At 45.5% G+C, this 144,179-nt stretch overlaps 1 protein-coding gene across 1 annotated transcript; it reads right to left on the bottom strand.

Moving 5' to 3' along the window:
* Positions 1-30,621: 30,621 nt before the first annotated feature.
* On the bottom strand, positions 30,622-32,284 carry LOC123130728 (probable inactive leucine-rich repeat receptor kinase XIAO). The gene has a single exon (XM_044550546.1). It carries the CDS (start codon positions 32,029-32,031, stop codon positions 30,739-30,741), a length of 1,293 nt encoding a protein of 430 aa, XP_044406481.1. The 5' UTR covers positions 32,032-32,284; the 3' UTR covers positions 30,622-30,738.
* Positions 32,285-144,179: the final 111,895 nt, after the last annotated feature.

The raw sequence follows: 144,179 nt of genomic DNA, 5'->3' as shown, positions 1-144,179 counted from the left end.
TCTCGGAGGCATCTGAGGGTTTAGAAAAGATGAGATTTAAGAATAGAGAAGGGGGTCTAGAGAGAAAACACTACCCATATGCACATGAGGCAAAATCAAACAATTCACTTCATTCAATCAAACAAGGGCATACAATCGATCTAACTATCGCAAAAGTGCTCGGACTACTATATTTACATGGTGGACTACTACTACTGTTGGGATGGTCTACTAGAAATATTCTTCGGTTGCAGAATCCATGATATCTGCTCCTGCTTCATCAACATAGTCATCATCGCTATCATCTGGATCCGAGTCGGTGTCGTCGATGATGATGTAGTCTTCCGGGCGAATCTCCTTGGGTTCTTCGTCTTCTTCTACTGGTGTAGGGCCTCCCATAAATATTCCGATCTTCTTGATCAGATCGTCATTCTTCTCCACTAATACTTCGATTTCCTCTTCATAATCTTCACGTGTAGCCTTGAGTTCTTCCTCCAGTTCCTTGATTCTTGTCCTCGCCTTCTTCAGATCTATCATGTCGGCGCACATCTGGTTCTCCTGACGTCGAATGTGCTGGTTTAACTCCTGGATAAAAGCTGCAATTGATCTATCCTTCCTGGTGCTGATCATCTCCTAGTGCTCATCTCGGTGCCCACAAATCTGGTAGACACTATCCTTGAGATCATTGCGGTAAACTTCTCCAATGTGTCCCATGGCGATGTGAGCTGCCATGCTCTTTCCTAGACTCCAGGTTGGTGCATCAAAGGAAAACTCTATGGGCTCAGTGAATGGCATGAACGTCCTTCCTGGAACTTGAACTTGAATCATCCAGCGGTCCTCTTCAGGTAAAGTGGTGTTGTAGGTTCCGGTGAAGCTTGGTACTCCTATGTTCAGATATCTAGTGACTTCCTTCAAGTGACATCCAAAGGGTGTATCTTCATCCGGTTGCGTGAACTTGTTCCTTGCATCGGCCATCCTAAAAGAGTAGAAAAGATGAGGAGTCAGAATGAGAAGAGTGAGTAGTGATCTAGGGCTTTAGCTTAGTGGTCATCTCCTACAGTCAACTTGGCTCTTATACCATCTTGTAGCGACCAGACCTCAAACGGTTCAATCTCTATGCTCCGGTGTTATCCCTGGATCAGTAATGCTGACACCACACAGTACTTGAAGGATTTATAACAGAGTAGCAATCACACACTTATTACATCGAGTGTCTCAAAAGAGAACTTATTACAATAAATATGGCTTAAGGCCATCTAATAACGATAACAGCGGAAGGCTTGGAAGATAAGTGAGCCCATCAACTCCAACGGCATCACTAAGTATAGAACCACGACCTAAAGGCACCTTACTCGTCGTCTGAAAAGTCTGCAACATGAACGTTGCAGCCCGAAACAGGTCAGCACATGGAATATGCTGGCAATGTAACACATAGAGAGCAATGAAAGAATAAGGCTATACTACATGCATATTTGGCTGGTGGAAAGCTCTATGGTTATAGTTTTGCATAAAGCCAATTTTTCCCTACTGCAAAGGCATACATTTTATTTAACTATCATGGTGGTTGTTAAACATTGAGAGTGTAGACACCCTCTCAATCCCAATTAGACATCATCAATAAAACCCAACAAAATGAATTAAAGTAACATGATGAGATTCACATGATAATCCAAGTACTAGATACTCAAGAGGTCCATAACCGGGGACACGGCTAACCATGATTAGTTTATACACTCTACAGAGGTTTGCGCACTTTTCCCCACAAGACTCGATCTCCTCCGTTTGGATTCTCGCACTACATGGTGTTTGAGAAACGGATGACTGAGACATTGCCTTTCAGAAGCGCTAGCACCTTACGATCGGGTAGACCGTTACACCTACTTTCCCCTACATCTGCTAGTCTACCACTATAAGAGTTCACACAACTTAGTCAACTATGCTAGAGCCCATAGTAGCTTATGGCTGCACACGGAAGTTTCTAGCATGAATAATCTCATGATCCCTTTGAGCCTGGGTGGCGGTCCAAAAGAAAAACAGGCAATCGCTGGAATACCCAGGTGTCTCAATCCACCCAGATGTGTATTTAAGTTGCCACCTTAGATAAACCATTAATTTAACAAACTCACATCTGTCATGGATACATTCACCCAATCCACGTCTACTAACATAGCCTGGCATAATAAGCAAACGTAGAAGTAACTCCCAAAGGTTTGATAATAATAGGTAATAGGTACTACCTCATCTACTTCCCAAACCCACAATTTAATTAGATCCTAATCATGGAATGTGTGAGGGTTGATCTAATGCAATAAAAACTAGGTAATAGGAAGTATGATCGAAGTGTTACTTGCCTTGCTGATGATCCGCAAAACCTAGCGATTTGAAGTAGCAAGCGGCGCACTCCGGGTACTCTATTGCAAACAAACGAGCATACAATAAGTACTCAACTAATGCACAGGTAAAACTCAAATAAGAGATCTAACCAGAAAGTTCAACTTAAGAACTCCGGTTGGCAAAAAGAATCAAATCGAACGAAGCAACGAAAGACAAACGGCAAAAGAAACAAGCTTCATTTACTAATCTGGATCTATGTCAAATTTTACAGAGGCAAAAATTGGTTTGAGTTGGTTAAATGGAAAGAGGGTTTCGAGACGAAACTCCAGGCGCTTGAATCGCCCGATTCCGATAAACGAGCGAAAAGTTATACTAGAACGAAAATCGGATCAGAAATCGCGATCAGAAAAATCACGGATAAATCCGAGAAAAAGAAAAAACGACAAACAGATTAACGAACGAATGTTCGTTATCTGGATCTAAACGATGAACGCGTTCGTTAAAACGAACGAATGAGCGAACGCTCGCTAATTAACCTAAACCAAAAAAATCGATCTATCTAAAAAACGGATCTAAAAAAACCGAATGAAAACCGGCGAAAACCAACGGTTTTCTAAAAAACCGACGGCGGCGAGATCGACCTCGTCGGCGGCGGCGGAGCTCCGGCGACGGCGGGCGGCGGCGGCTGGGGCGGCGGGCGGCTTGGGGCTAGGGTTTGGGGCGGCGACGGCTTTGGGTTGGTCGGGCCCCGGGGTCGCGCTATATAAAGGCCCCGGCCAGGGAGTCCTGGCCGAAACCGGCCCGTAGTCGGCTCGCTCCTTTTTTTAAAATTATTACGCGCAGAAAAACAAACAAAAGGAATACTAAACGGTCTCCAAAAATCCTGAAATAAATTTTCCCGGGCTTCTAAAATCAAGCCGCACATGATGAACATTTATTTGGGGCCTAAATGCAATTTTGAAAAACATGCATTTTTCCTAAATTCAAATAAAATAGCAAATGAAACCGAAATAAAATATTATTTGATTTTATTATTAAATCCTCAATATTTCTTTATTTTGGGAAAGTCATTTTATTCCCTCTCTCATATTTTGATAATAGAAATAATTGAAGATAAAAATAAATAAAATCAAATGATCCTATTTTCAAAATTTGAGAAAACTCAAATATGAAAATAACAAAATCCCCAACTCTCTCCGAGGGTCCTTGAGTTGCGTAGAATTTCTAGGATCAACGCAAAATGCAAATAAATATGATATGCAATGATGATATATTGTATAACATTCCAAATTGAAAATTTGGGATGTTACATCTTCTATGATTTGAGGCATTACTTTTGGGATGACCCACATCTTTATAAAGAAGGAGTAGATGGTGTTATTAGACGTTGTGTACCTGAGTATGAACAGGAACAGATCATACGCAAGTGTCACTCTGAAGCTTATGGAGGACACCATGCTGGAGATAGAACTGCACATAAGGTATTGCAATCTGGTTTTTATTGGCCTACTCTCTTCAAGGATGCCCGTAAGTTTGTCGTATCTTGTGATGAATGTCAAAGAATTGGTAATATTAGTAGACGTCAAGAAATGCCTATGAACTATTCACTCGTTATTGAACCATTTGATGTTTGGGGCTTTGACTATATGGGACCTTTTCCTGCCTCTAATGGTTATACACATATTTTAGTTGCCGTTGATTACGTTACTAAGTGGGTAGAAGCTATTCCAACTAGTAGTGCTGATCATAACACTTCTATTAAAATGCTTAAAGAAGTTATTTTTCCAAGGTTTGGAGTCCCTAGATATTTAATAACTGATGGTGGTTCACATTTTATTCATGGTGCTTTCCGTAAAATGCTTGCTAAATATGATGTTAATCATAGAATTGCATCTCCTTATCACCCACAGTCTAGTGGTCAAGTAGAATAGAGCAATAGAGAGCTCAAATTAATTTTGCAAAAGACTATTAATAGATCTAGAAAGAATTGGTCCAGGAAACTTGAAGATGCATTATGGGCCTATAAAACTGCATATAAAAATCCTATGGGTATGTCTCCGTATAAAATGGTTTATGGAAAAGCATGTCACTTACCTCTCGAACTAGAACACAAGGCATATTGGGCTATTAAAGAGCTCAATTATGATTTTAAACTTGCCGGTGAGAAGAGGTTATTTGATATTAGCTCACTCGATGAATGGAGAACCCAAGCCTACGAAACTGCCAAGTTGTTTAAAGAAAAGTTAAAAGATGGCATGATAAAAGGATACAAAAGCGTGAGTTCAATGTAGGTGATTATGTATTGCTATACAACTCTCATTTAAGATTTTTTGCAGGAAAACTTCTCTCTAAATGGGAAGGTCCTTACGTTATCGAGGAGGTCTATTGTTCTGGTGCCATAAAAATCAACAACTTCGAAGGCACAAATCCGAAGGTGGTGAACGGTCAAAGAATCAAACATTATATCTCAGGTAATCCCATAAATGTTGAAACCAATGTTATTGAAACCGTAACCCCGGAGGAATACATAAGGGACACTTTCCGAAACGTTTCAGACTCTGAAAAGGAATAGGTATGTGGTACGGTAAGTAAACCGACTCCAAAACAGTTTTTAAGGCACTATTTCTCCGTTTTGGAATATTTAGAAAAATAGAAAAATAAGAAGCAGTCTGGGAAGGACACGAGGCCTCCACGAGGGTGGAGGGCGCGCCCTACCCTGCTGGGCGCCCCCTACCTCGTGGGCACCTCCTGTGCTCTCCGGACTCCGTTTTCGTACGCGATACGTATTTTGGTCGGTAAAAATTCATTATGTAATCTCCCGGGGGTTTTGACTCCCGTATCACGTAATTATCCTATGTTTGTGTTTCGAGTTGTTGCTGCTGCAGATTAGAGCAAGATGTCTTCGCAAGAGTCAGTCGGGGAGAGTCGGGTGTCTCATCCGGCACCAAGATCAATGACAAACAACAATGTTGACCTCTTTGGGCCAGCAACAGAGGAAGAGATGGAGGCTGATTTGAAGAAGATAGATGCCATGGAAGAGGATCAAGAAGTCACTTCCCGCTTCCGAGCTGGATTCACAATGGGAGAACTGCAGAGCTCGGCTATTCCAAACTCGGTTATCCCTTCCAATGTTAGATTTCTTTCTTATGAGAATATGAAAAAGAGTGTCACTGGTTCTCCCGCAGCTATGCAGCACCCTTGGGTGCAGGGAGCTTTGGCTGTTACAGGAAAACTCCAAAAGGAAATAATGGACCTCAAGCAGCAAGTCAATAAGCTCGAGGAGGAGAATCATATCCTGAGGGGCATCATCGCCAAGAATATCACATCACCATCCCCGAAAAGGGAGACATAATCACATGGGTATGGGCACTCCCCTTGGCAACTGCCAAGCTTGGGGGAGTGCCCCGGTATCGTATCACCATCACTTTTATCTTTACCGTTTTTTTAGTTCGATACTTTTGGTAATATCTTGATCTAGTAGAATAAAAGCTTTTAGTATGATCTAGTTGTGAGTTTTGCTTTATGATCCTTCTATATAATCGAGTTCGTGAGCTATATATAATAAAGATTAGTGTTGAGTGAAGGGCTTGATTATTTTGCCATGATCCTAAGTGAATAAAAGAAAAGAGAAATAAATAAAAAAGGAAACAAAGAGATCATATGGATCTTATGGAGAGTAATAAGCTCACATAGAAAAAGTATGATGAATAAAAGTTGTTGAGAGTTGACAAACATAGTTTTGGTCATCGTTGCAATTAATAGGAAGTAATAAAGAAAGAGAGGTCTTCACATATAAATATACTATCTTGGACATCTTTTATGATTGTGAAGCACTCATTGAAATATGACATGCTAAAGAGTTGACGTTGGGCAAGGAATACAACATAATGGGTTATGTTTTCTTATATCTGAGATAAATTATATTCTCATGGATCATCCAACATGGTTGAGCTTGCCTTTCCCCCTCATGCTAGCCAAATTCATCGCACCCAGTAGAGATACTACTTGTGCTTCCAAATACCCTTAAACCAGTTTTGCCATGAGAGTCAACCATACCTACCTATGGATTGAGTAAGATCCTCCAAGTAAGTTGTCATTGGTGCAAGCAATAAAAATTGCTCTCTAAATATGTATGACTTATTAGTGTGGGAGAAAATAAGCTTTATACGATCGTGTGATATGGAAGAAATAAAAGCGACAGACTGCATAATAAAGGTCCATATCACAAGTGGCAATATAAAGTGACGGTCTTTCGCATTAAGATTTTGTGCATCCAACCATAAAAGTGCATGACAACCTCTGCTTCCCTCTGCGAAGGGCCTATCTTTTACTTTTATCTCCTACCTTGCATAAGAGTCATGGTGATCTTCACCCTTCCTTTTTACATTTTATCCTTCGGCAAGCACATTATGTTGGAAAGATCCTGGTATATATGGCTAATTGGATGTGAGTTTTCATGAACTATTATTGTTGACATTACCCTTGAGGTAAAACGTTGGGAGGCAAAACTATAAGCCCCTATCTTTCTCTGTGTCCGATTAAAACTCCATACCCATAAGTATTGCGTGAGTGTCAGCAATTGTGAAAGACTATATGATAGTTGAGTATGTGGACTTGCTGAAAAGCTTTTATATATTGACTCTTTCCTATGTTATGATAAATTGCAATTGCTCCAATGACTGAGATTATAGTTTGTTAGTTTTCAATTAAGTTTACGATTCATACTTGAAATTGTGATCGAATGAATTATTACTCTAGCATAAGAAATCATATGACAAGAATTATATAAGTTGTTGTTCTAAGAATGATCATGATGCCCTCATGTCCGTATTTTACTTTTATCGACACCTCAATCTCTAAACATGTGGACATATTTTTCGATTTCGGCTTTCGCTTGAGGACAAGCGAGGTCTAAGCTTGGGGGAGTTAATACGTCCATTTTGGATCATGCTTTTATATCGATATTTATTGCATTATGGGCTGTTATTACACATTATGTCACAATACGTATACCTATTCTCTCTTATTTTACAAGGTTTACATAAAGAGGGACGATGCCGGCAGCTGGGATTCTGGGCTGGAAAAGGAGCAAATATTAGAGATCTATTCTGCACAGCTCCAAAAGTCCTGAAACTTCACGGAAGACGTTTTCAGAATATATAAAAAATACTGAGCGCAAGAAGTTCACCAGGGGGGCCACACCTTGCCCACGAGGGTGGGGGGCGCGCCCTACCCCCCTGGGCGCGCCCCCCTACCTCGTGGGCCCCCTGCTAGCCCTCCGATGGCCATCTTCTTCTATGTGAAGTCTTTCGATGAGGAAAAAATCATAAGCTATCTTCTCGGACGAAACTCCGCCGCCACGAGGTGGAACCTTGGCGGAACCAATCTAGGGCTCTGGTGGAGCTGTTCTGCCGGGGAAACTTCCCTCTGGGAGGGGGCAATCATTGCCATCGTCATCACCAATGCTCCTCTCATCGGGAGAGGGCAATCTCCATCAACATCTTCACCAGCACCATCTCCTCTCAAAACCCTAGTTCATCTCTTGTATTCAATTCTTGTCTCCAAGTCCGGGATTGGTACTAGTAGGTTGATATTAGTGTTAATTACTCCTTGTAGTTGATGCTAGTTGGTTTATTTGGTGGAAGATCATATGTTCAGATCCTATATGCATATTAATACCCCTCTGATTATGAACATGAATATGCTTTGTGAGTAGTTACGTTTGTTCCTGAGGACATGAGAGAAGTCTTGCTATTACTAGTCATGTGAATTTGGTATTCGTTCGATATTTTGATGAGATGTATGTTGTCTCTCCTCTAGTGGTGTTATGTGAACGTCGACTACATAACACTTCACCATAATTTGGGCCTAGAGGAAGGCATTGGGAAGTAATAAGTAGATGATCGGTTGCTAGAGTGACAGAAGCTTAAACCCTAGTTTATGCGTTGCTTCGTAAGGGGCTGATTTGGATCCATATGTTTCATGCTATGGTTAGGTTTACCTTAATACTTTTGTTGTAGTTGCGGATGCTTGAAATAGAGGTTAATCATAAGTGAGATGCTTGTCCAAGTAAGGACAGTACCCAAGCACCGGTCCACCCACATACCAAATTATCAAAGTACCGAACGTGAATCATATGAATGTGATGAAAACTAGCTTGACGATATTCCCATGTGTCCTCGGGAGCGCTTTTCTCTACATAAGAGTTTGTCCAGGCTTGTCCTTTGCTACAAAAAGGATTGGGCTACCTTGCTGCACTTTATTTACTTTTGTTAATTGTTGCTCATTATAAATTATCCTATCACGAAACTATCTGTTACCACTTATTTTAGTACTTGCAGAGAATACTTTGCTGGAAACCGCTTATCATTTCCTTCTGCTCCTTGTTGGGTTCGACACTCTTACTTATTGAAAGGACTAGATAGATCCCCTATACTTGTGGGTCATCACCGTCTCTAAAGCATAACCCCAAAATGGTAGCGGTAAATCAGTAAGAGACATCATAGATCGCACCATATCTAGTAAAGTACGATTACGACGTTCGGACACACCATTACGCTGTGGTGTTCCGGGTGGCATGAGTTGCGAAACTATTCCGCATTGTTTCAAATGAAGACTAAACTCGTAACTCAAATATTCTCCTCCACGATCAGATCATAGAAACTTTATTTTCTTGTTACGATGATTTTCCACTTCACTCTGAAATTCTTTGAACTTTTCAAATGTTTTAGACTTATGTTTCATCAAGTATATATACCCATAGCTGCTCAAATCATCTGTGAAGGTGAGAAAATAACGATATCCGCCGCGAGCCTCAACATTCATCGGACCACATACATCAGTATGTATGATTTCCAACAAATCTGTTGCTTGCTCCATTCTTCCGGAGAACGGTGTTTTAGTCATCTTGCCCATGAGGCATGGTTTGCAAGTACCAAGTGATTCATAATCAAGTGATTCCAAAAGTCCATCAGAATGGAGTTTCTTCATGCACTTTACACCAATATGACCCAAACGGCAGTGCCACAAATAAGTTGCACTATCATTATCAACTCTGCATCTTTTAGCTTCAATACTACGAATATGTGTATCTTCACTATCGAGATTCAAAAAGAATAGACCACTCTTTAAGGGTGCATGACCATAAAAGATATTACTCATATAAACAGAACAACCATTATTCTCTGATTTAAATGAATAACCGCCTCGCATAAACAAGATCCAGATATAATGTTCATCCTCAACGCTGGCACCAAATAACAATTATTTAGGTCTAAAACTAATCCCGAAGGTAGATGTAGAGGTAGCGTGCCGACTGCGATCACATCGACTTTGGAACCATTTCCCACACGCATCGTCACCTCATGCTTTGCCAATCTTCGCTTAATCCGTAGTCTCTGTTTCGAGTTGCAAATATTAACAACAGAACCATTATCAAATACCCAGGCACTACTGCGAGATTCAGTAAGGTACACATCAATAACATGTATATCACATATACCTTTGTTCACCTTGCCATCCTTCTTATCTGCCAACTACTTGGGGCAGTTCCGCTTCCAGTGAGCAGTGTGTTTGCAGTAGAAGCACTCAGTCTCAGGCTTAGGTCCAGACTTGGGTTTCTTCTCCTGAACAGCAACTTGTTTGTCGTTCTTCTTCAAGTTCCCCTTCTTCTTCCCTTTGCCCTTTTTCTTGAAACTGGTGGCATTGCAAAGAGTTCGGGAATCGTCTTATCCATCCCTTGCATGTTATAGTTCATCATGAATCTCTTGTAGCTTGGTGGCAGTGAGTGAAGAATTCTATCAATAACACTATCATCCGGAAGATCAACTCCCAATTGAATCAAGTGATTGTTATACCCATACATTCTGAGTATATGCTCACTGACAGAACTATTCTCCTCCATCTTGCAGCTGTAGAACTTATTCGAGACTTCATATCTCTCAATCCAGGCATTTGCTTGAAGTATTAACTTCAACTCCTGGAACATCTCATATGTCCATGACGTTCAAAACATCATTGAAGTCCCGGTTCTAAGCCGTAAAGCATGGCACATTGAACTATTGAGTAGTCATCAGCTTTGATCTGCCAGACGTTCATAACATCCGGTGTTGCTCCTGCAGCAGGTTTGGCACCTGGTGGTGCTTCCATGACATAATTCTTCTGTGCAGCAATGAGGATAATCCTCAAGTTACGGACCCAGTCCGTGTAATTGCTACCATCATCTTTCAACTTTGCTTTCTCAAGGAACGCATTAAAATTCAACGGAACAACAGCACGGGCCATCTATCTACAACAACATAGACATGCAAAATACTATCAGATACTAAGTTCATGATAAATTAAAGTCCAGTTAATCAAATTATTAAAGAACTCCCATTTAGATAGACATCCCTCTAATCATCTAAGTGATCACGTGATCCATATCAACTAAACCATGTTCGATCATCACGTGAGATGGAGTAGTTTTCAATGGTGAACATCACTATGTTGATCATATCTTCTATATGATTCACGCTCGACCTTTCGGTCTCCAGTGTTCCGAGGCCATATATGCATATGCTAGGCTCGTCAAGTTTAACCCGAGTATTCTGCATGTGCAAAAATGGCTTGCACCCGTTGTATCTGAACGTAGAGCTTATCACACCCGATCATCACATGGTGTCTCGGCACGATGAACTTTTGCAACGGTGCATACTCAGGGAGAACACTTGTACTTTGAAATTTAGTGAGAGATCATCCTATAATTCTACCGTCGATCTAAGCAAAATAAGATGCATAAAAGATAAACATCACATGCAATCAATATAAGTGATATGATATGGCCATCATCATCTTGTGCTTGTGATCTCCATCTCCGAAGCACCGTCATGATCACCATCGTCACCGGCGCGACACCTTGATCTCCATCGTAGCATCGTTGTCGCCTCGCCAAATATTGCTTCTACGACTATCGCTACCGCTTAGTGATAAAGTGAAGCCCTTACAGGGCGATTGCATTGCATACAATAAAATGACAACCATATGGCTCCTGCCAGTTGCCGATGACTCGGTTACAAAACATGATCATCTCATATAATAAAATATAGCATCATGTCTTGACCATATCACATCACAACATGCCCTGAAAAAACAAGTTAGACGTCCTCTACTTTGTTGTTGCAAGTTTTACGTGGCTGCTACGGGCTGAGCAAGAACCATTCTTACCTACGCATCAAAACCACAACGATAGTTTGTCAAGTTGGTGTTGTTTTACCTTCTCAAGGACCGGGCGTAGCCACACTCGATTCAACTAAAGTTGGAGAAACTGACACCCGCCAGCCACCTGTGTGCAAAGCACGTCGGTAGAACCAGTCTCGCATAAGCGTACGCGTAATGTCGGTCCGGGCCGCTTCATCCAACAATACTGCCGAACCAAAGTGTGACATGTTGGTAAGCAGTATGACTTGTATCGTCCACAACTCACTTGTGTTCTACTCGTGCATATAAGATCTACGCATAAACCTGGCTCGGATGCCACTGTTGGGGAACGTAGTAATTTCAAAAAAAATCCTACGCATACACAGGATCATGGTGATGCATAGCAACGAGAGGGGAGAGTGTGCCATGTACCCTCGTAAACCGAAAGCGGAAGCGTTAGCACAACGCGGTTGATGTAGTCGTACGTCTTCACGATCTGACCGATCCAAGTACCGAACACACGGCACCTCCGAGATGAGCACACGTTCAGCTCGATGACGTCCCACGAACTTCGATCTAGCAGAGCTTCACAGGAGAGTTTCATCAGCATGACGGCGTGATGACAGTGATGATGATGCTACCGACGCAGGGCTTCACCTAAGCACCGCTACGATATGATCGAGGTGGATTATGGTGGATGGGGCACCGCACACAGCTGGGAGAGATCAGCAGATCAACTTCAGTCTAGAGGTGCCCCCTGCCCCCGTATATAAAGGAGCAAGGGGGCGGCCGGCCCCTGTAGGCGTGCCAGGAGGAGTCCTCCTCCTAGTAGGAGTAGGACGTCCCTCTTTCCTACTCCTACTAGGAGGGGGAAAGGAAGGGGGGAGGGAGAAGGAAAGGGGGGCGCCGCCCCCCTCTCCTAGTCCAATTTAGACCAGAGGGGGAGGGGCGTGCGGCCTGCCCTCTCTCTCTCTCTCCACTAAGGCCCATAAGGCCCACTATTTCTCCCGGGGGGTTCCGATAACCCTCCGGGACTCCGGTTTTCTCCGAAACCACCCGGAACACTTCCGGTGTCCGAATATAGTCATCCAATATATCGATCTTTACGTCTCGACCATTTCGAGACTCCTCGTCATGCCCGTGATCATATCCGGGACTCCGAACTACCTTCGGTACATCAAAACACAAAAACACATAATACCGATCGCCACCGAACTTTAAGCGTGCGGACCCTACAGGTTCGAGAACTATGTAGACATGACCGAGACACATCTCGGGTCAATAACCAATAGCGGAACCTGGATGCTCATATTGTCTCCCACATATTCTACAAAGATCTTTATCTGTCAAACCGCATAACAACATACGTTGTTCCCTTTGTCATCAATACCTAGTTCAATATCGTTACCGGCAAGTCTCTTTACTCGTCCCATAATAAATCATCCCGCAACTAACTCATTAGTTACAATGCTTGCAAGGCTTATAGTGATGTGCATTACCGAGTGGGCCCAGAGATACCTCTCCGACAATCGGAGTGACAAATCCTAATCTTGATTTATGCCAACTCAACAAGTACCATCGGAGACACCTATAGAGCACCTTTATAATCACCCAGTTATGTTGTGACATTCGGTAGCACACAAAGTGTTCCTCTGGTAATCGGGAGTTGCATAATCTCATAGTTATAGGAACATGTATAAGTCAAGAAGAAAGCAATAGCAGTAAACTAAACGATCAAGTGCTAAACTAACGGAATGGGTCAAGTCAATCACATCATTCTCCTAATGATGTGATCCCGTTAATCAAATGACAACTCATGTCTATGGTTAGGAAACTTAACCATCTTTGATTAATGAGCTAGTCAAGTAGAGGCATACTAGTGACACTCTGTTTGTCTATGTATTCACACATGTACTAAGTTTTCGGTTAATACAATTCTAGCATGAATAATAAACATTTATCATGATATGAGGAAATAAATAATAACTTTATTATTGCCTCTAGAGCATATTTCCTTCATGAGTAAGCGATGATGAGCCCAGATTCCGCAAAAGGGCTTGAGGCCATGAAATCTGAGATGAGATCCATGTATGAGAACAAGGTGTGGACTTTGGTTAACTTGCCCAATGATCGGCAAGCCATTGAGAATAGATGGATCTTCAAGAGGAAGACAGACGCTGATAGTAGTATTACTATATACAAAGCTCAAATTGTCGCAAAAGGTTTTGGACAAGTTCAAGATGTTGACTACGATGAGATTTTCTCACTCGTAGCGATGCTTAAGTCTGTCCGAATCATGTTTGCAATTGCCATATTTTATGAAATATGGCAAATGGATGTCAAAACTGCATTCCTTAATGGATTTCTTAATGAAGAGTTGTATATGATGCAACAAGAAGGTTTTGACAATCCTAAAGGTGCTAACAAAGTGTGCAAGCTCTAGCGATCCATCTATGGACTGGTGCAACCATCTCGGAGTTTGAACATATGCTTTGATAAAGTGATCAAAGTATATGATTTTATATAGACTTGCGGTGAAGCCTGTATTTACAAGAAAGTGAGTGGGAGCACTACAGCCTTTTTGATAAGTATATGTAAATGACATATTGTTGATCGGAAATGATGTAGAATTTTCTGGAAAGCATAAAGGAGTGTTTGAAAGGATTTTTTCAAAGAAATACCTCGGTGAAGCTACTTACATATTGAGCATCAAGATCTATAGAGATAGATCAAGATGCTTGATATATTTTTCAGTGAGTACATACCTTGACAAGATTTTGAAGTAGTTCAAAATGGAACAGTCAAAGAAGGAGTTCTTGCCTGTGTTGCAAGGTGTGAAGTTGAGTAAAGACTCAAAACCCGACCACGGTAGAAAATAGAAAGAGAATGAAAAGTCATTCCCTATGCCTCAGCCATAGGTTCTATAAAGTATGCTATGTTGTGTACCAGACCTATTGTGTACCTCACCAAGAGTTTGGCAAGAGGGTACAATAGTGATCCGGGAGTGGATCACCGGACATCGGTCAAAATTATCCTTAGTGGAATAAGGATATGTTTCTCGGTTATGGAGGTGACAAAAAGTTCGTCGTAAAGAGTTACGTCGATGCAAGTTTTGACACCGATCTGGATGACTCTGAGTCTCAATCTAGATACATATTGAAAGTGGGAGCAATTAGCTAGAGTAGCTCCGTTTAGAGCATTGTAGACATAGAAAAATTTGCAAAATACATACGGCTCTGAATGTGGCAGACCCGTTGACTAAATTTCTCTCACAAGCAAAACATGATCATTCTTTGGGTGTTAATCACATAGCGATGTGAACTAGGTTATTGACTCTAGTAAACCCTTTGGGTATTAGTCACATGGAGATGTGAACTAATCACATAAAGATGTGAACTATTGGTGTTAAATCACATGATGATGTGAACTAGATTATTGACTCTAGTGCAAGTGGGAGACTGAAGGAAATATGCCCTAGAGGCAATAATAAAGTTGTTATTTATATTTCCTTTGTTGGAAATATGCCCTAGAGGCGGTAATAAATTAGTTATTATTATATTTCCTTGTTCATGATAATCGTTTATTATCCATGCTAGAATTGTATTGATAGGAAACTCAGATACATGTGTGGATACATAGACAACACCATGTCCCTAGTAAGCCTCTAGTTGACTAGCTCGTTGATCAATAGATGGTTACGGTTTCCTGACCATGGACATTGGATGTCGTTGATAACAGGATCACATCATTAGGAGAATGATGTGATGGAAAAGACCCAATCCTAAGCCTAGCACAAGATCGTGTAGTTCGTATGCTAAAGCTTTTCTAATGTCAAGTATCATTTCCATAGACCATGAGATTGTGCAACAACTGGATACTGTAGGAATGCTTTGGGTGTACCAAACGTCACAACGTAACTGGGTGGCTATAAAGGTGCACTGCGGGTATCTCCGAAAGTGTCTGTTGGGTTGGCATGAATCGAGACTGGGATTTGTCACTCCGTGTGACAGAGAGGTATCTCTGGGCCCACTCGGTAGGACATCATCATAATGTGCACAAGGTGACCAAGGAGTTGATCATGGGGTGATGTGTTACAGAACGAGTAAAGAGACTTACCGGTAACGAGATTGAACAAGGTATCGGGATACCGACGATCGAATCTTGGGCAAGTACTATACCGGTAGACAAAGGGAATTGTATACGGGGTTGATTGAATCCTTGGCATCGTGGTTCATCCGATGAGATCATCGTGGAACATGTGGGAGCCAACATGGGTATCCAGATCCCGCTGTTGGTTATTGACCAGAGAGATGTCTCGGTCATGTCTGCATGATTCCCGAGCCTGTAGGGTCTACACACTTAAGGTTCGATGACGCTAGGGTTATAGGGAAAGTATGTACGCGGTTACCGAATGTTGTTCAGAGTCCCGGATGAGATCCCGGACGTCACGAGGAGTTCCGGAATGGTCCGGAGGTAAAGATTGATATATATAGGAAGTGAGGATTTGGCCACCGGAAGTGTTTCGGGTATCACCGGTAATGTACCGGGACCACCGGAAGGGTCCGGGGGTCCACCGGGACGGGCCACCAGCCCTAGAGGCTTGCGTGGGCCAATAATGGGAAGGGACTAACCCCTAGGTGGGCTTGGGCGCCCCCACCAAGGCCCAAGGCGCCTCAAGAGAAGAGGGGGGCAAACCCTAGGGCAGATGGGGGCCCTAAGGCCCACCCTAGGTGCGCCTCCCCCTCTTCCCCCTTTGGCCGCCACCCTAGATGGGATCTAGGGCTTCGCACCCCTTGGGGTGGGAACCCTAGAGGGGGCGCAGCCCCCCCCCCTATATATAGTTGAGGTCTAGGGGCTGCCCAATAGATGAGGTATTCTCTCCTAGGTGCAGCCATACCTCTCTCCCTCCTCGTCTCTCGTAGTGCTTGGCGAAGCCCTGCTGGAGTTCTGCGCTCCTCCTCCACCACCACCACGCCGTCGTGCTACTGCTGGACGGAGTCTTCCCCAACCTCTCCCTCTCTCCTTGCTGGATCAAGGCATGGGAGACGTCACCGGGTTGTACGTGTGTTGAACGCGAAGGTGCCGTTGTTCGGCGCTTAGATCGGAATCGACCGCGATCTGAATCGCTGCGTGTACGACACCATCAACCCCGTTCTCTTGAACGCTTCCGCTTAGCGATCTACAAGGGTATGTATATGCAACTCCCCTTCCCCTCGTTGCTAGTCTCTCCATAGATTAATCTTGGTGACACGTAGGAAAATTTCAAATTTCTGCTACGATCCCCAATAGTGGCATCATGAGCTAGGTCTATACGTAGATTCTATGCACGAGTAGAACACAAAGTAGTTGCGGGCGATGATTTGTTCAATTTGCTTGCCGTTACTAGTCTTATCTTGATTCGGCAGCATTGTGGGATGAAGCGGCCCAGACCGACCTTACACGTACGCTTACGTGAGACTGGTTCTACCGGCTGACATGCACTTGATGCATAAGGTGGATGGCGGGTGTCTGTCTCTCCCACTTTAGTCGGATCGGATTCGATGAAAAGGGTCCTTATGAAGGGTAAATAGCAATTGGCATATCACGGTTGTGGTTTTGCGTAGGTAAGAAACGTTCTTGCTAGAAACCCATAGCAGCCACGTAAAACATGCAACAACAATTAGAGGACGTCTAACTTGTTTTTGCAGGGTATGCTATGTGATGTGATATGGCCAAAAGGATGTGATGAATGATATATGTGATGTAAGAGATTGATCATGTTCTTGTAATAGGAATCACGACTTGCATGTCGATGAGTATGACAACCGGCAGGAGCCATAGGAGTTGTCTTAATTTATTTATGACCTGCGTGTCAATGAAAACGCCATGTAATTACTTTACTTTATTGCTAACCGTTAGCCGTAGTAGTAGAAGTAATAGTTGGCGAGGCAACTTCATGAAGACACAATGATGGAGATCATGATGATGGAGATCATGGTGTCATGTCGGTGACGATGGTGTTCATGTCGCGCCTCGAAGATGGAGATCAAAGGCGCAAGATGATATTGGCCATATCATGTCACTTTATGATTTGCATGTGATGTTTGTCATGTTTACATCTTATTTGCTTAGAACGACGGTAGCATAAATAAGATGATCCCTCGCAATAATTTCAAGAAAGTGTTCCCCCTAACTGTGCACCGTTGCTAAGGTCCGTTGTTCCGAAGCACCACGTGATGACCGGGTGTGATAGGTTCTAACGTTCGCATACAATTGGTGTAAGCCAGATTTACACACGCAATACACTTAGGTTAACTTGACGAGCCTAGCATGTACAGACATGGCCTCGGAACACGGAAGACCGAAAGGTCGAACATGAGTCGTATAGTGGATACGATCAACATGAAGATGTTCACCGATGATGACTAGTCCGTCTCACGTGATGATCGGACACGGCCTAGTTGACTCGGATCATGTATCACTTAGATGACTAGAGGGGTGTCTATCTAAGTGGGAGTTCATTGAATAATTTGATTAGATGAACTTAATTATCATGAACATAGTCAAAAGGTCTTTGCAAATTATGTCGTAGCTCACGCTTTGGTTCTACTGTTTTAGATATGTTCCTAGAGAAAATTTAGTTGAGAGTTGACAATAGCAATTATGCGGACTGGGTCCGTGAACTGAGGATTGTCCTCATTGCTGCACAGAAGGGTTATGTCCTTAATGCATCTCTCAGTGTGTTGAACCTCGAGCATCGTCTGTAGATGTTGGGAAACATCTGACATACACGTTTTGATGACTACGTAATAGTTCAGTACGTGATACTAACGGTTTAGAATTGTGGCACCAAAGACGTTTTTGAAACGTCGCAGAACATATGAGATGTTCCAAAGACTAAAATTGGAATTTCAGACTAGTGCCCACGTCAAGAGGTATGAGACCTGTGACAAGTTTCTTAAGCCTGCAAACTAAGGGAAAAAACTCAATCGTTGAGCATGTGCTCAGATTGTCTGAGTACTACAATCGCTTAAATCGAGTGGGAGTTAATCTTCCAGATGAGATAGTGATGGTTCTCCATAGTCACTGCCACCAAGCTATTGGAGCTTCGTGATGAACTATAACATATCAGGGATAGACATGATGATCCTTGAGCAACTCGCGATGTTTGACACCGCGAAAGTAGAAATCAAGTAGGAGCATCAATCATTGATGGTTAAACCACTAGTTTCAAGAAGGGCAAGGGAAAGAAGGGATACTTCATGAGACGGCAAATCAGTTGCTGCTCTAGTGAAGAAACCCAAGGTTGAACCAAACCCGAGACTAAGTGCTTCTGTAATGAGGGGAACGGTCACTGAAGCAGAACTACCCTAGATACTTGGTAGATGAGAAGGCTGGCAAGATAGACAGAAGTATTTTGGAAATACGTTATATTAATGTGTACTTTACTAGTACTCCTAGTAGCACCAGGGTATTAAAATACCGGTTCAGTTGCTAAGTGTTATTAACTCGAAATAAAAGGCTACGGAATAAACGGAGACTAGCTGAAGGTGAGATGACGATATGTGTTGGAAGTGTTTCCAAGGTCGATGTGATCAAGCATCGCATGCTCCCTCTACCATCGAGATTGGTGTTGAACCTAAATAATTGTTATTTGGTGTTTGCGTTGAGCATAGACATGATTGGGTTATGTTTATCGCAATACGGTTATTCATTTAAGGATAATAATGGTTACTCTATTTATTTGAATAATACCTTCAATGGTCTTGCACCTAAAATGAATGGTTTATTGAATCTCGATCGTAGTGATACACATGTTCATGCCAAAAGATATAAGATAGTAATGATAGTACCACGTACTTGTGGCACTGCCATTTGAGTCATGTTGGTATAAAACGCATGAAGAAGCTCCATGTTGATGGATCTTTGGACTCACTCGTTTTTGAAAAGATTGAGACATGCGAACCATGTCTATTGGTAGATATGCATGAAGAAACTCCATGCAGATGGATCGTTTGGACTCACTTGATTTTGAATCACTTGAGACATGCAAATCATACCACATGGGCAAGATGACTGAAAGGCCTCGTTTCAGTAAGATGGAACAAGAAAGCGACTTGTTGGAAGTATTACATTTTGATGTGTGCAGTCCAATGAGTGCTGAGGCACGCAGTGGATATCATTATGTTCTTGCTTCACAGATGATTTGAGTAGATGCTGAGTATATTTACTTGATGAAACACAAGTCTGAATTATTGAAAGGTTCAAGTAATTGCAGAGTGAAGTTGAAGATCGTCGTGACAAGATGATAAAATGTCTATGATATGATCATAGAGATGAATATCCGAGTTACGAGTTTGGCACACAATTAAGACATTGTGGAAATTGTTTCACAACTAATACCGCCTGGACGACCATAGTGTGATGGTGTGTCCGAACATCACAACTGCACCCTATTGGATATGGTGCATACCATGATGTCTCTTATCGAATTACCACTATCGTTTATGGGTTAGGCATTAGAGACAACCGCACTCACTTTAAATACGGCACCGCACAATTCCATTGAGACGACACCGTATGAACTATGGTTTAGAGAAACCTAAGCTGTCATTTCTTAAAAGTTTGGGGCCGCGATGCTTATGTGAAAAAGTTTCAGGCTGATAAGCTCGAACCCAAAGCAGATAAACGCATCTTCATAGAATACCCAAAAATAGTTGGGTATACCTCCTATTTCAGATCCAGAAGCAAAAGTGATTGTTTCTAGAGACGGGTCCTTTCTCGAGGAAAAGTTTCTCTCAAAAGAATTGAGTGGGAGGATGGTGGAGACTTGATGAGGTTATTGAACCGTCACTTCAACTAGTATGTAGCAGGGCACAGGAAGTTGTTCATGTGGCACCTACACCAATTGAAGTGGAAGCTTATGATAGTGATCATGAAACTTTGGATCAAGTCACTACCAAACCTCATAGGTCGACAACGATGTGTACTACTTCAGAGTGGTACGTAATCCTGTCTTGGAAGTCATGTAGCTAGACAACAATGAACCTAGGAGCTATGGAGAAGCGATGGTGGGCCCGGATTCCAATGAATGGCTTGAGGCCATAAAATCCGAGAGAGGATCCATCTATAAAACAAAGTATAGATTTTGAAAGAACTACTTGATGGTCGTAAGGTTGTTAAGTGCAGATGGATTTTAAAAGGAAGACAGAGAATGATGGTAAGTGTCACCATTAAGAAAGCCCGACTTGTCGTTAAGATGTTTCCCGATAAGTTCGAGGAGTTGACTACGATGAGACTTTCTCACTCGTAGTGATGCTAAGAGTCCGTTGGAATTATGTTAGTAGTTACTGCATTATTTATGAAATCTTGCAGATAGGATGTCAAAAACATTGTTTCCTCGACATTTTTCTTGAGGAAAGGTTGTATGTGATACAACCAGAAGGTATTGTCAATCCTGAAAGATGCTGACAAGTATGCAAAGCTACATCAATCCTTCTAAGATTGGAGTAAGCATCTCGGAGTTGGAATGTACGCTTTGATGAGATGATCAAAGATTTTGGGTTTATACAAAGTTTATGAGAAACTTGTATTTCCAAAGAAGTGAGTGGGAGCACTATAGAATTTTTGATGAGTATATGTTGTTGACATATTGTTGATCAAAAATGATGTAGAATTTCTGGAAAGCATGCATGGTTATTTGAAAATTGTTTTTCGATGGAAAACCTAGATTAAGCTACTTGAACATTGAGCATCAAGATCTATAAGGATAGATCAAAAAACGCTTAATAGTACTTTCAAATGAATACATACTGTGACAAGATTTTGAAGGAGTTCAAAATAGATCAGCAAAGAAGGAGTTCTTGGCTGTGTTACAAAGTGTGAGTATTGAGTAAGACTCAAGACCTGACCACGGCACAAGAGAGAGAAAGGACGAAGGTAGTCCCGTATGCTGTAGATGTAGGCTCTATAGTATGCTATGTTGTGTACCGCACCTGAAGTGTGCCTTGCCATGAGTCAGTCAAGGGGTACAAGAGTGACCCAGGAATGGATCACATGACAGCGGTCGAACTTATCCTTAGTAACTAGTGGACTAAGGAATTTTCTCGATTATGGAGGTGGTAAAAGAGTTCGTCGTAAAGGGTTACGTCGATGCAAACTTTGACGCTAATCCGGATGACTCTGAGGAGTAAACCGGATTCGTATAGTAGAGCAGTTATTTGGAATAGCTCCAAGTAGCGCGTGGTAGCTGCATCTACAAGATGACATAGAGATTTGTAAAGCACACATGGATCTGAAAGGTTCAGACCCATTGACTAATAATCCTCTTTTGCAAGCGAGATATGAACAAACCCCATGGGTGTTGGATTCATTACAATCACATAGTGATGTGAACTAGATTATTGACTCTAGTGCAAGTGGGAGACTGTTGGAAATATGCCCTAGAGGCAATAATAAATTAGCTATTATTATATTTCCTTGTTCATGATAATCGTTTATTATCCATGCTAGAATTGTATTGATAGGAAACTCAGATACATGTGTGGATACATAGACAACACCATGTCCCTAGTAAGCCTCTAATTGACTAGCTCATTGATCAATAGATGGTTACGGTTTCCTGACCATGGATATTGGATGATGTTGATAACGAGATCACATCATTAGGAGAATGATGTGATGGACAAGACCCAATCCTAAGCCTAGCACAAGATCGTGTAGTTCGTATGCTAAAGCTTTTCTAATGTCAAGTATCATTTCCTTAGACCATGAGATTGTGCAACTCCTGGATACCGTAGGAATGCTTTGGGTGTGCCAAACGTCACAACGTAACTGGGTGGCTATAAAGGTGCACTGCGGGTATCTCCGAAAGTGTCTGTTGGGTTGGCACGAATCGAGACTGGGATTTGTCACTCCGTGTGACGGAGAGGTATCGCTGGGCCCACTCGGTAGGGCATCATCATAATGTGCACAATGTGACCAAGGAGTTGATCACGGGGTGATGTGTTATGGAACGAGTAAAGAGACTTGCCGGTAACGAGATTGAACAAGGTATCGGGATACCGATGATCGAATCTTGGACAAGTACTATACCGGTAGACAAAGGGAATTGTATACGGGATTGATTGAATCCTTGACATCATGGTTCATCCGATGAGATCATCGTGGAACATGTGGGAGCCAACATGGGTATCCAGATCCCGCTGTTGGTTATTGACCAGAGAGATGTCTCGGTCATGTCTGCATGATTCCCGAGCCCATAGTGTCTACACACTTAAGGTTCGATGACGATATGGTTATAGGGAAAGTATGTACGCGGTTACCGAATGTTGTTCGGAGTCCCGGATGAGATCCCGTACATCACGAGGAGTTCCGAAATGGTCCGGAGGTAAAGATTGATATATAGGAAGTGAGGATTTGGCCACCGGAAGTGTTCCGGGCATCACCGGTAATGTACCGGGACCATCGAAAGGGTCCGGGGGTCCACCGGGAAGGGCCACCAGCCCCAGAGGCTTGCGTGGGCCAATAGTGGGAAGGGACCAGCCCCTAGGTGGGCTGGGGCACCCCCCCCACCAAGGCCCAAGGCGCCTCAAGAGAAGAGGGGGGTAAACCCTAGGGCAGATGGGCCCTAAGGCCCACCCCAGGTGCGCCTCCCCCTCTTCCCTCTTTGGCCGCCACCCTAGATGGGATCTAGGGCTGCCGCACCCCTTGGGGTGGGAACCCTAGAGGGGCGCAACCCCCTCCCCCCTATATATAGTTGAGGTCTAGGGGCTGCCCAATATATGAGTTATTCTCTCCTAGGCGCAGCCATACCTCTCTCCCTCCTCGTCTCTCGTAGTGCTTGGCGAAGCCCTGCTGGAGTTTCGCGCTCCTCCACCACCACCACGCCGTCGTGCTGCTGCTAGACGGAGTCTTCCCCAACCTCTCCCTCTCTCCTTGCTGGATCAAGGCATGGGAGACGTCACCGGGCTGTACGTGTGTTGAACGCGGAGGCGCCGTTGTTCTGTGCTTAGATCGGAATCGACCGCGATCTGAATCGCTGCGTGTACGACACCATCAACCCGTTCTCTTGAACGCTTCCGCTTAGCGATCTACGAGGGTATGTAGATGCAACTCCCCTTCCCCTCGTTGCTAGTCTCTCCATAGATTGATCTTGGTGACACGTAGGAAAATTTTGAATTTCTGCTACGATCCCCAACATCCTTATATCATGATAAATGTTTATTATTCATGCTAGAATTTTATTAACCAGAAACTTGATACATGTGTGAATACATAGACAAACAGAGTGTCCCTAGGATGCCTCTACTTGACTAGCTCGTTAATCAAAGATGGTTAAGTTTCCTAGCCATGACATGTGTTGTCATTTGATGAACGGGATCACATCATTAGAGAATGATGTGATGGACAAGACCCATCCGTTAGCTTAGCACACTATGATCTTTTAGTTTGTTGCTATTGCTTTCTTCATGACTTATACATGTTCCTATGACTATGAGATTATGCAACTCCCGAATACTGGAGGAACACTTAGTGTGCTATCAAACGTCACAACGTAACTGGGTGATTATAAAGATGTTCTACAGGTGTCTCCGATGGTGTTTGTTGAGTTGGCATAGATCGAGATTAGGATTTGTCACTCCGTGTATCGGAGAGGTATCTCTGGGCCCTCTCGGTAATGCACATCACTATAAGCCTTGCAAGCAATGTTACTAATGAGTTAGTTGCGGGATGATGCATTACGGAGCGAGTAAAGAGACTTGCCGGTAATGAGATTGAACTAGGTATTGAGATACCGACGATCGAATCTCGGGCAAGTAACATACCGATGACAAAGGGAACAACGTATGTTGTTATGCGGTTTGACCGATAAAGATCTTCGTAGAATATGTAGGAACCAATATGAGCATCCAGGCTTGCTATTGGTTATTGATGCGAGATGAGTCTCGGTCATGTCTACATAGTTCTCAAACCCGTAGGGTCCGCACGCTTAACGTTCGATGACGATCGGTATTATGAGTTTATGTATTTTGATGTACCAAAGGTAGTTCGGAGTCTCAGATGTGATCACGGGCATGACGAGGAGTCTCGAAATGGTCGAGATATAAATATTGATATATTGGACGATGTTATTCGGACACCGGATGAGTTTCGGGGTCACCGGATAAATATTGGAGTGTCCGGGGGTTATCGGAAACCCCGAAGAAACTAATGGGCCAACATGGGCCTTGTGTGAGAGAGAGGAGAGGGCCCTAGGGCTGCCCCCCTTGAGGAGTCCGAATTGGACTAGGAGGGGGCGGCGCCCCTCCCTTTCCTTCTCCCTCTCCTTCCTCCCCCCTCTCTTCCATTGTTGGAAACATACTAGGAATAGGATTCCTATTCCTAGTAGGAATCCTACTTGGGGTGCGCCCCATGAGGGTCGGCCGGCCTCCCCCCTTGCTCCTTTATATACAAGGTAGGGGGCACCCTGAAACACACAAATTGACAGTTGTCTTAACCGTGTGCGGTGCTTCCCTCCACAGATTTCCACCTCGGTCATATCGTTGTTGTGCTTAGGCGAAGCCCTGCGTCGGTAATTTCATCATCACCGTCATCACGCCGTCGTGCTGACGAAACTCTCCCTTGGCCTTAACTGGATCAAGAGTACGAGGGATATCATCGAGCTGAACGTGTGTAGATCGCGGAGATGTTGTGCGTTCGGTACTTGATGGTTGAATCGCGAAGACGTTCGACTACATCAATCGCGTTACTTAACGCTTTCTCTTTCGGTCTACGAAGGTACGTGGACACACTCTCCCCTCTCATTGCTATGCATCTCCTAGATAGATCTTCCTGATCGTAGGAAAATTTTAAAATACTGTGTTCCCCACTAGAGGTCTGCCAAATTTAGATCCGTCGCACCGGAACTCCTAATTTGAAGAATAGTGTGTAAACGGCAGGAATCACACTGAGGTAGCGCTACATGTAGCCTTTTTTTATGTCTAGTTTCTTGAGGTGTTGTTGTTTTTTTTCCCGTTTTGTTTTGTTTCTTAAGATTTTTTTCAACTGGTTTTTTCGTCTGCGTAATGCCATTTGTTTTGTTTTTCAAAATTCATGAAATATTTTTAAGATATTATTATTTTTGAAATCGACACATTTTTTGAAATTTTGTGTATATTTTAAAAATGTTGATACTTAATAAACCCTGAATATTTTATAAATTCACGAAAATTTTCCACAATTAGTGATCATTTTTAATTTCGTGAATACTTATAAAATTCACTAACATCTTAAAGGTCATGAATAATTTTTTAATTTGTAAAAATTATATATATATATATATTAAAAAACCCAAATGAATAAATGAAATTTTCTTGGAATATTTTGTGTACTTTTAATCCACAAAGAAAACCGGCTCCTTTACCCCTCGTAGCCGAGAATCATATGGTTTTCATGCTGCTAGCGTTTTTTATTCGGAGCAACAAGAGTATGATTTGTTTTTACATTGAGATGGGAAGTAATTGGGTTGGCCCGCTATGCATTTATAGTTACTATTCATTGCTTAACCCGTAGAATAGGAGGAGAGCTCCAGCGCCCTAAGCGCCGGGACCTCCTATATGCCGCATTTTGCGGCCAATAGGTCACGCGACGCACAAGGTCGTGCAACTGGGCCGGCCTATTCATTGTCCATCAAGGAATGAAAAATTCGTAAAAAAAAAGAGCGTGCTGTACCGATAGGATTCGAACCCACGACCTTCTACTCTAAAAGAATAGTAACTCGAATCCTCCGGATAGGGAAGCGTCTCAATAGCCATTGTACTATCTAATATTTAGTGAGTACAATGGCAGCCCGGAGTATATGAACTATAACCCGTTGCACATTAAAACTTATATTAAAATTAGAATCGTAATTTTTTTTAAAGAAACTCTGTTTGAAACACAAACATTATTACGGAACTCAAATGTTTTTAAAACAAACAGGAACAAAAAATTGAATACGTGATTATATTTAAATTATGAACTACTTATCATAAATGCAAAACTTATTTTCTAAACAATAACAAAATAGGAAAACTGAACATTTTTAAAAATTAAACTATTTTTAAAAAATCGAGCAGTTTTTGAATTTGGGAATGCATTTCAAAAAATTGAATCTTTCTAAATTAGTGAAAAAAAATTCAAAACTGCAATATTTTTTGGAATATGTGAACAATTTTCGGAAACAGGAACAAATTTTGATACATCAACATTTTTTGAATATGTGAACAAATTTTAAGAAAACAAACAAATTTTGAATTTCCCAAACATTTTTCAAAAACATGAACATTTTTGGAATTTGTGAACAATTTTTTAAAGCGCGAATGATTTTTGAATCTTGAGAACAAATTTGGAAGTGCGGACTATTTTTTAAAGTACGAACATTTTTGAATCTTGAGAACCAATTTTGAAAATCCCAAACAAATTTGGAAGCGCGACTTTTTAAAGCAGGAACATTTTTTGAATCTTGAGAACAAATTTTGAAACGGAGAACAATTTTGAAAAATCACAAAAAAAATTGAGGCGCAAACATTTTTTGAATATGTGAAAAAAAATTGAAATCCTGTACATTTTCGGAATTTCGAAAGTTTTGGACATTTTTGTGTAATGAGAACAAATTTTGAATTTGGAGAACATTTTTTGGAAGCACGACAAAAATTTAAATTTTTCTGTTTTTCAAAAAAAGTCCTAAACATTTTGTAAGACTGCGAACATGTTCTGAAAAATAAAAATAAACTTGAAAAAGAAAGGGAAACAAAAATGAAAAATGAAAAAGAAACAGAAAAGAAAAAGAATGAAAAGAAAAAGAAACAGAAAAGTGAAAAAAAGTGTAAAACCAATAGAAGAAAAAAAGGTTCATGGAACCTAACCTTCTAGAAGGTTCACAAAACCGGAGTGGGCAGTTCGTAAACTATGTACGTAAGTGCACCGCCCCAAAGCATCGCTCGGTCGCTCGCCCTGTGCAAAGCGCCGGCAGTTTGCCGCAATGAGCGGCCAATAGGACTTTCCCTAAGCGCGAGGGAGTGTAGCGAGCGCTCACGTGCCACCCCTTGTCGGACGGGCCAACAAGGACGAGATCGCTTGCCAGGGGACGCGCCGATTTTCCAGTTCGCTAGGTGCGGTTGACCGGTCCACCATCAACTAATTGATCATTAACTTTTCAAGTAAATGCATTAAAAATCTAGAATTCAAAAAATTCAATTCACCAGATTTAAAGAAAAATCATATTTAAAAAACAATGGATTTTGAAGGGAAAGTTTGTTGATTTCGAAAAGATTTACTGATTTTTAAAAAGGCTCACGGATTTGGAAAAAGTTCATCAATTTTGAAGGAAAAATACGAATTTGAATAAAAGTCATGGATTTGGAAAAAAGTTCATCAATGTTAAAAGTAAGTTTAGGAATTTGAAAAAAAGTTCACTGATTTTAGAAATAAATTGGTGGATTTGGAAAAAGTTTGTGGACTTGAATATATTCATGCATTTGAATTTTTTTTGCGTATTCAGAAAAAAGTTCAAGAATTTGAAGAGAAGTTTACATGTTTTGAAAAAAGTTTATGAATTTTAAAAAATGTTCATGAATTTGAAAAATATGTTCATGAATTTGAAAAAAAAATCATATATTTAGAAAAATTAAAAAGAGGTAAAATAAAAAATAAAATAAAATAGAAAAATAAGATAAAAGCCATTCAGAAATACGGTCAAAAGCTTTTAGAAGCTTCCCAAAACTGTTTGGAAGCTTCTAGAAGCTTCACAAACCGGGTGGATCGCTTCCAGAATAACAAAACAGTCTCGCTTATGAACGTACGGTCGAAAGAAGGAAAAGATGGTAAAATGGGCTGAGCCCGAGTGAAGGAAGGGGGAGTTCGTCGGGTTTTGAAATTGCCCTATAACCGGCGCGTGCAGCGCCGAATACGGTTTCGCAAAGGGAAACGTTTCCCATCGGCAGACCGGCCGAAGCTTCGTCCGGTCGTGTCGCTAGCTCCCGCGCGCGTAGCACACCCACCAATACCAAGGAGCCACACGTCCTTGCGGACCCACACGTAGCGCTTCGCCTTTTTCCTATCCTCTTCTTCCTCTCAGGAACTCTCTCTCTCTCCCGATGTGGGCAGCCATGGCCGCGCTCCTCCTCTCGCTCCGATGCTCGTCTTCATTGACGGACACTCTCCTCTCCCTTTTCTCCATGCTCGCCGCCATGGCCTCCTCCTCCTCCTCAACCCCTCGTCCCCCTCCCCCGCCCCACCCCTCCCCCAATCTCCCTCCTCGTCTCCCTCAAAGCTCGTCGCCATGGCCGCCTCCTCCTCCACCCCACCCCCAAATGCTGCAACCGATGTGCTCATCGTTGGAACTCGTGTGGCTGCGCGCTGCATCGCACGGTCATGGCTGCGAGCTATTTTACTCAAGGGAGGCCATGATTTTTTTTCTCTTGACGAGCTGGAACCAACAACCATGGCAAGGGGAGACATGGCCGCCGGCGTGGCGTGTTGCAACGGGGCACGGGGAGCTGCAACCGTGGCCACAAGAGCTGCAACCGCAGTCCAGCGGAGCTGCAACCGCTGTCTGTGGACCTGCATTGACTGCAGCAAAAAAATGCATCGTTGTGCGATGCAGCAAAATGCGATTGCGGTTGTAGCTATATGGCATGCTAGTGGTAGCAATTTTCAATGCTGGTTGTAGCATGCACCACGCCTCCCCTCCCGCTTGAAGCTCGTCATGGCTCTGCGCCGTGACCATCCCATCTCGCCGGCGACTGGGTGACCACGGGGAGATGCTGCAACCGGGGGCGACGGGGTGCTACCGCGGGGATGTCCATGTGCTGCAACCCCGCGGCGGCCGAGGTGCGTGACGACGATGACCTAGGTGACCGCAGGCTGCAACCACAGCTTTTCTATCGCTGATAGCCGTTTGAAGTTTTTTCGATATATGGTTGAAGCGTTCTCTATCAACGTTTGCAACTTTTTCTCTGGTTGCAATGTCTGGTTGGAGCTTTCTTGTCCAATGGTTGAAGCTGTTTTCAAACACGGTTGAAGCTTTTTCCATCCACGCTCGAAGCTTTTTTGTAAACGTTTGAAACTTCTTTCGTTTTGAGCAGCGCTTTGGTTAAAGCTCTCTCCTATCATATGGTTGAAACTTTTTTCATCTAAGGTTGAAGCATTTTTGCATCAGCAGTTGCTAATCCCCCCTGATTCGCAGTGCTGGTTAAAACTTTTCCATCTAGGGATTGAAGCTTTTCCATCCAGGGGATTGAAGCTTTTTTTTTTCCAGCGTTTGCAACACAGGGCATGTGCGACGGTTCAAGCCTTGGCTCAGTTCAGTCGTGAGCTCGTCGTCCAGGGCGCGCGACCGGTGATCGTCGCCACCGGAGCTCCGACCGTTGCAGCAGAGTTGTGGCCGTCGCCGGAGGGAGCTGCAACCGGGGGGCACACGCTGGTGCATGCGTCCAGCCGGCGTGAAACGCAGGCGAGGGTGGCAATCGGCGGCGGGCGCGGTGCCCGGCGGCGAGGGCGGTGAGGGCGGTGGTGCTTCAAGGCCGGGGGCCTCGCTCATCCACGGCGGCTAGATGCGTAGGAGGAGGAAGAAGAAGAAGCTGGGGGCGATTTGTTTTTTATTTGTCTAGATCGAACGGCAGCGCGGCTCACATCCAACGCCCTGGGCTGGACCGGCCGAAACTTTCGGCCGGCGCGCCGGCGCCTGTAAGCGCCCTTCGGCAAATAGGAGGTCCCTATGCTATGCGGTGAACTGAACAATGACACTAAGAATTTTAGACCCTATTAACTGTAGAATCAGACCTAATTTCCAAGCTTATAGCTAACGGTTATCCCATTTTGAAGATTTTAGGTACTGAATGGTTACCGGGAGGTAACTGCAAATCCCAGTACCCCACAAGAAATCGCCTTACTGAGCAATATATATATCATTTTTTCAAATTTGATTGAATTTTATATGGATTCAAAATTCATTCAAAAAATCCGTTTGTATCTGCTCGGTATCTTTTGATTACTGCGGCAACCGAAAATCTCAGCGCCCCATGAGATTTTTTATCATTCGGGATCCATAACCTTGCTCCAACAATCCACTTTTGGCATGTTAACTTGATTCACATGCATAGCCTGTTTGAATCTTATGCCACCGACGCGTTCAAGCAAAGCTACATGTGTTATTCGATCATTAAAGTTCATCATCCGGAATATATAGTAGCCGATGAGATTAAGGTATATAGATATGAATGCGTTATCTACAGTATATGGAACCTCTCATGGTTCGCACTTGGGACATGCGGCACGATTCTTCTGCGGCGGCCCCTGGCAGAAGAAGAACTTGTGCGGACACTTGAGCAAGCAGTTGTCCGCCAGGCTCACCATGGCGCCGCCGTCCTTCATCTGCCTCAGCTCACGCGGCAGGCCTCCGCAGAGGTAGTTCCCCTGCAGCATCAGCCTCGCGAACGGCGCCTTCCCGTCGACGACCTCCACCGCCGCGGCGCGCACGGCGTACTGCTTCGGCACGCCTCCGACGAACCGGTTCCGGTCGAGCCCCACCGTCCTGAGACGCGGAATCGCCCCGAGGCACCTGGGCAGCCGCCCCGTGATTTTGTTGCCGCTGAGGTCCACCTCCAGGAGCTGGCTCGACGCGACGCCGCCGCCGGACGCCTCCTCCACCGTCCCGAGCTGGTTGGATCCCAGCCGCAGCTGCGCCAGCGCCGGGTGCTCGAACGCGGCGCCGGGGACCGCGCCGGTGACCGCATTGTTGGTGAGGTCCAGCACCTGCATCTCGGGGAGAGCGTGGAACGCCGCGGCCTGCAACGGCCCAGAGAGCCTGTTGTCACGCGCCACCACGGCCAGGAGCGTCGGAGGCAGCCGCCCGGGCGCGTCCAGCAGCGGGCCGGTCAGCTGGTTGTCGCTCACGTCGAGGTGGACGAGGGAGCGCATCTTGCCCATCGACGGCAGGTTCCCGGTGAGGCGGTTGTGCTGCAGCTCCATCCGCGTGAGGGCGCCCAAGGACGCGACCTGAGGCGGTATCGCGCCGGTGAAGGCGTTGCGGGAGAGGTCGAGCTCGTCGAGCGACGAGGCCGGGGTGAAGAGGGACGCCGGTATCTCGCCGGAGAAGTCGTTGCCGGAGAGGACGAGGACGCGGAGGCTCGGAGGCAGCGCCACCCCCGCCGGCAGCGCGCCGTGGAAGCTGTTGCCGCGGAGGGAGAGGGTCTGGAGGAAAGGGAGCGAGGCGAGGACGGCCGCCGGGAGCGTGCCGGAGTACCCCGCGGGGTCGAGGGAGACGCCGGCGACGCGCTGGTGGGACGAGTTGGGGGGCGTGCTGCAGTGGACGCCGCAGGGGAAGGCGGCGCAGGGGTCGCGGGCGAAGTCCCACGAGGCGAGGCAGGAGTAGGACGGGATGGTGGCGGCGTCCACGGCGGCTTTCAGCGACGCCAGCGCGGCCGCGTCGCCCGGGAAGGTGGGGCTGGGACCGGGAGGCGACACCGCGGCCGCCGCGAGCTGGAGCACGAGCGAGAGCAGCAGCGCCATTGGCGTCAGCACGCGGGCGGCAGAAGCCATCTTCGGGTCGATCGAGGAGGACAGAGACGATGTGAGGGACTGCCGGTGGCTTTTCAAGCCGGCGGCGTTAAGTGAGTTGGCTCGGTCGAGTGAGTGGGATGAGTGTGGAGCGTGAGCTGTTCGCCAGGAGTACTCTACGTCGGAGTGCTACCACTCCAGTCTCCAGGAGCAGTAATAAATTGGGCGGCGTGTCTGTATGCGCCCGGAAAACGAGGGACGACGAAAGGGGAAAACAGGGCAGGCTACGCTTTTGTTATGTTTTGGACTTTGTTTAGCGCTGGAAGGCCATGGTGATGACAGCTTTTGTCCCTTGGGTGCGTTCCATGATCCCACATGATTAGAGTGGAGAGCCAGCGGTGGAGTGGAGTGGAGTGCCGTCACACGGAATTCCTATGAACCAAAAAAGGCCTTAAAGGGAAACTTCATTAAAACCTGCAAATAAACAAGGAAAGTTATACTACTAATATTAATTAATGGATTTCGCCTCAAATAGTACAAAATTGTTTCAATCACAAGATGGCACAATGCATGAAGTTGTTATGTTCATTGAGGCGCACAAGCATACTCCTATTTCTAGCCATTAAGGCTGTGTTCGGTAGCCATCCACTCTCCACTCAGGAACAGAGCGCGCGGAGCACCATATTAGCAGCTCCCCAAATTAACACTGCATGTTGCTCCGCTCCGGAGCGGAGTTGGAGAGCAGGAGGGAGTCTGAACAGGCTCTAAGTCTAGACAAAAGGTGAATCCATACATGTCGTCCCTCGGCCTCGTTCTTTCAGGTGGAATATGTGCATCAGCACTCTTCGTCCCAGCTTGCATACTCCGCGCCACTTGCTGGCAATCAGTCAGGACAATAATCCTACAAGCAGTTATATCTTCAAACAAAATCAAAGCCTCGTAGCAAAGCGCTAGCTTCAAGAGTCTCCCGACTTGTTCTTCCCTCAAACATGAACGCGGCATCTACCTTGAGTTTTGTAACACCAGAAGGAGGGGCAAACCACCCCCTACAGGCTACAACCGCTCTTTGCCTTAGCTGCCCGTGGTGCCCTAGTCGTGTCTTTCTTCTTGCTTGCTTCAGCCACACCAGATCAGAAACTGAAAGTGCTAGTGATCGACTAGAGGGGGGTGAATAGGAGATTTTTATGGAAGTCTTCAAAACATGGAAGTTTCGAAGACAAACGATAGAAATAAACCTATTACCATGCAGCGGAAGGGAGACTACACTAAGCAAGCCATAGTCAAGTATCCAATGAAATAAAAGCACAAAGACTAATAGCAGCTAGGCAGTATAGATCAGGATGGAAGATAGTATGAAGCCAATCAGAACAAGCAGTCACACAGTGAAGACAAATAGATAATGCAAGCAGGCAATGACTTCACAAGGACCAATCTGCAAATAAAGAGATGGGAAGGATAGAACCAGTGGCTCGTTGAAGACAATGATTTGTTGGATCAGTTCCAGTTGCTGTGACAACTGTACGTCTGGTTAGGGAGGCTGAGATTCAACTCAGAAGACCACGTCTTCACCTTATTCCCCTTGAGCTAAGGACACCCAGTCCTCGCCCAATTACTCTGGTAAGTCTTCACGGTAGACTTCCAAACCTTCACAGACTTCGTTCACCGGCGATTCACAATGACTCTTGGATGCTCAGAACGCGACGCCTAACCGGCTGGAGGATTCACAGTCCTCAAGTGTAATAAGTCTTCAGATCACACAGACAGGAAGACTTCAGTGATGCCTAACACTCTTTGGCTCTGGGTGTTTAGGGCTTTGTCCTCGCAAGGATTTCTCTCTCAAAGGCTTCGAGGTGGGTTGCTCTCAAACGACAAAAGCCGTGCACTAACTCTGAGCAGCCAACCAATTTATGGTGTAGGGGGTGGGCTATTTATAGCCACTAGGCAACCCGACCTGATTTGTCCGAAATGACCCTGGGTCACTAAGGAACTGACACGTGTTCCAACGGTCAGATTTCAAACACACACGGACAACTTTACTTGAGCTACAAGCAAAGCTGACTTATCCAGCTCTGGATAAGATTTGCTCTCATTGTCTTCGCTCGAAGACATAGGATTTTGGTTAAGCATCACTTCAGTCATTCTGACTGGTTCACTTGGACCCCACTTAACAGTACGGTGGTTCCTATGACTCAACAAAGAAGAAAAAGAACGACGAAACAACTAAGTCTTCGCGCTCCATAGTCTTCACGCGATGTCTTCTCTTGTCATAGTCTTCAATGTGAATGTCTTCACATACCACCTTTGACTTCAATGTCTTCATACATTTTTAGGGGTCATCTCCGGTAGGAAAACCGAATCAATGAGGGACTTCTACCTGTGTTATCCTGCAATTCTCACAAACACATTAGTCCCTCAACCAGGTTTGTCGTCAATACTCCAAAACCAACTAGGGGTGGCACTAGATGCACTTACAATCTCCCCCTTTTTGGTGATTGATGACAAACTGGTTGAAGTTTTCAACGGGGATAGAAATATGTGAAATTATAAAGGATTTAAGTATTGTCTTCGTAAGTAGCAGAAAGGCTCCCCCTGAAGATGTGCATATAAGTATTTTGCTTTTGAATGCAAATGCACATGGCAGGTTGTACTTGCGGAGCTCCTCTTCTACTTATGAAGACAATTCATCATGCATGAAATGATATAATGAAGATAATGACATGCATAATGAAAAATGGACGTCTGCAAAATGACTTCGTGCGGAATTTATCGTCGCACATGCGGAATTTATCATCGCATCACATAGTGTCGAAAAAGGTAGCAGACGACCATCAAGTTTAAGTGTTACAACTCAAAACGAACCAAATGTTTCAAAAGCGAGAGTTGTAAGCACTTGGCAAAAGTAGCAAAAAGTAAAGCAACCACCCATATGGACCCGCTTGAAGACTATCAACTCATATGCTTCTCCCCCTTTTGTCAGTAATGACCAAAAAGGTTTGAAGACATAGAGCTTCTACTCGTTCCCATGAGGTGCAGGCGAAGCAGCAGGGTCGTCGTTGAGGTCCGGTGGTGCAGAAGAACTTGGTGCAGTGTCGAGACGCGCTGAAGGTGGAGGTGGTGAAGTGGCATCATCTTGATCATCGATAACTCTGGCATTCACCGTGGCAGCTGAGGAAGAATAGTCAGAGTCTTCAAGGGAGGGAGTCCGACGCAAGTGAGCATTCCTTGGAGGAGTGGAGTCAAACTTGAATCTTTCTGTGAAGCCATCGTCTTGAAGATCTTCTTCAGCAGTGAGCAAAGTCAAACTCTTCCAAGACCTCCGACAGGTTTCATGTGTGACAAAGGCATTCTTGGTGGCAAGATTGCGAATGCGATTGACGTCCACCAAGAGGCTTTGCATCTGACGCTTAAGCCAGTCATGATGCTTATCCTGTTTCTGATGTAGCGCGACGAGAAGCTCTCGGTCATTGAGAACACGAGATCGCTTCCGAGGCCTTTGGGCAATGGTGCTTCCAGTGGCGTCAGTTTGGGCGCGAGGGGCACGTGTGTTACCAGCCAAGGGATAAACACGAGAGACTGCCTGAACTCCTTCAATGGGCTGGGTGAAGCTTTGACGATCAACGTTGTGAAGATAGATTGGATCCTTAGCAGGCTCTGGGTAAATAGCTTCAACAAACAGATCAACCTCTGGCAAGAATACAAGATGATTGCGCGCAGACGGCTGATAGTTGAAGGCAGAGTGAAGCTTGATAAGGCGCATTACCCATGGAGCATAGAACTTCAGACCAAAAATGTCGGAGCCAGATGCAGCCAACTGCCTGATGAAGAAGTCTTGAGCATTGAAGCTTATGCCATTGAAGATATAGAAAACCAAAGTCTTCATTGCTCCTTCAAGATTCGCTGCAGATGAATGTCCTTTGACAGGCCATAGAGTTTTTCTGATGATATGGTAAATGGTGCGGGGCGGATACTCTAGGTCTTCAACAAAGAATTCGGTTGGGTATTCAGCGTCGTGTGGCAAGGGCTTCATCATGCTCAGCATTTGACTCATGTTGGGTTCTGGCTTCTGGAAAATGCTCTCCAAAGCATTCTGGTGTTGTTGACAACCTGGTTCATAGTATTCACCAGGAGTGGGCAGGGCTGTGAGCTCAATGATGTCTTGAGCTTTAGCTTCATGATGAACATCTCCTGTCATCCACTCAAGGATCCAAGTCTTCGGATCCCTGTTGTATCCACGAATGTGGAGGGTAGCATAGAATTGAAGCAGAAGTTCTTCATTCTAGTGTTCCTTTGCAGTTACAAAATTGAACAGACCCGCATCACGGAAGCAGTCAAGGGCTTCTTCAAGGCATGACAGTCCAGCAATGGCTTCACAATCAAGACGCATGTGAGGGAAGATGCGTCCCTGATTGTACAAGATGCATGAATAATAGCTTCGCTGTTGATAACTCCAGAATCGGTAAGAAGAGATTCTTGGCCTTGTGTAGGGGTTCTTGTCACTGTCGAAGAATGTGTTGTGTGCCTTGAATCCATTCAGATTAAATGATCCTGGTGAAGTTGCAGTACCTGGAAACCGTGGTAGCCTTGGCTTTGGCTTTTGGACCTGAGGCTTGTGCTCCACATGATAGGCAAACTGAGGTCCGGGAGCGGGCAAAGGAATCAGGATTGGCCAACGGACGGTAACAAGCTATCCACGATCATATGCTTGCTCGATGGTGTGTGGCCTTGGAGGAGGTACAGGAGCAGAGGCATTGGCTTCAAGTGCATTCACTTCTGGCACCACATTAGCTTTAGGCGCCACATTAGCTTCAGCCATGACAACGTCATTGGCTTCAGTGTTGATGTTGGTGGCCGCCTCAGTATTGGTAACCTCCACTTCAGGAGCTGGAGGGTCAGACGCGTTCTCCTCGAGAACAACTTCAGGGTTGGATGGGGGTGTAGCAACTCTTTCTTCATCACGTGGTTCTTCTTCTTCATCGGCTGATGCAGCCGAAATATCTTCAGCCGCCTTGGCTTCAGATTCAGGGATGTTCACAGTAGGAGAGGCTTCAGGAAAGACTTCGCATGAAACGGATTGCCGCTCTTCTCCTTCTAGAACACTTGACAATGTGACATGTGGCCTTGGTCCTTTGCGAAGCCTGCGAAATGCTGGCGACGCCTGTGAAGATAGAGTTGGTTGGGCCTCAAAGTCTTCACTGTCAATCACCGGAGTGGTGACCTGTGGTGGGGGAGTGACTGGTGTTTCTTCAGCATGAGGGGATTCTTGAGGGTGATTAGCCCATGAGTCATCCTGAGCAATTGGCGTCAATGGACGACCAATGCTAATGAGTTCGCTGTTCGTGAGAACAGGCGATGATACCAAATTTTGCTCGATCTGAGGAAGGACTTCATCATCTTCAACATTGTCATGAGGACCAATGTCTTCAGCTGTGGTGGGGTCAACAGCTGGATTCTCTTCAGCCTCAGGAGCCTCTGTGAAAGCAGGCTCATGAACTACCAAACGACGTTCTCGATGTGCAGAGGGAGGACGAGCAACAGAAATTGGCTCGACAACAAGGGGCTCTGTGGAAGCAGCCCGGTCTCTCTACTTTGTTTTTCTTTTCTTGGTTGGGAGAGCATCATCAGTGGTGGCTTTGGTCTTGCGTTTTCTGGCTTTAGCTTCAGCTGCTCTAGTTTTCTTGAATTCTGAAGCCACTATGGGGACCTTAGGCTTCGAGCCTGTCATACTGGCTGGGAAGACAATGCGAGGTTCTTCCTACCTTGATGCTTCTGGTTCGGCCACAGCTGGCTTCTTCTTCTTCTTGGCAGCCATTCTGGGTCGATGCCTGGTCGCCCTTTTCAGCTTTATTGTAGCCTTAAACACATTTGGCAGCAAGATTCTTCATGCGGTCACGAGAACCTTTTGGTTCTTCTCGTTTCTTTTGGAATGCCTCCTTGAGCTCATGCATCATGACCTTGAAGTTTTGAATGTCTTCAACATTGAGCTTGGCCATGTGGTTCTTGAAATGAGCCTTTTCATAATCGATATTATGCTTCAGCTCAATAATTTTCTGAGCAAGAGCCAGCTCAGGAGCAATGGCTCCATGGAAGGAGATGCTGAGGCAAATTGGAAGCTGAAGATCATCAAAACTGACATCTGGGCTGTCAAACCATTCATCAATAAACTTGTATAAGATTTCCACATCAAAGGGGGGAAGATCATTGAAGATTTCCACCTCTTGCTTGCTCTTTATCAACTGCTCAAGAGCGTCATCGCCAAGATCGTCGTTGCTGGACAGATCAATGGCGTCATTCTTGTTCTCAAAACAGCAGCAAGGGTTAGTTCTTGACCAGTGGGTTGCATGGGCCTTTTCAACTAGGCAGACTTGGAGATGCGTGAGAGATCTTCAGGCTGCACACTGGCTTCAGGAGGTGCAGTGACCAGGGGCTTCGCCCATGAGACCTTTGGTGCAGGGGAAGGCTTCGAAGCTTTAGGTTTCTTCAGCTTCTTTGGCTTCGGTTGTGCAGGCGTTTCGTCAGAATCAGCGTCGTCTGCAGGTTCATCCACGGCTGTCCCTTGAACCATAATATGAGTGATGAGACCTTCTAGGTTGTACAAGGGCCCAACAAGATTAGGTTCAGCTTCGCGTGTGCCATCGGCACGAGGAGCAGAGGGTCCTGGATTGAAGTCTAATCCCCACGACTTCTTGTTTTCTTTGGCCGAGTTCTTGGCAAACTGGAAGTTGCGCTTGAACAGATTGTCGTCACGACACCATAGCAATGAAGATGGGTCTGCATCTGCAGACTGTGGTCATGAAGCAAGGACCATGCAAGGATAGAAGCCTTGTTCAATGGCTTCAGCTCTAGACCTGGGTGGAAGGTTTTTGTACAAGATGTCTCCCCAGGGTCGCTTGATGGCATTCTTCTCAGCATATTCCTGGGTCACGAACCTGTACTTGTACCATTGTTCTGCCCAATATCTTCGAATCCATTGGATTCGGGTTTTTCGCTGATTGTAGTCCTCCTCTGGATCTGTCTTGTACAGCTCATAGAGGTCAGGAGGCAAATCTCTTGAGGTGTTTCCATGGCGTTGTCTGCCACCCTTCATTGCAGACTTTTCTGTTGTCATGAAGTTTAGACTGAAAGGCTTCAACACTGTCGAAGTCTTCCGTCTAATGGTCAGACAGGAACTGGCTTCAGGAGAATTTATGTGACGTTGTAAGAACTCTGCAAATGAATGCAGACTATGAGAACCAAGGGATTCTCCCACGGACATGTACCTATGACAACATTAGAGATGCGAGGGAAGGGGAAGAGGTCATATGCATTCTTAGAAGATTTTGAAGATAAATCAGTTTAGAAGACATTGACCTCATAGTGCGAAGACATTCACTCATATGTAGAGAGTTGGTTCCAGATTTGTACGAATCCACGAATAAGTACAAGTGAGGAATCTAACTACTTTGTGAGGCATAAGTGAACATACTAGGCATGCTATGAGATGCAGAACAAGATAGATCCAACTTGTAGGAACAGAAACCACTTGTGGTTGAAAAGGATGAATCTATCGGATCAAAAGGACTGTAAAAAGAGGTTTTATTTACCACACGAGGAACTGCTAGACGGAGTGGGAGAGGAGGCCGAGCAGTTCGATCTTCCGTGCCCTAACTTGGCGACGGAGGACACCTACGGCGACGACGGAGAAGAGTATGTCCGCGGCCGGCGTGAGGACGGCGTCGGTGAGGTCGCGGCAGCTAAGCGCTTCATCGCCGACGTCGTCGAGGGCTAGCGGTGGCGCTAGGGTTTGTGCGAGAGTGGAAGAAGAGATAATGACTGGGGTGAGGCGTGTATTTATAGGGACAGGGACAGCACAATGTTATTACACAGGTGCCCCTGGCGGTTCACATCTGAAGGACACGTGGCGATCATGCAACACATTGGAGGTTGTTCCACGTTCCCACACACGCCTGGATTGTCGGGTGGTCATTCCCACTTCTCCGGGTTTCAGGTAAAAAAGGATTGAGCATTGAAAACAGATTAATGTTTGTCTTTGTGTCTTCTGCTGACAAGGACGTAGAGAAGACGTTTTGACAGTTTCAATAGAATGCATATGATTTGGATAGATAGACTTAAGACGGGAGCATAGAAAGGTCAGGATCCGATCACATTCACTTAGTTCAAAAGATTCAACTAAAAGACATAGCTATAAGTGAATGATGTAGAGGACAGAAACCAAATCAGTACATTGAAGATAAACATGAAGCCATAATAATAATGAAGACAAGCAAAATGCGAAGACTTTGCAAATGTAACGCCAACAGAAAGTATTCCAAACAAAAGTTTGGTGGTGGTGTTACCCACCGTATAGGAAATATTAGACCCAGACACGGCGCACAATTATCGTGGCGCTCTGAAGTCAAATTCCGCGTTAATGTATTCACACTTAGAGTGTAAGTCTTCATTTGTTGAAGATATACGTTGCTTCGTGTGTTTGCTAAGTCATCAACATGCATAAGTGTTAGGATGTGTGCATGATCATAGGACATTTGAGGATTCCAAGATATTTAGCTCACACCGCAACTTGCAAAACCTTTTCTCATCCAAGGGCTTTGTGAAGATATCTGCCAGTTTCTCTTCAATGCTGACGTGAATGATATCAATATCTTCCTTCATGACATGATCTCTGAGAAAGTGATGACAGATCTGAATGTGCTTTGTCTTCGAGTGCTGAACTGGGTTGTTGGCGATCTTGATGGCGCTTTCATTGTCGCAGTAGAGTGGCACTTGCTTCAGATGAATGCCATAGTCTTTGAGTGTTTGCTTCATCCATACAAGCTGAGCGCAGCAAGATCCAGCAGCAATGTATTCAGATTCAGCAGTGGAGAGAGATACACAATTCTGCTTCTTTAAAGACCAACACACAAGTGATCGTCCCAGAAAGTGACATGTGCCTGATGTAGACTTGCGATCCACCTTGTCACCAGCATAATCAGCATCCGAGAATCCAACTAGATCAAACTCTGAGCCCTTTGGATACCATAATCCTAGCATTGGGGTGTAAGCCAAATATCGAAGAATTCGCTTCACAGCTAAGTGATGCGATTCCTTTGGTGCCGCTTGGAATCGGGCACACATGCAAACACTAAGCATGATATCTGGCCTAGATGCACATAAATAAAGCAAAGGACCAATCATGGAGCGGTATACCTTTTGATCGAACTCTTTACCATTGGCGTCAAAATCTAGATGACTCTTAGTAGGCATTGGCGTCGTGTAACCTTTGCAGTCTTGCATTCCAAACTTCTTCAGGCAATCCTTGAGGTATTTCTCTTGAGATATGAAGATGCCGTTGCGTTGCTGTCGCATTTGAAGACTGTCGGTGTCAAAACCGGCGGATCTCGGGTAGGGGGTCCCGAACTGTGCGTCTAAGGCGGATGGTAACAGGAGGCAGGGGACACGATGTTTTACCCAGGTTCGGGCCCTCTTAATGGAGGTAAAACCCTACGTCCTGCTTGATTAATATTGATGATATGGGTAGTACAAGAGTAGATCTACCACGAGATCAAGGAGGCTAAACCCTAGAAGCTAGCCTATGGTATGATTGTTGTTCGTCCTACGGACTAAAACCCTCCGGTTTATATAGACACGGAGAGGGCTAGGGTTACACAGAGTCGGTTACAATGGTAGGAGATCTACATATCCGTATCGCCAAGCTTGCCTTCCACGCCAAGGAAAGTCCCTTCCGGACACGGGACAAAGTCTTCAATCTTGTATCTTCATAGTCCAGGAGTCCGGCCGAAGGTATAGTCCGGCTATCCGGACACCCCCTAATCCAGGACTCCCTCAGTAGCCCCTGAACCAGGCTTCAATGACGACGAGTCCGGCGCGCAGATTGTCTTCAGCATTGCAAGGCGGGTTCCTCCTCCAAGTACTTCATAGAAGATTTTGAACACAAAGGTAGTGTCCGGCTCTGCAAAATAAGTTTCCACATATTGCCATAGAGAGAATAATATTTACACAAATCTAATCTGCTGACGTATTCCGTAGCGTGACATCACACCACAGCCAAGTCTTTATTCGAATCGTTTTACTGTCCCACCTCAGCGCGTTTAGCGAGGTGGTTTCCTTGGCACGTCTTGTTAAAGCAGAGACCGTGTCCCCTTATTCCGGGATTCTCATCAATACGGGCGTGGGTAACCCAACCGTACCTGTTGGTATGTTTTCTCGATCAAAGGCGAGTCCCAAACGGTCACGGGGAGGGCCCTTGGTATTCAACCTCTTATAAAGAGACCAAGGTCTTACTCCTTTCTTTCAATCTCAAACGAGTTCGCCCTTCGCCTCGAGTTCCAGCACCCAAGGCTCTAGATTTCAGGCGCTTCAGACCTTCGACAATGTCCGGTTCCGACCTTCGAGGCTGATGGATGCCCTCCTCCGTCACGAAGGAGGACGTGCTGAAGTTGAGAGAGGCCAGGTTCTTGACCGGCGAAATCTCGCATAGGCTGCCTGCTCAAGGGCAGGTCATTCCCACTCCCAAGCCTGGTGAGAGTGCGGTGTTCATGTCTCACTTCCTTTGGGGGCTAGGCTTCCTGACGGATCCCTTCGTGAGGGGCCTCATGTTTTATTATGGGCTGGAATTTCACGACTTAGCTCCGGAATCCATCCTCCATATTTCCTCATTCATCGTCGTGTGTGAAGCCTTCCTACGTATTACTCCTCACTTCGGACTATGGCTCAAGACCTTCAAAGTAGAGCCGAAGATGATCGAGGGACGGCACGCGGAGTGTGGAGGTGCTTTTATAAGCAAGAATGCTGGTGCTCCATGGCCCGAGGGCTCTTTTCAAGGGGAGTCCGGCTTATGGCAACAAGAGCGGTTTTATATCACAGCTCCCAAGAGCACCAAGTAGGTGGCGCAGCCTGCTTTCCGCTCGGATCCCCCGCCACGACTGGCGTCATGGGTCAATAAGGGGCTGGACTGGGGGTCGGCAAAGGACGTGCCCCTGTTCAGGGCCGCATCTAAGATCTCCTAGAAAGAGACATCAGTCTGGTCGTGGTGACGCAGGTTATGTTAATTTGCCGAGTTCTGCCCTGCAAACGTCGCCCCCTCCGCCTGTGGGAGTTCAACCCGGAGGGACCACGAGTTCTCCAACATTTTCTTGGCATGACGCCCGTGGAGATGTACAAATTGTTCTTCGGACCACAAGTAGTGTGTCCAGATTCTACGGAGGACGCAGGTCTGAGCTGCAATCGTCCGGATACTCAAGTAAGTAGCCTTGTGTCCGGACTCGCTATCCGTATATTTATCATAAAATTGCCCCTAAAAGAGCTGTCCTTTAAACAGGAGTGGATAGCGAAAGCAAAGCTAATCAGGTGTCCGGCCCCCCTCCCCGAGACCACGCTGGGTCCTGTGCTTGTCAGGATGTTGGAGGTTGTGCCTTCAAAGGAAAGCGAGGGAGGGGACAAGGAAGCTACAGCCTCCTCGAAGGAGGTTGTCCGTAAGGGAGGAATCGAAAATTCCTCTCCTCAAGGGAAGAAGAGGACCGCCTCTGAAGACCCGGAGATCATGGCCTCAAAGCGGGGGAAGAAATCTTCGCCAGAGGGTCCTGTGTTGGGGGATACTTCGGCCAAATTATGCCCTCAAGGGGATCAGCCCTCCACCGAGCCGTAAGTAGAGAGGAGTTTTTTTAAGAAACGAGAGAAATCCTTGCTTTATATCTGAGAAAAGTAATCGAAAATTTACCTTGTAGCTCGGACCTTAGCCCTTCTCAGCAGAGCTCGTCTTCGGGGGATCTTCTTCCGGAGATGATGGAGAGCGGAACGCCTCCCCCTGCCGTACCGCCTTGCGAGGCGGGCGACCCTGAGGTATCGTCGCGGAGGGTTTCTCCGAATCCGGCAGGGCCGGAAGGTAGTCATATGGCCCCCCAAAGCCCTCCGCGTCCGGCCTTCGAAAAGGGCCATCGGACGAGTCCGGCGCCGTCTGGTGCACGGTCGGAGGAGCTGAAGGATCTGCTAGGGCGAGCATCTATCTCAGAGGAGCACCATGCATTGATGGGTACGGTGATTGAGAGGATTTCATCCGCGGAGAGCGGATTGCACGAGGCCGTCATGAGTTTACTGACAGGTTTTGAGGTACGCGAAATAATGTACCCTTTTTGGACAGTTGCACGTAAATAAGATGCACCCTGTGTAGATAGTAGCCCCTGAGACTCTGTGCGTTGTCAAAAGTGACGGCGCGTAGAGGATCATAATCCTAGGTCTAATATGCTGCCTTCATACGTAGGTGGCGAAGTGTCCGGTGGCAAGCCGGACTGATGAATTTGCTGAGCTAAAGCGGCAACTTGACGTGGCAGATGCCGACATCGCGCTTGTCAACAAGCGGCTTGACGAGGCACAAGGTATGTAATTCCTCCGGCGACACCTGGTAAGAGGAGCTTTATGCCAGTATCTTACAATGTGTGCGCTTGATGCAGATGGTGCTGCTGCCATGGAGAATCTTCGGGCGGAACTTGCCCGAGCCAAGGAGCAAGCCAGGAAAAGTGATGCGGCTACCGGAAAGGCAATTGAAGAGCTAAAAGCCGAACATGCTGCTCACTGCCGAAGCAAGAAGGAAATGGCCGAGATGGCCGTGAAGCTGAAGAACACTGCTGACCGTTGCAAGCTTCTTGAAAAAGAAGATCGGGCGGAACAGACGGACCTGGAGAAGGCCGTTTCCGATGCCAAGGATGCTCGCTCTGCAATGAGAGCTATGAAGGAGGAGCTACGTCAGGCCGGAGAGATCGCGGCTGGAAAGCCCTTTATGCTGCGGAGGAAGTTCTGTGATCCTAAACATGCTCCGTTAGACCGGATGTGGAGTACGGCGGACACCTATCTGGATTTGGCAGCGAGTGCCGCAGATGCGGCCGAACACTTCCGAGATCAAGAAGATCGCGAAGTGGAAAAGCTCTTTTGGTCGCAGTTCCACAATCCAGAGCATCCACTGTCATTAGCCGATCGTTTGGCCGAATGGGCCGAGCTAAATAGGTTGTCCGGACTCGCCATGAAGTATGTCATGAGTCATCTGTGGCCAGAGAGGCCAGAGCCGAAAAGTTATTTCAACTTAGTGCAGCAGTTCCTTGGTGCGGCGCCGCATATCAATGCGATGAAGAGGTCAGCGTGCATAGAGGGTGCGCGGATGGCTCTTGCCCGTGTGAAGACATACTGGGCAGAAATGGAGGCCACCGCTGTTGCATCCCCAGACTCGGATGGAAGCCGAGTACCTGTCGAGCACTATTTTCAGGAAGTTCTGCAAGGCGCTCGTTTAATAGAGACGCAGTGCTCGAAGGATACTATATTCAAATAGCATATATTATTGTAAAACAATATTTTGATAAATTGTAGAAGCTTTTTATACTTGTGCCTGCAAGTATTATAATACCTCTTGTGCGGCCGTTTAACATATATGTATATATAATCTGAAAGATGGCAGTCGTCGGCTTCAGCCCCCACACACATAATGCGGGGGTGTTCGCAGAAGGCACATTTTCACACTTGATCCAACGACTTGGTCCTACAAAGGAGGTGATAGCGCATCGAACTAGTCAATCGGACTATGATGCTTTATCACTTTCACTTAGCCATAGGAGTTTGACGGTGAGGCTACTTATATAGCCCCTGGTGGCGCCTGCGCTCGCCCGAACTCGGGGCGCGTATGTGCCTGGCCGGGAAGCGGCCCTTCGTTAATGCGGAGGAATCCTAAAGATTCCGGTAAGTCATCGAGTGGTTGACCAGTCTCACGCTATATCATGACAGTCAGTTTTCGGCTTTCTCTACTGAGGTGCTCGCCTGGCCGAACCGGGGCACAATCGCAGTAGTTCTCCTGGTGCCGCCTTAGCCGATAGAGCGGAACGTAAGGTAGCAAAACACAGGAGCCGGGCAAACCCAACATTTGACCAAAGACATGATTCGGAGCTGATGCATATAAGGCCAAACTCGCGACGCCGAACACTCCCTAAGGTATTCGGTCTTTATGAGGGCGGGCGGGATAACGCCCTTAGTAATAAGCCCCTAGTGTCCAGGTACGCGCAAAACTCTGACGTGGCCACATGCCAAAACGCCAGCCTCCTCCTTGGTTATACCAAGAAACCAGGGGATGTGTATCAACAAGAGACAGTAAAAAAGGTTTACGCAGGGTCTTAATCTGAAAAGAATCCTTGGAACGGGTCCCTGCTGCACGTCTGCGCCTGTGTCTCCGTTGTGCCGTATCCTGGACGGGCGTAGCACGGTGTTCATCTGTAAAAGAGAGGAACTTAGTTTAGGAAAGATCGTGCCGAACATGAGTTATACTAAATAAACGAAGTATAAATCGAAATGGGTAAAATTGAGCTTTATTGTCTCTTGTTTTATATGCGCGGAGCCCCTAGTACAGGGTATACGCCTATTAAGCCTTTATCAATTGTATGTTTATGCCGGACTCGTCTAGCCGTGTCCTGGTCTTAACGACCTGTTTAGGTGCTTTGGCTGGTGAAGCCGCTTTATTGTGGGGCTGTCAAGGCAGCCGCACTGTCTTCCGCGCGGGGGGAACACTCAATGTTTTCCCTTTAATGAGATGATGCCTCGTGGACCGGGCATCTTAAGCGTAAGAGATGCATAATGCGGTATTGCATTAAAGCGGGCGAAAGCTTCGCGTCCCAGCATCGCTTGATAGCTACTTGAGAACGGGGCAATGTGGAAAGTTAGCTGTTCGCGACGGAAGTTATCGGGGAGCCGAACATAACTTCTAGCCGGAGAGAACCCATGCAATGGGCATCCGGGCCTGGCGGTACCCCTTGAAAGGAGGTTTTGCTATGGCGAATTTTTGTTGGGTCTATCCCCATGTTGCGGATTGTGTCCTGGTATAACAGGTTTAGACCACTGCCGCCGTCCATCAGGACATTTGTAAAGTGGAGTCCGCCGATTATTGGATCTAATACCAAGGCAGTCCAGCCTGCGTTTCGGATACTTCTAGAGTAATCCTAATGGTCAAAGGTGATCGGTTTTAACAACCATTGGCGAGACTCCTTTGGGATAGGCCGTATGGCGCGTATCTCTGTTGGCGCCATTCTGTTCGTCACGTGAAGTAAGTTTACTGTTTTGACTTCTTGTGGGAAATCCTTTTGTTTCCTGGTGCTCTGCTTGTGGGGTTCGTCGTCGTCCTCACTTGGTGTGTCGAGCCCCTTGTGTTCGGCGTTGAGTTTGCCGGATTGCTTGAAAACCCAACAATCTCTGTGGGTATGGTTCGCAGGCTTCCCGGGAGTACTGTGTATTTGACATATCTTGTCCAAGATTTTGTTTAAGTTGGATAGCTCGTCCCTGTTATCCTTGAGGGGCGGCTTTCTCTGATTCTGCCGCGAGCTTTTGAATCCGGCGTTGACCGCCGTGCTCTTTGGGTTGTTTCCCTTATTCCGGCGCTGGTCCTTGCTGCGTCGGGGTTTTCCGTTTCCATCCCTAACTTCGGATGTACTTGGGTCGCTGGTGCTACATCTTGCCAACCAGCTGTCCTCTCCTGCGCAAAAGCGGGTCATGAGGCTTGTTAATGCGGCCATTGTTCTTGGCTTTTCTTGGCCGAGGTGTCTGGCGAGCCATTCGTCTCGAACGTTATGCTTAAAAGCTGCTAGGGCTTCGGCGTCCGGACAGTCGACTATCTGATTCTTTTTAGTAAGAAATCTGTTCCAGAATTTCCGGGCTGACTCTCCGGGCTGTTGAGTTATGTGACTGAGATCGTCTGCATCCGGAGGGCGGACATAGGTCCCTTGAAAATTTGCCCGGAAAGCATCCTCAAGCTCTTCCCAACTTCCAATGGTGTTTTCGGGAAGGCTTTTGAGCCAATGCCGGGCTAGCCCTTTAAGCTTGAGGGGTAAGTATTTTATGGCGTGGAGGTCATCTCCTCTGGCCATGTGTATGTGGAGGATATAATCCTTGATCTAGACCCCAGGGTCTGTTGTTCCGTCGTACGCCTCTATGTTTACGGGCTTGAATCCCGCTGGAAATTCATGGTCCAGCACCTCATCGGTGAAACATAGGGGGTGTGCGGCACCCCTGTATTTGGGTGTGCCGTGATGTTCGGATATTTGTTGTGTTGCATTGCTTACTAGAGCTTGCTTTCTTGGCCCGTAGATAGATCTGGCTGGGCCATCTTTTTGATGCGGATCCTTTGGTGGATCGCGTGCCGGCTTGTGTGCGTCGTCGCTTGCCGCTCCATGCTGGCCATGCGGTCGTCTATCCGACCGGGTGGCTTTCCTATTTTTTGACTGCGGGGGCTCTAAGGCCTCCTCATCAAATTCAGGCAGTAGCTTTCGCTTTGGATAGCTTTTTGTGCGGCGACTGCCGCCATATTTTTCTGCGGTGTTGCGTACTTTGCTCCATCTGATTCTGAGTGCATCTTCCGCAGTTTTGAGCTTCCGCTTCTGATTTTTCAGGCTACGCGTAGTGGCGACGAGCCCTTCGTGGAGGTTCTTCTGCTCCATGAGCCTATCCGGCGTAAGGTCATCCGGACTGTTGTTTTCACCGGGGATGGGGTGTTCGGTTTGTTTATCCAAGTTGCCCTGTTCGGACGGTTGCTCGAAGGCATGTTCGTCATCCGCCGGCTCGTCCTGCTCTATGGCTGGGTCTGTATGGCTGTTGTCTCTGTCGAGGCGGGGCTTGGAGCGGCGCTTAAGTCGCCGCTTTGATTGCTTTTTGAGTGAACGATCCCTCGTTGCATCCATGTGTTCCTCGTCGTCGCTTCCTTTGGGTGTGTCCACCTTGTATACATCATGAGATGAGGTGGCTGTCCAGTACCTTATAGGCGTTGGTTCATGTTCATCTCCTACATCGTCGTCCATACCGTCGATGTCTTCGGAGTTGAAGTCGAGCATGTCGTTTAAATTATCGATAGTGGCTACAAAGTGGGTGGTGGGTGGGCTTTGAATTTCTTCATCATCCGCATCCCAACCTTGTTGACCACAGTCCGGCCAGGGCTCTCCTGATAAAGAGAGAGACTTTAGTGAATTCAGAATATCGCCGAAGGGCGAGTGCTGAAAGATGTCCGCGGCGGTGAACTCCATGATCGGCGCCCAATCAGGTTCGATCGGTAGTGGCGCGGAGGGCTCGGAGTCTGGAGAGGAGTCCGGCTCCTTGGAGTCACGGGCTTCGCAGAGAATAGGGCTGGTGTTCGGCTCGATCGCCATAGAGATTGCAGCCCCCGAGGCGGTGTCCAACCACCCATCCTTGATTGGCGCAATTGGCTCCGAATTAAGGGTCGGAGCTGATGCGGGTGCGGCCTCCAGGGCACTATTCGGCGGTAGAGCTAGATCATGCCCATCGTGACAGTGCAGCGCGCTTGGCTGCGGCTCGAATCCGTCAAAGATCAAGTCTCCGCGGAGGTCCGCTGTGTAGTTTAAACTTCCAAATCTGACCTGACGGCCAGGGGCGTAGCTTTCGATCTGCTCCAGATGGCCAAGCAAATTGGCCCATAGTGCAAAGCCGCCAAACACGAACATCTGTCCGGGGAGAAAAGTCTCACCCTGGATCGCATCGTCGTTGATGATCGAAGGAGCCATCAGGCCTAAAAGTGACGACACAGAGGAACTCTCAATGAAAGCACCAATGTCGGTGACAAAACCGGCGGATCTCGGGTAGGGGGTCCCGAACTGTGCGTCTAAGGCGGATGGTAACAGGAGGCAGGGGACACGATGTTTTACCCAGGTTCGGGCCCTCTTGATGGAGGTAAAACCCTACGTCCTGCTTGATTAATATTGATGATATGGGTAGTACAAGAGTAGATCTACCACGAGATCAAGGAGGCTAAACCCTAGAAGCTAGCCTATGGTATGATTGTTATTCGTCCTACGGACTAAAACCCTCCGGTTTATATAGACACCGGAGAGGGCTAGGGTTACACAGAGTTGGTTACAATGGTAGGAGACCTACATATCCGTATCGCCAAGCTTGCCTTCCACGCCAAGAAAAGTCCCTTCCGAACACGGGACAAAGTCTTCAATCTTGTATCTTCATAGTCCAGGAGTCCGGCCAAAGGTATAGTCCGGCTATCCGGACACCCCCTAATCCAGGACTCCCTCAAAGACCAAGGAAGAACTTCAGCTCACCCATCATGGACATCTGATATTGCTCTTGCATCATGTATCCAAACTCATCACTGTATTTCTGATTAGTGCAGCCGAAGATAATGCCATCCACATATATTTGGCACACAAACAGTTCACCATCATATGTCTTCGTGAAGAGCGTGGGATCCAGGGAACCAGGTTTGAAGCCTTTGCTCTTCAAGAAGTCCTTGAGTGTGTCATACCAAGCACGAGGGGCTTGTTTGAGGCCATACAGTGCCTTGTTGAGCTTGTAAACCATGTCAGGATGTTTTGGATCTTCAAAGCCAGGCGGTTGTGCAACATACACTTCTTCTTCAATCTTGCCATTGAGAAAGGCACTCTTCACATCCATTTGATACAGAAGAATGTTATGATGATTTGCATAGGCCAGCAGTATGCGTATAGGCTCAAGCCTAGCCACAGGAGCAAATGTTTCATCGAAGTCAATTCCTTCAGCTTGAGTGTATCCTTGAGCAACGAGACGAGCCTTGTTTCTGACAACTTGACCATGCTCATCTTGCTTGTTGCGATATATCCATTTAGTGCCTATGATATTGTGCTTACGAGGATCAGGACGCTTGACCAGTTCCCATACATTATTCAGCTCAAACTGTTGAAGCTCTTCTTGCATAGCTTGAATCCATTTAGGTTCCATGAAGGCTTCATCAACTTTCTTGGGTTCAGATATTGAGACGAATGCGAAGTGCCCACAGAAATTTGCTAGTTGTGTTGCCCTTGAACGAGTGAGTGGACCAGGTGCATTGATGCTATCAATTATTTTCTCAATCTATACTTCATTTGCAACACGAGGATGAACAGGACGAAGATTTTGCTCTTGCTGATCATTGTCATTGTTAGAAGGATTGTCTTCAGGCTGAGTATTGTCTTCAGGTTGATCAGGTGCAGAGATGATGAGTTCCTCTTCGGGCTGTGCTTCAGATGGTATGATTTCTCTAGTTCCCATAAGCTTGATGGATTCACTGGATGGAACTTCATCTAGCACATTTGGTAGGTGCTCTCTTTGCGAGCCGTTAGTCTCATCGAACCGCACATCCACAGTTGCAACCACTTTATAGTGAAAGAGGTTGAAGACTCTGTAGGAGTGCGAATCCTTTCCGTATCCAAGCATAAAACCTTCATGTGCTTTCGATGCAAATTTTGAAGTGTGATGTGGATTCTTGATCTAGCACCTAGCACCAAATACTCTGAAGTAACTAACATTTGGCTTCTTACCAGTGAGGAGCTCATAGGATGTTTTGTTCAGAAGCTGGTGAAGATAAACATGGTTGATGACATGGCATGCAGTATCAATGGCTTCAGGATAGAACTTTCTTGGAGTCTTGTATTCATCGAGCATCGTCCGGGCCATCTCAATGAGTATTCTGTTCTTGCGTTCCACGATGCCATTCTACTGTGGCGTCTACAGAGCTGAGAACTCATGAGTGATGCCCAAAGTATCAAGATAAGTATCGAGGCCGGTGTTCTTGAATTCAGTGCCATTGTCACTTCTGATGTGCTTGATCTTGACGCCATAGTTGTTCATGGCTCGATTGGCAAAGCGTCTGAAGACATCCTGGACTTCAGTCTTGTAGAGGATTATATGCACCCATGTATATCTTGAATAATCATCAACAATGACGAAGCCATAGAGACAAGCAGTAGTAGTAAGAGTTGAGTAGTGAGTGGGACCAAAGAGGTCCATGTGTAGTAGTTCGAAGGGTTGAGTCATTGTCATGATTTTCTTCGAGGGATGCTTGGCCCTCGTCATCTTTCCAGCTTCGCAGGCACCGCATAAGTGATCCTTCTTGAACTTGACGCCCTCGATGCCTATGACGTGCTTCTTCTTTGCAAGAGTATGCAAGTTCCTCATGCCAGCATGCCCTAGCCTTCGATGCCAGAGCCAGCATTCTGAAGCTTTTGCAAGAAGATATACGGCAAGCTATGGTCCTACTGAGAAATCTACCATGTACAAATCATATTTCTGATACCCTTCAAAGACTAGAGACTTGTCAGATTCCATTAGAACAAGGCAACGATATTTTCCAAACATCACAATCATATTCAAATCACAAAGCATTGAGCACATACATTAAGTTGAAACCAAGGGACTCTACTTAGACCCAATACCTTGCTTTTACCAGTATCAGCAAATGTGATGTGACTCTTGTCAGATGGACGTAAGGTTGAGTCCATGAGAAGACTTCGCTTGCCAGTCATGTGATTAGTACATCCACTGTCAATAATCCATTCTGAAGCAGCTGGTGTCGTACCCTACAGTGCAGTTAGGGGGATAGGCTTCACGAAGAGAATTGTGAAGCATAAACATTTGACGAGCAAGTGGATTATGAAAGCTTAGATCGAGGTTAGGACTGATAGGGCAAGTAGCAAGCGACTCAGGAACAAAATACATAATAAGACCATTTGGACATTTGATCTTGCGCCCTACAAGATGTTTAAGGTCCCCAGCAATAGCTTCAGACGCATTTGATTTTCGGATGGAGACCCTTCCCTGCAAAAGAGAGTTAAGCTTTCTTAGCCACCCACATCTTCAAGGGTGGCTTCGAAGCAATGAGTCTAAGTGCAGCATCTGAGAACTTTGGCTTTGGAGCCCTAGCAAATAGTCTTGCAGGTGGACAATAGTACTCCTAAGAATAAGCAGAGTAGTTCTTGGTCTTATGAACATGGCGGTTTGATGAAACACGCTCATATTCATAGGCCTGAGTATGGTTTCCCTGCAAAACATTTGTGTTAGTGCGACTCAGGTGAGTCCTCTGTCTATATGAGGCCTTTGGACCATATGAAGCCCGTGGTCTGGGGTTTGTCTTCTTCACTTGTCGTGTCATGACGACATACACAGGAAGATTTTCCAGACACTTTTTCGGCACCCAGACTTTCTTCATAGGTGGCCCATTCCTGCAGTTAGTACCAATATACCTGGCGAACACTCCACCATTCTGATTCTTAAACAGTTTATAGTTTGCATGAAAGGATTCATCAATAACAATGGGATTAACACAAGGGAAGCCAGATAGGGTGGATGGATCCACTGAAGGTTCCTTTGCAGCAACCCATGTGGTTTTGGGGTACTGCTCAGGTTTCCAGTAAGAGCCATCAGCATTCATTTTCCTTTCGAACCCAACACCTTCTTTCCTAGGGTTTCGGTTCAGGATCTGCCTTTTGAGGACATCACATAGTGTCTGATGCCCTTTGAGACTTTTGTACATCCCTGTTTCAACCAATGTCTTCAACCTAGTATTTTCATCAGCAATAGCAGTGGCATCCTCAGCAGAGGGGTTAGTTACCACATCAATAGTTGAAGATATTGCAACAATAGCAGCAGTAGAACATCCAGCAACAGAAGTAGCGTTGTCACGCTCAATGCATTTAAGACATGGTGGTTCAAATCCGTCGTGAGAGGAACTGATCTGTTTGGCACGAAGTGACTCGTTTTCCTTTTGAAGATCTTCATGAGCCGCTCTCAATTTCTCAAGATCTTGCTTCCTTTGAAGATAATCATAGGAAAGCTTTTCATGAGTTGTTGAGAGCGTTTCATGACGACTTTCAAGTTCCTCATACTTAACATGAAGATTTTTCATGTCTTCAATTAAGGACTGAGATCAAGTCATTTCAGCGTCTAACAGGTCATCGCTTTTGTCTAACAGTTTTTGAATATGTTCCATAGCTTTTTGTTGTTCAGTTGCAATTTTAGCAAGTGTTTTGTAGATGGGTTTGGAACCACAATCAGAGTCATCTTCACTGGATGTTTGATAGTGAGTAGTGCGTGAGTTTACCTTGGCACTGCGTGCCATGAAGCAGTAGGTGGGAGCAGAGTTGTCCTTGTCATTAGCATCGACATCGGTGATGAAGTCATTGTCTTCAGTGTTGAAGATGGACTTGGTAACGTAGGCTGTAGCCATACTTGCAATGCTAGAATCGGACTCCTCCTCAGACTCCACCTCCGCCTCCTTAGAAGCAGACTCCTCCTCTGAATCCATTTCCTTGCCAACAAACGCACGAGCCTTGCCAGATGAGCTCTTCTTGTGTGATGACGACTTTGATGAAGACTTGGAAGAAGACTTTGAGCATTTCTTCTTCTTCTTGTCATCAGAATCATATTCCTTGCTCTTCTTCTTCTTGTTCTCATTGTCCCACAACGGACACTCAGAGATGTAGTGACCAGGTTTCTTGCACTTGTGGCATGTTCTCTTCTTGTAGTCATGAGCAGAAGCTTCATCATTCCTTGAGCTGGATCGTGAGGACTTTCTGAAGCCTTTCTTCTTGGTGAATTTCCAGAACTTCTTCACAAGCATAGCAAGCTCCTTTCCAATGTCTTCAGGATCATCAGAACTGCAATCAGATTCTTCTTCAGATGAGGAAACAACTTTTTCCTTCAAAGCACGAGTTCTCCCATAGTTGGGACCGTAGATGTCTCTTTTCTCAGAAAGCTGAAACTCATGTGTGTTGAGCCTTTCAAGTATCTCAGACGGATCGAATGTCTTGAAGTCAGGGCATTCTTGAATCATCAGGGCTAGGGTGTCAAACGAGCTGTCAAGTGATCTCAGGAGTGTCTTGACGACTTCATGCTTGGTGATCTCAGTAGCGCCGAGAGCTTGAAGCTCATTTGTGATGTCAGTGAGTCGATCAAACGTGAGCTGAACATTCTCATTGTCGTTTCTCTTGAAGAGGTTGAAGAGGTTGCGAAGGACACTGATTCTTTGATCTCTCTGGGTTGAGACACCTTCGTTGACCTTGGAGAGCCAGTCCCAGACTAGCTTCAACGTTTCCAGAGCACTCACACGGCCATACTGTCCTTTGGTCAGATGACCACAGATGATGTTCTTGGCAGTGGAATCCAGTTGAACGAACTTCTTGACATCAGCAGCGGTGACACTTTCACCAGCCTTGGGGACGCCATTCTTGACGACATACCAGAGGTCAACATCAATGGCTTCCAAATGCATGCACATCTTATTCTTCCAGTAGGGATATTCAGTTCCATCGAAGACTGGGCACGCAACGGAGACTTTGATTATCCCTGCAGCCGACATAGCTAAAACTCCAGGTGGTTAAACTGAATCACACAGAACAAGGGAGTACCTTGCTCTGATACCAATTGAAAGTGCTAGTGATCGACTAGAGGGGGGTGAATAGGCGATTTTTATGAAAGTCTTCAAAACATGGAAGTTTCAAAGACAAACGATAGAAATAAACCTATTACCATGCAGCGGAAGGTAGACTACACTAAGCAAGCCATAGTCAAGTATTCAATGAAATGAAAGCACAAAGACTAATAGCAGCTAGGCAGTATAGATCAGGATGGAAGATAGTATGAAGCCAATCAGAACAAACAGTCACACAGTGAAGACAAATAGATAATGCGAACAGGCAATGACTTCACAAGGACCAATCTACAAATAAAGAGATGGGAAGGATAGAACCAGTGGCTCGTTGAAGACAATGATTTGTTGGACCAGTTCCAGTTGCTGTGACAACTGTACGTCTGGTTAGGGAGGCTGAGATTCAACTCAGAAGACCGCGTCTTCACCTTATTACCATTGAGCTAAGGACACCCGGTCCTCGCCCAATTACTCTGGTAAGTCTTCAAGGTAGACTTTCAAACCTTTACAGACTTCGTTCACCGGCGATCCACAATGACTCTTGGATGCTCAGAACACGACACCTAACCGGCTGGAGGATTCACAGTCCTCAAGTGTAATAAGTCTTCAGATCACACAGACAGGAAGACTTTAGTGATGCCTAACACTCTTTGGCTCTGGGTGTTTAGGGCTTTGTCCTTGCAAGGATTTCTCTCTCAATGGCTTCGAGGTGGGTTGCTCTCAAATGACAAAAGCCGTGCACTAACTCTGAGCAGCCAACCAATTTATGGTGTAGGGGGTGGGCTATTTATAGCCACTAGGCAACCCGACCTGATTTGTCCGAAATGACCCTAGGTCACTAAGGAACTGACATGTGTTCCAACGGTCAGATTTCAAACACACGCGGAAACTTTACTTGAGCTACAAGCAAAGCTGACTTATCCAGCTCTGGATAAGATTTGCTCTCATTGTCTTCGCTCGAAGACATAGGATTTTGGTTAAGCATCACTTCAGTCATTCTGACTGGTTCACTTGGACCCCACTTAACAGTATGGTGGTTCCTATGACTCAACAAAGAAGAAAAAGAACGACGAAACAACTAGTCTTCGCGCTCCATAGTCTTCACGCGATGTCTTCTCTTGTCATAGTCTTCAATGTGAATGTCTTCACATACCACCTTTGACTTCAATGTCTTCATACATTTTTAGGGGTCATCTCCGGTAGGAAAACCGAATCAATGAGGGACTTCTACCTGTGTTATCCTGCATTCTCACAAACACATTAGTCACTCAACCAGGTTTGTCGTCAATACTCCAAAACCAACTAGGGGTGGCACTAGATGCACTTACAGAAACAAACTAGCAGGGAAAGACGCAGCGGCATGCCTCCCTGTCAAAGAGCCCGTGTGAGTGCCTGTCGTTGGCTTTCGACTTCAACCAAGATCTTTGGGTTTTTTCGCCAATAAGCAAAATTTACGTATTTTTTTTACTAATAGAACAGAATAGAGAAAATATAAAAGAGGCTACAACACACTATACGAACGCAAGAAGGCGTGCGTATGATGCCCAAAGCAGAGGGAAGAGGGATGCTCAGCCCAAATAGAGGACACATGCAGCTAAACCCACCTAACCCGGTCTCCGACCACAGAAGCTAAGGAGACACGGGGCTCAGGACATTCAGGCCGCGTCATGACTAACACGAGGCACTGCCTTCGAACGGCCGTGGTTCTGGACTTGACAGGATCAACGTACTCCCACCTAGAACGCGAGCAGATCAGCTAGTGGGCGGCAGGGCCTGGCCAGTCCAGAGATAAAAACCGTGGGAACAGCACCAATGAGGACGTACATGGCGTCTAAGAAGCCCACGCCATGAGATGCAGTCCGAACCGGTGAAGATCTCTATTAGTGTGCCATCAACGTATTGTCTCGTTTCCTGGACCCCTCAGTGTACCAATTGTATATTTTTAGTACAAAGAAGGTAACCCAAACCAGTACTATAAGAGTATATAGCAAAAACTACCACATTGCAGGCTATGGCTACAAACAACTACCACTTTTCTTAATTTTTCAATAACTACCGCAAAATTCTTTAGTTGTTCCAAAAAACTCTAGTTGACGAATGGTTAAAAATTAAGCGGGGTTATGACATGTTGGGCCCGCCCGTCAGGTTTGGTCGGCTCCTAGCTGACAGCGCGTGTGGTGATGGCCATCAAGGCGAGCAGTTCTAACCAAGTGAAAAGCGCCTGCGCCGCGTCTCCTCTGTCTCACTCGCGCACACTCACACCCACTCTTTCCCTCACTCTGTTCTCCCCTGCTCGAGCTCGCCATCGTCGCCGGGCCTTCTTGGAATGATAGGGAAGAGAGCTCTGACGACGACATCATGGGGGGCAACTTGATGGACATGGAGTACTTTGTAAGCACCACTCTCTCCCTCTGCCATTACTTAGGGTTAGGGTTAGGTTTCACTCGATTTGGGAATTAGGATTGAGGATCTGCAACTACGGATGGATTCTTTGGTTTAGGGAGAGCTTTGATGGATCTGCAAGTATTGGATGCCTCCTTGGTCTCATTAAGGTTGTACTGTATGTAGGAGACACCTGACACCATCCCCGGGCCACTATTTTGTGGTGCTCCCATGGAGCAAGTTCCCAAGTGCACTCTGCACCAGATGATGCCTAGGAAGTGTGTTGCTTTTGAAGGTGCTAACACTGGAAGGAGGTTCTATGGATGCCCTGTTCAGGTGAGTAAGCATTAGTAGTTTTTTGTCTAGTAGTTAATTGGTAGCTCAAGTCAGTGCTAGATGGATAATTGGATAGCTTAAATGTTCTTGTAGCAGTGAGTATGTTATATTCCCTACTGCATAGTATGTATTAGCATTAGAGTGCACACATGGTGTTCATATTTGTTGGCAAATGCTCTCTTTTGCACTGGATTCAATTATGAATGTACACATTTCCTTGTATATATGTATATATACTAGCAAAAGAGCCCGTGCATTGCAATGGGAGAGAAAACATAACACACACTCTTAACTCAACAACCATCACTCAAGACCACAATAGGTCCATCTTCTTTATTTTTGTGAGGCATCAAATTTGTGTTGCCGCTTATCCTCCTTCTCACCCTCGCCGGTGATGGCCTCGGTGTTCACACAAAATAACAAAAAACGTGTGTTGAATATGGTTAATCCTGTCTCTCACAATGAGAAATCTGTTGTTTTCCCCTGTGACATTTTTCAGAGGTATGCATGTGTAGTCATCGATGTTTTCTTTTCTCTATATGGTTATAGTGGGGTGTTTATTTGCTATCTGGATCACCGCCGGTATGAAAAAAATAGATCTTACGCTATAAATTATAAGTTTGCTTCCATAACAATATTTAAAAAATATTTAACAGGTAAAATTAACATCATATTTAGATTCCACACATTTTTCTAATAAAATCTCATATAAAGAGCCCGTGCGTTGCAACGGGAGAGAAAACATAACACACACTCTTAAGTTAACAACTATCACTCAAGACCACAATAGGTCCATCTCTTTTATTTTTACGAGGCATCATATTTGTGTTGCCACTTATCCTCCTTCTCACTCTCGCCGGCGATGGCCTCGGTGTTCACACAAAACAACAAAAAACGTGTGTTGAATATGGTTAATCATAAGGTGTCTCTCTCTCCCTCTCTCCTCCCTCTCTCTCTCACTCTCGCGATGAGAAATTTGTTGTTTTCCCCTGCGACATTTTTCAGAGGTATGTATGTGTAGTTATCGATGTTTTCTTTTCCGTATATGGTTATAGTGGGGTGCATTTGCAATCCGGATCGCCATCGGTATGAAAAAAATGAATCTTGCGCTATAAATTATAAGTTTGCTTCCATAACAATATTTAAAAAATATTTAATAGGTAAAATTAACATCATATTTAGATTCCACATATTTTTCTAATAAAATTTCATATATAATATGTTAAAATCGAAGTTACGGTTTAAAAGATACAGATAATTTAGAAAATCATTTGGTTTGACTTAAATATATTCCAAAATAATATTTAAAAATACTTAACAGGTAAAAATAATCTCATATTCATATTTTACATATTTTTCTAATCAAATTTCATATATAACATGTTCAAATCAGAGTTACGGTTTAAAAGATATGGATGCTTTTAAAATGTATTTGTTTGACTTAAACATGATCCGCGGATGAATTACCTAAAATATCAGGAGGAGTTTAAAAAATGTAAAATAACGGTTCGAGTGTGACTTAAATCCGGACGGCGGGTTGATTTCAAGAAAAGACAGAGATTTTTATGTAAAATACGAAAATAACGATTCCTTTTAACTTAAAACAGAACTGCGGGTTGAATTCTCTAAAATAAAAAGACTTTTCTGAAAAATATCATGACGGACGAAGAAAAATCTAATTTGCTTTATTATTAATTAATTAAGTAGGTAAAGATATATATATATATATATATATATATATATATATATATATATATATATATATATATATATATATGACAACACTATTCTAATATCAGGATTAGAATAGTTATTTGAATCACGATTAGTTAGGTGTTCCCGAACCGGTGCGTCCCGATAAATGCGTCCCGATCTTGTCCCGGACGACCGGCCTCCATCCACGCTCGATACCCACGCACCACCGCCGCCCTGGATCCCACGCCGCCGCCGCCGGTCCCCGGATCCCACGGCGCCGCCGCCGGGCGTGGATCTCTACGCGATGCCGCGAACCACCACATACAGCGCGTCCGTCCCTAACCTCCCGTTTCTCCCCATCTCTCCCCACCACCACCTTCCTGCGCCACCGGCTGTGCATCACCGCCGTCGCGGTCCATCCGCACCAACCACCCCGGCGCTCCTGCCGACGACCACGACCCATCGTTGCGCCTCACCCAGCTACCCCCTGCGGTCGTGGTACGTCTCAACATCCAGCCGGCGAGATCCCTGCAACCAACCTCCTTCTTCCCTGCTCCAGCAGGTGGAGAAGTTCACGACAACCTCGCGAGGAAGGCCTAAGGCGGCAAGAACGACGCCCATGAGCAAAGCTCCTCCCGGCGGCTGTGGCTCGTCCACGAGCGTACTCTCAAACGCCGGAGGCGGCAGATTGTCCATGGTCACCATGGTTTCCGCGGGGCAATGCTATGTGCCGTCAACGCCATTCGTTGCCTGCCGAGGCACTGGCAATCACGCACCGGCTGCTTCTAGGTACCGCCATGCGTGACTTGAGCACGACCTCGCACGGTGGTACGATGGTGCGTTGCTGCCATTGAAGGCCGGCTAGATTGCCTGCGCATGGATATTAGAGAACTAAAAGCAAGCGGTAGCATTCAGTATTGGTTTGTACGCCTGTAACTTGTAAGTTGTAACTAGCTAATGCTTCTCCAGGGAATGCTCAAATTTTTCTAGTAGTGTATTTTTCTATATAAAAACACTAGTAGTCAAATCGCTACTCATTGTGTATGTATGTTAGATGATCGCACTTGCTCTCTTGTATTACTAAAGAACAGAACCCTCCTAGAAGTTCAGATAGTGAGCCGAGTGAAATACAGACAACAACAAAAAATAGTGCCTGCTCTCATTCTTAATGTTTCTAGTGGGGTCCCTACGAGTGTGTGGACCACCTATATTTTGTTAAAATAATAACTTGACAGCGCAGATGCTAGGAAGTTCAATTTTTTTGCCAAAAATTAACTCGACAAGTCCAGAAGACAAAAAAACTTAGGGGAACTCTAGCGATATACATTTTCCTGTGGAAAGTTCGATGTTTAAAAACACATAAGTTTTTTTAAGAAGAAAAGGGCAGCGCCCCTGTTCCATTTCATTGCAGAAACAAAACAAAGTGTCTAGAACCAGACACAGTTATTACATGTGAAAGCGCGCACGATGGCCAGCAGGCATGCTGCCACAGTATTTCCAGCTACGTCGCAAAAGCTACGGCGACGCACAACTAACTGACTAGAAACAGAAAACAAACCCCCAAGAAACTACGAAACTGATTACTAACAAATCTGCATTACACTCTGCTGCAAAAGGATAAAAAACACCAAGAACTCGGAATCCACTTTATGAAATCTCTATAAAAAATAGTGCACTTCAAAAAGTTTATAAAAAAATGAATTTTCCTTATTTAAAAAATCCTAAAAGTTCAAATTTAAATAGCAGAGCGGTTTAATATATATTACAAAACTAGGACTTTCCCTGTTACTAATGAATAACACCAAGAACTCTGAATTAAAAAACAGAGTGTGCTTCAAAACTCTCTCTCTCTCTCTGTCTCTCTCTCTCTCTCTCTCGTAACATTTTTATCGTAAAGAACAATCTAGATTCAAACTATATTATCACTAGAGAGTTCAAATTCTATCATTCTTTCTCTGCGAAGTTCAAATTAAAACAACACAGAAAGTCAACAGATATTAAAACCTAGGATTTAGAAGCTCAAAAAAACAAAAAAAAAAACAAAAACAATGTCATTTTTGGCACCAATACTAAAGATTAAAACCAGGAAGTTCAATTTCAAAAAATAGAGTAGTTAAATGTATATAAAAAACTCATGTTTTCTCGTTACTAGAGAATAAAATCAAGAAGTTCAATTGGAAAAAGCGGAGCAATTTCATATTTATTTGAAAAAACACATTTTCCTAGTTACTAAAGAATAAAACCAATAAGTTCAATTTCAAATAGCGAAGAAGTTCGATGTTTCTAAAATATCTCCAATTTTCACATTTATAAAAATACACAATAAAGTTCAAATAAAAAGGCTAGGGTGGTTCAATGTTTATAAAAAAACTAAGATATTTTCACGTAACCGGGAGAAGTTTAGATTGATAATTGCGAGAAGTCCACGTACTACACGGTGTGCATTTTGTGTGAAAAAATAGAGTGGAAAAGCAAAGGCTAAAAGGTTTTTTTTGCAAGAAGTTCAAGTGCTTAGCCCGAGAAAGTTCAAAAATTCTTGTGAGAGAGGTTGAACAAAAATACGTGTCAGAAGTTCAAGGTGAAAACAACGAGAAGTTCAATACTGAAAGGAATGCATTTCAGGTGAGAATAAAAGTATAGAAAAATAAAAGCTTAAAAGTTTTGTTGAAAGAAGTTCAAGTGCACTGTCCGGGGGAGTTAAAAAATTCTTGCGAGAGAGGTTCACCTTGTATCTCCATGTTCAAAAGACAAAAAAGAATTTGTTTTTTTTGTGTTTGAAAATAATTCTCTCAGATTTAAAAACGGAGCGGCTCGGTGTCTCTCAAAAAGTAGGATTGTTTCCATTACTAAAAGAAATAAAACAGGAAGTCCAAATGAAAAAGATGGAGAAGTTCGATGATTATAGAAAACTCAGATTTTCCTCGTTATTAAAGAATGGAAACAAGAAGTTCAAAAATTAAATAACAAGAAGTTCAACTTTTAATAATAGAGCGCTTCAAAATTTCATAAAAGACTAAGAAATAAAACCAGGAAGTCCAAATGAAAAAGATGTAGAAGTCGATGATTATATAAAACTCAGATTTTCCTCGTTATTAAAGAATAGAAACAAGAAGTTCAAAAATTAAATAACAAGAAGTTCAACTTTTAATAATAGAGCGCTTCTAAATTTCATGAAAAGATTAAGAAATAAACCAGGAAGTCCATATTGAAAAGATGGAGAAGTTCGATGATTATAGAAAACTCAGATTTTCCTCGCTATTAAAGAATGGAAACAAAAAGTTCAAAAATAAAATAACAAGAAGTTCAACTTTTAAAAATAGAGCGCTTCAAAATTCATAAAAAAGGATTAAGAAATTCATATTAATATTTATAAAAAACTCAGATATTTTCACGTAACCGAGAGAAGTTCAGATTCATAACTTCCAGAAGTTCACGTACTACACGGTGTGCATTTTGTATGAAAAAAAGAATAAAAAACAAAGACTAAAGTTTTGTTGTTATAAGTTCAAGTTCTCCGTTGGAGAAAGTTAAAAAAATTATTGTGAGAGAGGTTTGTACAAAAGGAATATCATTTGTGTAACACAGGCGAATGGATGAGTAAAATTACAAACGAAAATACGCCACAGAAGTTCAACGTGAAAACAGCAAGAAGTTCGACTACTATAGTGAATGAATTTCAGATGAAAACTTTTAAATCGTCGCGAGTATGAAAAAACGATCAACACGGGAAAGTTGTGTGCTTACAGCACCTTTCCACCGGTATATCACTTGCTCAATTTCAGTGAGTAGATGGAGAGCTACGAGCAGTGGATGGAGAGCTACGAGCAAAAAAATCACGTGAAAAATAGAGTGAAGTTTAGGTACACGCGCCGAGAAGTTCACATTCTTCACGCGGTGCATTTTCGAAGAATCTGTTTCGCGATAAAGGCAGAACGAATGATCCCGCCATTTTCGATATTACATGAAAACGGCTAGGAATCAGAGAAAACCATCAACATGAAAAAGTTTCGCATTTTCCGTAGCTTTTTAGTGCTATATTATTTGCCTCATTCTGATAAAGTTTGTAGAAATTACGGAGAAAATATGTTTTTAGCCATTTTCAAAATTGACTTAAAACAGTAAGGAATTGGGAGAAACAATATATACAAAAAAATTCGCATTTGTTCAAGCTTTCCAATGCCATATCGTTTGCTGCATTCGGCGTACGGTTAAAAAACTAGCTCAAAAATACGAACTCGGTGAAACTTGTATCGTTTTCTAAATTACTTTTAAACTATTCATAATTAGAAAAAACTTTTAACATGAAAAGGTAGCGCATTTTCATATGTGTAACACTGACGAAATGGATGAGAAAATTACAAACGAAAATATATCACAGAAGTTCAACGTGAAAACAGCAGGAAGTTCACCAACTACACTGAATGAATTTCAGATGAAAAACTTTTAAAACCGTCGCGAGTATGAAAAAATGATCAACACGGGAAAGTTGCGTGTTTACGACAGCTTTCCATCGATATATCACTTGCTCAATTCCAGTGAGTGTTCCGGTGAGTGGATGGAGAGCTGAGAGCAAAAAATCCCGTGAAAAACAGAGTGAAGTTCAAGCACACACGCTGAGAAGTTCAAGTTCTTCACGTGGTGCATTTTTGAAGAATCTGTTTTGCGATAAAGGCAGAATGCATGATCTCACCATTTTCGAAATTACTTGAAAATGACCAGGATTCAGAGAAAACCATCAACATGAAAAAGTTTCGAATTTTCCGTAGCTTTTCAGCGGTATATTATTTGCCCCATTCCGATAAAGTTTGTAGAAATTACGGCACAAATACGTTTTTAGTCATTTTCAAAACATATATAAAACCGTAATGAATTAGGAGAAACAATATATACAATTTTTTTTGCATTTCTTCAAGCTTTGCAACGCCATATCATTTGCTGCATTTGGATGTACGGTTAAAAAATTAGCTCGAAAATACGAACTCGGTGGAACTTGTACCGTTTTCTTAATTACTTTTAAACCGTTCAAAATTAGAAAAAAATTTAACATGAAAAAGTAGCACATTTTCATGAGCTTTCCAACGCCATATTATTTGCCTCAATTGGATTAGCCGTTTAGAAATGTCATCGAAAATACGAACTCGGGTGTTCTGTTTGTAAAATTCTACTATTTTCTGAATTACTCTTTAACCGTAGGGAATTAGAGAAAACTTTCAACATGTGGAAGGAGCGGTTTTGCAGCAGCTTTCCAACGCCATATTATTTGCCTCATTCCGATAAATGGTTTAAAAATGCGATCGAAAATACGATTCACGTTTTTTGTATGAAGAAAAAATGGTTTTCAAAACGGCTCTTAAAACGCTTATATTTTGCCAAAAATTTAACTTGGGTCATTGTACTGATGTCCATAGCTTTCCAACGGTATATCGCAAGCCCCGTTTGGGCGATGTTTGCGAAAGTTCAACCTAGCACTGGAAGAAGTTCAGGTCGAACAACTCAGGCAGTAAAATTGCAAAAAACGCAATTTCATCACGAGTCGAGAGCAAAATCCGCCAACGAGCGAGATTCCTATTTGAAACTAGTATTTAGTTGCTAAAAAACGTTCCTAGATTACACTAACATCATATAGAACACGACTAAACAGAATAATTTGCGGGGGAAGCCACGGTTGTGAAGATAGCCCGAAGGTCGGGTTCGTACAAAGGGAAGTCCAGGCGCGCTACCGAGGCAGTTCAGGTTGTGATCAGAATATTATTCTGATCCCGTGATCAAAATAGTGTTTATGTATATATATATATCCTCTATTTGAACTAAATTCATGTCTAAAATTATACATCTCCTTATATATTAACTCTATTTTAACTAAATTTACTTCTAAATTTAGGCATTTCCTTATGTATGTGTTGTTTGGCTGAACTAAATTCATTTCTGAATTTAAAAATGATCTTTGATTGAAGAGGGAGGTGTCAACTATGGTGTAGTTAAGTGGGTTGATCCTGCCTGGCTTGATATACTTAAGAACTGCCTCATCAAGCTGTGGGAAATGTTCCATAAGAAAAACCTTGGAAGGATTCAAGACAAGCATGGATATAAGGATGAGGTAGCCAAGTTGATGAAGGATAAGGATCATCTCTGCAATGAGTATCATAAAATGGTTGATGATGTTACCAATATGTTTGGCTGGCAGGATGGTGTTGGCAAGGTGGACTACCAGAAAAAATGAATGCTGAGAAATTTGAGAAGAAAAAGGAAGAGCTAGAGATGAAGATGAAGATGAAGGAGTTTAGGCAAGCAAAGGAGTAGAAGTGTATCCTTCAGGCCTGGTAAGACATAATTCACAACACCAGGAAGGCTATGAAAGAGATCAAGGTGGACAGGGATCTTCTTGCACAAGAGAAGAAAGAGCTGGAGAAAGTTGTTGCTGATCTGCTCAATGCTGGCCATGGGAGCAAGGAAAAGCTTGAGAAATCAAGGCCATACTAGAGGCTTGAAGATCAAACAATGATGGATAAGTAAGTAAGCTATCCTATATATAGAAGGCCTTGCAAGTTGATGGTGGTGGGTGTATATTTTGTGCAACCCTATATGAACTGCTTAAGTTATGGTAACTAGAGTGATGGTAGATGCTACTGTTGAGAACCTATGCTAAGTATTGGCTATGTCAAATGTTGCATTAGATGGTACTGTTGAGAACCTATCTTAAGTAATGAAGTGAACCCCTATTAATTTCAACATCTCTATATTCATTAGCCTTGGCCACTATGGTATTCACAATTATGAAATCATAGTGGTTAATCATTTCTTGAACCGCCTCTTGACTGTCCAGAAGAAATAAACCATCATGTCCAATTCCTACTTCCTCTACCCTCTACGTGTAGTCATCTAACCCATAGCCTTCAGTCTTAGTAAGTGCAATCGGATTGAGAAAAATGATGTCTGAAAGAGAGAAGCTTCTTTCTATGCTATCTCTGCCCTGGAAATGCAGCCTCACCTCCCAAATGTCATCATCCAACCTGTATTACAGAATGTGCTACTCCACAACTTTTTGTAACTTGTACAAAATTCAGAAACCTAACTGCAAGAAAATCCAGTACTGCCACAACTATACTGCACCTATAATTACATCCCTATTTAGCCCATTGGCTATAAAATTGAGTACCAAATGTGTAGCTCCATCCATATTTAACATAGTTCGATACAAATTGAGCTAGTTGTTAAAATTAAGTGCTAGGCTGAACCACTCGTGCACACTCAGTACAAAATCCATGTACTAATCTAAATCACTAGTGCATCCAACTAAATACATCTAGTAGTCTGAATCGCTACTGCATCAAACTAGGGTTTGCTCAAACCTAACTAAAGATTTCATGGAATGTCTACTAACCTAGCAGTACTATATTAAACTAGGGTTTGGTCAAGGAGTGCATGAAGAGAGAAAACTAACTCAACCCCTCCAAATGCGGAGGCCCAGCGGTTCGAGTTGGCCGGATCCGCGGCGCCAATGCTAACAAGAGCCTCGACTGCCCTATACTCAAGGGACAACTCCTGATTCTCCCGTGTAGAGGGCATAGGTTGTGCAGCCGTTGTAGGCTGTCCCTGTGCCGACTGTGGCGCCGTCAGAGATGTAGGATGCGGCGGTGGTGGCTGTGTGGCAAAGCTGCCGCTGCCAAGCCAGTTATCCACCTCAGAATAGTCTCCACAATCCCCCCCCCCGATGCCACCTCGCCCCGTAGAGTCACCTCCATCAACTGGTTTCGCTGCCGCCGCCATCGCCTAGGTCGAGGGAGGAGACATGAGACAGAGTAAGAGTGAGTGGGGGAGACAGACCGGTCGGAACAGCTCACCCTAACGGTCGTCACCACATGCGCCGTCAGCCAGGAGCCGACCAAACCTTGATGGGCAGGCCCAACCTATCATAACCCCTCTTAATATTTAACCGTTTGACGACTAGGTTTTTTTGGAACAACCAACCAATTTTTTGGTTGTTTTTTACAAGATTAAAAAGGTGGTATTTTTTGTAGCCATAGCCTATAATGTGGTAGTTTTTTTGCTACATACTCAGTGTTATAGCAAACATAGGAAAAAACTGTTGGGGAACGTATTAATTCAAAAAAAATCCTAGGATCACGCAAGATATAACTAGGAGATGCATAGCAACGAGAGGGGAGAGTGTGTCCACGTACCCTCGTAGATCGAAAGCGGAAGCGTTTAGTAACGCGGTTGATGTAGTCAAACGTCTTCACGATCCAACCGATCCAAGTACCAAACATACGGAACCTTCGTGTTCAGCACACATTCAGCACGATGACGTCCCTCGAGCTCTAGATCTAGTTGAGGACGAGGGAGAGTTCTGTCAGCAAGACGACGTGGCGATAGTGATGATGAAGTTACCGGCATAGGGCTTCACCTAAGCACTACGATAATATGACCGAGGTGTTGAACTGTGGAGGGGGCACCGCACACGGCTAAGAGATTGTCTGGCCGGCCAAGGGGGGCGCGCCATGGGGGAGTCCTACTTGGACTCCTGGTCCAAGTAGGATTCGACTCCCCTCCTTCCTTCCACCGGAGAGGAAAAGGGGAAGGGAGAGAGAGGGAGAAGGAAAGAGGGGGCCGCCCCCTCCCCTAGTCCAATTCGGTTTGGGCAAGGGGGGGACATGCGCCACCTCAAGTGGCCTTTCTCCTCTCCTCCAATATGGCCCAATACTTCCCCCCCCCCCCCCGGGGGGGGGGGGTCCGGTAACCCCTCGATACTCTGGTAAAATATCCGAACCACTCGGAACCATTCTGATATCCGAATATAACCTTCCAATATATGAATCTTTACCTCTCAACCATTTTGAGACTCCTCATCATGTCCGTGATCTCATCCGGGACTCCAAACAAACTTAGGTCATCAAATCACATAACTCATAAATACAAATCGTCATTGAACGTTAAGCATGCGGACCCTACAGGTTCGAGAACTATGTAGACATGACCGAGACACATCTCCAGTCAATAACAAATAGCAGAACCTGGATGCTCATATTGGATCCTACATATTCTACGAAGATCTTTATCGGTCAAACCGCATAACAATATACGTCATTCCCTTTGTCATCGGTATGTTACTTGCCCGAGATTCGATCGTCGGTATCATCATATCTAGTTTAATCTTGTTACCGGCAAGTCTCTTTACTCGTTCTGTAATGCATCATCCCATAACTAACTCATTAGTCACATTGCTAGCAAGGCTTATATTTATGTGCATTACAGAGAGGGCCCAGAGATACCTCTCCAATAATCGAGTGACAAATCCTAATCTTGATCTATGCCAACTCAACAAACACCATCGGAGACACCCGTAGTGCATCTTTATAATCACCCAGTTACGTTTTGACGTTTGATAGCACACAAAGTGTTCCTCAGGTATTCAGGAGTTGCATAATCTCATAGTCAGAGGAATATGTATAAGTCATGAAGAAAGCAATAGCAATAAAACTTAACGATCATTATGTTAAGCTAACGGATGGGTCTTGTCCATCACATAATTCTCCTAATGATGTGATCCCATTCATCAAATGACAACACATGTCTATGGTCGGGAAACTTAACCATCTTTGATTAACGAGCTAGTCAAGTAGAGGATACTAGGGATACTTTGTTTTGTCTATGTGTCCACACATGTATCAAGTTTCCGGTTAATACAATTCTGGCATGAATTATAAACATTTATCATGATATAAGGAAATATAAATAACAACTTTATTATTGCCTCTAGGGCATATTTCCTTTAGTCTCCTAGTTGCACTAGAGTCAATAATCTAGTTCACATCGTCATGTGATTTAACACCAGTAGTTCACATCTTTATGTGATTAGTTCACATCGCCATGTGACTAATACCCAAAGGGTTTTACTAGAGTCAATAATCTAGTTCACATCGCTATGTGATTAATACCCAAAGAGTACTAAGGTGTGATCATGTTTTTCTTGTGAGAGAAGCTTAGTCAATGGGTCTGTCACATTCAGAGCCGTATGTATTTTGCAAATTTTCTATGTCTACAATGCTCTGCATGGAGCTAATCTAGCTAATTGCTCCCACTTCAATATGTATCCAGATTGAGACTCGGAGTCATCCGGATCGGTGTAAAAGTTTGCATCAATGTAACTCTTTACGACAAACTCTTTATCACCTCTATAACCGAGAAATATCTCCTTAGTCTTCTAAGGATAATTTTGACCGCTGTCTAGTGATCCACTCCTGGATTAATATCATACCCCCTTCCCAAACTCAAGGCAAGATACATAATAGGTTTGGTACACATCATTGCATACTTAATAGAACCTATGGCTGAGGCATAGGGAATGACTTTCATTCTCTTTCTATTTTCTGTCGTGGTCGTGTTTTGAGTCTTACTCAACTTTACACCTTGCAATACAGGCAAGAACTCCTTCTTTAACTGTTCCATTTTGAACTACTTCAAAATCTTGTCAAGGTATGTACTCATTGGAAAATCTTATCAGATGTCTTGATCTATCTCTACAGATCTTGATGCCCAATATGTAAGCAGCTTCACCGAGGTCTTTCTTTGAAAAACTCCTTTCAAACACTCCTTTATGCTTTCCAGAAAATTCTACATCATTTCCGATCAACAATATGTCATTCACATATACTTACTAGAAAGGCTGTAGTGCTCCCACTCACTTTCTTCTAAATGCAGGCTTCACCACAAGTCTGTATAAAACTATATGCTTTGATCAACTCATCAAAGCGTATATTCCAACTCCAAGATGTTTGCACCAGTCCATAGATGGATTGCTAGAGCTTGCACATTTTGTTAGCACCTTTAGGATTGACAAAACCTTCTGGTTGTATCATATACAACTCTTCTTTAATAAATCCATTAAGGAATGCAGTTTTGACATCCATTTGTCAGATTTCACAAAATGTGGCAATTGCTAACATGATTCAGACAGACATTAAGCATCGATTCGAGTGAGAAAATCTCATCATAGTCAACACCTTGAACTTGTCAAAAACCCTTTTCGACAAGTTGAGCTTTGTAGATAGTAACACTACTATCAGCGTCTGTCTTCCTCTTGAAGATCCATTTATTCTCAATGGCTTGCCGATCATCGGGCAAGTCCACCAAAGTCCACACTTTGTTCTCATACATGGATTCTATGTCAGATTTCATGGCCTCAAGCCATCTGTCAGAATCTGGGCTCATCATCGCTTCCTCATAGTTCGTAGGTTCATCATGGTCTAGTAACATGACTTCTAGAACAGGATTACCGTACCACTCTAGTGTGGATCATACTCTGGTTGACCTACGAGGTTCGGTAGTAACTTGATATGAAGTTTCATGATCATCATCATTAACATCCTCACTAATTGGTGTAGGCATCACTGGAACTGATTTCTGCGATGAACCACTTTCTAGTTCGAGAGAAGGCACAACTACCTCATCAAGTTCTACTTTCCTCCCACTCACTTCTTTTGAGAGAAACTCCTTCTCTAGAAAGGATCCATTCTTATCAATGAATATCTTGCCTTCGGATCTGTGATAGAAGGTGTACCCAACAATTTCCTTTGGGTATCCTATGAAGACACATTTCTCCGACTTAGGTTCGAGCTTATCAGGTTGAAGTTTTTTCACATAAGCATCGCAGCCCCAAACTTTAAGAAACGACAGCTTAGGTTTCTTGCCAAACCACAATTCATATGGTGTCATCTCAACGGATTTAGATGGTGCCCTATTTAACGTGAATGCAGCTGTCTCTAATGCATAACCCCAAAACGATAGTGGTAAATCGGTAAGAGACATCATAGATCGCACCATATCCAATATAGTATGGTTACGATGTTCAGACACACCGTTACGCTGTGGTGTTCCAGGTGGTGTGAGTTGTGAAACTATTTCACATTGTTTTAAATGAAGGCCAAAACTCGTAACTCAAATATTTGCCTCTGCGATCAGGTCGCAGAAACTTTATTTTCTTGTTACGATGATTCTCCACTTGACTCTGAAATTCTTTGAATGATTCAGACTTGTGTTTCATTAAGTAGATATACCTATATCTGCTCAAATCAACTGTGAAGGTTAGAAAATAATGATACCTGCCATGAGCCTCAACACTCATTGGACCACATACATCAGTATGTATTATTTCCAATAAGTCAGTGGCTGGCTCCATTGTTCCGGAGAATGGAGGTTTAGTCATCTTGCCCATGAGGCATGGTTCAGAAGTATCAAATGATTCATAATCAAGTGATTCCAAAAGCCCATCTGCGTGGAGTTTCTTCATGCGCTTTACACCAATATGATCAAAATGGCAGTGCCACAAATATGTTGCACTATCATTATCTACTTTGCATCTTTTGGCATCAATGTTATAATATGTGTATCACTATGATCGAGATTCAATAAACCATTTACATTGGGTGTATGACCATAGAAGGTTTTATTCATGTAGACATAACAACACTTATTCTCTGACTTAAATGAATAACCGTATCACAATAAACATGATCCAATCATATTCATGCTTAACGAAAACACCAAATAACATTTATTTAGGTCCAACACTAATCCCGAAGATAGAGGGAGTGTGCGATGGTGATCTTATCAACCTTGGAATCACTTCCAACACACATCGTCACCTCGCCCTTAACTAGTCTCTGTTCATTTTGCAACTCCTGTTTTGAGTTACTAATCTTAGCAACTGAACCGGTATCAAATACCCTAGGGTTACTATGAACACTAGTAAAGTACACATCAATAACATGTATATCAAATATACCTTTCACTTTGCCATCCTTCTTATCCGCCAAGTATTTGGGGTAGTTTCGCTTCCAGTGACCATTCCCTTTGCAGTAGAAGCACTCAATTTCAGGCTTAGGCCTAGCTTTGGGTTTCTTCACGGGAGTGGCAACTTGCTTGCCATTCTTTCTTGAAATTCCCTTTCTTTTACTTTGCTCCTTTTCTTGAAACTAGTGGTCTTGTTAACCATCAAAACTTGATGCTCTTTCTTGATTTCTACCTTCGCCAATTTTAGCATCGCGAAGAGCTCGGGAATCGTTTTCGTCATCCCTTGCATATTATAGTTCATCACGAAGTTCCAGTAACTTGGTGATAGTGACTAGAGAATTCTATCAATCAGCATCTTATCTGAAAGATTAACTCCCACTTGATTCAACCGATTGTAGTACTCAGACATTCTGAGCACATGCTCACTGGTTGAGCTATTCTCCTCCATCTTGTAGGCAAAGTACTTGTCAGAGGTCTCATACCTCTCGACATGGGCATGAGTCTGAAATACCAATTTCAACTCTTGGAACATCTTATATGCTCCGTGGCGTTCAAAACATTTTTGAAGTCCCGGTTCTAAGCCGTAAAGCATGGTGCACTAAACTATCAAGTAGTCATCATACCAAGCTTGTCAAACGTTCATAACGTCTGATACGTCTCCAACGTATCTACTTTTCCAAACACTTTTGCCCTTGTTTTGGACTCTAACTTGCATGATTTGAATGGAACTAACCTGGACTGATGCTATTTTCAGCAGAATTACCATGGTGTTATTTATGTGCAGGAACAAACGTTCTCGGAATGACCTGAAACTTCACGGAGCAACTTTTCAGAAAATATGAAAAATACCTGCAAAAGATGAAGGCCAGGGGGCCCACACTACAAAAAAATACACTTCCATGATGATACGTGTTTGTCACAGTAGGTCACGTTTTCTTTCATGCATGTACATCCATGAAAAAATTATGATAGAATCAAGATAGTCATACCTGTGCTGTCGTAGAAGTGTTCCATGACATTGCCAAAATTATCATCACGGAAGTGTCCACTTCCATGATGATAAATCGCGCGTCACAGAAGTGCTTTCGTCAAGGGTGACCGACATGTGGCATCCACCGTGACGGAACGCCATTAAGCTATTGGGCTAGGTTTTGGATCCGATAACCCGTTAACAGCCCCAACCAATGGGGATTTTCCACGTGTAAAATCATCATTGGCTGGAGGAAACACGTGTCGGCTCACCTTTGGGACAAATGTCATCCGCTCATTGGACCGAAGGCGCCTATGATACGGCGACACGTGGCACGGCCCAACAGAGGCCCATTCCTTTGAAAAGGCCGGCCCGTTTGACTTGGTCAAAAGGTGGCGGGCCGGCCCATAGAAAGCCTGTTAACGGCCTGTTCGCATATAGCCCATTTACAACCCGCTAACCCAGGGCCCGTTATGCCCTATCCGAATTAGGCCCAGTAGCGTCATCTGGGCCGTCCAATATGATTCAGCCCGTTTTAACTTCCGACCCATGTGTGGCCCATGACTTCTTTCGGCCCATATGAGGACCTTTGTAACTCTTGGCCCATTAACGGCCCGTGGTGAAACTGGCCCGTAATGAATAGTGTATCACTTTATACCCATTAGCGGCCCGTTATTCCATTGGGACATTTCCAGCCCAAGTTATCTTTCGGCCTTCTCAGGGCCCATTGATTCTTGGGCTCATTTGCAGCATTCGGTTACATACAACCCGTTACTGTCATTTTCTGCTTGTGGGCCAAATTCAGCCCGTCGTTACAGTCGGCCCGTTTGCATGCCGTTAATACGTTGGGCCGTTTTCATGTCAAAAAAATCCGTTGGGCTGTTTTCATAGAGTTATCAAATACGGCCTATTAACGGCCCGTTATGGTCCATGAATAGTACGGCCCATGATTGGCGAAATGATGATACGCCCCGTAGAAGGCCCATGGATCCTACGGCCCGTATGAGGCCCATGGATAGTATGGCCCGTAGAAGGCCCATGGATCGTACGGGCCGTAGAAGGCCCATGGACCCTACAGCCCGTAGAAGGCCCATGGACCCTAAGGCCCGTATAGAAGGCCAATGGATCCTACGGCCGGACAAAGGCCCATGGATCATACGGCCTGCAGGAGGCCCATGGTTACAACAGTCCATGTGTTGCCATGATTATTTTGGCCTAGTTACCAAAAATAGGCTATTGTGGCCACTAGAAAAAACAGAAAAGAACTGCAGTGACTACAAGCAAATAACTAAACAAGACAATAAGGAAATAAATAAGCAAGCAATTAATGCTAGCCTATTACCGCTATTACACATATTACATCCACTGGGCATCAAAGTTCGCCACCAGTGCAAATATAGGGAACAAAGCAGCACATTACATACACTGGCCGTCAAAATTGGCCACCAGTGCAAATAAATGCGGCAGCAAAACAAGAGCATAACTGAAACAACTCCAGAAGAGCTCAAGAAACGTTATCCTAGGTATCCACCATGCTGGCAATAAGCATAGCAAGCTGATTAGCTTTGTCCTGTTTGGCGCTAAAATCCTCCAACGCTTGCTGTTGCACCAGAAAGTATGCATCTGAATGCTCCAGGGACTTCCGCAGTCCTTCCGCTTCTTGTCGCAGCACATCTGATCGATGTCTTTCAGCTTGTAGTTGAGACTCAAGAAACCGAACTGATTCAGACATTGAGTTTGAATAGCTTGTGCAAGCGGTAGTGGCCAGTAACTCGAACACTAAACCAAGACAGGAATTTGGGGTTGTCTCGCTGTCTTCAAGATAGTCTTCCTTAGCTGTTTTATCAGCTTTGTTGGAGACCAACAAGGATGTGTCACTATCCTGAACCTTATCTGCATTACTTCCTTTACCATTGCTTAATAAGGCACTCTTCCCCAATATTCTGTCAGCATTCTAAAAGAAGAAACAAGCAGACACATAACAAGTTTAGCATGTACTAGTATATGAAACTCATTTCGGTGAACCAGTTCATTAGTAAGGTGGACAAGATTAAACTACCAAGTCTTCTATTGCCAAGTACTAGTACATAATAAAAGCATCAAACAAACATATATCTATGTCCTATGGTCACTGCATTGTCTTGCCAAATCAAAATAGAGACATGGTTCAAATCATATCAGTTCAAGACAAAGCAGCAGTGAAAGAATACAAAGCGTGGGAAACTACACGGCACAACAAGATTTCAGATGGGTACCACGGGTCTACATGTACAACAACACTATTGGCTCTGTTGTGATGCTAGTAATGTGCATGATATGAAAGTCAACTGTATACACAATTGAAATTGAAATCAACAGAGCTATTGATAAGAGCAAACCTGTTAAAGAAACATGCGTGAACATACCTGCTGTGCCATTGGAGTTTCGATTGGATCCTTCAATTTAAAAATAAGTTTGTATGAGTAAATACAGTGATACAAGAGCAAAGCAATCATAGTTAAAAAAGGCGCGCCTAAGCGAGCGCTTAAGCGCGCCTAGGCTCTAGGCGTTGGCAAAACGCATTGCGCATAACTACGCATAATCTGTGCATAACTGCGCATAAGCATGCGCTTTGGTCAGTAAAGCGCAAGGCGGTGGCAAAACGCACAATTAACGCCTAGCGCTTTTTTGAACTATGATAGCAATGGAATCTTAAATTAGAACAGTTGTTCTTCAGGTTTAGGCACTTGTTCTACATGAACAGAGTATAGTAAGACGCAAGAATATAATACTTAAAAATAGAAAATGAGCTCATAGACCTTACCACATTCTTGGTTCGGGACCAGTACAGAACAAGGCGTTCCCAGTCATCGTCCAGTAAATGTGTCTCAGGAGAACGTAAGGGAATTTGATGAGTTTCTTTGCCGGTGAAGTACGTTTTCTTCAGGTAATTCTGATACTGCCACCAAGCATTCTTGAAGATAGCAGAGGTATTAGCACAGGTTACCTCATCCTGAGTTTCCAAATCGGTCCTTCTCTATAGAGAAAAATGGGAAAATTTGCTGTATTATAACCATCATGGAGGTAGGATGTATGGGACGAAGCAAAGTAATTGCCATGAATAACATTACTTACACATAACTCCTGGACAAACACCTGCAACTGGCATTTTCCTTCATCTTCAGTATAATATTTCCAAGATGGGAAGATACGCACATACGATTTAACAACATCAAATGCGATAGATGCTAAACTACGACTAGCTGGTTGTGCTTCCTCCACAGGAATAGGCGTACTAACTGGTGGAGTTGGGGTTCGCCGTGATAGTACTGGCCCTTTGGGCACTGGAGCTGCCTTACTAACTGCTCTTGTTTGGGAGCTCTGTGGTGGAGATGGTGCTGTGTCAACAGGAACTGGGTTACTATCGGCTGGGGTTGGGGTTAGATTGGGTGAAGCTGGTTCTCTGTCCATCGCAGTAGGGGTACAATCTGCGAGAGTTTGGGTTATGTGTGGTAGGGCTGGTTCTTGTGCATGTACAACCGGGGTGCTATCTCCACCAAGAGGTAGCACTGTTTTATTTGAAGACCGTGTTTTTAGTCCGCTAGATACTGGCATCACCCGCTCCAATTCAAATGGCTGATAAACAGGAAACATAGTTGAATGTACAGACATTGTATGAGAGACAGATGCAATAGATAGTGTGGAAAAAAGAGGGCATGAAATAGTTGACATGTATATTGTTTAACTAAAATGGATAGCATGACATAATTTCACATATATGATGTCTATCTAAACTGGATAGCATAGCATAACATAATTCAAAGATATGATGAATAACTAAACAGGATCGCATGACATAATTCACCTACATGTTATCTAAGTAATCAGGATCGCATCATTTAATTCACATATGTGATTTATATGCTAAACAGAGGGCATTCGATATGATGTCTGAACTAAGAACATGGTGTTGAATATTGTGTATATGATGTCTAAACTATGCAATGCAAGACACCGTATGCATGATATGAGCAGTATAACCGTGCCAAGTTAGAGCATACACCTCAGTGGGGGAATAGGACTGGTCATCTGTCTCTGAATCCATCTCTGAGGAGCTATCGGGACCCAACAAGAGATCTGCTTCGACAGGTAGCACTGTCTGCTCTGAAGGCCTTGTTTTCACTCCAGATTTTTCCATCTCCCACCCAAATGGCTGATTCACAGGAAGAGTAGTTTAATGTACAAACATTGTCGACAAATGGAAATGTAATGAAGAAAAGGATGGGCAAGATATCATTCAAATATATGATGCCTGGTTAAACAGGATGGCATTGCACATTTCACATATATTATGGCTGGCTAAAAGACATGAGACTGCATAATTCCCATATATGATATAGAAACTAAACAGGTGGCATTACAGAACATGTCTAAACTAAGCAGATGACATATATGATGTCAAAAGTAGGCACTGCAAGGCAACATATGCATGATATGACTAACATCATCATGCCAAGGTAGAGCAAACACCTTGGGGGGTAAATAGGAGTGGTCAGCGGCGTCTGAATCCGCCTCAGAACAGATATCTTCCTCTGGATTACAATCTGGAGAGGGGTGGGGAGGGTTTGCCATTGAACCCACCATGGAGCGATGTCTGCATGACATTGTATTGCCGCGCAAAACTCTTCTCTTTTTCTCTACATGTTCAGCATGACTGTGTACAATATCTCACATGCATACGAAAAAAATATGGTGAGATTATGTAAGGAGAGCATGCAGAAATTTAGAGTGATGGTAACAACCAGTGGATCGACGTTTTTCCGTTGAACCAAAATAGCCCTAATGGATCGACGTGAATGTATAGTAATAAGTGACGCAACAAGTGTACAACCTCTTTGCCGTAGCCGTGTCGACCTCAGCATCATTGGATTGGTCACTAAAGCAGTTGAGGCAGAGGTGTCTATCGGAGGTGTGGAGGAAGATCTGAGGAATCTGTAGACGGCGTCCAAGGCACTGCTCTGTTGTGATGGATCGTTCTGTCATTGGAGCAGCTCCGGTGAGCCGCAAGACGTCAAGGCTGAAGCAGCACAAGACAGACATCGTCAATCTCAAGTGGGATTCTAATAGCATCTCCAATAGATGATGTAAAATGGATGTAAAATTAACATCACCAAAAACCACATGACTACAACAGATGAGGTAAAAACTGTTGACTCTGGACTTAACTGTCGAAACTGAAATTTACTGTGGAATCTGAATGCTACTGTCGAAACTGAACGCAATGGTAGCAGAGAGGCACTTGACATGTAGTTTAGGGAGGGCCCGCAATTCATCTTCAACCTGCACCCCCCTGAGCCGCCAGCCACCACCGGCCGAACCGCCGGCCCCAGCGACGCCTCGCCGCCCCGAAACAAGTCGCCACCGCCGCCCCGGCCAACCCTCTAGGCCCCCCGCCCCCACCCTGAACCCTAAGATAGATAGTGGGGTACCTCTCCGGCGAGCCCCCGTCCCTGCTGCGGGTGGTTCTTCCTTAACTCCGGCGAGCCCCCCAATCCATGAAAATCAACTGACCCAAAAGTCGATTCAGTCGACTGAAGTGTGGCTTAATCGGAGCAGAGCAACAGCACGAGCGAGGGAGAGAGCAGCAACAGCAGCTGGGCGAGCGAGCGATCGAGCGAGAGCTGGAGTAGCAACAGCAGCGCGAGCGAGCGAGCGAGCGAGAGCCACAACAGCAGCAGCAGATCCGGCTGGTATGGCCGCTGCCGCCGAAGGGGCCTCGCACTGGGGGAGAGCCGCCGTGGAGATGTCGCCCGCGGCACCGGCTTCAAGGCAGCCGCTCCATGGGGGTGCGGGATGGAGCGATGCGATGAGTGTACAACCTCTTTGGTGGCGCCGAGTAGGCCTCGACTTCATCCGAGGAGTCGGTGAGGATGCTGCGGTTCCGGTGGAGCAGGTTAAGGCGGCACTGTGGGGATGGAGCAGCCGCGATAGACGAGATGATCATCGGAGCAGCTCCTTGGAGGTGGAGGACGGGGCGGCTGAACCGGCGGGATGGCGAGATGGACGATGGATCCTCATCCGGGGAGGTGGACGAGGGACGTCGAGCTGTTGCGGTGGACGATGTCGTCGGGGAAGAGGCTCCGGCTGGGCAGCGGTGACGTGGCGGACGGAGGAGGGTGGGCTTTCGTGGCTGGAGCGGAGAGGTTATGGCGGCCTGGGATTTCGAATGGCGAAAAGGGGGCGATGGGAGGGGGTGAAGCATGACTTAGGGACGCGCTTGTCCAAAATGTAGGGTGTGTTACAAAAGTATCCCCCACTGATTTGAACTAGCGGCCCCTTCGGCTCAGGGTTAGAAGGGGGATTTCACGTGTCGGGATTTGGTAGCTGGAGGGAGTTTTCGTGCGCGTTGTAATTTCGGGATAGCAAGGCGCGGGTTGTGAAGGCGCCAGTTTTGGGAGCACGGTATCTGAATTTTCGGGATGTAACAAGACGCGGGTTGAATTTTAGGGACAAGCCTAACGTGTAGTAATATTGTACTTGTACGTACCAAATCAATTCGCACTTCCCTCAACCAAAAAGAAAACAAAAAAATAAAACTATTCACACCACACAAAGAGAGAGTCTTGCCCCGTTTTACTATACAAATGCTATTCAAAGCTACTCCCTCCTTCCATCTATATAGGGCCTAATGCGTTTTTCGATGCTAACTTTGACCAAATATTAGAGCAATGATATATGACATGCAACTTACACAAAGCACACCGTTAAATTCGTCTGTGAAAGGTTCTTTCAATGATATAATTTTCACATTGTGCATGTCATGTACTATTAATCTTGTCAATAGTCAAAGGCGGTCTTAAAAATCTCATTACGCCCTATATAGATGGAAGGAGGGAGTATGAATCCATGTTATGTCCGATTAAATTTTTTCGCTTGCTGTATAATGCATGTAACCTACTCATACCAACATTTTAGTGCATTCCAAATGTCTATACTACCGCTGCAATTCGAACTAAATTTGAATTCGTTTCTCTATTTCAATAAGAATCTACAATCATGATTGTTGCCAACTTCAACCATCATAGTTTCCTTGCTATCCGCCAGATATAAATCGGACGGCCTATAATGCAGGATGGCAGGCACACCATCATCAACAACTCCGTTTTTTATAAGAGTAGAGATAAAATATATTAAATGTAGTATAACATGTTCATAACCACACCATGTGTATCACCGTTATATATATTCACACATGCGTCGGTTTGAAACACTATGATAAATTCTTCAAATATCCGAATTCGCTTTTTATAATGAAGTATATATGATCTCTATTCGTCTTTTACACCCACACAACCCTCTTATCTTTGTAGCTAGCGCTAACTTTCTCTTGTGCATGCACACGCCCGCATCCCTCTCACCCTCCCTCAGCATTCTCTAGCTCCATCGCGCAAATTCGTCTTTTCACTTTAGGTCGTTCACCCACGGTGTGTGTAGGCCCCCAGCTCCTTCTTTACGGCACACATCGATCGATATGCCTCTCTAGCCAGGTGTGCCTAGCACAAACACAAGCTTCCCCTCTTCTCTTGTCACCGTCCATGCCTCACTCCCACCACTCTTTTCATCGTTCTCGTACTCGCACACTCCTCCCCCCTCGATATAGTATGCCTCTCGTACCACCTCCTACATGCATCCCTCTCTCTCTATCCTTCTCCTCGTGCCTCATTTGCTTCTAACACACACATGCATGTATACCGATCGATCTCCCAACATATACCTAGATCGACTTTAACTACCCCCCCATCGATCGACGTACCTCACAAGTTATGTCTCTCCTTTCTCTAACAAAGGGCGATTGATCTTCCTATGTAGTTACGTCTGCTTATCACAGCCACATCGTCCCCCCTCATCATTCGTGCATGCCTCCTGACCCGTCTCTCACACGCACGTGCACAGACAACAAGCAGCCATCTCCTCTCTTATTGATATTGCGGGCGTGCCCTCCGTTTGTCTAGCAAGCCTATCCCACCATTTGTTAGAAGCAACTCCACTACCACCCCCTCCAACACTCTAGCTCTGTCTCTCTCCCAACCTTATTCCTCTCCTGCACATATGCATGGATGCCGATCGATCTCCCTTAATACATGAGGCAAATCGATCTCCTTAATACATGAGGTAGGCCTCTCTCCTTCTCCACACATATACCAACCATTGTACCTCTATAGTTAATTGGGCCTCCCTCTTCCCCCACCACACACTGATAGTCGAGCGCTGCAGGTAGGTATCCATGCCACAGAGACAAACTGCACATGTCCCATCTCACATTCCAGTAAGCCAGCCACTCTATATCTTTGACGTGGGCACACACAAATTCGATGGCACTCTTTATCAATCGCGCGCGCACACACACACACACATCATCCCTCTCTTTGATTCTATGGACACCTCAAGCCGATGATACCTCCACTCTCTTCTCGTGGATCGCCCCCTCTATATATATGTTATATCCAGGACTCTATTTCACACACATTGCACATGTTACATTTTTTGATTGACCCCCCCTAAAAAAACTCTCAAGAACCCACACACTATATCTCTCTCACACAACCCCACATAGGTGGTGTACATATACAAGAAGAGAATAGGTGCACCGTGCACATACTCACGCTTCGTGCCCAGCCACACCCGCGCGGGTACACGGTGGAGCTCATTTCTTTACGAAATGGCAGCCCACGTGCTAATTTGAACGCTTGTAGCGGTTGTTTACCTAGGGAGGTCATGTACCACGCATGCACGAAACAAAGTTTGACTTGACGCATTATTTTTAAATAAAGTTATAGCGCTCAATGGCACGTGCACAGAATATAAAACGATTTTTGTGGAGAAAAAGGTAGTCTGCTCACTATATACAATGGAGCCTTCCTGCCTGGTTTGTCGCTCTTCAGAGTATCTCACACAAGGCTGCGGTGTCCTCTCTCTCTCTCTCACCGTTGGTCACTGATCCGGCCGCATCCTGTCCGCCGGGGGAAAGGGAGTGCGGTGGCCTCTCTCTCTCTCACCGTCGGTCACTGATCCGGCCGCATCCCGTCCGCCGGGGGAAAGGGAGGAAGTGCATCGTTTCTCCGTTCGACGGCGCCGAGGCAGCACGTCCCGATCTGCGGTACACGCCGTTCTTTCTGACTAAGCTCCGGCGCGGTAGGGCCTACGCCACCTGCTCGCAGATTCCGCCCGTTGCCGCTCACCTAGTTACATCCCGACGACCTCTAGGTATCCCCTCCGGCCTTGCTCCATTGCCCGTCTTCCCACGTCGCTGCATGTGGATCTTCCATAGTTCTTTGCCCAAAACGTAGCTCGTCCGGCGTACTTTCCATATTGCATTCTCGTCCTCACACCATTTTAGGCAATCACAACCGTGTTGTTATCTTCCCTTAGGACAAGGAATATGCTTGTTTTTGTCGTCGCATGTGTCATCAACTGTTATTGGCTAGTAATTGTTTCCTTTCTACCTCTTTTTTGCAAACAGGGCTATCCATTTCACCTTGTTGCTATTGCGACCTTTTGGTGAACTGCACAAATCACTTTTTTTCTAAAGAGTGTTTTGTGAGGTTGTACTAAAATGTCACACGGGCAACGTCTCTACATTTCAGTGCGACTTCACAAAGGGAGATTGGTTTTGCTCTATCCTCCTCATCCAACTCCGAGCCTAATCTTCTCCAACTAGTTAGTCTTAAGAGAGACTGCAAAGGTGACCGGCTTCTATTTGTGTGTTTATTGTTTCATCAGCAGTCCTCTATTATCGTAATCACACTTAATATCTTTGGAACAGGGACGCTCAGCTCTATTTTAGTGGAACTGCACAAAATGATCGGAATGTTGCATGCTCCAGACAGCTACTTTTTTCCCAACATGCCTTGTTGATTTAGACAGAGCTGGGGGACGTTGCTGCCAATGAAAGCATGGATCAATTTTAATTTAACACCTTCTCACAACTCTGTCTTCAGTTGTGATGTAATTATTAGCTCTGATCTGCTAATAATTGACATGCATTAGCAAGGAAGTTAGTTTTTTATTGTTTCCGAAAGAGCATCGATGGCAAGACACGCGAAACAAAAGCTGAAAGCTCACACCATTGTACAATTTCATGTCGCTGGAAAATTATTTGTATAGTACGTCAATTATGTAAACAAATGATGGAAGCTTGATAGCATTGCCAGAAGCCTCTTCATCATCCGGGTCCATGTGCCATGCACAAAATTATACTCCTTCGTTCCTAAATATTTGTCTTTTTACAAATTTCAAACGGGCATATTTTAGAGTGTAGATTCACTCATTTTGCTTCGTATGTGTACTCCCTCCGTTCCTAAATATTCTATTCGTCTTTCTAGAGATTTCAACAAGTGACTACATACGGAGCAAAATGAGTGAATCTACACTCTAAAATATGTCTATATACATCCGTATGTGCCAGTCCATTTGAAATCTCTAAAAAGACAAATATTTGAGTAGTCACTCGTTGAAATCTCTAGAAAGACAAATACTCCGGAGTATATTTAAGAACCGAGGGGGTAGTGCACAACCGCATGGGAGACTCAGCCCGGTCGTTGCGCCGCATTAATAGTGAGTAATGAGCAGTCAAATCATAAGCCCCACCTTTCCCACTGTAAGTTGCTCTGAAGAAGCAACCATCAATACGCTCTTCTTTGAATCCGCTCATACTACTCCATCCGTCACTGTTTATACAGCGCGCTTCAGAAAAAAGAAAAAAAATTGTGGGACCAAGGCGACTAGCGATCGGCCTGAAAAATAGCATTGGTAGTTATAGCACGGCGTCTATTACTAGAGGGAATAATGCGTACACACATGCATGCAGTGCTTCCACCCCCGGTACACACATGCATGCACTTACTCCACTCCGTACATGGAGAGAAAATTGTGGACTTGATTGCGGTTACCACACCTTAATTAATTGAGCATTAAACCAAACGCATCTAAAGTCTTTCTTGTGGTGGAAATGCATGGAGAGAAATGCATCATAATGAAGCGCGCCCTGTAAACTGTGACAGAGGGAGGAGTAGTATGAAGGTGCAAAACCAAGTACGCATATGGCCAGTCGGTCAACACACGTCCTCTTGGCATATCACTGACATGTGGGACAGGAGTGTGAGCAAACCGATCTCAATTGATGGCAAAGAGCCAACCCGCCATTCCTTGAGAGAGACGAGGAGCGAGAACACACAGACGGGCTCGCACGGAGGCCAAGATATATTCGAGCATGGTTGGTTGATCGATATCATTCATTGAATGTTGGGCTGCCGTTTTCCGCCCTTCTCCGGAATAAACGTGTACTTTATCAGAGATAAAAAATAAGAGTACAGACGCTCCACCATGCGGTTCTAGTAGTAGTACTACTCGTACTACTGCGCTTGGCTCTTCGCCTCTTCGTGAAGTCAAACAATGATGGTACTCCACATGTTGGGTACTACAGTGTAAGCCTCTGACAATCTGACACCGAATGGACTGATGCATGTCCACCGAGGGTAGGTTGCATTAGTCAAAAGGCGTAAGCGAGCTTCACCTTGTCCTGCAAGCTTCTCCTCGTTCTGCGAGTTGACGGGACACACCAAAAAGTAGTGCTAGTCCATACTCCCTCCTTTCCGGTTAATATGGCTTAATCTTTTTTGCGGGTAAATGAGAGAGCTTTATTCATATATAAGCATTCTTAGGACGATCAGCCAAGACACTGGTCACTAGGAAGCGAGGTACCCCGCAAAAAAAGAAGTAGGAAGCGAGGTGTTTCATCAAGCCAGCTCTCGGCCACATTCAAAGTGCAGCAAGCACGGTTCGCACGAAGATGCGCCGCAAGGTTTGCTGACCTGTTTACATGCTGAATAACAAAAAAGAGGAAATATTACCGAGCGCTACTATTTGTAACAGGATATGAGCCAGAATTAAGCGAGAATTGTGGCGAGTGTTCCATGCAATCAACTTCCATTATCACATGCGAGAACCCTCGAAGAGAACCAAATGTGTTGAAGATTGCTTTATCACATTTTAAAATTATAATAAGAGTGCAGACGCTCCTCCATCCGGTTCCTAGTACTAGTATAGTACGTACCTTTATAGACTATAGTAGTAGTACTAGTAAACTTTGCGCTTGGTGTTCGCCTATTCGGGAAGTCGAACAATAATAGCACTAGTAGTAGTATAGTGTATGCTTCTGGCAATCTGACACCGAATTAACTGTTGCACGTCCACCGCCTGAGCGAGGGAGAGCTTGCATTAGTCAAAAGTTTCTCCTTGTCTTGCGAACCACCGCACGCAAGCTTCTCCCGTCCTGCAACCTTCTCCTCGTTCGGCAAGTTGACGGGACACATCAAAGTAATGCTAGTCCATACTGCCTCCTCTCCGGTTAATATGGCTTAATTTCAAACGAGATAAATACACTGTCTATCACTGTATATTTGTAAAAATATGGCCAGTGGACTTCATAATACGCTCATTGCGCTCAATATATATATTTTCCGGTGTTTATACGGTCACTAGCTCACCCTGACTGAGTATGTGTGTGCATGCACGTGTAGGTTGAGCACTTGAGCGTGACCATGTGTGTTTCGTCGTGTGCTCGGACATGCATGCATTAGGGCGTCGCGCATGTTTTTGCGTCCATGTGTACGTGTGACTGTTGCATACACGTAGTGGGAATACGTGTAGGGGCCACTAAGGGGCAGCCAAATCACACAGTAAGTTAGTCAGAAGAGGCAACCATCATTTCACTCTTGAATGACACATACGCAATATAAAATGGTTCATATGGAGAGAAAAAGAAAACCACTATATATAAACTAGAAGGAGCCTAAGCTACAAGCCTACTTGCTTAGGTTGCTCTCTTCACAAGCATAGAACGACGGGCCTGATCCCGCAGCTGGGGGAAGGGAACAATGTTCTGCATAGACACGGTCGACATCGGCGAGGGAGAAAACCCACAGTCGGTGCGTCCCAATCGGGGGTCACCGCGGTATGGGCCGATGCCGCGTCCCAACCGCCCTTCTAGCTACAGCCCGACGTCCCAGGTAGTCCATCTTCCTTTTGGAGCCGGCTTGCTCCACTGCCGTAGCTCCATCTCCATGTCGATCTTTCTCTACTTCTACCGGCTTCTACTTGTGATGAGTTTATGTCTCATGAACTAGTGCCAGTACTATTATTCTAATCACACTTCTTCAATATCTTTGCCATCAGGGATGCTCAGGTCGATTTTAGTGGAACTGCACAAAAGCATCGTATGATCCGAGGGTGCCAGCCGTCTTTCCTTCGACAGGTTCTACCTGGCCAGGAAATTAAATCATGTTTAGGGTTTAGGGTTTAAGTCGTAGTGACCCCATCAGTAGTTTTTCTTTCGTACACGCTCTCACAACTTTTTTCTTTAGTTGTGAAGTAAATATTGGCTATGATCTGTGAATCATTGAGATGCATCAGCATGCGTGTTAGTTTTCCTTTGTATTTGATGGAATGTTGTAACGGGGCAACCTTGGAATAGGAATGAAAATGGAGTGGAAAGTTTCCGTTTTTCCGGAGAAAAAATGGAAACGGAGAGAAACCAACGTTTCGTTTCGTTGGATCGCGCCATCGAGCAAAACCAACATTTAAATCATGTCTGTCGTGTTCGTGTCTCACCCTCCTCCACGGCTCGACCCCACACGGTCGCTCGGCATGCCACTCACCGCAAACCGAGTATACGATAACTTTCCCGCCTGCTTGTCGATGGATCGCGCCATGGAGTACTAGCACTACTGGAAGAGATTGACGAGTTGGGGGAGGACAGCTAGCTGTAGCACGGACTCCCAAGAACTTTTTACATGCATGTTGTAGCCGGCTATTGCGACCTTTGAACGCGGAGCAGCCGCGTGCACCCGGAAGCGGCGCGGGCGACGCTCTCTCGGCCGGCGCGCCGCTTCAATGCCGGCGCCAGTGAGAGGTCGCGTCTGCTCTGGCCGGGCATGAATGCGGCACTGACCGTTTCGGGCGGGAAGCACGCGCGGGTGATGAAGAGGGTTCGGGTTGGTCAGGACCGGCCGTGGCAGCGGTCCGGACGTGCGCAAACAAGAGATGTTGTACGTTAATATTGCTGCGTATATAATTAACAACGTAAATAATGTGCCAGTTGGACAAATATGATTGGAGATGGAGATGGAAATGGAATTTTACGTAAACACGGATATGCATGTCTATGTCTATGTGTGTGTGCGCGACGACTCTCGCGACCTGGAAGCGGGGGCGTGTTTTTGATCGAGTTTTCTTTCTTGGTACGTTAGAAAATCAGTTTGTCTAATTCACATCTAGATGTTATTTAAGGATATCACATCTAAGCTCCCACAAGTATATAATGTAGCAACAAGAAACAAAAAAACTAGGAAAAAAATAGACCACAAGCAGAGTGGACATCAACTTAGGGTTTGCACTCTCCACACGCTCGCCGCACTACATATATGTTACACGCTGGAGGCTTAGCGTTCATTTGCTAGGGTTTGCTATATTCACAGTCTCTCACCCTCTCTTCACCAGATCTAAACAAGACTGCGTTGGCCTCTTGTCTCTCTCTCCCCCCTCACAGCTGGTGAAGGAGGCGTCCGTATCCCGTCGCACCGGGAAGGGGAGGAGGTGCAGCGTTCACTCTATCGCCTTCGGCGAGGGAGGCAATCCACTGCCGGCTGCGCTGTTCTCTCTCACCCAGCGCCTGTGCGGGAGGGCCACCGACCCCTTCTTCCTCGCTGTCGTACGTAGTGTGGGCAGATCCGGCCTCCCGCCGCATGCCTTGCCACATCCCGACGACCCTAAGGTATAAGTTTCTTTGAAACCGTCGTTGCTCTAGCTGCATGTGGATCTTTTTCGATCTGTAGTCGAATCTAGGTCTTGGTTCAAAGAGGAAAGAATGGTGCGGTGGGCTGGAGCAAGAATCTAGGACGTGGTTCAATGAGGAAAGGAGGGGCGGAAAGTAGTATAGACTGGCTATCCAGCCGCTTTGTAGGTCGAAAAGGGAAAAAGGGGGTAACCCAGTACACACATCTGTAAGGAACCGATCTCTTTGTTGAAAAGGGAAAGAAACTGGGGGGTCGGGTAGTTTGTGCAGGACTAGATTTGCTGCCCTCACATAGGAAGAAGGTTCAAAGAGAACAAATATGGGACCAGCGCATATATGCTGCTTGGCTACATACTCTGCATCACCCATTTATACGTGTGGACGCACATGGTGCTGGCATGTCCCATACAGCTATTTTGCTGTTGTTAATCTAAGAATGCCGCCGGAAAATTGAAGCAATGCCACTGTTAAAAGTAAATTACATTTTTTAACGAATGTTGTTTCAAGAAAATGTCTCTGTTAATATGAATCAATGCAACCGTTTTAGAAATGCTACTGTCCTACTTTGTTTTCCATCCAAGATAAGTTAGATGCTTCTTTCTGTCACCGTTTGTTTCATCCTCCTTTATCGGCAAGTAATTGTTTCCTTTTTTGCCTCTGTTAAAATAGGGGTATCGATTCAACTTGTTGCTATTGCGACATTTTGCTTCGCTACTCGAAACACTTATGTTTTAAGAGTGTTTTGTGCAGTTCAACTTGAATGTCACATCGGTGACTTTGCTTAATTTTGGTGGAACTGCACAAAAGGAGATCGAGATTTGTTTCCAGTCTTCGTGGCGAGTTGTTTCAAATCTTGGTCTCAACCACATGATGTGCAGTGTGCTTTGAGATGTTGTGCTACTTGTTTTGGTACTGTTTTAAATAAATGTTGAATTGAAGCTATTGTATTGCTGTCTTTTCCCATTAAGTAGTGAACAAAAATGGGACCAACCCAGACATGATGCTTGTTGCTTTGTTACAACAAATTCAGCATCACCCCCTTTATAAGCCAGTAATTGATGCCACTCTCAGAATTAACTACTGAATCTTATTTCAAAACTGCAACACTTGTTAGGGATTGGCGGGATTACCATTTTTGTGGCCTCATGTTTCATCCTCCTTTATTAGCCAGTAATTGATTCCTTTTTGCCTCTGTTTAAATAGGGATATCTATTCAACTTGTTGCTATTGCGACATTTTGCTTCGCTACGCGAAACACTTTGCTTGATTTCAGTGCAACTGCACAAAACGAGATTGGATTTCCTATTCGTGTTGGCAGATTCGTATTTTATCTTGTCCGTCTCATGAAAGGTCAGTACAGGCCTTCATCCACATGATTGTGCAGTGTGCTTTGAGATGTTGTGCTACTTGTATTGGTATTGTTTTAAATAAATGTTGAATTGAAGCTATTGTATTGCTGTCTTTTCCCATTAAGTAGTGAACAAAAATGGGACCAACCCAGACATGATGCTTGTTGCTTTGTTACAACAAACTCTGCATCACCCCCTTTATAAGTAGATGGAAGCACATACTGTTGTTGCGCCCACTCTCCCCTGGAACTGTTTATGCTTTTCGTTAATCTAATGCCGCTGGTAAAATTAAGCAATGCCACTCTCAGAATTAATTAACTACTGAATCTTAGTTCAAAACTGCAACACTTGTTAGGAATGGTACTATCCTGCTTTGTAGTTCTTTCTACATGTTTAACCAAGGTATTGTTAAGATAATGTCTCTGTTAAAATGAATCAGTTGCATTGTTTTAGGAATGGTACTTTTCTGCTTTGTCGTTCTTTATACATGTTGAAACAAGGCATTGTTAAGATAATGTCTCAGTCAATATGAATGAATCACACTGATGGAGAATTGCTACTCTCCTGCTTTGTTTCCCATTAAGATAAAGTAGATCAGTAGATGCTTTTCTTCTGGGAGTACAAGTCATCAACCGTTATTTCTCAGTAATTGTTTCCCTTATACCTATTGTTGCTTACAGGGATATCAAAATTAAAGCTCGGTTTTATTCCGACTTCGATTTTAGTTGAACTGCACAAAAGGAGCCAATGTGTCCAAGGCAAACTGCTGCATTACTGGGTCCAGTTGGTCGTTCCACTTTGCAGAAAGAAGCAGTCACTGTTTGCGCTACATTACAGAAGGAATGACCGAGAAGCTTTACAGAGTATTATTAGACACCGGTGACATGACTAGTCTGCAGAGACCATTGGCAATTTAACAACACGTGGAGTGCCCTGGGCAAAAAGTGCCCAAACAAGTACAAGAAGCTACGACAGGACGATCATAGGCATTACATATTTTGAATGGGAAAAGCTTGTCAAAGTTTAATCATTGATGTTAGCAAGAAGACGTTAGTTTAATATATTGGAATTGGAAAACCTTGTCAAAATTTGCTCATTGATGTTAGCCAGAAGACATGCATTTGATATTTTTGAGTGGGACGCCCTTGCTGTGAGCAGCGTCGAGTGTTTTTTCCTATTCCTGTGTTCAGTTTAGAAGTAAATAGTTACTCTGCTGAGATATTCCTGTGTTAAGAGTTTGTTCTGAATATTGTCTATGTAATGCCAGGCCTTGTGTTTGATTGCAAAGTTGAGCTTGGAATGTTGTGGCATGCGGCATCACGAGCTGTTCACCGTGCCTCCTGAGAATAATGCTTCGTATTGTTTTGCATGTCGATCTAATGCCAGTGATTTGCTTGTTAAGAAGATCATCCTCTTCTGTTGTTTCCGTGCTTAAGAAGTTCATCGTCTGATGTTTCATTCATAGCCTATACGACAAGTCGGGTAGGTTAGACGTGAAACCATATGATCTTCCGACCAACTCATGATATTAGGCCGTGATTGGATCGTCGTTTTCCAACCAAAACCGCTTGTAAAACTGACGCTTGTAAATTAAAGCAGATGGTCTCGGGCGAAGGCGCTTGGTTGGTCGATTTCGACTAGTAAAATATCGGAAGTACTTCACACACGATAAAAACGCTGAACGACACTCGGACGATTGCTAATCCAGCCGTTAGCTGCTGTTTCAGCCTTGCCCATGGATGGCATGATACGCATGTCGTGCATGTATCGTCTGGTAATGTCGTCCATATAGCAGTGCTCGTAAAATATACACTGGTCTCTCAAATTACACGCGTAACCCGCCGGTTTTACTTACAGACCTCGGGCCCTCGGTTTCATTACGCCTGTATTTTACGCGTTGTTTCCGATGACGAGTAAATTACACTTGTATGTTAATACAGGTTTGAAATAAACCAGAGCTCCCAAGCGCGGCCTTACCGTTTCATGCCGTCTCAGTTTCTCGAAGGTGCTCATAGGTGTCCGATGATCCTGGCTTCCTGAATGAGCAGCGGGTGCTGTATCAGACCATCCGTAGGGCCCGCGAGGCCCTCTCCATTGTCCTTCGAGTTGTTGCACTCGCCGTGGCGCCGAGCATTGTTAACATCGTCAACGAACATGAGGATTCAGGAGATGACTTTATTTTGACTGGATGACACTAGGGACCCACTAGGGCCATAGCCGTACGTACGCAAGTGCCTCCTTATTATGTACAACTATATTTTTTTGCTTTCTCCTGGTTTCCTGACATCACGGTCCCACACCATTGTCAACCTATGTAGTCAATATAAACGAGAGAATTGCACAAGGTGCGGCCGACAGCTGGGACCAAGCAGCTCGAGCAGTATTTGTGTTTTTGAGGCGTGAGCACTGCAGAGTTTTTCTTGGCGATGATTTCGTTGTTGTTCAGAGGAGAGCAGGGTATTAACTGGGCGGGCTGTGGCCCGTCTAGCCCAGGCCAGATATCCAGCCCAGATACTAATTTTTTCAAGATGAAAATGGCTAGCCCAGCTATACGTCTTTTTGAGGAATACCCAGGCAAGGTCAACTTGTTATTCTCTGCCCCGCTGGGCTGCAAATCTTTCCTAGGAGGGATGCATTAGGCTTAACAGGAAAATGGGCTTTAAAAATAATAAATGAGATGTAATTATAAAAACTGGGCAGTAACTATAAAAAAATGCACCAAACACGAAATTAGTTTATAAAATATTATTTATGGATTTTGAAAATCTTAAATTTTCATTGTTGTGCGCGCAATGTTTCGTTGGATTTTTATGTAATACAAATTTATATTTAATCAGACTAGAAATTTCGGGATAAAATTATTTTGGATCCCATCAAAATGTGGGAAATTTTATTGAATTCTGTCTTCAACGGTTGGTTGAAATTATTAATGATTGTCCTAGCTAGAAAATGGGCTATACTTTTAACAAACTGTAAACGGGCTGTTGTAAATTCCAATAGAATTCAAAAATGGGTTGTACATTTTTACAAAACGCAAATGGGCTATAAGTTCTCTGCCACACACTTGTGGGCCTACTAAGTGACACTTGCCCTAAAAAAATAAGTTGACGCGTATGCAAGGCTTTGTCAACTTATTATAGTCAACACACGGTTCTAGCAGCAGTGGCCGTTGGATGTCTATCCAACGGATGTCGTGCTTCTTCTTCAATCTCGGATATTCTTAGCTTCGGCCGCCCAAAAAATGATTCCTCCCCCTGACATCTGGGGCGCACCGTTTTGGAGGCTGACCTGTGGGCCTACTAAGTTGGAGCGTACCAAGGGCTTTGTCAACTTAGTCAATATAAACGATTCTAGCTTCAGTGACCGTACGATGTCCATCCAACGGCCGTAGTGCTTCTTCAACCTCTGGTCTTCTTGGTCCAGCTGCCCAAAGCAGCGCCGGTCGTGCCGCCTGCTCCTGCCTCCCGTGGCCGGCTGTGCTGCCGCGGAGGCCTCACCGCCCCCATACTACTCCCACCGCTGGCCAGGCCATCCCTCCACTCACCCACACCCCCTGTTATTCTGCGGCGACGGCAACCTCACACCGCAGCCGAACCAGTGAACGCTCATACTCCTATCCGCGTGGGCATCCACTGCCCCGTCTTGCCCGGCTCCGCGTCGTCCCCTTCCTAGACCTCGCCGTCTTCCACCGCCGTGGTGCTCTCGGCGCGGCGTGGTCAATGTGGTTCAACGACCGACTTCCATCGGAAGAGTACTGTACGTGGAGAGGCTGACAGCTGGGTCCACGGCAGCCGCAAAGAAGTGCCTCCTTATTACGCGGAAAATAATTATTCCTCCACCTGACAGCGGGGACCCACCGGACGGGCCACCAGTATTTTGTGAAAAAATCGTTTCCCCCTGACTGGGACCCCCAGACGGGCCACCTATTCGAAAAAAATGTTCCCCCGCTGTCAGCTTGGACCCACCGGAAGTGCCTCCTTATTACGCACAAAAAAATGAATACTCCCCCGGCTAGCTGGGACCCACCTTGGTGGGAGGCTGACTTGTGGGCCTACTAAGTTGACGGGGGACGAAGGGCTTTGTCAACTTAGTCAATATGAACGATTCTAGCTCCAGTGACCGTACGATGTCCATCCAACGGCCGTAGTGCTTCTTCAACCTCTGGTCTTCTTGCTCCAGCCGCCCAAAGCAGCGCCGGTCGTGCCGCATGCTCCTGCCTCCCGTGGCCGGCTGTGCTGCCGCAGAGGCCTCACCGCCCCCTACTATTCCCACCGCTGGCCAGGCCCTGCGGCGACGGCAGCCTCACACCGCAGCCGAACCAGTGAACCCTCGTACTCCTCTCCGCGCGGGCTTCCACTGCCGCGTCTTCCCCGGCTCCGCGTCGTCCCCTTCCTAGGCCTCGCCGTCGTCCACCGCCGTGGTGCTCTCCGCGCGGCGTGGTCAACGTGGTCAAGGAACGACTTCCATCGGAAGAGTACTGTACGTGGAGAGGCTGACAGCTGGGTCCACGGCCACAGCCCAGTTTTTTTGTGATTTGCCAAGTAAGTCGCTTTGTCAGGCCTGTTGGGCTGCAAATCTTTCAAGACGAGGAGAGCTTTCATTCGGCTGGCCGAGAAAATGGCCCATCAGTAATGAGAAATGGGTTGTACATTTTTAAAACACATCAAACCGGCAATTAGTTTCAAATATCTTTTTTTCATTTCAAGATTTTAAATTACATTAATTTTTTTGCGTGGAGAATTTGTTGGATTTTATATTGATATACATTTATTTTTAAAATCAGTTTGAATGTGAGTCGAAATTTCGGGATTAAAAACAGTTCGGACCGCACCGAAATATGCAAAATTTCGTATAATTTTTTAACCGTGGCCACAATATGGGCTGTAATGCTAACAAAAAGAATATGGGCTCCAAAAAAACCTTAAGAATTAGCAAATGGGCTGTAAATTATTAGAAATAATGGCAGATGGGCTGTATGCTGTTTTCCACAGATTTGAGGCTTTCCTAAAAAAGGTTGACGCACAAGCACTGACTGTTGGATGTCCATCCAACGGCCGTCGTGCTTCTTCAATCTCTGCTCTTCCTGCTCCAGCCGCTCAAACAAGCGCCGGCGGGACTGCCTGCTCCCTCCTCCCTGCGGCCGGCTGTGCTGCCGCGCAGGCCTCACCGCCCCACCGTACTCCCATCGCTGGCCTAGCCATCCCTCTACTCACCCACACCTGCTGTTATTCTCCAGCGACGGCAGACGAACCAGTAAACCCTCGTACAGTCGTACTCCCCTCCGCGTGGGAAACAACTGCCGAGTCTTCCCTGCCTCCGTGTCGTCCCCTTCCTAGGCCTCGCCGTCGTCCACCGCCGTGGTGCTCTCGGCGCGGCGTGGTCAATGTGGTCAACGACCGACTTCCATCGGAAGAGTACTGTGCGTGGAGACGCTGACAGCTGGGTCCACGGCCGCAGCAAGGAAGTGCCTCCTTATTACGCGCAAAATAATTATTCCTCCACCTGACAGCGGGGACCCACCGGACGGGCCACCATATTTTGTGAAAAAAACATTTCCCCCCTGACTGCTGGGACCCACCAGCTACACCTTCGCACGCAAGGAAGTGCGTCCGGGCAAAAAAACAAAACGATTCGCCCCCCTGACTGCTGGGACCCACCAGCTACATCTTCGCACGCAAGGAAGTGCCTGACAGTCGGGACCCACCTGGTCGAAGCGTATGTAGCGTTGTCATTCTGGTCGCGAACGTGTACATACATATATACTGGTGGATGTAGAGGCGCGCACGTGTCGTAGTAGAGGGCGCACGTAGCATGTACATGTACGTACAGCGGCCAGGGTGCAAGAAAGAAAATACGGCCACGTATGTGTACATACGGGCGGGGTCTCGAACGCCTACTCGCGCATACGTACGGCGAGGGCTCGTTGACATGGCTGGGTCGGAACGGAGAAACAGCGTCGTCGTCGTGTTCATGGGGAGGCAACGGAATGCGTCGTGTTCATGGGGAGGCAACGGAATGCGTCGTGTTCATCGGGAGGCAACGGAACGCGTGGGAGCCAACCGGCTGGGTCGGAACGGAATGCATGGTCGTGTTCATCAGGAGGGCTTGGACGGAACATGCGATGGAAACGAGGCCTGGCGTACCGCAGAACAGAGGAAACGGCCTTGTGTTCGACCGCCGACGTTCGAAACGGGATCTTGTTCATCGGGAGGGGTGTGGGCGTACCGCAAACGGACGAAAGGACCTCCTGCGGTCGAAACGGGGGTCCTGTTGATCGAGAGTGGGTGTGGCGTACCGCAAAACAACGAACGGACCTCTACGGTCGAAACGGGGCCTGTTCATCGGGAGGGTGTGGCCGTACCACAAAACGGGATCTCCACGGGATATTTTTCATCTCCACCGTCGACCTCCTCCAGCCTCCACGGGCTACCGTCGACCTCCTCCAGCCTCCAAGGGCTTACCGTCGACCTCCTCCGCCTCCACGGGCTCCTGTTCATCCAGCCTCCACCACGCGCTACTCCACCGGCTACTGTTCAACCACACCCCTCCACCGTCTACTGTTCATCCAGCCCTCCACACCACGGAGTCCTGTTCAACCACCCCCTCCACCGCCTACTGTTCATCCATCGCTCCACACCACGGGGTCCTGTTCATCCAGAAGGCACGCCACCGCTCACTGTTCATCCACCCCCCCCCCCCGCAACGCTCACTGTTCATCCCAGAGCAGCATCGATCGCTTCAGTTAGCAGCAGTAGCGAAGAATCCCTCGATCGGGTTCAGTTAACAGCCATCGATCGATTGCTCGGGTTCAGTAACGCGTAGCCTGCAGTGCAATCACTCGGTTCAGTTAGAGCCCAACGCCTCGCTCGGGTTCAGTTAGAGCCAAACGCCTCGCACCACACGCACGTACGTGTTACGAGGAAACGCGCATCGCTCGGCCCCGACCTCCCACCGTAACCGGGAACTCCGGAAATTTTCCTCGCCCTCGCTTCTACCATGGTTTTTTCCTCATGGACGGCCCAAAGAATGTCATGCAGCTGCGTCTCCGGCCCGCCAGGACAAAAGCCCATTTTCGTCATGATTCTTTGTCATAGTAAGTAGGAGCCCACCACAAATATGATGATACCGGGTTTTGTCACGAATTATCATCATAGAAGTGTAATTATGTATGACAAATTTTTTTTCGTTCGGCCCAAAATGTCACGGATGTGTCTTTTTTGTAGTGCCACCACTCTCCACAGGGTGGGGGGCGCCCCCCTACCTCGTGGGCCCTGTTGCCTCTCTGACTCCAACTCAACTCCATATATTGTGTTTTCGGGAGAAAAAAATTCAGTGAGAAGAAATCGTCGCGTTTTCGATACGGAGCCAGCCGCCAGAGACCTAACCTCTCGGGAGGGGCTGATCTGGAGCTCGTTCGGGCTCCGGAGAGGGGAATCCGTCGCCATCTGTCATCATCACACGCCCATCACCAATTTCATGATGCTCACCGTCGTGGGTGAGTAATTCCATCGTAGGCTTGTTGGACGGTGATGGTTGGATGGGATCTATCATGTATCGAGTTAGTTTTGTTAGGGTTTGATCCCTAGTATCATTATGTTTCTGAGATTGATGTTGCTATGACTTTGCTATGCTTAATGCTTGTCACTAGGCCCGAGTGCCATGATTTCAGATCTGAACCTATTATGTTTTCATCAATATATGAGTGTTCTTGATCCTATCTTGCAAGTCTATAGTCACCTATTATGTGTTATGACCCGTTAACCCCAAAGTGACAATAATCGGGATACTTACCGGTGATGACCGTAGTTTGAGGAGTTCATGTATTCACTATGTGTTAATGCTTTGTTTCGGTTCTCTATTAAAAGGAGGACTTAATATCCCTTAGTTTCCGTAAGGACCCCGCTGCCACGGGAGGGTAGGACAAAAGATGTCATGCAAGTTCTTTTCCATAAGCACGTATGACTATGTTCGGAATACATGCCTACATTATATCAATGAACTGGAGCTAGTTCTGTGTCACCCTAGGTTATGACTCTTACATGATGAACCACATCCGACATAATTCTCCATCACTGATCCATTGCCTACGAGCTTTCCATATATTGTTCTCCGTTTATTTACTTTTCCGTTGCTATTGCTATCATCACTACAAAATACCAAAAACATTACTTTTACTACTGTTACCTTTTGTTACCGTTATCACTACTATCATATTGCTTTGCTACTAAACACTTTGCTGCAGATATTAAGTTTCCAGGTGTGGTTGAATTGACAACTCAGCTGCTAATACTTGAGAATATTCTTTGGCTCCCCTTGTGTCGAATCAATAAATTTGCGTTGAACACTCTACCCTCGAAAACTGTTGCGATCCCCTATACTTGTGGGTTATCAAGACTATTTTCTGGCGCCGTTGCCGGGGAGCATAGCTCTATTCTTTTGAGTCACTTGGGATATATATCTGCTTATCATTAAGAAGAACTTGAGAGATCTGAAAACCAAGATCTATCCCTCAACTACGAGGGGAGGTAAGGAACTGCCATCTAGCTCTGCACTTGATTCACCTTCTGTTATGAGTAAGTTTGCGACACCTACACCTGCTTCTGCTATTCGTTCTGATATGTCGCATGTTATTGATGATGCCACTTCTGCTATGCATGATATTTATGATGAAACTACCTCTATGACTGATACTACTGTGCCACTTAGTGATTTCCTTGATGAACAACTTGCTAGGGCTAGAGAGATTGAAAATATTGAATCTGATGATACTGATGAAAGTGATGATGAAGAATCACTTGTTATTCCTAAAGGTTATGTTTTTGATCAAGAAGCTTCTTTCGCTATTTTAGCTTGCAAAAATAGAAATGAACTAAAAAGGTTATTAGCTAAATGGAGTAAGCAATCTCTAAGTGCTAGAATGAAACCTGACCCTGCTTTTGCTACTTCACCTATCTGTGTTACTGATAAGTATTATGAATTCTCTGTTGATCCTGATATAATTACTTTGGTTGAATCTGATCATTTTCATGGTTATGAATCTGAAACTGTTGTGGCACATCTTACTAAATTGAATGATAGAGCTACCCTGTTTACTAAAGATGAGAGAACTATCTACTTTTATATCCTTAAAATATTTCCATTCTCATTAAAGGGTGATGCTAAGATATGATTTAATTCTCTTGATCCTGGTTGTGTGCGTAGTCCCCAGGATATGATTTATTACTTCTCTGCTAAATATTTCCCTGCTCATAAGAAACAAGCTGCTTTAAGGGATATATATATAATTTTGTGCAAATTGAAGAAGAGAGTCTCCCACAAGCTTGGGGGAGGCTTCTCCAATTACTTAATGCTTTGCCTGATCATCCTCTTAAGAAAAATGAAATACTTGATATCTTTTATAATGACTAACCGATGCCTCCAGAGATTACCTGGATAGTTGTGCTGGTTCTGTTTTCAGGGAAAGAACACCGGATGAAGCTGAAATTCTATTGAACAATATGTTGACAAATGAAAATAATTGGACACCTCCGGAGCCAATTCCTGAGCCTATTCCTAAACCAACTTCGAAGAAGAGGGGTATTCTATTTCTCAGTCCTGAAGATATGCAAGAGGCAAAGAAATCTATGAAAGAAAAAGGTATTAAAGCTGAAGATGTTAAGTATTTACCTCCTATTAAAGAAATACATGGTCTTAATTTACCGCATGTTGAAGAAACATATAATCCAAATCCTTCTCCTATTGAAGAAACTCATGGTCTTGATAACCCAACACAGGTAGTAAAGATAAATTCTCTCTATAGATATGATAAAGTTGAAATCCCATTTACTAAATTTGCTAGCCCATGCTTAGATGAGTTTGATAAATTTATGGCTAAGCAAGAAGATTTCAATGCTTATTTTGGTAGACAATTGAAATACAATTCAAGTATGCTTGAACACTTGGGTGATTATATGGCTAATGTTAAAGGTGAACTTAAACTTATTAGTAAACATGCTTCTATGGTTACCACTCAAGTAGAACAAGTACTTAAAGCTCAAAATGATTTGCTCAATGAATTGAATAGTAAAGATGATGATAATGTTGTTAGAGTGGCTACTAGAACTGGTAGAATGACTCAGGAACCTTTGTATCCTGAAGGCCATCCTAAGAGAATTGAGCAAGATTCTCAGAGAAATAATATAGATGCACCTAGTTCTTCTAAAAGGAAGAAAAAGAAAAATGATAGGACTTTGCATGCTTCTAGTGATCCTATTGTTGAACCACCTGAGAATCCAAATGATATTTCTATTTCTGATGCTGAAACACAATCTGGTAATGAACCTGAAACTAGTGGTAATGTTAATGATAATGTTCATAATGATGCTCAACCTAGTAATGATAATGATGTAGAAATTGAACCTGCTGTTGATCTTGATAACCCACAATCAAAGAATCAATGTTATGATAAGGAAGACTTTGTTGCTAGGAAACTTGGTAAAGAAAGAGAGCCTTGGGTTCAGAAACCCATGCCTTTTCCTCCCAAGCCATTCAAGAAAAAGGATGATGAGGATTTTGAGCACTTTGCTGAAATGATTAGACCTATCTTTTTGCGTATGCGATTAACTGATATGCTCAAAACCAATCCTTATGCTAAGTACATAAAAGATATCATTACAAATAAAAGAAAGATACCGGAAGCTGAAATTTCCACCATGCTTGCTAATTATACTTTTAAGGGTGGAATACCAAAGAAACTTGGAGATCCCGGTGTACCAACTATACCATGCTCCATTAAAAGAAATTATGTTAAAACTGATTTATGTGATCTTGGAGCCGGTGTTAGTGTTATGCCTCTCTCTTTATATCGTAGACTTGATTTGAATAAGTTGACACCTACTGAAATATCTTTGCAAATGGCTGATAAATCAACCGCTATACCTATCGGTATTTGTGAGGATGTGCCTGTTATAGTTGCAAACGTTAATATTTTAACGGACTTTGTTATTCTTGATATTCCCGAGGACGATAATATGTCTATTATTCTTGGAAGACCCTTTTTGAATACTGCAGGTGCTGTTATTGATTGCACTAAAGGCAATGTCACTTTTCATGTTAATGGTAATGAGCACACTGTACACTTTTCGAGGAAACAACCTCAAGTTCATAGTATCAACTCTATTGGAAAAATTCCATCGATTATATTTTTAGGTTTTGAATTTCCTCTTCCTACTGTCAAGAAGAAATATGATATTCTTATTATTGGGGATGTGCATATCCCCATTGACGTAACATAGTGTTATTCGAAATTTCTCCGGTTCCATGTTATTCGGAATGAGTTCGTTAACAAGACTTGATCAACCTTGTTAGTGGATTCCTTTTGATGACGATGAGATGGATGAAACTAGAAGGCACAACCTTCTGTACCCCACTTTTACTTTTTGTTATTTATATTAAATAAAATAAAATAAATATTTTTCTGTCTGTTATCTAATTATCCGTGCAATATAAAAATACCTAGAAAATAAAAGTTCTCCAAATGCCTGAAATTTAAATATGATTTTTTCTAGAATATTTGAGAATATTTGGCACTGAGAACACAACAGGGGGGCTAACCACCTGCCCATGAGGGTGGAGGGCGCGCCCCCTACCTCATGGGCCCATGGTGTCCCTCCTCCACTTATTCCTGCACCCACACACTTCTTCTTCCTCCCACAAACACGAATATCCAGCTCAAGCACGAGTTCTAGCTCGTTTTGCTGCCATTTTCGATCTCCTTGCTCAAAGCACCTCTCACAAAACTGCTTGGGGAGATTGTTCCTTGGTATGTGACTCCTCCATTGGTCCAATTAGTCTTTGTTCTAGTGCTTTATTCATTGCAATTTTTTGCTGCTTAGGAGACCCTGTTCTTGAGCTTGCATGTCAAATTTATATGGTCAAAAGTAGTTTTGATGCACGATATAGGCCCTAGGCACTTGTAGGAGTAGTTGCTATCAATATTATTGAGTTTGGTTTACTTTTATTTTGAAGTTACTAAAAAAATTCAGAATTTTTTAGAGGAAGAAATATGCTTAGGAAGATGTTCAAAGGTGGTTCTTCAAGGAAGCAAGGACCCAGGATTGCAATGTGTGATGCTGATGATGAGCCACCAAGAAACGCTCCAGTGCATCCTTGTGAATGGCCTTCTGAGAACTTTGTGGATCGAGCAGGAATTAAGGAAGAATTCAACGCATATTTGCGTAACGCTGATCTCATGAGCTTCGAGGAAGAGAAGTGCAGCCAGTATCACAACCTCACCAGTACCTTTGTGAGGAGGTTTGAATTTTGAACTTTAAGTAATTCTCCAACTGTCCTGTTTGATCTTTATGATAGTTCTTACACTATGGACTTAGATGATTTTACCACTGCATGCAAACTTCCACAATGGGGTAGTATAAGGGATCCTCGCAAATCTGAATTTAGAGATTTTCTTGCTAGCATAACTGTGGGAGAATCTAGAGATATTACACAAGCTACCATAGGGAGCATTCACTTTCCTGCTATACATTACTTTGCTCTCTTCATAGGTAGATGCATCAATGGTAAAGATGAGGCATGTCACATGTGTGTCCCCGATCTCAGTATTCTTAGGAGTGCTGTGTTAGGAGACCAATCTTATAATTTGGGAGCCAATGTTGCACGTAGGTTGCACCTTAATAGATTTTAATGGAGATTTCTTTGGAGGAATTTATGCGACCCGCATAGCTAATTTTCTTGGCATAGCTATACGCGAAGATGATATTGAATTACCACCTGCTTACCTAGACTTTAATGCTATGGTTCACCACCAGTTTGTTGAGAGGAATGAATCACCTCTCCAGTATCGACTAATCTTTGACAGACGTTGTGCTGTCCATATTACTCTCCCTGCTCCTGCCTTCTTTGATCATCAGGCAAAAGGAAGATATACTATTACTAGAGAGGAGGCAGATGAGTACGAGAGGAGAGCGGAGGCCGCTCGTCGCCACGCTGCAGCTCAGCAGGTGATAGCCGCTGCATCTCAGTACGACCCCAACTACTATTATGGATATCCGCCAGGCCAGCCGTGGCCATAGACCAACTTTGTCAGGACCCCGACTCAATGCCACATCGATCTAGCATGTAACACCTCATGTCACTTTGCGGCCTCACGCACGGTATCCCCACGGGTGTCGCCTTACCTTTGCCCGGGACCGTTTGCGCATTTTGGCACACGTATATGATGGTGTCGCTAGCATCCATATGATAAAGAGCCCGGGCTGACATGGCTAGTCGTAAACCCAAAGTGGCACTAACTTACAGGGACAAGCATCCATGACCCAGCATCGAACGTGTTGGTCATCAACGAGTGAATCCAGGCTGTAGCACTGGGCTAGCAGGACTCCGGTGAACCGGGCTGTAGCGGGCTAGCAGGACTCCGGTATTCATCGCGTGACATTTCCCCGAAGGGACAGACATAGGATCGAAGAAGGACACATGCCGGCCAACCTAAGTGTTCCGGAGCAGTAGCAAGCTACCGGGGCTCAGTGGAAGCACTAGGAGACATTTCCCGGTAAGAGAGGCTACTAAGGATAAACAACTAGATAGTCAGATCCCACACATAGCAATACACATTACACGTACGCATAACATGCAAGTATGTGCTGTACAACATGGCATCACAGCATAACTCAACAATCATATAGATAAAGGCTCAGAAGAGCCATCACAACATTATTACAATCAGGGGTCACATGACCCAACAGTCAGAGCAATCAAGCAACAAGCGGAAGCATTACATGTCTGAGTACAGACATCTATAAATGAAAAAGGCTGAACGCCTGACTATCTACAGCGTCCGATCAAGATCGTAGCTGAGGTACTAGTTACTAGTCGAAGTCCACGAGAACACTAGTAAGACCGAAGTCTCCGCTGCAAAAACATAAATAAAGCAACATGAGTACAAAGGTACTCAGCAAGACTTACATCAGATCCTATCATACATGCATCTGTAACAAGAGATAATGTGGGGTTTAGCTGCAGCAAGCCAGCTTTGACTCTGTGGCTATCCTGTTCTACGACTACCAGAAACTAGTGAGGTGAAACAACGTACACGAGTCCACTAATCACCACACAATACACTACTATGGATTCATCCCCGTCTCCCTACGAGAAGGCCATCCATAGCACTCACTCTTGTCTTGAGCATTTTATAGTATCCACTTCAAGTTGTCTATGTACCATGTAAGCATCCAAGAAGTCCATAACCGCGGACCCGGCTATTCGAATAGATCATGTTAACCCTGCAGGGGTGTACTTCTTCACACACGCTCTCGCCACTTACCGCCATGTACACGTCATGTATCTCGGCAACCTTCAAGCGGAAGCCTGGCGAGGGTGTCGGCCACGACCTGACTAACCACACAAGATTCTAGTCCAGGTTTATCGCCTATTCGGGTTCCATCCGCAAGGAGATCCGGCCGGGGTGTCACTCACGGCCCCAAACGATGTGAGCAGGGTTCCCGAGCCCACCAACCGGGTGCCACTCGGTACACCGTGCCACGTGTGCCTAGTCTGTCCCAAGCCCACCCTGCCGGGTGCCACTTGGTAGAAAAATAGCACTACCTACAAACACCAGAAACTAGTTGCGACTCCTGGACAGAGACCAAGTTGGTTAATAAGTCGAGAGGGGTCGAGTTACCGGAACCCAATGTGTGGTAGTATCGAGTCATTGGACAACATACATAGAACTCAGTGCTTAAGGACGGTTCCAATGAGACAACCCACCATGTACTCCTACATGGCCTCTCACCGCTACCTTTACCAAATCGTGTTCACACACTTTACTCTCAGCATCAGAACATATCGTAACACTCCAATTCATTCCCAATGAACCAGACCTGACACAACTCTAAGCAATAGCAGGCATAGCATGGTAGGAACACAACAATGGCTTCAATCAACTCCTACACATGCTAGTGGGTTTCAACTATTTACTGTGGCAATGACAGGTCATGCAGAGGAATGGGTTCAACTACCGCAGCACAAAGTAGCAGATGAATCGTTGTTGTCCTAATGCAATAACTGAGAGCAGGAGCGAGGGAGTAGGGTTTTATCGAAATGAACAAGGGGGGTTTGCTTGCCTGGTAAAACAACAAGGGAGGCACCGCTTCACAGACAGGTACTCTGGAACGTCTCCGGAGCAGGACCTATCGAGAAGGAACGGTGCCGGCAATCAATACACAATCATATGCAACAATATGATGCATGAACATGGCATGTAGATGTGATGCTGTTTGAGCTAATGCATCTAGTAAACATTTGGTTTGAAGTCCATTTGAACCAAAGGTTCAAATGCATTTCTAAATTAGGTCTCTTATATATGCCATAATGTGTTTTCCCATATTCAGCATGTATAAGTTGGTTTTTCATGCATGAAACTAGTACAGATGGAAAGATTGCATTTTTCTGATAATTTTTCATATATAAATTATTTTAATCTGAGCTACGGTTGAATTGTTATGAATTTTTGAAGTTTAAAACATTTTCTGGATTTTCTGAATTATTTTAATTCCAGAAAATATATAATTGCGTCAGCATGATGTCATCACGACGTCAGCGGTCAACTGGGCTGGTCCGGGTCAAACCTGACGTGTGGGACCCACACGTCAGTGACAGGGGGGTTAACAGGGGTTTATTTAGTTTAATTTAAAAGGTTAGGGGGCACCGGGGCCCACTGTCAGTGTCAGGGGGGTTAGTTAACGGTGATTAGCACTAAGCTAATCACCTGACGGGCCGGCCCCACATGGCAGGGCTCAGGCGATGGGGCTCGCCGCCGGCGACCTCTGGACGCGGCGGAGTCCGCGCCACAGGCCACGGGGACGGCGTCTGAGAGCACCGGGGCGTAGCCCGGGCTCTCGCGCATCTGGTGGGACAGGTGGGAGGAGCGGGGACGGCCGGAGCTCGCCGGAGCAAGGCTTGCGGCGGCGGCCGGAGTTCGGGCGCGAGCGGGATCGGGCTGCGGGGCACAGGGAGGCCACCTGAGGGGCCCGGCGGCACCCTCGTGGCACCAGGAGCGCGAAGGGAGGCTTGGTTTGGGCGGAGGCGGGCCGAGACGGCGGCGGCGACATGGACGGCGGCGAGAGGCTTCGGCCGTGGTGGGGAACGGTGCTACGGCGCGCGGGCAGCTAAACGGGGAGGGGGAAGCGGTGGCGGAGCTCACCGCGGTTGCAGCAACGGTCGAAGTGGGCTCGGGGACGCACTGAAGCGGCCGGAGCGTTGATGGGGATCCACGGCGGCCGGCGATGGAAAAGACGACGGCGGCGGCTCCACGGGGCGTCCGGAGGGGCACGACTTGACGGGGAGCTTCAGGGCGGAGGAGCGGAGCTCCTGCGCGTGTCGGGGAGGCGAGGGGAGACCGGTGGCCACGGCAACAGCGAGCGGCGGCAGCGATGGCGCTCGGGTGTGCGAGGGGGAGAGAGAACCAGGGGAGGGGGAAGGAATGAGAGAGTGAGAGGGCGGTCGGGGCTGCGTGGCGTCGTCCGGGGCGTTCCAGGCGACGAGGAGGAAGCAGGAGGTGGCCAGGGAAGCAGGAGGTGGAGGCGCGGCGATGCGCGCGCGTCGGCACGCGCCGTTCCCCTGTCGGGGAGGAAGACGACAGAGGAGGGGCCAGGTGGGCTGGGCCGCCTGCTGGCTGGGCCGGCCTGCTGCGGCTGGGCTGCACAGGGGGGGAGCCCCAGGTAAGCCCCTCCTTCCTTTTATTTCTGTTTTCTATTTTTTTCTGACATTTGTTTGGTTTAATAAAAATACTAAACCATTTTATTTTATTATGCCAATTTTTGCAGGAGCTGGATATATTATTCCAGAGCTCTTTTATAAATGGCATAATTTTTGGACCATATTTCATATATATAGAAATATATTTCCAATGCAAATATTTATCGAATTAATCCAAATGGCCAAAATAAATGTCCATGAGCTCCTAAAAATATTGTTTTGATTTTTATCTCTGTCCAATATTTTTAGAGGGCATCATGAGCATTTTCTTGGACCCTTTTGGAGAAATTTTATTTGGGTCATTTTCAAAAATGATTCTGAGGGTTGCACCAATCCTCATTTCAAATTTAAATGAAATTTAAATATGATGCACGAATGACTAGCTAGTCTAGGTCATACCAGACTAGGGATGTGACAAACTTAGGCCAAAAGCCTAAGCTTTGGGGAGTACGTATTTCGCACCGACATTACATTTACGTTCACACACTCATTGCTAGATGTCGGTGCTCATACTTTTTCATTGTATCATCCATGCTAGTTTACTTTCCTTTTTATGCTTTCTTCTTGTGTGTTTAATAAACCTTAAGAAAAACCAAAAAAATTAGTTGTAGCTTTTAGCTAGTTTTAATTTCCATGCTTGTAGTAGTAATTAAAAAGAAAACCCAAAAATATTTCCTGTTCTTCTTTTGCTTGTTGGGAGCTGAGGGAGTCCTGGATTAGGGGGTGTTTGGGTAGCCGGACTATACCTTCAGCCGGACTCCAGGACTATGAAGATACAAGATTGAAGACTTCGTCCCGTGTCTGGATGGGACTTTCCTTGGCGTGGAAGGCAAGCTTGGCGATGCGGATATTCAAGATCTCCTACCATTGTAACCGACTTTGTGTAACCCTAACCCTCTCCGGTGTCTATATAAACTGGAGGGTTTTAGTCCGTAGGACAACTTCATCATACAACAATCATACCATAGGCTAGCTTTTAGGGTTTAGCCTCCTTGATCTCGTGGTAGATCTACTCTTGTAATACCCATATCATCAATATTAATCAAGCAGGACGTAGGGTTTTACCTCCATCAAGAGGGCCTGAACCTGGGAAAAACATCGTGTTCCTTACCTCCTGTTACCATCCGGCCTAGACGCACAGTTCGGGACCCCCTACCCGAGATCCGCCGGTTTTGACACCGACAGTGGTGCTTTCATTGAGAGTTCCTCCGTGTCGTCGCCTTTAGGCCCGATGGCTCCTTCGATCATCAACAACGATGCAGTCCAGGGTGAGACTTTTCTCCCCGGACAGATCTTCGTCTTCGACAGCTTCGCACTGCGGGCCAAGTTGCTTGGCCACCTTGAGCAGATCGAAAGCTACGCCCCTGGCCATCAGGTCAGGTTTGGAAGCCTAAACTACACGGCTGATATCCGCGGGGACTTGATCTTCGACGGATTCGAGCCACAGCCAAGCGAGCTGCACTATCTCGATGGGCATGATATAGCTCTGCCGCCGAACAGCGCCTTGGAGGCCGCACACGCATCGGTTCCGACCATTGATTCGGAGCGTACTACGCCGATCGAGGATTAGCGGTTGGACGCTGCCTCAGGGGCTGCGATCTCAGAGGCGATCGAGCCGAACTCCAGCCGCGCACTCCGCATGGCCCGTGACTCCGAGGAGCCAGATTCCTTTCTGAACTCCGAGCCCCCCGCGCCCCTGCCGATCGAATCCGATTGGGCGCCGATAATGGAGTTCACCGCCGCAGACATCTTTCAGCACTCGCCCTTCGGCGACATCCTGAATTCGCTAAAGTCTCTCTCTTTATCAGGAGAGCCCTGGCCGGACTACGGTCAGCAAGGATGGGATTCGAATGATGAAGAAATTCAAAACCCACCCACCACCCACTTCGTAGCCACTGTCGACGACTTAACCGACATGCTCGACTTCGACTCCGAAGACATCGACGGTATGGACGACGATGCAGGAGACAACCAAGAACCAACGCCTATAGGGCATTGGACAACCACCTCATCTCACCATGTGTACATGGTGGATACCCCTAAAGGAAGCAACAACGAGGAAAACAGGGATGGAAAGAGGGATCGATCTCTCAAAAAACAATCAAAGCGTCGGCGTAAACGCCGACCCAAGCCCCGCCTCGATAAAGACCCAGACATAGACCAGGATGAGCCGGTAGACGACGAGCATGCCTTAGAGCAACCGTCCCAACAGGACAACCCGGATAGAGAAACCGAACATCCCTCCCCCGGCGAAAATGGCATTCCGGACGACCCTACGCCGGACAAGCCCACGAAGCAGAAGAACCTCCACAAACGGCTCGTTGCAACCGCTCGCAGCCTGAAAAAGCAGAAGCGGAAGCTAAAAACTGCGGAAGATGCACTCAGGATCAGATGGAGTAAAGTAATCAATACCACAGACAAATACGGCGACAGTCGCCGCACTAAAAGCTATCCGAAGAGAAAGCTACTGCCTGAATTCGACAAGGAGGCCTTAGAGCCCTCGCATTCCAAAAGTGAGAAAGCCACACGGTCGGATAAAGCGGCAAGCAGCGCCGCACTTAAGCCGGCATGCGACCCACTTAAGGATTCACATCATGGCCCAGCCAGGTCCATTTATGGGCCAAGAAAGCAAGCTCTCGTAAGCAATGCAATAAAGCCATTATCAGAATCCGACACACCCAAATACAGGGGTGCCGCACACCCCCTATGTTTCACCGATGAGGTCCTGGATTATAAATTTCCAGCGGGATTCAAACCCGTAAACATAGAGGCATGTGATGGAACAACAGACCGTGGAGTCTGGATCGAGGATTATATCCTCCACATACATATGGCTAGAGGAGATGACCTCCATGCCATAAAATACTTACCCCTCAAGCTTAAAGGGCCAGCCCGGCATTGGCTCAAAAGCCTTCCTGAAAACACAATCGGAAGTTGGGAAGAGCTCGAGGACGCTTTCGGAGCAAATTTTCAAGGGACCTATGTCCGCCCTCCGGACGCAGACGATCTTAGTCACATAACTCAACAACCCGGAGAGTCAGCTCGGCAATTCTGGAATAGATTTCTTACTAAAAAGAATCAGATAGTCGACTGTCCGGACGCTGAAGCCTTAGCGGCTTTCAGGCATAATGTCCGAGATGAATGGCTCGCCAGACACCTCGGCCAAGAAAAGCCAAGAACAATGGCCGCACTAACAAGCCTCATGACCCGCTTTTGCGCAGGAGAGGACAGCTGGTTGGCAAGATGCAGCACCAGTGACCCAAGTACATCCGAAACTAGGGATGGAAACGGAAAACCGCGACGCAATAAGGACCGTCGCCGGACTAAGGAAAAAAGTCCGAAGAGCACGGCAGTCAACGCCGGATTCAAAAGCTCACGACAAAATCAGAAAAAGCCGCCCCTCCAAGATAACAGGGACGACCTATCCAACCTAAAAAAATCTTGGATAGGATATGTCAAATACACAGCACTCCCGAAAAGCCTGCTAACCATATCCACAGAGATTGTTGGGTTTTCAAACAATCCGACAGACTCAACGCCGAACACAAGGGGCTCGACACACCAAGCGAAGACGAGGACGAACCCCAAAAGCAGAGTACCAGGAAACAAAAGAATTTCCCACAAGAAGTAAAAATAGTAAACTTACTCCACATAACAAAATGTGTGGCGCCCATAAAGGTACGTGCCCCACGGCCTATCCCAAAGGAATCCCGCCACTGGTTGTCAAAACCAATCATCTTCAATCATCTGGATTATTCTAGAGGTGTCAGGAACCCAGGCTGGACTGCCCTAGTACTTGATCCAATAATTGGCGAACTCCAGTTTTCAAATGTCCTTATGGACGGTGGCAGCAGACTCAACCTAATATATCAGGATTCAATCCGCCACATGGGGATCGACCCAAAAAGAATTCGCCATAGCAAAACCTCCTTTCAAGGACTAACGCCAGGTCCGGACACCCATTGCATGGGTTTTCTCCGGCTCGAGGTTATTTTCGGCTCTGCTGATAACTTCCGTCGTGAAAAGCTGACTTTCCACATCGTCCCATTCTCAAGTCGCTATCAAGCACTACTGGGACGTGAAGCTTTCGCCCGCTTTAACGCAATACCGCATTATGCATCTCTTACGCTTAAGATGCCCGGTCCACGCAGCATCATCTCCTTAAAGGGGAAGCAGTGAGAACACCTCCCCCAAGCGGAGGATTGTGCGGCCGCTTTAACAGCCCCACAATACAATGGCTTCACCAGCCAGAACATCGGAACAGGTCATTAAGACCACGGACACGGATAGACGAGTCCGGCACAAAAGTATCGTTGATAAAGGCTTAGTGGCCATATACCCCTGCACTAGGGGCTTCACACGTATAAAATAAGAGACAATAAAGCTCAATTTTTCATATTTTACTTTACACTTTGTTTATTTCATATAACTTTTGTTCGGCACGCCCCTTTTTCAACTTAGTTGCTCTCTTTTTACAGATGAACATCGTGCTACGCCCGTCCAGGATACGGCACAACGGAGACACAGGCGCAGACGTGCAGTAGGGACCCGTTCCAAGGATTCTTTTCAGATTAAGACCCTGCGTAAACCTTTTTTACTGTCTCTTGTTGATACACATCCCCTGGTTCTATGACCAAGGAGGAGGCTGGCGTCTTGGCATGTGGCCACGTCAGAATTCTTGCGCGTACCTGGACACTAGGGGCTTATACCTCAGAGCGTTACCTCGCCTGCTCTCGTAAAGACCGAATACCTTAGGGAGTGTTCGGTGTCGTGAGTTTGGCCTTATATGCATCATCTCCGAGTCATGATTTTGGTCAAATGTTGGGTTGCCTGGCTCCTGTGTTTGGCCGCCTTATGTTCCGCTCTATCGGCTAAGGCGACACCAGGAGAACTACTGCGATTGTGCCCTGGTTCGGCCAGGCGAGCACCTCAGTAGAGAAAGCCGAAAACCGACTATCATGATATGGCGTGAGACTGGTCAACCACTCGATGACTCTCCGGAATCTGTAGGATTCCTCCGCATTAACGAAGGGCCATTTCCCGGCCAGGCACATACGCGCCCCGAATTCGGGCGAGCGCAGTCGCCACCAGGGGCTACCTAAATAGTCCCATTGTCAAGCTCCTATGGCTAAGTGAAAGTGTTAAAGCATTATAGTCCGGTTGCCTAGCTCTCTGCGCTATCACCTCCTTTGTAGGACCAAGACGTTGGATTAAGTGTGAAAATGCGCCTTCTGCGAGCAACCCCGCCCTATGTGCGTGGGGGCTGAAGCCAACGACTGCAAGCTTTCAGATTTTGTATATATATCTTAAAACGGCCGCACAGGAGGTGCTCCAAATACTTGAAGGCACAAGTATAAAAGGCTACTACAATTCATCAAAATATTGCTTTATAATTACATATGCTATAAGAACATAGCATCCTTCGAGCACTGCGTCTCTATTACACGAGCACCTTCAAGGACTTCCTGAAAATAGTGCTTGGAGGGTACTCGGCTTTTGTCCGAATCTCGGGATGCAACAACGGTGGTCTCCATCTCTGCCCAGTATGTCTTGACACGGGCAAGAGCCATCCGTGCGCCCTCTATGCATGCTGACCTCTTCATCGCATTGATACATGGCACCGCATCAAGGAATAGCTGCACCAAGCTGAAATAACTCTTCGGCTCCGATCTCCCCAGCCACAGATGACCCATGACGTACTTCATGGCGAGTCCGGACAATCTATTCAGTTCGTCCCATTGAGCCAGACGATCGTCCACTGCCAGTGGACGCTCTAGATTCTGGAACTGCGACCAGAAAAGCCTTTCCACTTCACGATCTTCTTGATCTCGAAAGTATTCGGTCGCATCAGCACCACTCGCTGCCAAATCCAGATAGGTGTCCTCCGCACTCCACATCCGGTCCAACGGAGCAAACTTCGGATCGCAAAACTTCCTCCATAGCATAAAGGGCTTTCCAGCCGCAATCTGTCCGGCCTGACGCAGCTCCTCCTTCACAGCTCTCATCGCAGAGCGAGCGTCCTTGGCATCAGCAACAGCCTTCTCTAAGTCCGTCTGTCTCGCCCGGTCTTCTTTCTCAAGAAACTTGCAATGGTCAGCAACACTTTTTAACTTCACGACCATCACGGCCATCTCCTTCTTGCTTCGGCAGTGAGCAGCCTGTTCGGCTCTCAGCTCTTCAAGGGCCTTCTCGGCAGCCGCATCACTTTTCCTGGCTTGTTCCTTAGCTCGGGCATGTTCCGCCCGAAGACTCTCCACGGCGGCCGCACCATCTGCATCAAGCACACACATTTTAAGATACTGGCATAAAGCTCCTCTTACCAGATACCGCCCGAGGAATTGCATACCTTGAGCCTCATCAAGCCGCTCGTTGACGAGCGCGAGGTCGGAATCTGCCACGTCAAGTTGCCGCTTTAGTTCGGCAAACTCATCAGTTCGGCTCGATTCCGGACACTTCGCCACCTGTATACAAAGGCGACATTTTAGACCTGGGATTATGATCCTCTGCGCGCCGTCAATTTTGACAACGCACAGAGTCTCGGGGGCTACTATCTACACAGGGCGCATCTTGTTTATGCGCAACTAACAAAAGAGTACATTATCAAACGTACCTCAAAACCCGTCAGCAAACTTCTGACGGCCTCATGCAATCCGCTTTCTACGGACGAAATCCTTCCAATCACCGTACCCATCAATGCACGGTGCTCCTCTGAGATAGAAGCTCACCCCAGCAGAATCATCAGCTCCTCCGACCGCGAATCGGATGGTGCCGGACTCGTCCTATGACCTCCATCGAAGGCTGGACGCGGAGAACCTTGGGGGGACATATGGCTACCTTCCACCCCTGCCGGATTCGGAGAAACCTCCGCGACGACACCTCAGGGTCGCCCGCCTCGCCAGGCGGTACGGCAGGGGGAGGCGTCCCACTCTCCATCATCTCCGGAAGAAGATCCCCCAAAGATGAGCTCTGCTGAGAAGGGCTGAGGTCCGAGCTACAAAGTAAAATTTCGGTTAATCTTCTCAGATAAAAAGCAAGGATTTCTCTCATCCCTCTAAAGGAAAATCTTTCTCTACTTACGGCTCGCTGGAGGGCTGATCCCTTTGAGGGCGTAGTTCGGCCGAGGATCTCCCAGGCGTCGGACCCTCTGACGAGGAATTTTCCCCCCGCTTTGAGGCCATGGTCTCCGGGTTGTCAGAGGCGGCCCTCTTCTTCCCCTTAGGAGAGGAATTGTCGGTTCTTCCCTTCGGAGCAGCCTCCTTCGAGGAGGCCATAGTTTCCTTGTCCTCCCCCTCACTTCCCTCCAAAGGCACGATCTTCAACATCCTGACTAGCACGGGATCCGGCCTGGTCTCAGGAAGGGGAGTCGGACACCTGATGTGACGCCCCCGATTCAATCGTACACTAATCATGCACGCAAACATGTATGATCAAGATCAGGGACTCACGGGAAGATATCACAACACAACTCTAAAACATAAATAAGTCATACAAGCATCATAATACAAGCCAGGGGCCTCGAGGGCTCGAATACAAGTGCTCGATCATAGACGAGTCAGCGGAATCAACAATATCTGAGTACAGACATAAGTTAAACAAGTTGCCTTAAGAAGGCTAGCACAAACTGGGATACAGATCGAAAGAGGCGCAGGCCTCCTGCCTGGGATCCTCCTAAACTACTCCTGGTCGTCGTCAGCGGGCAGCACGTAGTAGTAGGCACCTCCGGTGTAGTAGGGTCGTCGTCGACGGTGGCGTCTGGCTCCTGGACTCCAGCATCTGGTTGCGACAACCAGAAAGAAAGGAAAGGGGAAAAAGGGGGAGAAAAGCAACCGTGAGTACTCATCCAAAGTACTCGCAAGCAAGGAACTACACTACATATGCATGGGTATATGTGTAAGGAGGCCATATCAGTGGACTGAACTGCAGAATGCCAGAATAAGAGGGGGATAACTAATCATGTCGAAGACTACGCTTCTCGCAGCCACCGTCTTGCATCAAGTAGAAGAGAGTAGATTGAAGTCCTCCAAGTAGCATCTCCAAGTAGCATCTCCAAATAGCATCTCATAGCATAATCCTACCCGGCGATCCCCTCCTCATATCCCTGAGGTAGAGCGACCACCGGTTGTATCTGGCACTTGGAAGGGTGTGTTTTATTAAGTATCCGGTTCTAGTTGTCATAAGGTCAAGGTACAACTCCAAGTCGTCCTGTTACCGAAGATCACGGCTATTCGAATATATTAACTTCCCTGCAGGGGTGCACCAACTTACCCAACACGCTTGATCCCATTTCACCGGACACACTTTCCTGGGTCATGCCCGGCCGCGGAAGATCAACACGTCGCAGCCCCACCTAGGCACAACAGAGAGGCCAGCACGCCGGTCTAAACCTAAGCGCGCAGGGGTCTGGGCCCATCGCCCTGAGCACACCTGCACGTTGCGTGGGCGGCCGGAAGCAGACCTAGCCTAGCAGGCGTTCCAGTCCAATCCGGCGCGCGCCGCTCCGTCGCTGACGTCTGAAGTGCTTCGGCTGATACCACGACGCCGGGATACCCATAACTACTCCCACGTAGATGGTTAGTGCGTATAGGCTCGTAGCCAACTCAGATCAAATACCAAGATCTCGTTAAGCGTGTTAAATATCCGCGAACGCCGAACAGGGCCAGGCCCACCTCTCTCCTAGGTGGTCTCAACCTGCCCTGTCGCTCCGCCTCAAAGATCCACACAGAGGGCCATCGGGACAAAGGTCCTTTCAGCCCCCAATCCGTGAATCACTCGCGGGTACTCTTCGAGCTGACCCGACTTTAGTCACCATCTGTATAGTATGTATGTATGTATAGTATATACCCGTGATCACCTCCCGAGTGATCACGGCCCAATAGTATAGCAAGGCAGACCGACAAGAATGTAGGGCCAATGGTGATAAACTAGCAACCTATACTAAGTATTTAGGATTGCAGGTAAGGTATCAACAGATGTAGCGACAATGTCAGGCTATGCATCAGAATAGGATTAACGAAAGCAGTAACATGCTACACTACTCTAATGCAAGCAGTATAGAGAAGAATAGGCGATATCTGGTGATCAAGGGGGGGGGGGCTTGCCTGGTTGCTCAGACAAGAAGGAGGGGTCGTCGGTGACGTAGTCGTCCACAGGGGCATCAGCATCGTCACGGGGGCTACCGGAGAGAAGAGGGGGGAGAAACAGTAAATACATAGCAAGCAAGTGCATAACAGGTCAACAAGCAGAGCTAGACGTGTTCTAACGCGGTATGAGGTGATACCGGTGAAGGGGGGAAACATCCGGGAAAGTACCCCCAGTGTTTCGTGTTTTCGGACAGATGAACCGGAGGTGAAATGTTGCAGGTTCTCTATGCTAGGGACGCGTGGCGGACGAACGGGCTGCGTATCCGGATTCGTCTCGTCGTTCTGAGCAACTTTCATGTACAAAGTATTTTCATCCGAGTTACGGATTATTTTATATGATTTTCTAAAGTTTTAAATCATTTTTAGAATTTATTTAATTAATTTAATTTAACATTATCCAGAACAGTGCATGCTGACGTCATCATGACGTCAGCATGACGTCGGCAGTCAACAGAGGTGTTGACTGGGTCGCTGACGTGTGGGTCCCAGCTGTCATTGACTGTTAACTAACCTAATAGATTAATTAACTAACTAGGTGATTAGGTTAATCTAATCAGGATCAATTAAGTTAATTAATTCTTTAATTAATTAACTAATTAATATTTTAATTATTTTATTTATTTATTTATTTATTTATTTTATTAAATCTTTCTTTTTTTTATTTTTCGTTCTAGGGCCTGGGCCCCTCATGTCATAGGCACAGGGGCCTTAGCGGTTTCGGGCGCAACGGGCGCGGGCGCGGTTGCGGGCAACGGGCACCGGCGTGCGGGCGTGGTGGCCGGCCCCAACAGGGCGCCCGAGGGGGGGCGCCGGCGAGGCGTAGAGCGGGGCGAGGCTGGCGGGGCGCCGGCGGCCACCGCACAAGCGGCAGCAGGGCGCAGGGAGCCCAAGCCGGCGCGTGGGCGTGGGGAACACGGCGAGGCAAGGCAAGGCGATGGCCCGGGCGGAGGGCGACGCCGTCCGGGGCAGGACGAGGCCGGCGCGGGCGTGTCTACGGGCGGCAGGCCTCGCGGGCACAGGTAGGGGGCGCGGGCGCGGCCAGGGCGGCCGGCGCGCGTTGCAGGAGCCAGTGAGCGAGGCCATGGCCGAAGTGGCCGGAGCAGGGGAGGAGGAGGAGTTGTCGGGGCCTCACCACGGGGCCGTGGGGTCTAGGCAGCGGGCTCGACGGAGGTCGGGGAAGTCCGACGAGGAGGGGGTCGAGGTGGCGTTCCGGCGAGGTGGCCGTCGACGAGGCAGGGGAGATCCAGGCGGCGGCGACGAGTAGCAACGGCGGGTGGTCCAGCGATGGGGAGGCCTTCGGGCAGCGGCGAGGGCGATGTAGTCCAGCGGGGAGGCAGACGAGGAGGCAGGCGACGGGGAGCACCGGCGACGACGGGGTGGCGAGGTGCGACGGGGATGGCGACGTGCGCCGACGGGGTCGGGGGCACGGTTGCCCCAATCTCGATCCAGACGGGGTGGGGAGAGGAGGAGCGAGGCGTGGGGCGAGTGGGGTGCGGGCTAGGGTTCGGTCGGGTGTGGACCGAGGGGATAAGGGGAGTGAGGGGGCCGGGTGGGCCATTGGGCCGGCCGGCTGGGCCGTTTGGCCCAGTTGGCCAGGGGGGTTTTCTTTCTCTCTATTTGTTTTGTTTGTTTTCTTTTCTTATTTTTCCTTTTCTGTTTTAATTCATTTTAACAACTTAGACATTTTATAAAAATGTGTTTACTCCACCATAATTAACTTTGTAATATTTGACAACCCCCGAACATTTTAGTTTTAATTTTTGAAAACTTTTATCGCCATCATAATTTTGAATTGAATTTCGAAACCGTTTTGAACTAACTCGAGATTAGCAACTATAATCGAGGTGACGTGGCAACACTAGCAGAGGATCACTATAGCTTAATTACCCGGGCGTCACAATTCTCCTCCACTACAAGAAATCTCGTCCCGAGATTTAAGAGGGGGACTAGGGGGGAAAGGTCTGGTTACGAAATCCTAACGAATCTTCTCGTCTTTGGTTGCTCTCCTCGAAGAGGTGGATCCATAGCGTTGATGTCTTCACTCCTATGCCTCAATGCATCATGATGAAATCGTCGTCCTTCCTTCAGGATCTCCATCATACTTAAGAAAGAACAAAGGGGGGTATTCCGGGGGGAACGTACCTCTGCAAGGTTGATTATCTGGCCAATAACACAGGAAGGTGGTGGGAAGTAACTCCCGAATTGAAACTAAAGAAAGTATCGAGAGCAAAGTACGGAGGTACCATAAGAAGTTTCGAGCGGGTAGGCAATCGTTCGATGCCTGAAACAAAGGGTGAAAGGGGTTCAGAGCAACGAGAATAAGTATTGCATCTGGTACCAGAATAGATCGTCTCTAGGAAGGTGGTTGGTGATCTTCATACGAAGCCAATCGTGAGGAATAACTTCGGAGATATGGGTGTGCCGGAGAGTCAGGTTTCGATCCTGTGGAACTGTGGGTTATGGGCCCATCATGTGGTTAAAGTAGGAAGGGCGGATACGTCTTGCACGATCATGTAAGCAAGGCATGTCAGAGGGTGCCCATCGATTATGTCGGCAACAACGTCGCTACCAAGGGCGAGGGACGAAGAGAACCAATTCCTGCTTGTTGAACGAGGCGGACCAATAGGCAAGGTTCTTATCCATCGGTGGTTACCGGAATGTTTTCAACAATAGTAACAGGGCCTTGCTGGCAGAGTTGTACACCGAGGCGTTTACATAAGCAGGAGAATATTACTGCTTAGATTATATAGATCACAAGAATGTCAAACACAACAATGGAAAGGAAAATATGAACATCAGATTAAACAGAACAATGGAAAGGAAAATGTGTTAAAACACAGAATTTCAGGGGTATATCCTTCCCAAGGACAAGCAGAGCAAGATATCCATGACAGGATATAAAGTAGACAACCATTTAGGTAAGGGGGGGAGGAATCTCATGATATTACCCATACAACGGTGTTAGGATAATTGAGCAAGAAACATTTAGCATTGGGCTTCAAATGTTCTTGTTGAAAATCGGAGTATCACAGACATGCTTCGAGATAGTATTGACATGGTCTTCAAGCAAAAGGTCAGACTCTAGATAAACGAAGGATTCATCAGGAACAACTTATAGAATAAGTCTTACCATTTCCTCATGGAAGAATAGATAACCTTGCTAAAAGGAAACTATAACAATAGGGCCTCCGCCCAGGGGAGGGGGGGGTGCTAGGCATGACATCATGTTACCGGGTCATCAAAGGATCAACATCATAACTCTTGGAAAATGTCCCAACCATCATATCCGACCAAGATTCAGATCCGATTGGTGTCATGATACCCCAGACTCAGGATGTCCGAGAAGAAAAACTGCGGCACATATCGACGAAATGACATCGTAAGATTCTCGGGAAATGAACTATGGGAGTGGGTTCCTGAAACAATAGTACATCATTAAACCAAGGAGAGGACAAGGAGGTGTCTGGTGAACTCAACGGCAATTCACCGAGATTCCCAAAAGATGGATTTCCACCATTAAGTGAACAAGGAGATAACATTTGTCAGATCAAATGATATAAGGAAGTATGCTCGAGGAAAACATACACAATTAATCATTGGTTGAAAGGTGCGCCCGAAATGTGGATTGGGTTGCACGACCAATGTCAGAATGGTGATTCAATTAGCGAAGGACTTAGAATGAACTATCGCCCATTCACTTCAAAGCAATAGGGTTGCTAGGAGTTTGGAATTCACACGTCATAGCTCCATTGTCGGTATTCCGGTTGAAATCAATACGGGGACCAAGGAATGAACGAAGATGGCAAGAAGTATTATGATATCAAGAATTATTAAGAGGTGGTGAAATTCTCACCACATTCTTGACAAAAAGAGATGGTAATACTTCCGAGGTAAGGAAGATCAACTGCTGGGTAGCAGTGATCTCAAGGTTTACACAAAACACGAACAAGTTGTGTTGAACGGAAGGCAATAAAGTGGTCGATGAGAACAGGAATCATCGAGGGCCAAGGATGGTATTACCCATCATGAATTCAATTGAATTCCTGGAAGAGCTCAGAATGTTGATGATCACGACACCTTTGTCGCGAGAGTTCATGAAGAAGTAATCGATCGGTAACGACATCAAGTCAAGTAATGATGAAGTGAAAGGTTATTGGAACCAAGGGTACGACACAAACTCGAAACCAAGCTTGTTGTTCAAGGCGAAATGATATGACGATGAGGATCGACGTAAGGTTAGTTCATCGTCGAAATTTGGTGCTCCGAGAATAAGGACCAGGTAGCACAGTTAGAATCGTCACGACAATGATATAGCCAAACAGGCTAGGAATGGCGTGATCGGGTACAAACTCATACTTATAGAAGCTTACTAAAGAGTTGTTGAACCGAAGAGCGGACTCGGTTCAGTTATCGGTGTCTTTGAGTGTTCAATAACTCAGAGCCCGCGAAAAATTGGAATCAGTGGGAAGGTAGCACTTGATGAAGAACTCATAAAAAGTTATGCAGTTCCATGATAATCTCGAGATACCAGGGGGGTAATACTCGACACAAGATCAAAGTAAAGGTTGGACTGGTGTATTGATCCATAGAATACAATTGTTTTAACTTGTCCGAGAAATGAGATCAAAGAAGAACAATCATGGTCGGAACCACGGTTGCAAAAGGCCAGATCCTAGATATAGGATGAACTTCTACCAAAGGAATAATTTATTTAAGAGAAGCTTTAATGATAAGATCTACATCGTGTCCATGGGCATGAACACAAGTTCAAGGTCGACTCCCACTTCTCCAATGCATAACCTTTCATTCACTTCTCACGTTCGATGAAGTTGCAGCGTTGAAATTTTATCTGGTGAAGCACCAGAAGAGTATGACTCGTGAAAACTTTCGGGTTCACACGGTTTAGAGAAGGCATATGTTCAACCCATATGGGCTTCTTAGAAACATATACCACAAGTTTCAAGAGTAAATAACACAAGCCCGAAAGCAGAGCATGGTTGGCCAAGCAGAGGATACAACTTAACAAAGGCATTATGTATCAGGGGAAGAACTCACAAGGTGATCAAATGTGTAGGACACTGTCGGATAACAATCCAACAAAGGACTTGATGGTCCACAAAGGATCTGATACGAGTATCGGTACTCAACTAGAGGAAGAAGAATGCAAGGAGATCAGATTATAGAAACAACTGACTAACTCAATTGTCAAATGCAAAGGAATTATGATTTCCAAATCAAGGGATCAGAAGCAATGCTCTGATTAGGGATGGATAAGTTGAATAGCCTTAGGGTACAATCAACGACAATTGGATTGGTCGAGAACCAATTCCAGTTAAAAGAATGGAAGCTCAGCCGGAAAGGTAATTTATAAGGATCAATGATGATTGCGTGTATTCGCAACATATTGAGTCAACAGACTCAAAATGATAATGACAAGGAATGTCAATAAGATTTCTATACTTATGGGATTAATCATAATGAAAGCAAACAGGAAATTCCAGAGCAATAGGTTGCTGAGGATTTTCGGAATATCGGGTGGTATTTCGAAGACTTTTGTGTAACACACGAACAACTGGGGGATGAGCAGATACTCGATAAGTGCGAGAAGTAACCGTAGGGGTATTCAAGTGACAAAGAACAGCAAGGCAGTAAGCTCAAGGGATTATCGAAACAACGACGAGTTTTTCAGGGTATCATGTAATAACAAGACCACTGGGGATGAATGTAAGAATAACAATTGCAAGTAGTTATCCATAAGGGTTTGCGGTGGAAGGTGAATTGCAAACGCGATGTACACAAGTTCTCGGGTTAACAGCGGAGAGTATCTTCAGGGTCTTCTGGTGCAGCAGACGATCATTAGTAATAAGGGGCTCTCCGGGTGAAAGTGATAACGAGATCCTAATGTTAGATTTAGTAAACTTCATTTAACCCGAATAGTAGAGAGATCAGAGTCCCAGAGTATAGGTCGAGGAGTAAAAGATCCTACTACCACCCGATGGCGACGTGGGCCCGTAAGGCACACAGCCAAGTTAGTAAAAGTTTTTGCAATGTCTAGACTCGACTTCGGCCAAGGAGTGTGGAAGGGGGATTCCTACAGGCAGTCGGCTCTGATACCAACTTGTGACGCCCCCGATTCAATCGTACACTAATCATGCACGCAAACGTGTACGATCAAGATCAGGGACTCACGGGAAGATATCACAACACAACTCTAAAACATAAATAAGTCATACAAGCATCATAATACAAGCCAGGGGCCTTGAGGGCTCGAATACAAGTGCTCGATCATAGACGAGTCAGCGGAATCAACAATATCTGAGTACAGACATAAGTTAAACAAGTTGCCTTAAGAAGGCTAGCACAAACTGGGATACAGATCGAAAGAGGCGCAGGCCTCCTGCCTGGGATCCTCCTAAACTACTCCAGGTCGTCATCAGCGGGCAGCACGTAGTAGTAGGCACCTCCAGTGTAGTAGGGGTCGTCGTTGACGGTGGCGTCTGGCTCCTGGACTCCAGCATCTGGTTGCGACAACCAGAAAGAAAGGAAAGGGGAAAAAGGGGGGAGAAAGCAACCGTGAGTACTCATCCAAAGTACTCGCAAGCAAGGAACTACACTACATATGCATGGGTATATGTGTAAGGAGGCCATATCAGTGGACTGAACTGCATAATGCCAGAATAAGAGGGGGATAACTAATCCTGTCGAAGACTACGCTTCTCGCAGCCACCGTCTTGCATCAAGTAGAAGAGAGTAGATTGAAGTCCTCCAAGTAGCATCTCCAAGTAGCATCTCCAAATAGCATCTCATAGCATAATCCTACCCGGCGATCCCCTCCTCATATCCCTGTAGGTAGAGCGACCACCGGTTGTATCTGGCACTTGGAAGGGTGTGTTTTATTAAGTATCCGGTTCTAGTTGTCATAAGGTCAAGGTACAACTCCAAGTCGTCCTGTTACCGAAGATCACGGCTATTCGAATAGATTAACTTCCCTGCAGGGGTGCACCAACTTACCCAACACGCTTGATCCCATTTGGCCGGACACACTTTCCTGGGTCATGGCCCGCCGGAAGATCAACACGTCGCAGCCCCACCTAGGCAAACAGAGAGGCCAGCACGCCGGTCTAAACCTAAGCGCGCAGGGGTCTGGGCCCATCGCCCATAGCACACCTGCACGTTGCGTGGGCGGCCGGAAGCAGAACTAGCCCCTATACAGAGCAGGCTTACGTCCAATCCGGCGCGCGCCGCTCCGTCGCTGACGTCTGAAGTGCTTCGGCTGATACCACGACGTCGGGATACCCATAACTACTCCCACGTAGATGGTTAGTGCGTATAGGCTCGTAGACAACTCAGATCAAATACCAAGATCTCGTTAAGCGTGTTAAATATCCGCGAACGCCGAACAGGGCCAGGCCCACCTCTCTCCTAGGTGGTCTCAACCTGCCCTGTCGCTCCGCCTCAAAGATCCACACAGAGGGCCGTCGGGACAAAGGTCCTTTCAGCCCCCAATCCGTGAATCACACGCGGGTACTCTTCGAGCTGACCCGACTTTAGTCACCATCTGTATAGTATGTATGTATGTATAGTATATACCCGTGATCACCTCCCGAGTGATCACGGCCCAATAGTATAGCAAGGCAGACCGACAAGAATGTAGGGCCAATGATGATAAACTAGCATCCTATACTAAGCATTTAGGATTGCAGGTAAGGTATCAACAGATGTAGCAACAATGTCAGGCTATGCATCAGAATAGGATTAACGAAAGCAGTAACATGCTACACTACTCTAATGCAAGCAGTATAGAGGAGAATAGGCGATATCTGGTGATCAAGGGGGGGGGGCTTGCCTGGTTGCTCAGACAAGAAGGAGGGGTCGTCGGTGACGTAGTCATCCACAGGGGCATCAGCATCGTCACGGGGGCTACCGGAGAGAAGAGGGGGAAGAAACAGTAAATACATAGCAAGCAAGTGCATAACAGGTCAACAAGCAGAGCTAGACGTGTTCTAACGCGGTATGAGGTGATACCGGTGAAGGGGGGAAACATCCGGGAAAGTACCCCCAGTGTTTCGTGTTTTCGGACAGATGAACCGGAGGTGAAATGTTGCAGGTTCTCTATGCTAGGGACGCGTGGCGGATGAACGGGCTGCGTATCCGGATTCGTCTCGTCGTTCTGAGCAACTTACATGTACAAAGTATTTTCATCCGAGTTACGGATTATTTTATATGATTTTCTAAAGTTTTAAATCATTTTTAGAATTTATTTAATTAATTTAATTTAACATTATCCAGAACAGTGCATGCTGACGTCATCATGACGTCAGCATGACGTCGGCAGTCAACAGAGGTGTTGACTGGGTCGCTGACGTGTGGGTCCCAGCTGTCATTGACTGTTAACTAACCTAATAGATTAATTAACTAACTAGGTGATTAGGTTAATCTAATCAGGATCAATTAAGTTAATTAATTCTTTAATTAATTAACTAATTAATATTTTAATTATTTTATTTATTTATTTATTTATTTATTTTATTAAATCTTTCTTTTTTTTATTTTTCGTTCTAGGGCCTGGGCCCCTCATGTCATAGGCACAGGGGCCTTAGCGGTTTCGGGCGCAACGGGCGCGGGCGCGGTTGCGGGCAACGGGCACCGGCGTGCGGGCGTGGTGGCCGGCCCCAACAGGGCGCCCGAGGGGGGGCGCCGGCGAGGCGTAGAGCGGGGCGAGGCTGGCGGGGCGCCGGCGGCCACCGCACAAGCGGCAGCAGGGCGCAGGGAGCCCAAGCCGGCGCGTGGGCGTGGGGAACACGGCGAGGCAAGGCAAGGCGATGGCCCGGGCGGAGGGCGACGCCGTCCGGGGCAGGACGAGGCCGGCGCGGGCGTGTCTACGGGCGGCAGGCCTCGCGGGCACAGGTAGGGGGCGCGGGCGCGGCCAGGGCGGCCGGCGCGCGTTGCAGGAGCTAGTGAGCGAGGCCATGGCCGAAGTGGCCGGAGCAGGGGAGGAGGAGGAGTTGTCGGGGCCTCACCACGGGGCCGTGGGGTCTAGGCAGCGGGCTCGATGGAGGTCGGGGAAGTCCGACGAGGAGGGGGTCGAGGTGGCGTTCCGGCGAGGTGGCCGTCGACGAGGCAGGGGAGATCCAGGCGGCGGCGACGAGTAGCAACGGCGGGTGGTCCAGCGATGGGGAGGCCTTCGGGCAGCGGCGAGGGGCGATGTAGTCCAGCGGGGAGGCAGACGAGGAGGCAGGCGACGGGGAGCACCGGCGACGACGGGGTGGCGAGGTGCGACGGGGATGGCGACGTGCGCCGACGGGGTCGGGGGCACGGTTGCCCCAATCTCGATCCAGACGGGGTGGGGAGAGGAGGAGCGAGGCGTGGGGCGAGTGGGGTGCGGGCTAGGGTTCGGTCGGGTGTGGACCAAGGGGATAAGGGGAGTGAGGGGGCCGGGTGGGCCATTGGGCCGGCCGGCTGGGGCGTTTGGCCCAGTTCGCCAGGGGGGTTTTCTTTCTCTCTATTTGTTTTGTTTGTTTTCTTTTCTTATTTTTCCTTGTCTGTTTTAATTCATTTTAACAACTTAGACATTTTATAAAAATGTGTTTACTCCACCATAATTAACTTTGTAATATTTGACAACCCCCGAACATTTTAGTTTTAATTTTTTGAAAACTTTTATCGCCATCATAATTTTGAATTGAATTTCGAAACCGTTTTGAACTAACTCGAGATTAGCAACTATAATCGAGGTGACGTGGCAACACTAGCAGAGGATCACTATAGCTTAATTACCCGGGCGTCACACCTGATCAGCTTTGCCTTTGCTATCCACTCCTATTTAAAAGGACAGTTCTTTTAGGGGTGAATTTATGACAATTTTACGGATAGCGAGTCCGGGCACAAGGTTACTTACTTGAGTATCCGGGTGATTGCAGCTTAAACCTGCGTCCTCGGTCAAATCCGGACACATTGCTTGTGATCCAAAGAACATTTCATACATCTCCACGGGCGTTGCGCCCATAAAATGCTGGAGAGCTCATGGTCCCTCCGGATTAAACTCCCACAGACGAAGGGGGCGACGTTTGCTGGGCAGTGTTCGGCGAATCAGCATGACCTGTGTCACCTTGACCAGGTTGAGGTCTCTTTCTAAGAGATCCCTAATGCGGCCCTGCAACAAGGGCACGTCTTTGGATAACCCCCAATCTAATCCTTTGTTGACCCATGACGCTAGCCGTGGTGGGGGACCCGAGCGAAAGGCAGGAGGCGCCACCCACTTGGTGCTCCTGGGAGCGGTGATATAGAACCACTCTCGTTGCCACAAGACGAGCTCCTCTTGAAAGGAGCCCTCGGGCCATGGAGCATCAGCATTCTTACTTATGACAGCGCCTCCGCACTCTGCGTGCCGTCCCTCGATCATCTTCGGCTCCACTCCAAAAGTCTTGAGCCATAATCCGAAGTGAGGAGTAACACGGAGGAACACTTCGCACACAATGATGAATGAGGAAATATGGAGGATGGACTCCGGAGCTAAGTCATGAAATTCCAGCCCATAATAGAACATCAGCCCCCTCATGAAGGGATCCATCGGGAAGCCTAACCCCCGAAGGAAGTGAGACATGAACACTACGCTCTCACCGGGCTGGGGACTGGGAATAGCCTGCCTTTGAGCAGGCAACCTATGCAAAATTTCGGCGGTCAAGAACTTAGCCTCTCTCAACTTTAGCACGTCCTCCTCCGTCACGGCATCCATCGGCCTTGAAGGTCGGAACCGGACATCATCGAAGGTATGAAGCGCCTGGAATCTGGAGCCTAGGGTGTTGGAACTCGAGGCGACGGGTGAACTTGTTTTGAGATTGGAGAAAAGGAGTAAGGCCTTGGTCTCTTTATAAGAGGTTGAATACCAGGAGCCCTCAACGTAACCATTTGGGACTCGCCTTTAATCGAGAAGACATGCTAACGGGCACGATTGGGTTACCCACGTCCGTATTGATGAGAATCCTGTAAATAAAGGGGACACGATCTCTGCTTTGACAAGATGTGCCAAGGAAACCGCCTCGCAAAACACGCTGAGGTGGAAAAGTGAAAACGATTCGAATAAAGGCTTGGCCGTAGTGTGATGTCACGCTGTGGAATACGTCAGCGGATTAGATTTGTGTTAATATTATTCTCTCTGTGGCAATACGTGGAAACTTATTTTGCAGAGCCGGACACTACTCTTGGTGTTTACAAACTTTTATGAAGAATTTAGAGGAGGAACCCACCTTACAATGCCGAAGACAATCTACGCGCCGGACTCATTGTCATTGAAGCCTGGTTCAGGGGCTACTGAGGGAGTCCTAGATTAGGGGGTGTTCGGGTAGCCGGACTATACCTTCAGCCGGACTCCAGGACTATGAAGATACAAGATTGAAGACTTCGTCCCGTGTCCGGATGGGACTTTCCTTGGCGTGGAAGGCAAGCTTGGCGATGCGGATATTCAAGATCTCCTACCATTGTAACCGACTTTGTGTAACCCTAACCCTCTCCGGTGTCTATATAAACCAGAGGGTTTTAGTCCGTAGGACAACTTCATCATACAACAATCATACCATAGGCTAGCTTTTATGGTTTAGCCTCCTTGATCTCATGGTAGATCTACTCTTGTACTACCCATATCATCAATATTAATCAAGCAGGATGTAGGGTTTTACCTCCATCAAGAGGGCCCGAACCTGGGTAAAACATCATGTTCCTTGCCCCCTGTTACCATCCGACCTAGACGCACAGTTCGGGACCCCCTACCCGAGATCCGTCGGTTTTGACACCGACAGGAGCTTTCCCCTGTAAATAGTTTTATTTCTTTTCTTTTCTTTGGGGGTAGATAGGAGAAGACCATGATTAAATGTTGAAGTGGCTCTTATATGCATTATTATTTATCTAACAAAAGAGCCCATATTGCCTTGTCTTCTCCTGTTTATTGAATGCTTGCAGATTCCAGCTTAGTCCAATGCACGCACACTATTATTATTATTATTCACACTATTCGGTCGTGCAAGTGAAAGGCAATTATGATGATATATGATGGACTGGCTGAGATGAGAAAAGCTGGTATGAACTCGACCTCTTTTGTTTTTGTAGATATGATTAGTTCATCATTCCTGATTCAGCCTATTATGAATAAACATGTTAGCAATGACAACTAGAGATCATAGTTTCTTGTGACATGCTTGATTAGCTATGAGTTATAATGGTTTACCTTGCGTGCCAACATGCTATTGAGATAGTTATGATGTGGTATGATAGGGTGGTATCCTCCTCTAAATGATTTAAGTGACTTGACATGGCGCATGTTCACGCATGTAGTTGAAACAAAATCAACATAGCCTTCACGATATTTATGTTCACGGTGGATTATATCCTACTCATGCTTGCATCCGGTGTTGATTAATTTTAATGCATGTTCATGACTATTGTCGCTCTCTAGCTGGTTGCTTCCCAGTCTTTTGCTAGCCTTCACCTGTACTAAGCGGGAATACTGCTTGTGCATCCAATCCCTTAAACCCCAAAGTTATTCCACATGAGTCCACTATACCTACCTATATACGGTATCTACCTGTCGTTCCAAGTAAATTTGTATGTGCCAAACACTAAACCTTCAAATAAATATCATGTTTTGTATGCTCGAATAGCTCATGTATGAACCAGGGTTGTCTGTATCTTCCATGTTAGGCGGGTTATTCTCAAGAGGAGTGGACTCCGCTCCTCACTCACGAGATAAATGGCTGGTCACCGGGATGCCCAGTCCCATGCTTTATGCAAACAAAATCAAAATAATTGCAAACAAAACTCCCCTTGGGACTCTTGTTAGTTGGAGTCACTCATTGTTTCGAGCAAGTCATGGTTTGATGAGTGTTGGTGGAAGGGGGAGTATAAACTTTACCATTCTGTTTGGGAACCGCCTATAATGTGTGTAGCATGGAAGATATCGCCATCTCTTGGTTGTTATGTTGACAATGAAAGTATACCGCTGAAAATATTATTCACCTCTATTTCAAAAGCGAGCTCTAGCACCTCTACAAATCCCTACTTCCCTCTGCGATGGGCCTATCTATTTACTTTTATGCTGAGTCATCATCCTCTTATTAAAAACCGCCAGTTGAAGAGCACCGCTGTCATTTGCATTCATTATTGTTAGTTTACATTGAGTATGACTTGACTGGATCTCTTTTACCATGAATTACAATGTCTAGTCAGTCCTTGGTCTTTAAAGGTGCTCTGCATTTATGTTTTGCAGTCTCAGAAAGGGCTAGCGAGATACCATCTTGTTATATCACATTATGATTGTTTTGAGAAAGTGTTGTCATCTGAGATTTATTATTATTACTCGCTAGTTGATTATGCTATTGATATGAGTAAACTTGAGACCTATGCATTATTGCAAATGTGGTTAGTTATAATCTTTACTGAAAACTTGAACACTGGCTTTACATTTTACAACAACAAGAGCAAACCGAGTTTGCAAAAGTTTTTCTTTACCACTTTCAGTTTGTCAACTCAATTGCTTGAGGACAAGCAAAGGTTTAAGCTTGGGGGAGTTGATACGTCTCCAACGTATCTACTTTTCCAAACACTTTTGCCCTTGTTTTGGACTCTAACTTGCATGATTTGAATGGAACTAACCCGGACTGACGTTGTTTTCAGCAGAATTACCATGGTGTTATTTATGTGCAGGAACAAACGTTCTCGGAATGATCTGAAACTTCATGGAGCAACTTTTTAGAAAATATGAATAATACCTGCAAAATATGAAGGCCAGGGGGGGCACCACCTCTCCACGAGGGTGGGGGCGCGCATGCCCCCCTAGGGCGAGCCCCCTACCTCGTGGGCCCCCCGTTGCCTCTCCGACTCCAACTCCAACTCCATATATTGTGTTTCGGGGAGAAAAAAATCAGGGAGAAGAAATCATCGCGTTTTATGATACGGAGCCGTCACCAAGCCCTAAAACCTCTCGGGAGGGCTGATCTGGAGTCCGTTCGGGGCTCCGGAGAGGGGAATCCGTCGCCATCGTCATCATCAACAATCCTCCATCACCAATTTCATGATGCTCACCGCCGTGCGTGAGTAATTCCATCGTAGGCTTGCTGGACGGTGATGGGTTGGATGGGATCTATCATGTAATCGAGTTAGTTTTGTTAGGGTTTGATCCCTAGTATCCATTATGTTCTGAGATTGATGTTGCTATGACTTTGCTATGCTTAATGCTTGTCACTAGGGCCCGAGTGCCATGATTTCAGATCTGAACCTATTATGTTTTCATCAATATATGAGTGTTCTTGATCCTATCTTGCAAGTCTATAGTCACCTATTATGTGTTATGATCCGTTAACCCCGAAGTGACAATAATCAGGATACTTACCGGTGATGACCGTAGTTTGAGGAGTTCATGTATTCACTATGTGTTAATGCTTTGTTCCATTTCTCTATTAAAAGGAGGCCTTAATATCCCTTAGTTTCCGTAAGGACCCCGCTGCCATGGGAGGGTAGGACAAAAGATGTCATGCAAGTTATTTTCCATAAGCACGTATGACTATGTTCGGAATACATGCCTACATTATATCAATGAACTGGAGCTAGTTCTGTGTCACCCTAGGTTATGACTGTTACATGATGAACCGCATCCGGCAAAATTCTCCATCACTGATCCATTGCCTACGAGCTTTCCATATATTGTTCTCCGCTTATTTACTTTTCCGTTGCTATTTCTATCATCACTACAAATACCAAAAACATTACTTTTACTACTGATACCTTTTGTTATCATTATCACTACTATCATATTACTTTGCTACTAAACACTTTGCTGCAGATATTAAGTTTCCACGTGTGGTTGAATTGACAACTCAGCTGCTAATACTTGAGAATATTCTTTGGCTCCCCTTGTGTCGAATCAATAAATTTGGGTTGAATACTCTACCCTTGAAAACTATTGCGATCCCCTACACTTGTGGGTTATCAACGTCTGCATCTGCTCCTACAATAGATCTGTCACCTAGCGGTGCATTAAGGACATAATTCTTCTGTGCAGCAATGAGGATAATCCTCGGATCACGGACCCAGTCCGCATCATTTCTACTATCATCTTTCAACTTAGTTTTCTCTAGGAACATATCAAAATTAAAACAGGGAGCTATAACGTGAATTATTGATCTGCAAATACTAGCAGGACTAAGTTCATGATAATTTAAAATTCAATTAATAATATTACTTAAGAACTCCCACTTAGATAGACATCCCTCTAGTCATCTAAATGATCACGTGATCCATATAAACTAAACCATGTCTGATCATCACATGAGATGGAGTAGTTTTTAATGGTGAACATCTCTATGTTGATCATATCTACAATATGATTCACGTTCGACCTTTTGGTCTCAGTGTTCCGAGGCCATATCTCCATATGCTAGGCTCGTCAAGTTTAACCCGAGTATTCCACGTGTGCAAAACTGGCTTGCACCCATTTGAAAGAAATATGCCCTAGAGGCAATAATAAAGTTATTATTTATTTCCTCATATCATGCTAAATGTTTATTATTCATGCTAGAATTGTATTAACCGGAAACTTAGTACATGTGTGAATACATAGACAAACAGAGTGTCACTAGTATGCCTCTACTTGACTAGCTCATTAATCAAAGATGGTTAACTTTCCTAACCATAGACATGAGTTGCCATTTGATTAACGGGATCACATCATTAGGAGAATGATGTGAATGACTTGACCCATTCTGTTAGCTTAGCACTTGATCGTTTAGTTTACTGCTATTGCTTTCTTCATGACTCATACATGTTCCTATGACTATGAGGTTATGCAACTCCCAATTACCGGAGGAACACTTTGTGTGCTACCAAATGTCACAATGTAACTGGGTGATTATAAAGGTGCTCTACAGGTGTCTCCGATGGTACTTGTTGAGTTGGCATAGATCAAGATTAGGATTTGTCACTCCGATTGTCGGAGAGGTATCTCTAGGCCCACTCGGTAATGCACATCACTATAAGCCTTGCAAGCATTGTAACTAATGAGTTAGTTGCGAGATGATGTATTATGGAATGAGTAAAGAGACTTGCTGGTAACGAGATTGAACTAGGTATTGAGATACCGACGATCGAATCTCGGGCAAGTAACATACCGATGACAAAGGGAACAACGTATCTTGTTATGCGGTTTGACCAGTAAAGATCTCTGTAGAATATGTGGGAGCCAATATGAGTATCCAGGTTCCGCTATTGGTTATTGACCGGACACGTGTCTCGGTCATGTCTACATAGTTCTCGAACCCGTGGGGTCCGCACGCTTAAAGTTCGATGACGATCGGTATTATGAGTTTTTGTGTTTTCATGTACCTAAGGTAGTTTGGAGTCCCGGATATGATCACGGACATGACGAGGAGTCTCAAAATGGTCGAGACATAAAGATCTATATATTGGACGACTATATTCGGACACCGAAAGTGTTCCGGGTGGTTTCGGAGAAAACCGGAGTGCCGGAGGGTTACCGGACCCCCCGGGAGAAATAGTGGGCCTTATGGGCCTTAGTGGAGAGAGAGAGAGTGTAACATCCCAACATTCTAAATTTTGGAATGTTATAATAAATAGATAGATTTGATTGATTGTTTGATTGATTGTCTGAAAGTGAGTGAATTCGAAACTTTTGAAAGTTAAATGAGAGGGAATAAAAGGACTTTCCCAAACTTTCATATTTGCTTTCTGATCTCCATGAATTCAAATTCTTTTCAACACAAAACCATAGAGAGAAGATGACACGACTTCTTCCATTTACAATGAAAAGGGTGTTTGAAAAATATTTGAATTCCATTGGGAAATATTTTCCAATTCAGAAACTTTATGCAACTCAATGATTTTCACGAGAGAAGATAAAATGACTTCTTCAAATTATGAAATATGAGTTGGGAGTTTCAAAGGATCAATTTCAAGTCCTTTTGGAATTAATTTTCAATTTGGATTTATTTGAGTTTTATTCAAATTATTTTTCTCCAAAAATAAAATATATGGAAAATAGGGTAACATGATTCCCTACATTAGAAAATTGGAGAAAAATTAATTTGAAATTATTTTGGTATTTTTAAAATGATTTTAGTTGGATTTTAATAGACCAGTAGCACTCTTTGTTTTATCTGAATTTGTGTGTATTTTATTTGAAGTTATAAAAATGTTCATGTCATAGAAAATCTTTTTCTGAAAATTTTGATATATAATATGCCTATATAATATTTTTAGTTATCTCGTTTTATTATTTTTATTTGTTTGGAAATGTTTTTTTTTAAATCTTCCCGCCGTAACTGGGCCGGCCCAGCTCCCAGCTGAGGCCCAGCCCAGCTCGCCCGACCGCTCCCATCTCCCTCCTGTGCGGGAGTCCGCCGCCCGCATGCCTCGCCGGCGCCGCCGTGACCGAGCGGGAGTCCGCAGCTCCGCCCCGGCCCCTCGTGCAAGGAATCGCCTTGCGCCCCCTCTTAAAGGGCACGCCCGGTCCCGTTTCCCTCGGAGCCTGAGCCGCCAGAAGCCGCGCCGCCGCCGCCGCCCTCGTCGCCGTCGACCGCCGCCGACGCTACCACTGCAACCGCCGCTCCACGCCGCCCCTCCCCGTGCTCTTCGCTGCCTTCCGTGACGCCCGGAGCCGCCGCTCCGGCCGAGACCGAAGCCGCCGCCGTCGTCCTCCCCGACTCCGGCGATCGCCGTGGTAACCGCCGCCTCCCGTCCGTTGGATCTGGATCCAACGATCCAGATCTTTCTGTTTTTTTTGTTTCGTTTTGTTTTTTAGAGAACGTTCGCTGGTTAGAGTTAGAAAGTGAGCGTTCGCTCAGTAAGTTTTTTTCTTTTTCTGCTTATTTTACGTCAAGGACCTATCCGTGAATATAATTATTTACAGATTGGCCCCTAGTTTTCAAACGACCACAACTCTTTGCTCGTTTATCCAAATCCAACGAAACCAACGCCCACGTCTTCGTTATGATCTCCTCTATCTAGTAATCCAACTCAAACATGTTTTTGAAAAGTTTAAAATTTGAATTAGATCAGATCTGAATTCAAACTTCGTTTGATCATAACTTGAGTTTCGTAGCTCCGTTTGAGTTGATTCTTTTTGCAAATCGAAGCTCTTGACCTAAACATTCTAATAAGGCCAAATTCACATAATTTTGGTACTGTTAGTAATTGTTTTATGTTGCAGGAGTTATTTGCTTGGTTTTGATGTTTTCCGAATCGACTTCTTCGATCTTTCTGGTCTTTTGAGTGATTGCTTATGTGTGGTTACTATTGCTTGCTTACGATAGATTGACCGGAGTGTGACGAGTAGAGGTATCAAGAGTTTTGAGTGCGAATCATCTTCATCAACATTGCAGGCAAGTTCACACTTTGATCATACCTTTTCTACAACCCAGTTTTATTGCATTAGATCAATCCTCACACATTGCATGACTAGGATCTAATTAAATTGGGGGTATTGGGAAGTAGTTGATGAGGTAGGAACCTATTGCCCTGCATTCAAACCTTGGGAGTTACTTTTACGTTATGCTTACATGGCCATGCTATGCTCGTAGACGTGGATTGGGTTTTGAGAGTATCCATGACAGATGTGAGATTGTTAATTAATGGTTTACTTAAGGTGGCAACTTAAACACACATCTGGGTGGATTGAGGCACCTGGTTATTCTAGGATTGCCTGTCTAGGCACCTGGGTAATCCAGGACTTGCCTATTTTCTTTTGGACCGCCACCCAGGCTCAAAGGGATCATGAGATTTTTCAAACTAGAAACTTCCATGTGCAGCCACAAGCCATTATGGGCTCTGGCATAGTTGATTAAGTCGTGCGAACTCTTATAGGGTAGACTAGCAGATGTAGGGGAAAGTAGGTGTACCGGTCTATCCATCATAAGGTGCTAGCGCTTCTGAAAGACTGTGTCTCGGTCATCCGTTTCTCAAACACCATGTAGTGCGAGAAATCCAACGGAGGCAATCGAGTCTTGTGGGGAAAAGTGCACAAACCTCTGCAGAGTGTAACAAACTAATCATGATTAGCCGTGTCCCCGGTTATGGACATCTTGAGTATCTAGTTCTTGGATTATCCTGTTGATCTCATCACGTTACTTTAAATGAATATTGTTGGGTTTTAATGATGATGCTTAATTGGGATTGAGAATGCTATCAACCATTCTCAATGTTCAACAACCACCATGATAGTTAGTTAAAATGTACTCCTTTGCAGTAGGGAAAAATTGGCTTTACGCAAAAACCTTATAACCATAGAGCTTTTCCACCAGCCAAATATGCATGTAGTGATAGTCTTTATTCATCATTCTCTATGGTGTGAATTTGCCAGTACATTCAATGTACTGACCCTCTGTGGCTGCAACGTCTTATGTTGCAGGATTATCTTACGATGAGTAAGTGATACGTTAGGGTTACAATTTCTACACTCAACTTTGCCATTGGTGTTGATGGGAATCCACAACCTTGTTACTTCCGCTATTTGGATTGAGGTAATAGTATTTACGTTACTTTTACATGTGATTTACCTCTGTTATAAATCCTCGAGTACTGTGTGTGTCAGCATACCGATCCAGGGATGGCACTTAAGCACAGAGACTTGATCCATTCGGGTCGGGTCGCTACAGAGAGAGGGTTGGCCTAGGGCAGGCCGCGCGCCCCTCCCCCTCTGGTCCGAATTGGACTGGGAGAGGGGGGCGGCGCCCCCCTTTCCTTCTCCCTCTCCCTCTTCCTTTCCCCCTCCTAGTAGGAGTAGGAAAGAGGGGAGTCCTACTCCTACTAGGAGGAGGACTTCTCCTCCTGGCGCGCCTACAGGGGCCGTCCGGCCTCCCCCTTGCTCCTTTATATACGGGGGCAGGGGGCACCTCTAGACACACAAGTTGATAGGTTGATCTCTCCCAGCCGTGTGCGGTGCCCCCCCTCCACCATAATCCACCTCGATCATATCGTAGCGGTGCTTAGGCGAAGCCCTGCATCAGTAGCATCATCATCACCGTCATCACACCCTCGTGCTGACGAAACTCTCCCGTGAAGCTCTGCTGGATCGGAGTTCGTGGGACGTCATCGAGCTGAACGTGTGCTGAACTCGGAGGTGCTATGCGTTCGGTACTTGGATTGGTCGGATCGTGAAGACGTTCACTACATCAACCGCGTTGTGCTAACGCTTCCGCTTTCGGTCTACGAGGGTACATGGACACACTCTCCCCTCTCATTGCTATGCATCACCATGATCCTGTGTGTGCAGAGGAAATTTTTTGAAATTACTACGTTCCCCAACAATGGTATCAGAGCCTGGTTTATGCGTAGATGTTATATGCATGAGTAGAACACAAGTGAGTAGTGGACGATACAAGTCATACTGCTTACCAGCATGTCACACTTTGGTTCGGCGGTATTGTTGGATGAAGCGGCCTGGACCTACATTACATGTACGCTTACGCGAGACTGGTTCTACCGACGTGCTTTGCACACAGGTGGCTGGCGGGTGTCGGTTTCTCCAACTTTAGTTGAATCGAGTGTGGCTACGCCCGGTCCTTGAGAAGGTTAAAACAACACTAACTTGACAAACTATCGTTGTGGTTTTGATGCGTAGGTAAGAACGGTTCTTGCTCAGCCCGTAGCAGCCACGTAAAACTTGCAACAACAAAGTAGAGGACGTCTAACTTGTTTTTGCAGGGCATGTTGTGATGTGATATGGTTAAGACATGATGCTATATTTTATTGTATGAGATGACCATGTTTTGTAACCGAGTTATCGGCAACTGGCAGGAGCCATATGGTTGTCGCTTTAATGTATGCAATGCAATCGCCCTGTAATGGCTTCACTTTATCACTAAGCGATAGTGATGGTCGTGGAAGCAATATTTGGCGAGACGACAACGATGTTGTGAAGGAGATCAAGGTGTCGCGCCGGTGACGATGGTGATCATGACGGTGCTTCGGGGATGGAGATCACAAGCACAAGATGATGATGGCCATATCATATCACTTATATTGATTGCATGTGATGTTTATCTTTTATGCATCTTCTTTTGCTTAGATCGACGGTAGCATTATAAGATTACCTCTCACTAAATTTCAAGGTACAAGTGTTCTCCCTGAGTATGCACCGTTGCGAAAGTTCGTCGTGCCGAGACACCACGTGATGATCAGGTTCGATAAGCTCTACGTTCACATACAACGGGTGCAAGCCAGTTTTGCACATGCAGAATACTCAGGTTAAACTTGACGAGCCTAGCATATGCAGATATGGCCTCGGAACACTAGAGACCGAAAGGTCAAACGTGAATCATATAGAAGATATCATCAACATGTGATGTTCACCATTCAAAACTACTCCATCTCGCGTGATGATGGACATGGTTTAGTTGATATGGATCACGTGATCACTTCGATGATTAGGGGGATGTTTATCTAAGTGGGAGTTCTTTAATAATTTATCATGAACTTAGTACCTGATAGTATTTTGCATGTCTATGTCGTTGTAGATAGATGGCCCCTCCTATTGTTCCGTTGAATTTTAATGCGTTCCTTGAGAAAGCAAAGTTGAAAGATGATGGTAGCAATTACACGGACTGGGTCCATAACTTGTGGATTATCCTCATTGCTGCACAAAAGAATTACGTCCTAGAAGCACCGCTAGGTGCCAAACCTGCTGCAGGAGCAACACCAGATGTTATGAACGTCTGGCAGAGCAAAGCTGATGACTACTCGATAGTTTAGTGTGCCATGCTTTACAGCTTAGAACCGGGACTTCAATGACATTTTGAACGTCATGGAGCATATGAGATGTTCCAGGAGTTGAAGTTAATATTTCATGCAAATGCCCGGATTGAGAGATATGAAGTCTCCAATAAGTTCTACAGCTACAAGATGGAGGAGAATAGTTCTGTCAGTGAGCATATACTCAGAATGTCTGGGTATAACAATCACTTGATTCAACTGGGAGTTGATCTTCCGGATTATAGTGTTATTGACAGAATTCTTCAATCACTGCCACCAAGCTACATGAGCTTCGTGATGAACTATAACATGCAAGGGATGGATAAGACGATTCCCGAGCTCTTCACAATGCTAAAGGCTGCGGAGGTAGAAATCAAGAAGGAGCATCAAGTGTTGATGGTCAACAAGACCACCAGTTTCAAGAAAAAGGGCAAAGGGAAGAAGAAGGAGAACTTCAAGAAGAACGGCAAACAAGTTTTTATTTTCAGGAGAAGAAACCCAAGTCTGGACCTAAGCCTGAGACTGAGTGCTTCTACTACAAACAGACTGGTCAGTGGAAGCGGAACTGCCCTAAGTATTTGGCAGATAAGAAGGATGGCAAGGTGAACAGAGGTATATGTGATATACATGTTATTGATGTGTACCTTACTAATTCTCACAGTACTGCCTGGGTATTTGATATTGGTTTTGTTGCTAATGTTTGCAACTCGAAACAGGGACTACGGATTAAGCAAAGATTAGCAAAGGACAAGGTGACGATGCGCGTGGGAAATGGTTCCAAAGTCAATGTGATCACGGTCGGCACGCTACCTCTACATCTACCTTTGGGATTAGTTTTAGACCTAAATAATTGTTATTTGGTGCCAACATTGAGCAGGAATATTATATCTAGATCTTGTTTAATGCGAGATGGTTATTCATTTAAATCAGAGAATAATGGTTGTTCTATTTATATGAGTAATATCTTTTATGGTCATGCACCCTTAAAGAGTGGTCTATTCTTTTTGAATCTCAATAGTGAAGATACACATATTCATAGTATTGAAGCTAAAATATGCAGAGTTGATAATGATAGTGCAACTTATTTGTGGCACTGCCGTTTGGGTCATATTGGTGTAAAGCGCATGAAGAAAATCCATTCTGATGGACTTTTGGAATCACTTGATTATGAATCACTTGGTACTTGCGAACCATGCCTCATGGGCAAGATGACTAAAACACCGTTCTCCAAAAGAATGGAGCGAGCAACAGATTTGTTGGAAATCATACATACTGATGTATGTTGTCCGATGAATGTTGAGGCTCGTGGCGGATATCGTTATTTTCTCACCTTCACAAATGATTTGAGCAGATATGGGTATATCTACTTGATGAAACATAAGTCTGAAACATTTGAAAAGTTCAAAGAATTTCAGAGTGAAGTGGAAAATCATCATAACAAGAAAATAAAGTTTCTATGACCTCATCGTGGAGGAGAATATTTGAGTTACGAGTTTAGTCTTCATTTGAAACAATGCGGAATAGTTTCGCAACTCACGCCACCCGGAACACCACAGCGTAATGGTGTGTCCGAATGTCGTAATCATACTTTACTAGATATGATGCGATCTATGATGTCTCTTACTGATTTACCACTATCATTTTGGGGTTATGCTTTAGAGACGGCTGCATTCACATTAAATAGGGCACCATCTAAATCTGTTGAGACGACTTCGTACGAACTGTGGTTTGGCAAGAAACCAAAGTTGTCATTTCTTAAAGTTTGGGCCTGCGACGCTTATGTGAAAAAGCTTCAACGCGATAAGCTCACCCAAATTGGAGAAATGTGTCATCATAGGATACCCAAAAGAAACAGTTGGGTACACCTTCTATCACAGATCCAAAGGCAAGACTTATGTTGCTAAGAATAGATCCTTTCTAGAGAATGAGTTTCTCTCGAAATAAGTTAGTGGGAGGAAAGTAGAACTTGATGAGGTAACTGTACCTACTCCCTTATTGGAAAGTAGTTCATCACAGAAACCGGTTCCTGTGACACCTACACCAATTAGTGAGGAAGCTAATGATGATGATCATGAAACTTTAGATCAAATTACTAGCAAACCTCGTAGGTCAACCAGAGTAAGATCCGCACCAGAGTGGTACGGTAATCCTGTTTTGGAGGTCATGTTACTAGACCATGACGAACCTACGAACTATGAGGAAGCGATGATGAGCCCAGATTCCGCAAAATGGCTAGAAGCCATGAAATCTGAGATGGGATCCATGTATGAGAACAAAGTGTAGACTTTGGTTGACTTGCCCGATGATCGGCAAGCCATCGAGAATAAATGGATCTTCAAGAAGAAGACATACGCTGATGGTAATGTTACTGTCTACAAAGCTTGACTTGTTGCAACAGGTTTTCGACAAGTTCAAGGAGTTGACTATGATGAGACCTTCTCACCCGTAGTGATGCCTAAGTCCGTCCGAATCATGTTAGCTATTGCCACATTTTACGATTATGAAATTTGGCAAGTGGATGTAAAGATTGCATTCCTGAATGGATTTATGGAAGAAGAGTTGTATATGATGCAACCTAAAGGTTTTATTGATCCAAAGGATGCTAACAAAGTATGCAAGCTCTAGTGATCCATTTATGGACTGGTGCAAGCCTCTCGGAGTTGGAATAAACATTTTGATAGTGTGTCAAAGCATATGGTTTGATACAGACTTTTGGAGAAGCCTGTATTTACAAGAAAGTGAGTGGGAGCTCTGTAGCATTTCTAATATTATATGTGGATGACATATTGTTGATTGGAAATGATATAGAATTTCTGGATAGCATAAAAGGATATTTGAATAAGAGTTTTTCAATGAAAGACCTCGGTGAAGCTGCTTACATATTGGGCATCAAGATCTATAGAGATAGATCAAGACGCTTAATTGGACTTTCACAAAGCACATACGTTGACAAAGTTGTGAGGAAGTTCAAAATGGATCAGGCAAAGAAAGGGTTCTTGCCTGTGTTACAAGGTGTGAAGTTGAGTAAGACTCAATGCCCGACCACTGCAGAAGATAGAGAGAAAATGAAAGATGTTCCCTATGCTTCAGCCATAGGATCTATCATGTATGCAATGTTGTGTACCAGACCTGATGTGTGCCTTTCTATTAGTTTTGCAGGGAGGTACCAAAGTAATCCTGGAGTGGATCACTGGACAACGGTCAAGAACATCCTGAAATACCTGAAAAGGACTAAGGATATGTTTCTCGTTTATGGAGGTGACAAAGAGCTCATCGTAAGTGGTTACATTGATGCAAGCTTTGACACTGATCCGGACGATTCTAAATCGCAAACCGGATACGTGTTTATATTGAACGGTGGAGCTGTCAGTTGGAGCAGTTCTAAACAAAGAGTCGTGGTGGGATCTACGTGTGAAGCGGAGTACATTTGCTACTTCGGAAGCAGAAAATGAAGGAGTCTGGATGAAGGAGTTCATATCCGATCTAGGTGTCATACCCAGTGCATCGGGTCCAATGAAAATCTTTTGTGACAATACTGGTGCAATTGCCTTGGCAAAGGAATCCAGATTTCACAAGAGAACCAAGCACATCAAGAGATGCTTCAATTCCATCCGCGATCAAGTCCAGGTGGGAGACATAGAGATTTGCAAGATACATACGGATCTGAATGTTGCAGAACCGTTGACTAAGCCTCTCTCACAAGCAAAACATGATCATCACCAAGGCTCCATGGGTGTTAGAATCATTACTGTGTAATGTAGATTATTGACTCTACTGCAAGTGGGAGACTGAACGAAATATGCCCTAGAGGCAATAATAAAGTTATTATTTATTTCCTCATATCATGATAAATGTTTATCATTCATGCTAGAATTGTATTAACCGGAAACTTAGTACATGTGTGAATACATAGACAAACAGAGTGTCACTAGTATGCCTCTACTTGACTAGCTCATTAATCAAAGATGGTTAAGTTTCCTAACCATAGACATGAGTTGCCATTTGATTAACGGGATCACATCATTAGGAGAATGATGTGATTGACTTGAGCCATTCCGTTATCTTAGCACTTGATCATTTAGTTTATTACTATTGCTTTCTTCATGACTCATACATGTTCCTATGACTATGAGGTTATGCAACTCCCGATTACCGGAGGAACACTTTGTGTGCTACCAAACATCACAACGTAACTGGGTGATTATAAAGGTGCTCTATAGGTGTCTCCGATGGTACTTGTTGAGTTGGCATAGATCAAGATTAGGATTTGTCACTCTGATTGTCGGAAAGGTATCTCTGGGCCCGCTCGGTAATGCACATCACTATAAGCCTTCCAAGCATTGTAACTAATGAGTTAGTTGCGAGATGATGTATTACAGAAAGAGTAAAGAGACTCGCCGGTAATGAGACTGAACTAGGTATTGAGATACCGACGATCGAATCTCGGGCAAGTAACATACAGATGACAAAGGGAACAACGTATGTTGTTATGCGATTTAACCGATAAAGATCTTCGTAGAATATGTGGGAGCCAATATGAGCATCCAGGTTCCGCTATTGGTTATTGACCGGAGACGTGTCTCGGTCATGTCTACATAGTTCTCAAACCCGTAGGGTCCGCACGCTTAAAGTTCAGTGACAATTGGTATTATGAGTTTTGGTGTTTTGATGTATCGAATGTAGTTCGTAGTCCCGGATATGATCACGAACATGACGAGGAGTCTCAAAATGGTTGAGATGTAAATATCGATATATTGGACGACTATATTCGGACACCAAAAGTGTTCCGGGTGGTTTCGGAGAAAACTGGAGTGCCGGAGGGTTACGGGAACCCCCCGGGAGAAATAGTGGGCCTTATGGGACTTAGTGGAGAGAGAGAGGGTTGGCCTAGGGCAGGCCGCGCGCCCCTCCCCCTCTAGTCCGAATTGGACTAGGAGAGGGGGGCGGCGCCCCCCTTTCCTTCACCCTCTCCCCCTTCCTTTCCCCCTCCTAGTAGGAGTAGGAGGACTCCTCCTCCTGGCGCGCCTATAGGGGTCGGCCAACCTCCCCCCTTGCTCCTTTACATATGGGGGCAGGGGGCACCTCTAGACACACAAGTTGATCTATTGATCTCTCCCAGCCGTGTGCGGTGCCCCCCTTCACCATAATCCACCTCGATCATATCGTAGCGGTGCTTAGGCGAAGCCCTGCGTCGTAAGCATCATCATCACCGTCATCACGCCATCGTGCTGACAAAACTCTCCCGTGAAGCTCTGCTGGATCGGAGTTCGTGGGACGTCATCGAGCTGAACGTGTGCTGAACTCGGAGGTGCCGTGCGTTCGGCACTTGGATCGGTCGGATCGTGAAGACGTACGACGACATCAATCGCGTTGTACTAACGCTTTCGCTTTCGGTCTATGAGGGTACGTGGACACACTCTCCCCTCTCGTTGCTATGCATCACCATGATCCTGTGTGTGCATAGGATTTTTTTTTAAATTACTATGTTCCCCAACACCGTTGTATGTGAACGTAGAGCTTATCACACCCGATCATCACATGGTGTCTCGGCACGACGAACTGTAGCAATGGTGCATACTCAGAGAGAACACTTATACCTTGAAATTTTGTGAGGGATCATCTTATAATGGTACCGCCGTACTAAGCAAAATAAGATGCATAAAGGATAAACATCACATGCAATCAAAATATGTGACATGATACGGCCATCATCATCTTGTGCCTTTGATCTCCATCTCCAAAGCACCGTCATGATCTACATCATCACCGGCATGACACCATGATCTCCATGATCTTGATCCCTATCAACGTGTCATCACATGGTCGTCTCGCCAACTATTGCTTTTGCAACTATTGCTATCGCATAGCGATAAAGTAAAGCAATTATATGGCGCTTGCATCTTATGCAATAAAGAGACAACCATAAGGCTCCTGCCAATTGCCGATAACTTTAACAAAACATGATCATCTCATACAACAATTTATATCTCTTCATCTCTTGACCATATCACATCACAACATGCCTTGCAAAAACAAGTTAGACGTCCTCTACTTTGTTGTTGCAAGTTTTACATGGCTGCTACGGGCTTCTAGCAAGAACCGTTCTTACCTACGCATCAAAACCACAACAATTTTTTGTCAAGTGTGTTGTTTTAACCTTCAACAAGGACCGGCCATAGTAAAACTTGATTCAACTAAAGTTGGAGAAACAGACACCCACCAGCCACCTGTGTGCGAAGCACGTCGGTAGAACCAGTCTCATGAACGCGGTCATGTAATGTCGGTCCGGGCCGCTTCATCCAACAATACATCCGAATCAAAGTAAGACGTTGGTGGTAATAAGTATGACTATTATCGCCCACAACTCATTGTGTTCTATTTGTGCATATATCATCTACGCATAGACCTGGCTCGGATGCCTCTGTTGGGGAACATAGTAATTCAAAAAATTTCCTATGATCATGCAAGATCAAACTAGGAGGTGCATATAAACGGGAGGGGAGAGTGTGTCCACGTACCCTCATAGGCCGAAAGCGGAAGTGTTTAGTAACGCGGTTGATGTAGTCGAACATCTTCACGATCCAACCGATCCAAGTACCGAACATAAGGCACCTCCATGTTCAGCACACGTTCAGCATGATGACGCCCCTCGAGCTCTAGATCTAGTTGAGGACGATGGAGAGTTCCGTCAGCATGATGGCGTCGCGACGGTGATGATGAAGTTACCGGCGCAGGGCTTCACCTAAGCACTATGATGATATGACCGAAGTGTTGAACTATGGAGGGGGGCATCGCACACGGCTAAGAGATTGTTTGTTGTGCCTTTGGGGTGCCCCCGGCCTTCGTATATAAAGGGGGGAGGAGGAGGTGGCCGACTGATAACCCACAAGTATAGGGGATCGCAATAGTTTTCGAGGGTAGAGTATTCAACCCAAATTTATTGATTCGACACAAGGGGAGCCAAAGAATATTCTCAAGTATTAGCAGCTGAGTTGTCAATTCAACCACA

Source organism: Triticum aestivum, chromosome 6A (assembly GCF_018294505.1).
Source record: "Triticum aestivum cultivar Chinese Spring chromosome 6A, IWGSC CS RefSeq v2.1, whole genome shotgun sequence".
NCBI lineage: Eukaryota > Viridiplantae > Streptophyta > Magnoliopsida > Poales > Poaceae > Triticum > Triticum aestivum.
This window is presented reverse-complemented; position numbering and strand designations above follow the sequence as displayed.

What these genes read in the sequence shown, in the direction of transcription:
- LOC123130728 (XM_044550546.1), bottom strand. Translation starts at nt 32,031, where the DNA reads ATGGCTTCTGCCGCCCGCGTGCTGACGCCAATGGCGCTGCTGCTCTCG.